The sequence below is a fragment of the Amphiura filiformis genome, chromosome 1 (assembly GCF_039555335.1).
Source record: "Amphiura filiformis chromosome 1, Afil_fr2py, whole genome shotgun sequence".
NCBI lineage: Eukaryota > Metazoa > Echinodermata > Ophiuroidea > Amphilepidida > Amphiuridae > Amphiura > Amphiura filiformis.
The window spans coordinates 71,240,035-71,376,307 of NC_092628.1; the positions used below are offsets into that span (position 1 = coordinate 71,240,035).

Sequence of the window (136,273 nt, forward strand, 5' to 3'; positions counted from 1 at the left end):
CCCAGTTACGCGACTGCTTACTCATGTTAATCGAAAGACCGCCAAAAATATGAAAGATAAACTTTGCGTTACAATTCAAATAATTTGTAAATTGAAATAGACCAAGGCTTACGACCTAAGACCTGCTCTGAGGCAGGGCCAAGAAAAGCCGCTGTAAGCCTGGTCTAACAGGCTTGCGTAGACTACGGCTACAGAAGACTGATTTCGAGAAATGCAAATTCTACTGAAGCCTGGGGCTAATCCTACAAGCCTGGCCCACGGGCTAACGAACGAAGCCTCGAGGCTATGGTAGCCGTGCTTCGGGAAATACGTTTTCAGTTAAGCCTGGTCTTACGACCTCTTAAGCCTTGAGGCTAGACAAGCCAATTGCTAAGCCACCCGTCGAGAAATTCGCCCTTAATGTTTTGCAGGCATTCTAACACGAACGCCATCTAAAAATCAAGCATGTATGAAGGTATGGAAATGTATATGCCTAGCTAGCTATATGCAAAATTAATTTGCAAAATATATACGCCATGAAATACAATTCAACAACATAACAAAGGGTGAACAAATAAACATAATTCAACGAATAACAAATAATAACTTATAGACCCCAATATGTCAAACGGAAACATCTTTAAAAAAAAAAGGAAAAATGTGCGTGAGCGTAAAGTGGCTATGAACATCTCCCCAGAAGTGGCTTTCATTCTAACCCTATATTTTAAGTTGCTATTTTAGAACTTTTTAAGAAATAAAGTATTTTATCGGAAAACCAGGAGTGTCACTTTAAGTGGCAAATCCCTTAATCATTGGCCTTTTACCTCGATTATAATAGACCCCAGCCTATATAATTGTTTGCATCGTTGTGTCAGAATATCTCAGATATCCAGGGGATCCCCCCCCCCCCCCTCGATTTCCCTCCGACTTAAGACCAAAATACCTCTATTTTAGGCAAAAATGCAAAATTTAGGATTCGGATTTATGCCCTCCTCGTACTACCCCATTGCTCCCCCGGAAACACCGGAGACAAACACAAAACGTTTTACAAAAGAAAATTAAATGGAAGTTTTATAGGTTATATACCATGGGAGGGTAAAATCAGAGGGGAACGATTTTTGGCATACCCAAAAAAAAAAAAAAAAAAGGGGGGGCAATAAATTGTTTGCATGGTTTTAGGCACTCAAAATGAGGCACTTTTTTAGCAAAAATGACTTGGGAAAACAGTACAGAAACGTTCAAATATTATGCACATTTCCTGCTGGCTATAATTATACTCGCATTTTATAGACCATCAAGGTTTGCAAATTGGGTTCTCACAAAAGTTGGAATGTGCAAGGAGGGGTAAGAAAGAAAGGGGAGCCAACCACATTTTAGCACCCCATTTGGAAATTTTAATATTTATTGCACAGCCCCTTATATGAAGGGTACTCCCAGCAAACACAAAACGTTTTCGACGTCATTCGCAAAAGGTTATAAAAGGTTGTCAGAAAATGTTTAAATGTCGGGTTATATAAAGGGTATATTAAGGGTATGAAACGTTTTCATAACATTTAAAAACATTTTTTGATAATCTACTGCCCAACAAACACAAAATGTTTTACAGAAAACGTTTAAATGTCGGGTTATATAAAGGGTATAAAAATGTTTGAAAAACATTCCAAAAATATTTTTGAAAACTTGATACAAAACATTCTAAAGAGAATGTTATTTTGGGGTTGAAAAAATCTTTTGCAAAAAATGTTTGCCCAAAATATTCGCAATAACGTTTTAAAAACGTTTGCATGACCTTTATATAACCCGACATTTAAATGTTATTAAAACGTTTTGAATAAAACATTTTAAGAACATTTCTGTGTTTGCTGAGTGCAAATATTTTAACATAATGTTATTTAAGTGTTGACAAAATATTTGGCAAAAAAAGTTTGCGAAAATAGTTTACAGTAACATTTTTAAAAACATTTAAAAAATATTGTTGTAGTGTGTTTTCATATAAAACGTTTTAAAACGTTTTCATGACCTTTATATAACCCGACATTTTAATGTTATTAAACGTGTTTACCTAAACCAAAAGCCAAAATATAACTTATTTATAACGTTTTAAAAACGTTTTTGTGTTTGCTGGGACTCTTACTGTAAAAGAGTGAAAAATCACTCTCCAAAAAGTGAAAATCACTCCCATCTCACTCTTTTGGAGAGTGATTTCACATTTTTTACATTAGGCCGTGTAAAATTAATATTTTGGTTCTCGTCCCCTCCCTCCTCAATTTCTGTGATTTGTCAGATTTTTTTTTATTTTTTAGAGTTTTCAATTTTTTAGACTTTGGAATGATTTATGAAATCTTCATACATATAAATAAGTTTATTAAAAACAAGCATCACTTCCAAGTCTTTTTGTGGTCCACTAGGGGGTTTACCCCTCAGAATCTCACAAAAAAAAAAAAAAAAAGGGCCTCATCGTTTCCTCGAGCACTGTTGGAGAAGACCGAAAACTACTGACAATGCTAATTTTACATTGAAAAAAAAAACCACAAAAAAAAACACCTCCCTCCCTCAGTCATGAAAATCCTCTGGACGAGAACCAAAACATTAATTTTATACGGCCTTAAGAGGGTATAAAAAGGTACAAAATGTTTTAATAAATTCGAAAATAGTTTTGAAAACTTAATGCAAAACGTTCTAACATTTTAAGTGTTGACAACATGTTTGCCAACATATATTTAGAATAACACTTTGAATTTTGTTATAATGTTTTGTCTTTTCATACATAACCTTGTAAAAAAGTTTTCATGACCTTTTTATACATTGAATTGCAATTTAAAATTAATCTTTTTTTAAACCAAAACCAAAGCACGTTTAACATTTCAAAAACATTTTTGTGTTTGCTGGGAGCCGCGGCACGAGCAATGTTTGATAGAGACAAAAATCCTATCTATATGCCTAGGCCTATACTCCCGATTCCAGAAAAATACAGCAATAATTTGATAGGATTAAAACATATGATCCTGTAATCCTGTTTTGCAAAATGAAACATAGCTACACCTGTAGTTGATCCTTTAGTTAAATATAACTGGCAATAAAACTTGTATTTTAATATTTTGCTAATTTTTGGTAATAAGGAAACGTGTAATTCATCTGCATGTTTTCTTACATTTGCAATTACTAACTATATAAAGCATTCAAAATCTTGAGTATAGGCTGAGGGTTTTATCTATAATTTTAGGCACTAAAAGAGATTTGAAACAGCGTTTTCCAAAAATCAACACGGCAGAGGCTGTTGGGAAGTTGGTTGGTTGGGTAGCGTGGTTAGGTACTCATTTAACACATCCAAACTTCACACGTTTTGTATTTTAGTAGTTTTATACAATAGATATATCGCTATCTAGAAGCGGAGCTTGGATTACTTCTTCTCTTCAGTATCACCAGTCTAACTAAATTAAATTATATTATTCTCCTCTCGCCAACTCTCAAAATCACTTACACTAAACTTTCTTAACCAATCAGCCCGCCAATCAGCAATCAGGGTCAAATGATGTTATTACATATCTCGCTATTGTTTCACAAACCTACTTCTCATTCCTCCCTGCATAGTCCTCAATCATGAACCATGACATTAAGCTACATTAATCAACATGTTTTCCCCATTTTAGGGCTCCTTAAGTTCCTTCTTTAAAGAAACCACATTACCTTGTACATTTTAATTGAAAGGTTTACAGGGAAAACAAAACAATAGCTATAGCACTCTTGCACTTAGTAGGACATTGCCATTAGGTGTGGTTACACTACTATTTAACATGTTAAAAATGAGTTAATATCTTATGTCCAAGAATATAAGAGTGGCCAAAGTTGAATAACCATAAGGTGAATGTGTTATGTGACCATTACTCATCAAGTAGGATCAAACATTTTTAACAAAGCCAAAATTCTCATGGGCAAAGATTATAATAACTAAGTTCTATCAAAACAATTTAAAATAACTTTCTTTTACACGTTCATGATTTATCTCACAGTGGCACTAACCTGAAATAGTCTTTTGGCTTGATTGTCTGCCACAGAATTCAAATTTGACTTTTTAATATTGCCAGTTATATTAGTTCTTACTAAAGGATTTAATTAATAGGGTATCACAATCCTATAGGGCCCATTTCCTTTGGCCAAATACGATAACATTTTCCCAAAATATTAGTACTCTATTTGTCTGAAATCGGGAATAGGGTCTATTTATAAAAAAAATGTAAATAAACCAGGATTTGTTTACTGTACAAGATATAGACATGTACACGAAGGTCATCGAATACATGTACTAGGCTTTAGATTGTGATATCGAAAACAAATAGGCCTATAATGATATATGCATATGTCGCGTTTTTGTGTTCAGACTTTTATTTTATTTTATTTCAATCGTTTGACAGAATCTGACACGGCTCCTTTAATTTCCTATTTCCTAGTCGACATCATTGAGCCCACAGAGCGTGACATAAATGTCAGCTATAGTACAGTACAGGAATTATATGTATGACATATTAAACCTGATAAATGGAAGCTTATGAACATGAACATGAATATGAATGTAGCTGAGTATATTACAGTTGCAATGTTTTCCCGAATGTTTAACCATGAAAACATTTTATTCAATGTAAAATGGTGTTCAACTTTTCTGTAAAAATTTACCCGTCTTATTCTGTAGCCATCTTGATCATGTTGATCTTTTGTTGTTTTCATGTTTTATGGCTCATTTCATTTGTTAAATAATGCACGCATAGTTCAACGCAAATGGCAAATATTTATGTAAACATTTAAAACATAAATACATGCATGTACATACTAGTATGTCAGGTTATCTTTAATAAAGAATTTGTTAGCATAATGTCTTATATCATAATAAAATTAATCATTATTCTTTAATGGATAGGTCTCGCGTTCACAGTTGAAAAATCAATGTCAGACTAGGCCCCCTATGATAAAACAATAAACACCTCTTACCTTTGAGCTCTACAACAACAATAATAATTGCAGCTCCATGGTAGCATACAGAATTTTAATAAGGAAAAGTGACACTCTTTATAAAATGACACTCATCATGCAAGACCGTCATTGTATGTAAAACACTTCCGTAAATAGCATATTTTGTTCAAAATATAAAACCCCGGAAAAAATAAACCCACTGTGTCATGTGTGTGGGGTATTGCATGAGAATGATTGCAGCGCAGTGTATCATGGGTAATGCAAGCGCAATGTCAGGCCTGATTATGATTGTGCTGCAAGCAGTGGGAATTCCCGTGTAGTGTCATCAGTAGCTAGCAGCAATAACACGAACAGTGACGTAGTGTTTTGTTTTCTCGGATTTGAAGCTAGTATTATGATTTATTTGATATCGCTGATCTGTGTTCTTTAGACAAATTTAGGCTATCATAGCCTTTTATTGCTAGATTCGTTGCAAAAGAAAAGATTCGAGACAAATCTTTGAATAAAAAATTAAGTATTTAGGTTTCATGGATTGTATCGGGAACACGGAATAAGGGACCGTTCACAAACACTTGTTAGGGGGGCCTGATGCAAAAAAAAGGTGGGGGGGTCCCTGAAAATGTTTTATCCTCCTGGGGGGGGGCCTGAAAAAAATGACCACAAATTTTCCTGGAAAAATTGAGTTTATATGCTTTTCTATGGGGTTGACCCATAATTTTCATGTCAAAGGGGGGGGGGCCTGAAATTTTCGAGGTCTGTAAAGGGGGCCTGAAAAATTTTCGCGATAAAATTTTTTGGCATTAGGCCCCCCCCCCTTACAGGTGTTTGTGAACGGTCCCTAAGAATTCCCAATTTCTTATTTCTCGGATCAAGGGCTAAGACTAGGGCTATTCTCTCTAAATGTAAACATGGAAATAAGAGATCCATGATGTAAAAGAGTAAAAAACTCACCCCCCCCCCAAAAAAGAGTGATTCACTTATAAGACCACTCAAAAAGAGTGAGATGTGTTTTTAAACTTTTAAAATCACTCTAAAAAGAGTAAAAAGAGCGAATTTGAACTCTTTCAAGGAGTTAAATACAACTCTAAAAACGTGTTGTCCGTCATTCACTCCTTGAAATTCACTCTTTTCAGTCGTTTTCACTCTTTTTTTCAGTGGTTTTAAAGTTAAAAAACATATTCTTTTTTTGAGTGGTTTTAATATGTGAATCACTCTTTTGGGGAGTGAGTTTTTCACTCTTTTACATTTAGAGATTATAGGCCTAAATAATATACGCGCAAATATGTTATATTTTTGTGATCCTTAGGCTCAGGCTAGTAGGCCTAATTTGACATGCTGCTTAGTGAATTTGGAGCATGTCTAATTATTCCACCCGTTTGATCATGCAAGAGGTTTGGGGGTTCTTTTTTAGGGTCACAGGGTTCAATGCAGTTTGGCAGACAAAAGTTTTAAATTCAGAATACCTGAATTAACCAAAATAATTGGGTTGCCAGCTTATACTCGAACTTGCCGCTTGATGCTTAAATATATACTATTTCCAAAATAGAACCAGTCTACTGACTATTTGAAAGATTTAAAAGATACGATTGGAGAACGAAACGGATTCTCATTTTCAAACACCAGCAAATATTCAATGTGAAACTTTACAATAAATGGAGTGGAAGAAATGTTGAGGTCACTTGCTTGGTGAAGATGAAAACTGAGGTAAATTGGACCATCTTAAAATAAAAAAGGCGGCAAAATGAAGAAAGATTACCATGTCCATGTTTTGTTACTTCATGATTTTATTACAATACTGTGTTACAAAAGCTGTGACATGCTACATCTGTACTATAGTATTAGACACATGGACTGATGTTTATTACAGTGGATTGATAATGGACTGATGTCTATAGAGTTGTAGATTGCACAGTAAATTACTGGTATGTAATTAAGATTGAACACATCCTCGCCCTTCATTTAAATTATTCCTATCTGATCTAAATGAAATTTTTTTCTCTATCTTTACAATACATTTCTTGGCAGTAAATTAACTCATTACCATTCAATAGCCGTTCTGTTTTTATATTAATATATATTTTTTATATTGATACCTCAATTACAAATACACAATGCATGTATTTAACAGCTTTAACCTGTCACAGAATACGGGCCTCCACTCTCATTTTGCTCAAGAGTGTATGATTTAGGTTGGGATCAGGATTAACAGCAGAATTAAAGTCAAAATTACAAGGATTAATGAGATTAGCATCAGTGCAAGGATTAGGATCAGGGTTCTATTATCTTGATTTTTTTCTACAAAACCCTGAAATGTCTGTAACAAAATTACAATGTAAAGCTTATCAAAAGTATTCAAAAACAAAGTGCTTGGCAGATAAATAAAAATTTTAAAAAAGTGAAAAAAGGAAAGGAAAGAAAAATGCTAGCTTACAATTGTATTCTAGAATCATCAAAAATATATAATTCACTTTACTTTCAAAAATTGAAGGAGAGCTAACTATTTTTATACATTTCGAACTACATTTCTTATTAAAGGTGGTTGATCCAATTGAAAGCCTAACCCTCCCTCCTCCACTTTTATCCTATGGAAGATTTTGGCATCTGGAGAGATCTCATCTTATCTGGAGAGATTTATCTTGCCCCAGTAAATGTTTAGACCAGAGATGTGTTTCCTTTAGATGTTGTGAACAAAACGATGATGCCTCACCCCCCTGCACTGTTCCATTGCAATACATATTTTCTAATATCCAAACCACTGGAGCAATTGAACTCCAAATTGTTTTGGTGATAGTCTTCCATGTAAGGTTGAAAACATCCCCTGATTCACATGATCCCACAATGGCTTGTTTGGACTCCCAAATAAAAATGTCACTACTCCCAATTCCAGAAAAATACAGCACTAATTTTTTGGGATTAAAAAATATTACCAAGTTCTGCAAAATAAACCACAGCTCGATCCTAATCATTAATTTAGTACTAACTGGAGATAAAAGAAAAAAAATTCTTATTTTACTGATTTCTTGAAAAAAAAAAGAGCCAAAACATGCATTTTTGTCATGTTTTCTGACAATCGAGTCACAAAAATCAAAGACTTGGAACAAGTCTAAGTATTCAAAATCTTGAGTAGATGCCGCAATTTTGCTCTTTTTATGTTACTATAATTAAATGATTGGTTATAAAAATGAAACATGTTTTTGTAAAAATTAGAATGCGTAAACTATAATTAGTCTTAGTACAAGTATTTGGGCTTGATTGTCACAGCATACAAAAAAAAACACCCTTTAAAACGCATGTTTTTGGCCCTTATTTCCAAAAATTGGCCAAATATTAAAATTTTACTTTTATTGCCAGTTAGAACTAAAGGATTAGGATTTAGCTATGTTTCATTTGGCAAAACAGGATATTTTTTTTATTCCAAAAAATTAGTGCTGTATTTTTCTGGAATTGGGAGTAGTACCTGCAAAGATATCTATTACATGCAGCATAGTATGTTTTGAGCAACAACTCGACATGCTGCCTTGTTGTTAACATAATGCTTATATCCTGTGTTATATCATGCGATAGAGACACGGCTGGGGCTCAAAATTATACTTTTATTCTTTAACTACATTTAAGGTGATTAAAAATTATCACTGTTTGAATGAAAATCATAATAGAATAATTCAAAATGCTCCTCAAGATGTGTAGACTTTATCTAGTTTACAAATTTCTGCTTTGTTTTGTTACATATAAATAACTGACATTATAGTCATTTCTATTTTTTACACTTTGTACACATAGGAATCGTATACCACAATAATTTATAAACATGCTCAATATGTTGAGCCAAAGGCGTGTGTATTGTGTGTGATAAATTTTGGGTTTGATGGTGGAAATGTTCTTTATGTAAGTCTGTGAGATTTGACAAAACCAATACTGTAAAAAGTGTACAGCATGAAATGTTTGTGTTTATGAAAATTTGACAAATTCTGTGAGATGCAAGCAGATATTTTTCCTTCCTTTCAGGAAATGTACAAATTTGTAAAAATTTCATGTCAGAGAAACATGGGTTCTTTCCAAAATGTGAAATTTTAATGCAGCAAAAATATTATGCTTTACATCAACATGGGCATGTTTAATAGTACCATATTCATTCCATTAAATGCCATGTAACTTCATTTTTGGTGTGCGCTTGTATTATAATTGTGTCCATTTTTAACAATCATAAAACTTACAATGTAACATTTAGGCTTTCTTTTAGGGTCCAAGAATCACCAAAAGTGATAGGGATTATTTTTTTAAGAAATTTAAGTTGCATTTTTACAAGAAAATTTTTTTGATATTTATTTTCATTTATGAATGCAATCGCCCCAAATTGGCATTATTTCTGGCATATTTTCATGATGAATTACCATAACTCTAAGTGGAAGGTAAGCTTATTGGAATTAATTGGGTGGACGCTTAATATTTTGCAAGATCTATTAAAAGTCACCAGGTGGTCATTTATTGGAGCATGGGCAGTTAATGGAACGAGTATGGTAGATTAATGCCTGTTACTTGATTTTACATTAATTCCAAGTTTTATATTTTATACCTTTATATGGTTTGTATGGCCAAATATAAATACCAAATTGAACATCAATTTGATCACTTTAATATCCAGTTCTTGAGCACACAAGCTGATAGATACTTTGGCATTATTATAAATCAAGAGCATTACATATTATTCTTTAAAAGATGTATATCATATTGATCAAGATTCCTTTAAGTACATTTCAAGCATGTACAGTGCAAAAATGCAGTGGATCGGATTGGCTGCTCATGCGATCAGCCAATAGTCTGCAATAGTAGTAAGTCATGCTTGGCAAGCATTACAGTTCACATATACCTCTGGTAAACATCATTTTGATAAACACCTCATAGTATTATCATATTCGGCCTAATTAGTACCACAGGATAACGGGGACCTTATTATTTATTGTGTTAAGTTTCAAAATATCCAGCCAAAGTCATGCAGGTTTGAATGAGGAATACTACGGGAACCAGCGCCTTTTGTTACAAGTCACACATGAGTAAAGTGGATAACCTCTGTAAATAAAGAGTAACTGTAGAATAAATGATATTCAATAAAACTGATACCCATCCCATATATATTATTTTTATGTGATTCAATTATCATGTAAAATATAAAGTGAAAGGGGCCACTTATTACATGGAAATTAAGAGAAAAGTTTTTAGAGTTGCACTAATTAGGGAATTGGTACAAATTAGGTCAAATATAGTAGATGCCACATATAAGTACATTGTGATGAATAATAATACAAGCATTTACTTTTCACCAAGCATAGTACTCATTTAACACTATATATTACTATAGCCATAGTTTGCTGTGATAATAATCAAATCATTCATAGAATTCATCTTGCTTCTTCCAACTGGAACTAGCAGATTGCTTCCTTGAACCTGCAAAGTGACAAATCAAGAGAACAAGAAAAACAGTGAATATAGATATCTAAACAATGCTGGTGTATAATTCCCAACCTGCACCCACTAGTCCTAAGGTGCAATAATCTGAAAAGTTTGCTAGTATCCTAACCCTAAACCTTACCTTAGTGATAGCTAGCGACAGAAAGGAAAAGGGTAAAATAAAGGGTGTACACGCAAATATGAGGGAAAGGCAATGGAAAAGAAAGCACAAGAGAGAAGGAGGTAGGTAGGAATAAAGAAAGGACTGTCACTTGCTACAGGCATCATTCATGTATCCAGGGGCAACTAAACAAAAGAGAAATGTAATTGCTCTGTAAAATCTGTTCACTGTGCTGTACATAGAAAACCTGTAAGACATAGTGAAAATGGGTGCTTTTGACCATCTTATTTGCTCAATTTTCCAACTCAAGAAGGGAAATCCCCCTTGGGTTCCCCCCAAGATGGTTAATAGTGTCACATTGCCCTACATCTTCCCTCACACCAGCATATTGCTATTTTTAGGAGTGGTCCCTCAGGCATGCTGATTTCCCTAACAATAAGCTTTATCCACTCAGTGAGGCAGATGCTTTCCTGAGCGTAACAAATTAATTGAAGGATTTACTTTGAACTCTCATGATTTGGCATACAGTAATATGAAATTTGATATGTGGAAATTTGTTGGTTAAAATACACATCAAAAACACACACATCATATAGACATTAATAGTACTTTCCACATTGATTTAATTGAAAATGAATCCAATTTATCACACAATCTTATAAAACCATGCAGTATGAAACAGGTCTACCATAAACATCAAGATAGGAAAAATAACATGGTACATCATATGGCATACAATATGCATAAAGTCAGCAAAACTTGATGGTAAAGACTATTTTAAGGTCTGTAACATGATCGATAGCCTCATCCCCTGATTTTTCTCATTGTTGATGAGTTTTTGGTAACACATGAAGTGTGTATAATGAGATTTTCTAATCATAATTTAGGTTTTTACTTTAAATGTGTTTCATCTATGTCATGTAATATATTTCTTTTTGTTGATTTAATTATTGTTATTTGTTATGAAACTGAAACGTGGTTGCAAGATGACCACCGGGTTGACAAGAGAAAAACTATTGTTTAACACAAATCAATTTCTTGTTTTCAACATAGCTGATGTCCGCAATTAAATTGGGTCATAATCACATTCATTCATGAAATCTCTTCACCATACAACCTACACTTTTATCAAGGTCAAAAAGTGGGTGCGCTTGTCAAACCACAGACCAACCTAGTTATACGACACCATACATGATTTCCACCGTTGGCAGTGCCTTGAGTCAAATTAAAGCCATCCCCATAATGAACAATCTTTTTAAATAAATTTTTCAGTTGCTAATTTTTTGGCCTATTTGTAATATTTACACACAGTTCAACTTACATTTAATTGAAATTAGCCAAATGTGTTGTATTTGTAATATTGTATGACTACAGAGCAAATTTAAATGAATGTCTTAATTAAGTCATTATATCTCCCATAGAACACCACGTTTATGTAGCCAAGATAGTAAATGGTTTCTTTCATTTTGCCTCATTATTTCGGCTTAAAATGACACAAAATCCTTCCTGGTAATTGTTACTAATATTATTTCATCATTTTTGGCAAAGAATAACAAAATAAAATTTGACCAAAATTGTATATTATTATGGCTTTAAAGGTATGACAATATTCAAATATCACATGGTAATACACAATTTTAGGCTACATTTCAAAAAAGTTTTACTTGGGCCCAAAACGATTGTCTTTATCTCTATCTTCTATACACTTCAAAATAGGACACATATAAACATTACAAACATTCTACAGTTATTCATTCCACACATTTGTGAACAATGTGCAAACTAGTGAGCTACTGTGTGCACAACCACCATCATCACCACACAAGTCCACAACCTGTGCAAACAAAATGGTATCATTTCAGTTAATTAGAACTTCAGGGTCAAAGGTTATAGGTCACATTCAGTGCAGATATTGTGTCACACCATAAGTGCATGTTTGTGTGGATGCAACCTCTTACTCTTAGTGGGTGATCCTGGCATATCCAAGTCAATCTGCGATAAAGGGGTTAAACTTCTGCTGCTGTCATCACGTAGATTAAGTTGAGAGAGTGGGGTCAAAGGTGGATCATCCTCATCTTCAAAGTCATTGGCCATATTGGAATGTCTACCTATAGTATGAATTGTGGTTTGCACTTGGTGTTAAAACATCAAAATTTGGATTCACTGTACAATTTATTACATACATATGATTTTAAGTTAAAAAGTGGATAACTCTGATGGAATTACAAATGACAGGTGATTTTATACACCGCAAATCAAAATGTGCATAGTGCTGACATTAATTTTCTGCAACAGAATCTGGAAGAAATAGATTAGTACTATTATGAAAATGTGATAAAACACAACAGTTTGAATCTTCTAATATGCAGTTATGACATCTTTTCAGTCATTTTTAATGCTTTACTCAGTAAAACTGCAGTATTGCTACTGAAAAGGTGCAAATTAGTAGTGTTGTTATTCCGAAAGAAAACCTGAAAGAAATTGATCTACAGATCAGATTCTAGTATGTCACTCTCCTTGCCATCTCATGTCCAACTGTCATTGTAGTATTTACTACACTACTAAATGCTTGTAGGTATCACACTGATGACAAAGAAAGTTATGTTAGGTAGTACACATATTTGTCTTGGTTAAAGTGCAAAAAGGTGTTTGTTATTATGAGTTACTTTAGGGGAAATTTTTACGTGTCAAAAAAAATTAGAAATTGACATATACTGTGCACCATATTTCCATTTCAGATGATCTTACTTTTTTGTCTTCCAGAAGTACTCTTGGTACTTTTCTTTGATTGTCTTCCAGTCTTGGAGCGTGCGCTTCTTGGTGCATCAGGGTCAATATCAATTTGTGATAAAGGGGTCAAGGCAGGGTCATCCATATCAACCGAGGTCATGGCTGAAAAACGACCATGTCCATTGGATTCTTTGTCCTGATTTTTAGCTGATTTTTTCTTATAAGTCTTGCTCTTATTTGACTTTTCAATACCAAGTTGAGAAAGTGGGGTAATATTGGGGTCATCTAGGTCATCCAGTTGGGACAATGGGGTCAATGCTGGGTCATCTGCAGCACTACCTGGGGTAACTCTGGATCTGCCACCTGTGAAACAAAACAATGGTTAACAATATTATAATGCTTCTTGTTCTACTGTCTACCTAGTGATCAATCTTTGCTACAAAGGAGAATATATTACTCCCCTCAAAAAATTTGTACGCAGTGCTACTCAATACAGGTCTATTCATATCTAGGAGTATTCATATCTACATACAGTGGCGTGCGCCAAAGGGGGGGGCAGGGGGCACATGCCCCCACTTTTGTTGGTAATTCGGGGAAATTGGGGGAATCAGTCATTCCGCCGTTTACATTCCTAATCAGACTCTATTCGGGGGAACTGAACAACCTGGCCCCCACTTTCAATGTGCTGCATATGGCGTACGCCTCAATGTGCTGCATACGGCATACGCCACTGTCTACATGAACCATACTGATGTAAAAATCCTTTCCAATGGGCACAGTACTTGATTATTGATGTTTTGCATACCTGTGTGTTTGAAACATTTTACAAAAAATATAACATATCCAACTTTGTCCCAAATGTGCATAGTCCTGAAATTGAGGTAAAAATCACCCAATTAATAATTTCAATACCAATCTTTTTGTTTTTTCCACTGCATTAGCAGTTTTCACGAAGCCAATATGGTTCTAATTGTTTAGATTTTACTTATTATCTTTTAAATATCTCAAATATGTTGTGAATGAAATTCAAAATTGATATTCTAGATAAATTGATCAAATGATGTCACAACTTGACACAAGCTAGTCTACTAAATCATACTTTTGGGTGCCCCAAGACCACTACTGACTGTTGACTGGCTTCTGGCTGCCTCTTCTATGGGTACAGACACAAAACTTGCAATTGACACAGAACCTGTTAAAAACATCAAATTGTCTTGAATTAAAACAGGAACTATTGACTACTTCATTCAAATAAGGCCTAAAAATGTTGCGCTGCCATCCACAAATGACCCAAATTGTGAAAACTCAAAAAAGTTTTCCCTGTCATATGACAACCAAATTTGTTTTTCATGTCATCCATTTTTTTTTACCTCTTAAAAAACTTGTTACACAAAGATCAATTTAAAGGGGCATTTCGTGATCCACAGCCTCATCCCCCCCTACTTTTCTCAAAAAAAGTTGAGATTTTTATATCACTGGAAACCTCTGGCCACATAATGTTTATGTACAAAATATTTCTTGCAGATTAATTCGTTTAGCAAAGATATCGTGAAATTTGAATTTCGTTCTGGTGCACCAGAACGAAATTACAACGCATTGTCTATGGAGCAGTGTAATACACATAATCATGCATAACTCATGAACATAAAATCGGAATCAACTGAAATTTTGGGAATATGTTTTTTTCGTGGATATCTAATGAAAAATGACATAAATAGAGGATGCTAGGATCACGAAATACTCCTTTAATATATGAATACAGATATTTTATTGTGGAGGTATTATATAATTTATTATCATGATTTGCTGTGGAAATGTAGTTATCCACCCGTAGTAGCATTGGATGGACGAGTCTGACCCAATCACTGACCCAATGAAAAAATCAAACAAAGTTCCTTGACTGACCCCTCCTGAATTTAGTTCACTTGATGGCAACACAGCATTTTTTTATTGACTTAATGTCTATTTTCAGTAAACACAGTGGATGTCAACCAGTAGTAGTGGGAATCATTTAATTTGTAATTAATCCAGAGAATGTCACTGCAAACAAAACTGCACACATATTCTTACTATTTCTGCCTGTTATGATGCTATTAGGTGTGTTCAAATGTAGACGTTCCACATTTTCTACTGGTGTCATGCGTGATTTGGATTCCTGCCCTGTGAAGTCATTTTACACACATCAACAATTACACAAAATCATATTGGTGAGGAAAGTGACTATATTCACAGAGTAAGCAATGTATAAAAACAATATCTGTTTAACTTTCTCAATACCAAGAATCAAGCCACATAGAGCCACAACTATAATAAAGAGCCAGAGATAAAAATACTAGTTTGTGTCTGACGTTCAACTCCCCACAGCCTGTGATTGGTTAGTAGCATGTAAAAGGATGGTTGACTCATTTGGTGCCTTCATTGGAGAAAAGGAATCACAGAAAATGGTGAACAATTATGGTACTTTACAAGGCAAAAAGTAACTTCTCTAGGCATTGTGGACATGGTGCCTTCAGGAAAGAAAGTTTCCTATTACCAAGACCTAACCTTTGAGACAATTTGTCTGTTTGAAGGTGCAAAATGAACCACAGGGCATGCTGTTTTTCGGCTTCGATCAGAAATTTCAATCATCACAACAAATCATAAACAAATCATTTCCCGAGTTTGATTGACATGTGACGTCAGATGCAAACTATTATTTTTTTATCGCTGGCTCCGATTATATTTTGCCTGCGTTTTGATCTAGTGTATACATACACAACCTACATTCTTTATTCTACATTTCACCCAGGGCATTTCACAGTCCAAATATACAGATTTCTTTGTATAGCACTGGTGGTAAAACCATACATTAGACTGGTTCTAATGCATCTTAAGTTTTACAAAATGTAATATCACTATGCACAACATACTATTACGGATATTGATATCAATCCTTTGTGTCATTAAACCCACCTATTTGGGACTGAACAATATGTTATGAGGCGCTTTTATATTTCTCAATCTGACAGTGTGACTTACCATATCTACTTTGACTTGTGCCAGGTCTACTAAGTGGTGGTGAATCTGATACTTTTGGTGCTGGTGGTGGTGTCATACCCCTACTACTTGGTCTGCTTCCATGCTCAGGGGTACGAGGAATCTTGGGTCTACTACCAAATGCTGTACTATAGTCATCCAACCTGCATAAAATAACAACATTATCATACTTAGTTGGAGGAGTTTGATATCCATTATATTATTAGCTGGACTTTTGAATACACAACACATCACAGGATGACTCCAGATTTTTTACTGTTTCAAATGACTTGGAGCTGAAAAATTGATTTCTTGATGAAAATTACTCTGTTGATGCCAAACAAATTGCTATATTTTTTACTGATGATTCCTTTTTGAGACAATGGACACAAATTCATGGCACATCCACAATATATGGGAAAAGCTCCCCCATCCCCCTGGTGAGAAGTCTTTCCCCCATGTGGGATGCTGGTCACGCTGAAAATCATGATTTTCAGGCCTTTACATGTACATTTTAGCCCATTTTTGTCAAAGTTTGCTCCCCCCTCTTGCAAGTTGCTTTATCCCCCTTTGCCACTCCTGAAAACTTCATTGATGTACTACTGGTATAGTTGAAAATCAAATCATAAGACAGACCTATCTAGAGTATGTATATATCTACCTTAAGTCACTGGCACTAGCTTTGAAGTTCAGCGTGTGCTGCGTTAGCTTAGCGTGGTTACTTGCATGTACATATGCGGCACTTTGATCGGGCGCGTAAAGTATGTACACACACCAAGTAACGCTAAGCTAACGCAGAATACTTCAAAGCTAGTGCTGGTGACTCGAAGTAGATATATAGACTATAGTGTACTTACCCAATGCCTTTGCCATTTAGATTTTGCATAGCTTTCTGTGAGGGTTTAGGGGTATATCTATCACCTGTTGAGGGTCTCTCCTCCTGACAAATAACAATACAACATTACAATCATTATGGTTGGTTGCATTGCAATTTAAACTGACCACAAATACAAAATTCAACAATAATATTACAAGTTTTATTTTTGAATTTCATATTCTTGTTTGTATAGTTCTGAAATAGATGTTTAAAACTTAGTAACTAAGTAACTATATGAATGTACTTCTTCCAAGCTAGGTAGGGTTTCAAAATGTTGTAAGCTATCAATTAAAGTGAATTTGAAAATAATATTGTTAAAATACGTTTTTTACTCACCCCTGCTACTTGTGAAACAGTCCTTTCTGCAGTTGGGTCTTTTTCTACAAGTAAAATTCAAAACATAATATTCAACAAATTTGGCCAATAAATCTGCAGTAAAAAATATTAAAAGCAATTTATCACCTCAAAAACAAACAAACAAAACAAATGTGATACACACTACACACTTCATTTCATTTGGCCAATCAACAACAGATACAGATATGATGCAAATGATGTCAACTTGTTTTTCACACACCAATATTGTCTGCATAAATATTGTTACGAATTCGGCTGTCTACAGCTACAGCCGAATCTGGATTTGCCTTTTTTGTTAAATTCAAGTTACACATGAATTATTTTGAATTAGAAAATAGGAGACCAGCACTTTAGCTCAAGTGGACAGCATATCAATGGTGATCAGCATCGACCGTACTGCACTGCAACAGTAGCTAGCCTTGTATACTTCCCTCTTTCACTTTCACTTAATTATCAAACTGAACACCGTTAAAAATTGACATGCTAGAGCTAAGGCTAGAGCTTAAGTTAGAGCTAATACATAATAATTCATGCATTAACATGAATTGATCAAAATGATGAATCAGGATTCAGCTGTCTGCCGAATTCATAACAATATATTTACAGTTGTGGTGGATCTAAGATTTGATAAATGGATGTATTAAGAATAGAGTTGGGCAGTTGTAACTGCCTGTTAGTGTGATTGTACATTTTAACTATGCCTGGATCCGCTTGTGATGTAAGACCATTAATCTTTATAAACTTACTGTTAGGTGGCATTTGTCCTTGTGAATCACTCACTGATGATTTATGTGATGACGGTCTATTACTACCCCTACTCCCACTGCGAGTTGGTGGTCTTTTGCTTTCCTGAATCAATGAAATACCAAGAATTAGATCAAGAGAACTACTTTACAAATTCAAATTACTTTGACCCTAATGTAATCCTGTAAATATAAAGAGGTGCCCCATTCAAAGGAGGGCAGGTTGGTAAAGTTGCTGATGCACTTACTTCTTACTGCTGTGGTTGACAGTACTGTTGATGAACATTGCCAAATTACAACCTGTTTTGGAGACTTCATCAAATCTGAAAAAAGCTAGATTCAGATCAGCTGACTCAGCTCACACTTCTTGTTATTATTATTAAGTCTGGCACAGCAAAAGTGGATTAAGTTGCATTCAGTGTGATTCACTTGAATGGTTATTCAGCTTTATACTGTTTTGCATTACTGCATAATTATGCAATCATTTCTCAGTAGACAGACATACTAAGTCTATTCTTCCAATGTATCAGTCAATTATAGTCTTTACCTGTATAAGTCCATTGACAGAATGGTGGCTTGTTCTGGAAGAACTGCAAAAATACAAGTGAAATATTTAATTATTTGCTGAATTCTTATGATTTATGAAAGGATTGCAAATAACACATCTTCCATATATATAACACAGTATTTTGAAAATTGTGTTACGCAGAATTAATTCTCCTGATTGCAATTCAAAGCAATTTGCAAACAAAACAGAATTCTAAACACATAATACATTTATATTGACCAACTTAGAAATGTATTCATATGTGTGTGTGGGGGAGGCACAATCACAGAGAAATGGCAAAGGTGAATCTTTGGACCATACTTTCAATTGTCTACACTTGTCGCATCTAACTCACCTGCGTAGGGCATCACCTGACTCTTTCTTGGAATGTCTGGATGTTGATCTTGAACTTCCCTTACTAGATAGACCCTTCAAATCAAACAAAGTGTACATATTTTATTAGTAGAGAGCTGGAAATGACATAGTTAACAATCACATGACCCTACATGTAGTGTCCTCATTCCCACATTCAGTCACAAGGTTAACTCTTTCAAGTCTTGGGACGAAATAGTCTAGGCATATCAGTAAATTGTAATTGCAGTAGTGCATCCTTGGATGGATCATGTTAAGGGGTACTACACCCCTTGATAAATTTGTGACTATTTTTGCATTTTCTCAAAAACTAATAACACAGTGGTAACAAAAGTTATGTATATTATAGGGGCAAGGAATCCATTTACTACACTGGAATTTTAGTGTCCCAAGACAAGCGGTTCGTTATTTATGATAAGAAATAAGGTACCACTAGGATGTACCTCATTTCCTATATATATATACTGAACCGCTTGTCTTGAGTCACTGAAATTTCAGTATAGTAATTGGATTCCTTGCCCCAATAATATACATAACTTTTGTTACTGAGTGTGTTATTATTTTTGAGAAAAATGCAAAAATAGTCACAAATTTACCACAGGGGTGTAGTACCCCTTAAAAACTTTTAAAAATAATAGCTTCCATGTATGAAATGAATTGAAATACTACCAGATCCATGAGCTGCCTATACAGTGTCAAAGGACAGCAAGCACATTTAAGTGCCTTAAAAGGAGACAGAAGCAAGTATTTCCAGTGTCAGATCCCAAAATTAATTCAAAAGTAACAAGATTATGAATATGCCATTGATATTCTAGTGTTTGTGGGCCCAAACAAAATATAAGCCACCTTACTTTAGGATAACATTTAATGATGGAACAATTTCTACAAAATTTTACCAAATAAATTGCATAAATGTACATCAAGGAAATAACTGTCAACAGTCTTCTTAATAAAGGATACATGGTGTGAAGGGATGGGTAGAATCAAAATGATCACTATCATGCACTTAACAACACTGAAAAACAAATATGTTCTTCTCACTTATCCATTGAAAAACAGTGATGTTTGATGCTATTAACTTGTGTCAATACAAACTACAAAGACTGGGTTTTATGTAAACTACACTTCATACTGACTCCCATGCTTATAAATACATCGACGTGATGAAAAATATATTAGGAAGGTATAGCAAGTCGTTTAAAAAATGTTAATACAAAATTATGTCATTATATTCAATATAAGCAATTGTTACCCTTTATCTGTATTTTTGGTAGTAAGTTATTTTACTTCAATGATGAGGTTATTGATCAGCTTACCCACATTTAATGCTTCATTGTTGGTGCCTTGATGGAAATTATGATGCCATAAACATGCACTGACATGAGTGCTTGTGTGTAAGATTACAACTGACTATTATCTAGGAATTACAGTTCTGAAGTATCAACAATAATAATTATGTCAACTATATAAATGGTCGGATGTTTGCAATTAGTAGGAATTCCACCAATCACATAAATTAATAATATTAATCAGTAATGCCAAATAGAACTATTCCCATATGCATAAATTTACAAGCTATCTTACTATTTTTTTATGCTTTTACATGCGAGAGTGATTTTGGTGTTAGTGTTCCAACAATATACCACTGACTAAGTCTCCCTCTGAATATAATTCAGGCAAGACAATAAAACCTATAGATGAGGTGACATTAAATATCAAATGGTTGACCAACTGTCAGGACAACCAGTGCATGTGTGTTAAACACTGGTGCTAAATCAGATGTAGGTTTATAATGCTATAAAACAACAAAACAGTCTAATAGAGTTACCTCAAGCATGTCATCAGACAGATAAATACTACAGTCAAGTCAACTCATCTATAATACAAAATTTTCACTCTGTTTCTTTTCAGAAGTTATAATTTTGTGTTAACTCATATACTTACGCATGAACCATAAAAGCACAATACTCTTACTAGTGTTTGTTTCAACATAAATAACAAATATCCGTGTCATGACTCATGGGGTAGGAAAGGGTACCATGTAAACATGCTGGTATTGAATGGGATGAAATCTTGACAACTCCATTGCTGATATTAGTATTCATATTAGTCTTACTTGCATTCAAGCTTCGACTTTAACCCTACTCTGTAATTTATTGTTAGCAGCAAGTAGAAATAATATTGCAATTTAAGCATGCAGTTTGAATGTCTGTTCAAGTAGGATTCAACTAGTACTCGACCAACGCTGAAATCCATAGGATTTATTAGGTTTCAGGAAGGTGTGTAACATAAAAACAACACCCTCTAATCTGTATATTTATCTCCACATCCCCATTACACCTGGTAGAGTAAACAAACTAATTAAAGCATCTTCCCCATGGAGCAAGAATTGTGGTGAGGGTTGAACATGCAACCTTGTGTTATAATCAGCACTTGACCTGAACTTGCCATGCTCTACATATTTCATGTAATAATACTACAACTACTTGCAGAAGATATGGCACTCCCAAACGTACATGACCTGTTTATTGTGTAAAAAGAACAGGTTCATGCCAGTTACACAGCTTGGATAATGAGATGTTGATGTTTCATACCTTTTCATGACATGATTCGATCAGCACCCCACTTATGCTGTGCACACGCTAAATTAGCAAAGAGTGCAGAATTTTCCGCCAATTTGTGTAATGATTAGTTTGCAAGCATGCCACCAATGACACCCAACCGTGCTATTTGATAAACATGCTGATATAATATATTGGGATGGGACATGCTGATTACAAGTGTTGACTGATACCTGATCACTGTCCATAGACGGTGGCCTAGGTGTGGGTGCATTGGTCAAAATCTGCAAGAGTATATATTGTTAATTGCTTTATGTGTGGCACTATGAAATGTTTTTCTCACTAGCTATCTTACTTTTGAAGGGTTACAAATTCAAAATGAATTAGATAACTGATTTTATGATATATGGGTATTTTGAATGTAAGCAGAAATCATGCATTTTCTCCACAGAGCTCACTGATGACAAGAATTCTCACCAAACCCATCAGATTCCTGGAACTCGGTGATAGCCTGAGACCCAAAAGTGTACATGCAAATTACTTTTCATTTAAGAATGCATCATTCAATTAATAAACAATATAAAAAACCTGGCGTATCCAAAAATGACAAAATGATGCACGAAGCTACAGCTTCTTCAAACAAATGTAGCTTGGATTTTGATTTAATGTAGAAAAATATATTACATCTTCCAGGAAAAACGATTTGACTAAAAAATGTAAGTTGGAAGACATACTTTTTTTCCATGATAGTCATGTAATGCCAAAATTGGAGTCTGTGTATGTGTGTGTCTGGGCAGGAGGGAAATCCTACTTACCCCTAAGTATTCAGTACTGAGTAGTTTCTCTCCACTTAGCTCTTCACGTGTAGCCTTTACCACTTCAGCCTTGTCCAAATCAGCTTCCATGGCATCTTGGTCCTCCTACAAAGTCAATGTGGGTAAAAAGGTCAAAAGTAACAAGATGCAACTCATTGCCTTTCAGTTCATTCACAAGCATGCCTGAAAATTGCAAAACAAACCCTGATCAAGCAATATGTTACTTTTGTCTGTTGTACTGCATATCTAGCAGGTCTTACTTCTAATTGAGGTGATCTGCACTACTGTTGCTCCCTTTCATCGAATTTCTTGAAGCTGGAATGTTTTTCAAATTGACATTATGATTAAATTATGATTGTTAAGTGCAACAATAAAACATTTTTTCACATAGCACAGAATATGTTTATGTTGTGTAACCAAACAAACAAACAAACATTCAAGTATACAGATGCAGCATCAGTCCCTGATGTGTTGCTAATGCTGGTAAAATTTGGATCCAGTCTTATGTGAAAGAACAGTTTCAAGAAAAAGTATAATTAATTTTACCTCTTCTTCTTCATCTTCCTCCTCTTCATCATCTGACTCTGGATCTTCACTGACAACATCTAACAAAAGAGATCAAATGATACAAGTTATTTACCATTAGAATAGCGCCAACATAATACTTTACTACGAGTCTGGTTATCTTTTACAAATATATACGATGACATTACGAACCATTCAGTTGTAGAATTACAAATGAAATCTTAAGAAATTTCACAGGATTTACAGGTCCTGGCGACTGCAATGACTATATTATTTGATAGCTAATCCAATTGATCATTTACAGGTGGATCTTTAAAGCATGCCAGGAAATAGAGAAATTCATGAATCTCCATCCTGGGAAAATGTGACATTTGGAGAATCCTTTTGAACCCCAAATAAAGAAATATGTAAAATATTGTGGAAATCTTTGAGGGAAGTTGGCTGTATCTATATAACCATTTTTTCCAGGTTTTCGAGTGACCATCATTTATCAAGACGGACATTCCATGAGGTTTTATGAAAACTAGCAAATCAATTAAAATAAATGAATGAAGATATATAAGGTATTTATTGAATGATTATACAACCTCAGAGCAATTCACAACTACTCACTGAAAGGTCATCAAACCATCTGGGAAGGGCAAACTTACAATACAAAACTGCTTACCTGAGTTGAGTTGTTTGATGATGAAATGAATTTGCCTATTCATCTCTGGTGTGTCATCTTTAATGAAGCACTTCAAGATCTCTTCCATACCCTATATTGATATCAGTGACAGAATGAAAACAGGAATAATTAAACACAAAGAAATGATGATACAGGTGTTGGAAAGTATTATCTTGTTTGTTAACCTATAAGTTATTTTCTATAATGGGATACTGATATAGTGTTACAGTTCTCTCTTACACAAACTCATATTTGATGCCCAAAAACTTATGGCTGGATGGGCAAACAGCTTTCTATTATTTCCCGTGATATATAGTTTAGAAACAATGTATACTGAATCATAGGCGTAGATCCCCAATATTTTGCCAGGGAGATGGTCCATACAATCATCCCCCAATGTTAACGCCTGATAATGGGTTTCTGACCAAATTAACCTCATATTTGCCCATTTTAGCCCCCAAAGTGCAAATTTTCGTGAGCTTTGCGCACATTTATTCTACTTTTACACCATATTTCATCAGTTTAGCTTCATAATAGCACAATTTTTCGTGCGCATTTGTACCATAAACTTATTCTGTCACCAAAAGGTGCTGGATTGTCTATACTTCAAGAATTTTTACCCAACTCCATTCCCCCAATGTCAAAAAGAAATCTACCCCACTGATATGAATAAAAACCTACCATTGCCTTGGCCTCCTCTCTTATTTCAGGTAATGACAGTATACTGTACAATGTGCCATTAACATATGGACGAATCTGAAATAAACAACAAAAACATGCAGAATATTATGAAATGGTTGCTTTTTGTACGATAACAGCTTCTAATATCCAAAATAACAAAGTTGTTTTACTCAAAATTAATATTTTAAACTGCTCAACAAGTTTTAATAACCATGACAACAAATCCACTTAAAATTCTTCCAAGGAAAGACAGCAATGGATGCAAACCAGCATTACAAAATACATAAAATCTTATTACATAACAGATGACAGCTGGTTGAGCAAGAGTTTTGATACCCAGAAAGGTGTGGTCATTTTGGAAACTCTTGGTTGGTAAGGCACAACACCTTATTACAATTCATCTACATGTATGTTAATGTATCTTTTACACTTGCTTACCTCTTGATCATCATGCCCAAGCAGATCACTTAGTACTTTCAATATTCTGGCTTTTAGTGGAATGCATTTTTTCTTGCCTGATAAACAAACATAGGAAAAGAATTTTTGAAATGATTAGCACTCACTCACACATGGGGTTAACTACACTAAGGTATACAAGAATGAGCTGACAATTCCTGAGGAAGTTGTGCAAATATGAAATAGTATAATTTCTTGACGGAAAGATCAAGATCAAAGAACTGATATCTCTAAAATACTTCTATCTTAGAAAGTCAGGAAGCCTGGACACAAAGAAACATGTATTTCTAGTTTTGTTGAGGTCTGTCTGCATTACAATGTTACATTTGAACCACCATAAAATGAATATTCAACCTTCTATAGAGCAACATGAAAATAAGATTACACCATTTGCATCTGCACATGACAACAAATAACTAATTCTCAATTTTTACTAGTTACAATCAAGAATCTAAAATCACAAGTTTATATTCTTACTATCTGTTACTTTGTTATTTTATCTACCGATTGTATCAATAATTGATAACAGAAACACAAGATAACAAACTGTTTGTACCTGTTGTTCTGAGACACAAGTTCATGAGTAGTGCAATGGAGTACTCCAATGTGTAATCTGAGAGTGAATCATAGTCTTCTAGTACTTGAACCAACCAATCTATTATACTGCTCTCTATCATCTCAGACTGCAAATGTCGCCTGCAAGGTGAAAATAACACAGTGGTCAGTAATATCAAATTGCATGGATACAAAAAATATGGTCAATCTATCAGGTGAATGTGTTGAAAAAAGCAGCTAACAAATTTGGTAGTCATCAATGGAGCAGCCATGATAGGTTTTTCAATATAACAAGCTTTAATAAAAGTTGCATATTCTTTTGTTTTAATCATCAATGGAAATTGCACCATGCTTTGAAAGGCTTTTCAAATTTCAATATAATTTCAATAAAAGTTTTATATTATCTTACAATTAAAATGCAAGCAGCATACAAATGATTATGAAATTATTATACACTAAGCCAAAAAAGAAACTTATAATTTTTCACAAGGTCATATCTTAAAATCCTGTCTATCAAAATTAACCAAAATTACACACAGGATTGCCTCAATACTCTACTCTAAACACATGTCACTAACTATGCAGTTGTCCAACTGACACAACAGCAAAATGGACTGACATGCAACACCTTCCTGGACGACATTCACAGCGCAACAGATTTCTTTGGCTTGGTTCCAATTATTCGCCTGTGAATGTGATCCCAGAAGCTGTTCTGTGTCAGTGCATTTTACTGTTGTGTCAGTTGGACAACTGCTTGGTTACTGACATGTGTTTAGAGTAGAATATTGAAGTAATCCTGTGTGTAATTTTTGTTCATGTACAGGCGAATAATTGGAACCCAGCCAAAGAAATCTGTTGCGCTGTGAATGTGGTCCAGGAAGGTGTTGCATGTCAGTGCATTTTACTGTTGTGTCAGTTGGACAACTGTTTGGTTACTGACCAGTGTTTAGAGTAGAGTATTGAAGTAATCCTGTGTGCAATTTTTGTTCACTTTTATGGAGAGGATTTTAAGATATGACCTTGTGAAAAATTATAAGTTTCTTTTTTGGCTTAGTGTATGATACAAATGGTATCTTTTCCCTTCAAGTGCAGCTTCTACCATTTGAATTATTGCTATGTTCATGATTATGAATTTAAGGTACCATAATATTATGGTACAATAGTTGCCTCCTCCACAATTGAAAACCTCAACGATAGCCTATAAGAGATAACTTTAACCAAAGTGGTTATGACTACATATTTTGTGAACTTACTTTAAGCTGAGTTTTTGTAGAGTTCCCAGGACATTTTCTCTGGTGATTGAGTCTTTCTCCTCAGACTGAAGAGCTTTTTGTAATGTACCAATCAGCTTGCCATTCTTACCCAGATAATTACGACCTAGTGAAGAGAGAAGAAAAAACAAAGAAGGAGTCTAGTACAACAAATTCTGACATCTCAGCAGATCTTTCAAAACTGTGCAAAGAAGGTAACAAACATACCCCCATCAATATAAGGTCAGTTTTGATTCCTTAACCCTAACCGTACTAAACATCACAAAACCACACTTCTCAAAGCATATGCACGAGCAGGTATCCCACGTGATGCGATTGCGTCATCGCGAACAGTCATATGGCCGCGAAAAGCTTGGCTGGGCAATCTACACCCCAGTGGCAAGGTAGGTCTGTGTACGTGTCTGGTACCCGAGGGGTCGGTGGTTCAAAACCGCACCCGAGAAAAAAAGTTTTCTCTTCTTCTTCTTTCTTTCTTCTTTCCTTCCCCTCCCCAAAAAGCAGCTAGGGCGCTAGGATTAATTATTGTTATCTTTCAAGGAGGTGGCAAATTTGTCATAAGATTTCCAGTCAAAAGTTCCCCTTACTGATTCCTTGAATAATTTAATGACAAGATATATTGTCATTGTACACAATGCTTACCTGCAGTAAGTGAAGCAAATGCATTGAATAGTCTTGCATTGTATTGCTGGATTACCTCCTCAGAATCTGTTAACATTTGAAGTACTGCTTCCTGTAAGGAGAGAAACACACAAAAACAGACTGATAACCATGATCATATGGTTGCATTCCTCCCTTTGCTTGACATTCTGCTTGTTTCGACAGCCAATCAACAACAAAGAGTGCATTACATTACCCTAGGGTTAGTGCAGTAAGGTAAGGGTTAGGGGCAGGGTTAGGGGTGCCAACAAATGGCGTATTCATCAAATGGAGTGCGTCCTGTATGATATATTGTATATGGATGTAGATGAACACTTCTCTGATCAATAAATAATGTTTTCATAATTGTTCAGTTATCTGCCGTTCATCAACAGTGATGTGTGTATAGTATAGAATACGGATTGCATTAGATGGGTTGAACATTTGCATGCACATTGGGTTTTCTAATGCACCATACACAACCATGTTGCACATGTACATAATTGCACATGGGACGTGATCACCAGCATGTACCAGAACTCTAAACAATGATACTTATTTAACATTGCTATTCTATTCAGTGTAACTCTGTTTAAGCCCCATTGGCAATTCTAGACACTGATTTCAAATGTGCTACATTTCTAAGGAACCAAATGGACAGTTTACAAATGTATGTATATTCAACATTTCCAGAAGGTTAAACATTCAGCGCTACACCTTGGGATTGGCGTGTCATTTTTTGCTGATGATTTGGCGAAAAATAATATGAACATTGAATCAAGAAATGACAATTCATCAGCTTTCAAACTTTTAAATTCACCAAAATGAATAATAAAGCTGCTAATACAGTTATAACTTGGCACAGTGTAGAATGGAGTAACTTACTGTGTGTGTATCATCTGTAGAACAGCCCAGTATATCATGCTGTATAAATGCTGCTAGTACTGTATCCCTTTGTTCACCAGGTTCACTCCGCGTTAATCTCTGTGTGCAAGATGTAAACAAGTCATACCACTACATTAGTTAATGTACTATTGTGTGAAGGGGTTTGGTTTAAGGAAACTTAGGATCTAGGATTTAGGTTACGGAAATGATGAAAAACACAGGTTTAAGAGTTTCAGAGTTTTACAGTATGGCTAGAGGGCAAAATGACACCCAGAAGACTGAGTAGTGCCAACAAGACTTACCCATCTCAATGCTTGTAGTAGTAATGCTCGTTTCCTTGTCTCTTCATGAAGCATGTCTTCTCTGACTTTCTCATAATCAAGGGAAGGTAATAAAGGAACTTCATTATCACTGAAAGATAAGATGGCATCATTTGGGTCAGATTATGTATGTTGTAAGGTGTTGCATATTTCATAACCTGTACAAGTCAAATTGAGAGCAACTTGATAGCAAATGATACATATGTGACACGATCTGGTCCATGGGGGCCAAAGGAGGCATTTTTGACAATTGAGTTACCGTAATTATTACATTATACATACAATAGGCTATCATTTACTGAAAACACCAAAGGTCTAGCCTACTTGGTTCTAAAGTTATGAAGTTTTTTGATGTCTATTTTCTTATGTATTTTATTGTTTTTTTATTCCATATTTTAAACTTTATCTCAGTTTCAAATTTGCCGCCTTTGGCCCCCATGGACCAGATCGGTCACATATATGCATTGATAGAAAATGTTATGATTTAAAACAACTTACACCTATAATTTTACAGGCCAAATCAACAATATTAATTTATAAACTATCAAAGGAAAGTAGCTAACAAACAAAACAAACAAAACACAAAACAAATATATTCCTACAAATATGAAAACCAACAAAAATAAAACAAATTTTAAAAATCAAATCTTTCAATTCAATGCAGAAGAAACATTTTATTTTCTTATAGAGCTAAGAAATGATTATGAAACTGACTAAACACAAACACATAAGGTAAATTGGGACCCTACTGGAAATAAGCCTGCATATGTAGTCGGGCTTTTATGAGCTATCCTTGCCTTGCAACTTTTGGTGTTGTGGTATGTATGCCGTTCCAACCTGGGATGGCATTTGGTGGTTTGTACATGTATATTATTAAATTATTTGATGCTTTGTAAGTGCTTGATCATTATTTTGTTCTATTTGGTCCTGTCTTTTGTATATGTTGCAAAGATAAATAAAACTAAATTAAACTAATTGGTAAAATTGTGCCAAAATCAAATAACAAATCTTAAACATTTCTATTTATGATAATGCAAAATGATATGGTAAAAGTCACAAACAAGAAAGGTACACTGCAGTAAATTTTTTAATTCTTCCGAGTTATGTGCTGTGCGTTGAGCGTATATGGCTTGATCGCATAAATGAAAAAAAAATCATGCTGATTGGATAATCAACAGTCATGACAACAACACTGTTGACCCAGCCATCAGCATGTAAATTGGGTGGCCACTTCTCTTCTTTAATGCGATCTATGATCTCTAGCGCATAACCAGAACTAGGAAGAATTAAAAAAGTTACTGTAGTTACACTAAACTAAGACTTCATTCAAAGCCTTACAAACTACAGATCAAAATAGAAATGAAAAATACTATGACCCCTAACCACCTGGTATGAAAATTATCTTACCTACAGTCTCCAAGAAAGATGAACACAGACAGGGTGATAGACAGACAGACATAAAGACAGACAATTGCACAGCAAGCCACATTCACACACCATATTGGTGATTTACCTTTTCTCTTCAGGGATTGGGCTGCAAGTAGGACATCACATACATGCATATGAAGACAAAGTTAATATATAAGCAGGCATTAGACATGTTAACATGCAGTATAAACACCATGCATAGTGAGAGCAAAGAATTAATTATATGACCGAGTTGAGGCACAAAATGTGGCATACACCATTGGGAAATTGATCTTCAGTGTGATTTGTATTAATTATTTTTTATTGTCTCTCATTGATTGATGTTCTGCTACATGTAGGGCATAGCAGATAGGACACCACTCTCTTTATAATTATTTTTTAGGGAAGAATGAGACTCTTATCTGTAACATATTTAAATCCACCAATGGGATCATAATACATTCGAATTTTTTTCGGAGTTTTATTTTCAGTTAGGAAAAATAAATTTTTATTTTCCCTGATTCCCATGAGCGGCTGGGAATCCTGCAGTTTGTGCACTATATGTTTTCCTCAGTGCATCCCAAACCAAAATGGCAATCATGGTTCTTCAATAACAGGCAGTTGTGATACAATTTCCTAGTATGTTGTGTCTCAACATTTCCATTGCAGTATGCCAAATGAAGCATACATAATACCACTGTCATGGGAAGTGGTAAAGTGCTCTACATATTATGTACCCAGCCCTGAAGCTTATAGCTATCGTTCAGGAGACAGAAGCTGCACAAATTACAAGGTCTTTTTGGTTTTGTCAGAAATTATATTAAATTATATTATATGCAAACTCAAAATCCTATGTTTTTGTCTCTATTATGGACATCAATCATGTGGTTAAATTATGATCAACTTGCAGATGCTGACCTTCATCGTAGCTTGGCAGTTACACACAGTAACCTTTATTGTGTGCAATTTGAATGCATTTTAGACCAACTGACAGTTATCCTTGACTTTGCCTTATGGTGATTTACTATTGGCTTTTGTTTAATTTAATCAAGTCAATAATATAACTGATATGTGCACTGTGCTTTTAATCTGACAGGTGTAATTTTTGAGCTGAGTTAGTGCATTGAAGCATACGGTTTTGTGTTATAAGACACTGAACAATATTAATGAACATGATGATATGAATTCAAAGATATACATACAAATACTTTACTTATGGATAAGACAAATCTGATGGCAGGAGCAATATTTTCCCAGTTTTAGCCTTTTTTAACCCCATACTGCAGTGTACTTCTTAATATTTATACATTAATCTTACAGGAAATGAGTCAAGGAAGCCAATAATCACATTTATATTCTCATATGTCTTCCAGTTCTTGATTTTAAGGCAAATGATATATCAAGCAAAAGTTTTTGGCATTTTCCCCCTCTCAAGAAAAATCAGGCATGGAGCAGAAATGACACCCTTATATCAAGCATCAGGATACCTTTATAGAACCTTTACCATGCCTCTTGTGTGTCGGCTTTACTTGTCTCAATATTTGAGTGCAAACACCGCAAAGTTATGCTCCCCTCCAACCTGCCTTAATGTTTAGCAGAGACCCAGACACCAATGCATTTTGTAAACATTACTGTTACACCTCTGCCACCACAAAATAGAGTTTCACAAAATTGTGGGTTGATAATGTAAACAGGCATAACCACACTTTTCTTAGTGCTTAGGAAAATTATCCCAACACAAGTACCGTAAATGGTTTACAATACCAATTGTTTCCAATATGACTCATGATGCACATACATGTATTCATTCATGCAAAGTCAAAATATGAAAACCACAACTCTCTGCTTAAACAGTGACTGTAATTTTCCAAAGTATAAAAGATGCTGTGTATTACTTGGGCTTAAATTTGAGGATACAGCAGTTAAGATTTTATTCTTAATGTATTCTGAAATACTCAAATGATTAAGCATATTGAACATATAATTAGAGATTATGGATTTATTTACCTTGGCTGTACAAATGATGCTCTAATAATTGATGCAGCCTGAAAGAAGAAATGAAATATATTGAAATAGAAAATGTTCCAATTTATACACTGCAAAGTTACATCTTATTCCTGATAAACATATGAAAAAGTTGCAAACACTGCAAATAATCTAAAATTTCTCAATTGATTCTATCCATATAGTTCAGCGCGTGTAAAATGGCTGTGTGGAACGCACAATCAATGATGAACAAAATCACTGACATTTGTGATTTCATAGAATCTGAGCAACTGGACATATTTGCACTGACGAAGCATGGCTCTATGGTGATAGCCGAGATGATCATGCCTTTGCAGACATATCAAACACTCTCCCTGGTTACAAATTCCATACACTTCCCCGCTTAGGCAAGAGAGGTGGAGGCATTTGTGTTATACTCCGTGACGGATTTGAAAATAATGAAAAAAAACATAGTTTCCAATCATCAGATTGCCTTGAATTATCAATCACCTCAGGAATGCAAGATCATCTGAAGCTGATAACCATCTACAGACCGCCCAGCAAGTGTAGCAAAGTTCCACCATCTGTCTTCTTCCAAGAATTCAACAGCTTACTTGAAACTGCATGTCTGTGTACTACACCCATGATCATCTGTGGTGACTTTAACTTCCATATGGACATACCTGACTTAAGTGACACTAGAACCTTAAATGAGATCCTAGCCTCAGCAGGTCTTGTCCAGCTTGTATCTGAACCAACGCATACTGCAGGACATTGGCTTGATCTTCTCATTACTAATGAGAATAACAACTGCATAGGTGGCGTTCATGTGGTGCATACTATGCCTTTACCACACTATGTTATCAGGTTTAATGTCAATCTAGCTCGACCTCCAGTTGCGGCGTATTCAGATCAAGTTTCGCAAGATCCGCCAAATAAACACTGAAGAATTTCGTAATGATATTCTGTCTTCTAACCTCAATGATCTTTGTAATGATTTAGACATATATGTTAGTAATTACAACTCAGTTTTAAGTGAAGTCTTGGATAACCATGCCCCATTGACTACACATAGTATTATTCCAAGACCAAATACATCTTGGTACAATGAGAACCTCCACAGCCTCAAGCGTGTTAAAGCGTGCAGCTGAGCGCAAGTGGAAAAAGACGGGTTTGACAGTTCACAAACAAATACTTACTGAAAAATGTAAAGTATACAGAGAAGCACTTAATGCTTCCAAGAGAGAATATTATCAACTTGAAATCAAAAACTGTGACCAAAAACAACTTTTCCGTGTCATTGATAGATTGTCTGTGCACAAACCAAAACAGGTGCTCCCTTCCCACAGCTCTAAGGAGAACCTTGTCCAAGATTTTGCAGAGTTTTTCGACAACAAAGTTAGGACTCTCCGTTGTACTCTTGCTGCAAAACAACAGAGTCATTGCTCTGTTGCAGGGCTCAACGAAGAATCGTGTAGTAGCTCTTTTACCAAATTTTGTCCAGTGACCGAAGAGCGAGGTTTTTGAAATTATCAAGGGATCAAAAATTAAATCATGTTCTCTTGATCCCCTTCCTGCTTGTTTGATAGCAGACAATCTAGATTTGCTTTTGCCACATATTACTGCAATTACCAATATGTCTCTTAAAACGGGTGTTTTTCCCAATGCTCTGAAATCTGCCCTTGTTACGCCGATTCTGAAGAAGCCCAGTCTCGACCCAGAAACAATGAAAAATTACAGGCCTATTTCTAACTTGGCATTTCTGAGTAAGGTCATAGAGCGCTGTGCTATGAAGCAGTATGTTGAGTATTTAAACTCTAACAATCTTTTTGCTTCTTCTCAGTCGGCGTACAGGCAGTACCATAGTATTGAGACTGCCTTAACTCGTGTGTATAATGACATCCTCATGGATCTTGATAAACAAGGTGGTGAGACCATTCTGGTCCTCCTAGACTTAACTGCAGCCTTCGACACCATAGACCATAAGGTGTTCATTAATCGTCTGAAATCACGCTATGGTGTCGGAGGCTCTGCACTGAACTTGTTATCCTCGTATCTTCAAAACAGGAGTCAAAGTGTCCTTGTTGATGGTGTGTTGTCTCATCCTGTTGAGATAGATTATGGTATGCCACAGGGGTCGGTGTGTGGTCCCATTTGTTTTATTCTCTATACTGCCCCCCTGGAGAGCATAATTACTGCTCATGGACTCTCCTGTATGAAGTTTGCTGATGATTCTCAACTGTATATCAGTTTCAATGTCAAAAATCAGGACCGCGCTATAGAGAAAATTGAGAATTGTGTCAAGGACATAAAAACATGGATGTCCTCTAATTTTCTTGTTTTAAATGATAGCAAAACAGAAATTATTCATTTCACTTCTCGTTTTGCAATGCCTCGTCAATTGCCTTCTATCAGTGTGGGTGATGCTGCTGTCAATCCTACACCCCAAGTGAGAAATCTTGGTGCAGTTCTTGATCAACATCTTAGGATGGACAAGCATGTCAATAACTTGTGCCATGGCGCTACATTTGCATTGAGCAAGATTGGGAAGCTGCGCAAATACCTTGACCCGGACTCCACTCACAAACTCATCCAGGCTTTTGTCATCAGCAGGCTTGATCATTGCAATTCACTCCTCCACGGTCTCCCACAGAAAGATATTAACAAACTTCAAAGAATCCAAAACATGGCCTTCGTCTAATTTCTCTTACAAAAAGCGGGATCACATAACTCCAATTCTTCGCGACCAACTTCACTGGCTCCCAATTGAAGAAAGAATCCAATTCAAAATCCTCCTCCTCACATACAAGGCGTTCCACGGTATTGCTCCTCCATACTTGTCTGAATTGATCACCCTTTATATTCCACCTCGTTGCCTTAGGTCAGGTAATGTGCGCCCCAATGACCATCTGCAAATTGTCCGTTCCCGAACAAAGACCTATGGTGAACGGGCTTTTGCTGTTGCCGCCTAATACTGTGGAACGCCTCCCGGAACAGATCCATAAATCACCCAATCTTGCTCAATTTAAATCACAGCTAAAAACCCACCTGTACAGAATTGCTTTCCTTGTTTAACTTATGTCATGTTTTTCCCACATTATTTATTTTGCAATGTAATGAGTACTCTTTGTTTGTTGCTTTTGTCATTTTGCTTGTTAGCGCATTGAGATGTTTTTTACGTTTATGCGCTTTATAAATATGTTTTAATAATAATAATAATAATAAACATATGAAAAAGTTGCAAACACTGCAAATAATCTAAAATTTCTCAATTGATTCTATCCATATAGTTCGATGAATTTCATAGAGATATAAATTGATGTGCATGTATTTATCTGTGCTTCAAAAAACACCACATCTTATGCATATCTGGCTATAAAAGTGTGCATCTTCCACACATTACATCTGGGATGTACTGTACCTTTTTTGACATTAAGTAAGCCCAGTTGGTAATTCTAAATGGTTATCACCAGATTACATCATATGTGTGCAGGCACAAATGTAGGAGTTGCCCTAGTCTGATGCATTTGCAGTGCAGTGATCATAGTTATGCCATCAATTTGCAATGCTAGGAGGTGTTCCTATTTCACACTGATTTCATATGCGCATCTATCTATGAAAGCAAATACACTCCTCAAAAGAATCAGTTGAATAGAATCAGAATTTTTGAAAACATTGGATACTAGATTTCGCGGTTCTCGGGTTGGGTGGTTCTCGTGATAGGACTACCCATATAGGACTACCCATATAGGCCTACCTGCCCTGACCTTTTTAATTTAATATTGCACCCCGTATTGAAATATGTTGAAAATAGGCCTATTGATCACACCTGCACGATTAGCCAATAATATTTGCATATCAATATCGGTAAACAAATTGAAAATTTAAAAAAAAATGTTATACCAATATCGGATTGGATCGGATATCGGCCGATATTATAAAATCGATATCGGATTGGCAGACAAATGCCATATCAGTTGGTATTAACTGAATAAAAGCAATAACTATATATTTGTACTTACCGTTGCAGGCCTGTTGACATCCACAGATTCCCTGAGTTGATTAGAAAACAGACGGCTACATACAGTTTGAAGGTATTCCGGTGTCACCTGTTATCACAAAATTACAGCAATAGGTCATGTCACGATATAAGTTTTACTGTGATGATAGTATTAATTTGATAAACCCAAGCCAAGTCAGGGGAACAATGTCATAAAAATTATTTTTATATGCAGAGTTGAAGCATTTAAATCCATGTTTTAACTATATTATTTGTCAATTGTAATGCATATCTTCAACTAAGTTACCATTATACTGATGATCTTGACAACTTTTAAGGTCCGTTCATACATGGACGTTAGTACGTCCATGGTTCATACTGCATTGTACAGAAAAATACAGCATTGCGGTATTACAATAAAGTTAAATACATTTTAACTTGAAAATGCGACAAAAATCAGCAACGCACCGCATAGCTATTGCGGCGTAGTATGAATGGACCTCACTTAACAAACCAGATTAAAACATTAATGTACATGTATCCAATCCTTACCATATTGCCATTAATACATTGTTCTAATGAGTCCACCAGTTCTGCAGTTATTCCTATTAAATTATGGTAATCAGACTGTATATCAGAAAACAAAAAACACACCAAAAGTTATTAATAATATAGATTCAGTGCGTTGTAATAGATGCAAGTGTAACATGTTTTTATGGTATGTTCTTGACCACGAATGCATCAAAACACTGCTGCCAATCCAAACCATCTATCTCCATCATGGAAATCCTGGCAAGTCCAAGCTATGTTTGCCTAAGAGTGATCAATGCATACAGATGTATGAAACTATAGCAAACAAAATGCTATTATAAATGTAGTATTATTTACTTAATGTTAATCACAATTGATGGGGTACAGTTGATACAAGATGTAAACATGGGATACTTGGTATTCTCAGTCTATTTCCAAATCCTCCTTCTTTACTTAGTATGAGTATGGGTCAAAATATAACCAGAGACACCGAAGGCAATTGCCTTGGGTGCCCCTCAAATGTGCAACTTTGGATGTATTCTTTAGAGTGCGATTGCCTTGGTGCCCTAGCAGAATTGTCTGGCTGCCCTCACAATTGCCAAAATTCACTTTTTCCCTGTATGTCCCCATGTCTGATACCTAACATGAATTCACCAGTTGGTATAATTGCCTGACGCACCTGTAATTTGTTGAATCTCTTTATGTACGTCATAGTTTTCTTCTCTGCATCTACCACACTTTGCTGTAATCTCTGCATTTGCTCTGTATTTTCTGCAATTATTTAATACACAAGAAAAGGTATGAGAATATGCATGGAGGAAACAATGCTGCTTTGTAAAACAATTATCATCATCATCAAGGATGAATATCACATCAAATACTATACAAATGCATATGATACAACAATGAACCAAAAACCAGTTGAGGTTAAATGTTTGGACAAAAGTGTTGTAGGGGTTTGAGTGTGTGGGGTGGGATGTATGTTTTGTTTTTGCTTGCTTGGTTTGGCTTTTTATGTTAAGAATGATAAAACCATCCTTTTCTTTTATCCCTTGGCCTATTTATGACTTACTCCCAGCAACTGTATAGGGTTTATATAAAAATGTATTTCTTACATTTGAATTTTTATACAAAAATAAATACATCATTATGTATTAATACAACTTACTATTATTAATATCTTGCTGCAGAAGAGGAAGAGATTGTAAGTCAAGGAAATGTAAAAATATCAATTAACAATGACATTTTCATGTTTAAAATGAAATCTGTCATCAATCTTCATTGGTTTGGGGCAAATAAACAGGAAGGTAATATCAAAGTGGATGACCATTTTAGTACATTTTAGTAGAATAAAGCCTAATTGCTATACTGCTATTGACAAAACTGAAAGAGTCATTCTTGTATTATATTCTTGTATTATACATACTAACACACCCCTTCCATAAAAACCTAAATCTAATTTCAACAAAAATAAATGGCAACACACCATTAACATAATAATGATGTGAATTCGCTGGTGAAGTGATGAAATAATCGGATTAACTACCATAGCAATAGCGTAAAACCATTTTTGAATACATCGCGCTGCACTACAAGCAGGTTGCACTCACCACCTGTGTATGTCTGCAATCATAGATTGAATACAATACCACTCTTTTCAAAGATACTAATCTTACAGGTGCGAGTGATCAGGCCAAAAAAAATAAATTGTGTTGCCCTCCCAGCCTAAAATCTGGTAGTACAGCCGGCCGGATTTTTTTTTTTTTTTTACCAACTCAACCATTTGATACTATTTCACAGTAACATGAGTAAAGAGAGGCATATGCATAATATTGGCTGTATTTTCTACCATATGTTGAATATTTTATTGAAGTAAATATTAATATTAAGACCCTTCACAATTAATTCTTAGTTTACTATTTAGATATTTAAAAAAAGGCATAAGGTAACTTAATTATTAGTTATTTATTACTTATTATTTTCTTCTTTTTGAAACAAGTGGTCACAGCCCAATATCAACATCCTGCATGGTACATTTTGGCACTGCAGATCATATTGCAATTATGGTTGATTTTATACATTGATAATAATATGTGTTATTTGTTTGTTCAGGATTCATGATCAAAGTAAGAAAGTAGCAAATTAATGTAACAAAAATGTCATAACAGAGAAAATGACAGATAAAAATCAAATAATTAAATATTTTGCATTCTCAATTGTTGATGCGGGCGGGAAATAGGAAACTCAAAATCAATTGTGAAGGGCCTAACATCCATGTTATTGGGATTCAATGAGCAAGTCCTACTATCCAATTAAAGTGCTGGCTTGGGGCACAATCTTTTTAGTGAACGTCAGGGATCCGGGAATAGGCTTGGGGGTACATGTATGATTAAAAAAAAAAAATTTGTTAAAAAAAATAATTAAAAAAAAAAAAAATTTGAATTATTTTTTTGTTGAAAAAAAACAAAAACAAAAAACAAAAAACCGGGCCCAGATTTTCACGATTTTGACCCGGCGCGGAGGGCAACACAACATTTTTTTTTTTTTTGCCTCAGTATGATATGGTTCAATGCAGAGGTACCGCATGAATGTACTAGTGAAGTGCGATATATATTCAAAAATTGTTTTACCCTATTGCTATGGTAGTTAATCTCATTATTACATCACTTTGCCAGCAAATAGGATTCTAAAATTATATGCAAAATCAAGCATGTCATAAAGAGGATACATATATATCGCATAATCTTGGTTGCGGTCTAGCCGGTAATGTCAAGCTGAGAAACTTCTCCAATCTTATCTGCAAATCTGGCACCCAATTATCCTGGAATAACTCCTTGTAAGATGGATGCTTGGTAGGATCAGGCACGAATGGTAGTGCATAGAATGGAAGGAATTCGGTGGTTTGACTTAATGGTGCACCTCTGGTCTCTAGGAAGTGTTTAAATGTAGTCATAGTCTCCTCAATTTTAACTTTACTCTGCAAATGATAACAAAGAGATATATGTAAGTCACATAAAGAGGGCTCCGACACCCACCCCCCAAATAAATTGTTTGCTTGCCCTCCACCGACCGACCCAAAATTGACCAAAATCATGGTCGGCCCATTTTAATTTTTTTTTAGTTTATCTAAATTTTATTTCAAAGCTGAATTTGGCCAGCAACATTTTTCTTAAGAAGAAAATCATTACTGTAAACTCATTATAACATTTATAACTGCATCAATGTTTCCAATAAACTTAGCGTCTTATGCCTGTAAGTGTATGCAGCTGCAGTCATTCTAATTGAATCCATTTCTATGGTGTATCTTGCATATTGAAGGTCTGAAGTGAAGTATTGATGTATCTTTCCACATGACCAATGTTCATTGCCTACAGGCCTATACAGTAGTGAGTCACTAAAAAATATATATATTTTTCCGACCAACGGTGAACCGACCCACCCCAAAAATCTCAAAAAATTTTGGGCCTAATTGGCGGATGGATGAAAGTGAAACTACCCAGAGAAGGAAGAAAATGGAAATGTTATAAATGAAAACGACAACAAAATTACATTGTGTGACACTCAAAAGATTAGACAGGTGTTGGGAGCTGCACACCTATTCAGTTCATGTGTTGTAAAGATAGACTACTTACCAGGTAATTTATAAATAATTAAAACAAAGTTAAATAACTGCTCTCTGCTCTATTTATACATCTTTTCTAACAACTAGTGTAGTACTGGTACATTAATTCACAGAAATCTTCAGTATGCTGAAACCAATCTGAATACAATGGTTTCATGACTTTTAGGGTATTAAGGTAGGACACATTTCATGCATTGCTAGATTCAGTGAAGTTAAACTGTAAGAAAATGAACATTGTTTCTTACCCTTTTCCCTGTAAGCAGGTGGTATTTGATGGGATAAATAGCAAAGTAGATATTCAAATAGAACTCAAGTTTCTTGCACACTGGATCATTTTGTCGTACAGACTCTGGAACATTTTCATCCCACAGTATGAAGAATTCCTTCTTGGCACCAACTTTGAATGAAGACAATAAATCCAACTGCAAAAGATAAAACACATCTACATGTTTGTTAAAACTTTTCATTATGCACATTTTTTCAGTCGCCATCTTGCTGCCAAGATGAGGTTCTCCCTGCAAACGCATGTGCAAAATGTGCATTTTTGTTTCGTGTGCTTTTCTAGCAACGAGCCAGAAGGTTTTTGCAAAGCGTATGCGGTAATTAAAGCATGCGCTTGACAGGCGTACGCACACACTTAGAAGGTAGAAACTCGTTCTGAAATGACCGTGCGATCAGTGAATACCCTTGGAAGAAAACCAGTGTTTCAAAAAATGAGAAAGTGCCATGGCACTTTTACTTTAAAAAGTAATACATTAGAAAAGGCTTAAAACCCAACTATTAGGCCCTGATTCATATTTATTCCTTATTTATTTAGGCTTGGGTAATAGATTGTCTATGAAAAATGAGCAGGATCCAACTTTTTATGAAGGTTTGGCTTCACCAAGCTAATTTGTGAGCTGGCGGAAGCGCTGTGGGCTACAGGGTGCTTTAGAAGGCAATTTTCTATGAAAAGTCACTAGACTCTGTATGTTTTCACTGAACTGCCGGTCATTATCTGACCTTCATCTTGCAGAAAGTGCAAGTTTTGAAGAACTGAGTCACTCTCAGGTTAAGAAAATGATGTTTTCCCTGACCCTCTTTGTACAGAAAGTCAATTTGGACTATTTACTGGTGTGCACCCTTAGTATATCAGCTAAAGATCATCTTCCCAATTTGAGAATATTGTGCTTTTATTTTGAATAATACTCCCCTTTGTATGACAGCTGAACTGAAAGAGTATAGTATTGGCTACATACCTGTAGATCTTGTTTTTCTTGTCCCATGGTCTTTTGGCAATAGCATTCACTGGTTTTCCTAATTGCTTACTTTCCGACTCAAATGCATGTAAAGTTTGTGAAAAATGTCCAAACTCTAAATACTGAGAAAAAAAGAAGAAAATGGTACAATAATGGCAAATCAGTAACTTATAAGGCAAATATATTATAATCAAAAGACCGTTTACTCTCTCTATAGATTGACAGTTTCACCTATCATGGTCGATAGGCATCAACAGAATGATGATTGTGATGTTGATCCTTACTTCTGGCAAATGACTTGTAACAGGCAACTTTTGTGATTTGGCAGAAAGAGGGATACTAATATTATAATTATATTATAAATTAGAACTTTCATAAAAATTCGCAGCTCACGATCTGGCATTATACCGTAATATAAGTGTCCACAGACCCACCTATTGTATTTCTTTGCTTTATACGGTCTAGACATTATGAATCCGGTACGATAAATTACCTCTTTTACAATGGCATTTAGATCTCCCTCAAAACTTATCGGTGGATTCATCTCTCCAAGTGGTATTTCAGATCCAATACTATAGCTGTGATACTGAAGGATTAGAGAAGACAGCCCATCCTGCAAGAAATTGTTTAGAAAAAAAATTAGAATTGTTTGTTTTCCTCTAGTCTGATATAGGCAGCAGTAGCCAGCAGGGGGATGAGTGCCCCCTGGCAAAAAATGAAAGAAAAAAGTGCCCCTCTGACAAAAAATGAAAGAGAAAATCTGGAGGGCAAAGGAAAAGAAAAAGGAACCCCATTTCCACCAAAATTCACCCTGATCATGGGCCAAAATAGTTTAATACAAATTTCTCTTAAAAACAAAACCGGCATATGTTTGTGTGATGCAACTGCAATTTTCGGTGCCCCAAATATTTTAGTTTGCCCCCCTTGACCAAGAAAGCTGGCTACGCCCTTAATAGCAGAGAGGAGCGTTTCCAACATACATGGACTCAAGACTTATTATGGAGCCTTATACAGCTTAAGGGGAGAAACATTTGCTCATGCCCAAATTTGAGATTTTTTTTATTCTTATAATCACCAAGATGTATTAGCTTTCATTTGAAACTGATAAAATACAACTTTTTAATTAATATTTTCTCCTATTTTTCTTGATTTTACAATCACTATTTCATTCAGTCCAACTCTAAAGAGCCACATGGGCGGCGGGCGCAAGTCTCACGCATTCGGTCACTTTCTCAGTCTCACGCCAAAGCAATATAATCTCAGTTCTCACGCCTAACCTCACACATATCGTAAAAATAATGTGTTTTCCTTTAATACCCTCCCTCCCGTTCCCCCCCCCACACACACACACACTTTCAGATTCTCGCGTGCCATGGATCAAACGAACATATGATTATGAAGAGATTGAAGTATACATGCTAGGTGAATTCAAATTTGCCATCAAACTGCATCATTTTATATATCAAATTAAAGCCCTTGAGTAAACAAAGCCAAAACTGAAAACCTTTTTTTCATAGCACTTTCCGTAGCAAAGTTACATCTTGTCAAAGTCAAGATTGACTTTCATCAAAAAAGATTCAGCTAGCAAAATTCCCCAAAACGGCATTTCGGGGGTGTTTCTAGATCTTACACAATGTAGTCTCATTATGATAGCAGCTTCTTCAATGGAACTGCTTTCAAAATCCCTCTAAAATTCCATGTGCGATTGTCTTATCACCATAAAAAATCATATATTTGGGTCAAGTGAAGTATAGAAAACATATTTATGTAGGTTTCCTTCTAGACTTCGCTTCGGCCAGTTGTTTTAAATTTCTATGTAAATATGCATTGACATTTTCGGCGAATTTGGCTGACTAGCAAATGTGTTAACTAAGGTTTGCCTGGGATACCTAATTGAAGTCGGCAAAAAATAATTCTGTCCCGGGTCAGTTCCAATAATCGAAACTCCCGGCTCCGACCGGGAGTTCCAACAGGTGCTGTGTATGTGTTTGTATGTGTTTAATGTGCATTCACATACACACTTAGCCGTCGGTTCGAAGAAATCGTTGCTCCAAAAATGATTGCAAATTACACATTTGTAATCATTTTTCACCACAAAATATGATATGAAAACACAGGTGAGCAATGTATGAATATATGGAGAGGTGAAACAGGTTATTAATTATTGTCAATATTAATATTTTGCGACATTTATAATGAAAATAATTAACACTCCAGCCACCCTATGGCACCTTCTACAACTTGAGAACAAGTCCTCAAACGTTCGAAATTTGTAGTTACTACAACTGGTTCCCGGGTACGCCTTTGGTCTTTCTTCGACAGTATCTCACGCAAAGCAATTCCAAAAAGTTGACAGCCCTGCTGTTAAATACTAAAATGCAGAAAACCTTAGACGAGCGCGTATCTGTATCTGTATCTGTAGTTGGTACTACACAACGCTCCCTAGCTGGAACCAGGCGTGTAGGAATTGGTGTGCGCATGCCATGGGTTGATTAGTCGTTTCTTAGGTGTTCCATCACTGCAGTTTTGAAGCTGGCAGGGTCTTGAATTTGTATTATTGAGTAGGGTAGATTGTTCCAGGTGATTACCGTTTTGGGGAAAAATGATTGTTTGTAACAGTCTTTGTTGCAGGTGATTACTTTATAAGCAGCTGGGTGATTGTGTCGTGATTGACGCGGGTTTGGTTGCAGTAAGTCTTCGACCGGTAGGGCCAGGAGGCCCTGTCTTGCTTTGTATTGTAAGGATACATCGCGTATATACTGCGTTGCACGCACTGGTCTCTGATTGGCTGCTAAGGCGATATATTGTTGCCGAGTGGAAATTTATGAATGTGCGCCGTACGCGTTGTTAGCGCCGAATTTGCAACATCACGGTAGTCGCGCTCGTAAAAGGTTTGCTGCATTTTAGTATACCATCATGCCATGCTGACACAGGCAGGCTGCAGCAAGCAGTGCAACTGCAACTTCAACTTGTGCAAGTGCACTGTACAGTACTGTGCAGCAGTGAGTGAGTGACTCAGTGAGCAGTGTGAGTGAGAATTCATGAATTATCAACAAAATAAATAATGAAATATGTCTGATTTTTGCGGTTTTGTGTATTTCTAAGGATACATTAATGCATGAATTAGTTGCTGATATCATTGTCAGTTATCTGTAATACATTATCGTATATAAGAACAACATTCTTACCTTTTCCCTAAGATTGCAAAATGAACTTCATCTACTGTGACAGTTGTTTACCTGTTTTGGTTGCCAGTAAGACAAAAATTTAACGCAATCTTATCCAAGGGAGTTTTCTCATCTACAATTTGATTGGTTTATCAAGGATGGAACTTTCACAATAACTCGGAAATTGTGGCTTAAAATGGACTCATATTATTTTGAATACTAGAAGCCAAAGAACAAAATAATATAAAATATTAAAATTGTAGAATTGATTACATTTTGTACAGCAACATAATTTAAAAATAATAAAATTAGTTTTCACTGTACACCAATTAAAACGTGTGTAAATTGATTGATCATGAATTGGCAGATTCTTGTGTGTGTTTGTCTCAGCATACACGAAATAACAAACCGTGAACCAAGATGTCAGCCTCCACACAAGAATCGTCTGGCTCTGCAAACCCAATTGTTTTCTTCGATATTACTGTCGGAGGACAGGTAAAGTTAAACGGAATCATTCTACATGATCACGATTGATGGAAAATTTCAGGGCCAAAGTTATTCACAATTTAAATATCTACAATTTGTTGCATATGATAAGCTTATCATTCACAATGCACACATGCAATGATGATCATGCATGCTGCATGCTTTGCATGGGGCCCAGGCAATTGTTCATGCAATTAAAGCCATTATGTACGATTTCCTTCCAATTGTAAATTTGTTATTCTATACTCAAAATGCTGAAACAATACTAACGGGAAGGGTTTCTGTCCATTTGATTTGGAAATTGGAGCTGAAATTAACTAGTAGTATGATATTATCATGAGTATTAAAATAATTAAGTTAAGAGAGAGCGGATTTCATTTGGGTTATTTTTAGCAAATTATCCCTAGCAACTTACAGCTCAAAAACCCAGTCAAAAAAACAAAAAACATTCCAAGCACGCACTCGGCGCAAAATGTAATGCTTGCGATGCGCAGTGGGCGCACGCGCACGGTCCAGCTCCAGTAACCTATTTCAATTTGATTGATCTGCGCATGTTGTTTTCACCGGCACTTGGTTGTAATGTATTCACGATTTCACCGGCATGACGTAGCTCCGTCCCGGCCTATAACGGCTACGGTTATTAGTTATTTTGGCTATTTATACATGATATCATATACGGAGGTACATGCATTTCTACAGGAGGATATGAATTATGACTTTCATGCTTTATGTCGAACTTCGCTTTGTTTTTTGTTGACCTACAAACCACAGACCCTATATATTTGGCTGATGATTCCATTAATATTAAAGGTGCAAGTGGTGACATGTGCAAACATCACAAATATGCCAAAAAGTTAGGTTTGAAAAATATGCCAAAAAGTTAGGTTTGAAAAAAATTAACCAATTTCATATTCTAAGTCCCATAAATGTACGACCTTATTAATCTTATATAAATATAAGATTATAAATAACATCGTACATTTATGGCTTTGATGATTTATGTTGTTCTCTGTCCAACGTATAAGACTGTTACCATGCATATGGGAATGATTGAAGGAATATAAACACAGTACTGAAGAGAACTATCATCCGCAAGGTAGATTTTCCCAATCTCCCAAAACATCAAAACACCAAAAGCATGCAAGTCCCATACCGGTACAGTGGTGCACTTAGGCTCCTTTGCCTTGGGGCAATTTCATGTGCAAATAGAGAGCTCCCTCCTCTGAAATCCCAACAGAAATTCATGTTCTGTGCTCTTATTTGCTGGTGGGAATTTTACTGGAGGGCACTTTTAGGTTGTGCAGAAGTAAACACTGAGCATGCGTGAGAATCGCTTTTCTGCAAAAGCGATCAAATTCAGCTTAAGGGCCAGTGGGGGTTCAGGGAGCAAATCCACCAGAAGCTGGTGGCATTTACAGAAGCTGAGATGCAGAAATGTTGCCAAACTTTTTGACCCAGGCCAAGTACTCTCATGACAGTGAATTACTTCAATTAGTGGGATAGGAATTGCAAAATCATGTTTTCCACAAATTTATTGTAATAAAACAACATTTAAAGAAAACATGAAAAGCCAACAACAATATTAGGCCCCCCCCCCCCAAATAAATTAGTTGTGTTGTCTTCAGCGACTGACCCTAAATCCTGAAAAATCAGGGTCGTAATTTTTTTTAATGATGATTTTTTACAGATATGTTGTTATTGTTCACTTATAATTGATATTTATTGAAACACTGGTCTTAAATTGATTACGGTACGGTATCTAACAAGTATTCAGTAGTCAAAATTGACTAATATGTCTCTAATGGAACAAGCATTATTTCATATTTGGCTTATTCCATGAAGTTGGGACACATTACAAATTGGGAGAATTTTATAGTATAAATGCAGTTTAATATTTCTTATATGAACCTTTTCTCCTCAGTTGATATTTTCTAAATAGATATGATGTTTAACTTTCATGTAAAAGTTACTTGAAAATTGTACCTATTATATTTTTATTTTTATGGGCCATTAAGTGGTTGGTGTCCAGCACTTTTTAGGGCAAAAAACGTGACATAGAAAAAGCAAGTATGCGGAATACAAATAATTTCAATTGTAACATCAAACAGTCACAGTTTTACATAATATTACATGAATTAATGTTGGTAGTAACTAAAAAGTACATTTAAACAAAACAGAAACCAGTCAATTAAAATTTATGGGAAAAAAAAATGAGCTTCCCGATGCTACACGCGGTGTCCAGAAAAATAAGTGTAGCATCGGTATAACAGCTCACCCACAGCACATACATGTATCATTCAAATCAATTTGTTTTGTGTTTTTATTGATGTAAACGTGTTTATAGGAAATTTGACCAGCATTTGTGCCTAAGCTCTCAGTCGTTTTAAAATTTCATGAGAAAATGTCACCGTGGTGTCCACGTGTAGCATCGGGAGATTTCAAACCATTATACTTGCTTACAGCAAGGTCAGTACACATACTGACATGAATGGACTTATTTTAAGATGTGACTGGGTAGGGGTTTTCAAGGAACTTGATTTGAGGAGCTGCCATTTTACCAAAGAGTAAATATTTTGAAAAAATGGTGCGGTGTCCATGTAGCATCGGGATGTAGCATCGTGATCAAAGTATAGCATTGGGAAGCAAACAGTTAAAATTTATGTAATTTCTTCTTATATTTTGAAACTAGATGACAAACAACTAAACATATTAACTTTTGAGGGCAGGCAAACATTGTAAAATATTTATGTGTTGAATACAAATTTTTATGCACTATCAGACACGGTGTCCATGTAGCATCGGTACACAGTTTTGTCAGTTTTATGTATTCACCAGTTTTTAGGTATCCTTGTTTTTTATTTTTCTACAACTTTTAATGTCTGTAGGCCCAAATATAATTTTTAAATAACTTTACCACAAAGTATGATTACTTCTTGTGCAAAACTCACAATCCTACCGATTCTACAGGACACGGTGTCCAAGTAGCATCGGTAGAATTATGTTGAATTTTTGCAACAAAGGCAAGTTTTTTTTTACTTCTAGTTTTAAAATAAACTACCAGCTGTGAATCTAATACTTTCTGAACCATCCTAGGTAGCTGCAAATATATTCTTTGTGAATTTTAGATACAAAAAGAAATCAAACATAATTTTGAATAGATTTACCTGTCATCCTTCATTTTTGATGCCTCATAACTTTTGTTTCTGATTTAAGATAGTGTAAGTGTCAGTATATAAATTACAGATTCACGTAAATGCATTATTTTTGTCTTAAATAGGCCTACGGCTTAGGGCTGAACCACTAGCAGAAGACACCAAGTTGATGTTTTATGACCTTTGACATTCTTTTGTGGCGAGTGACATGGTCAGTTCAATTCACGCCGAGTGTCCTTGACAGGTTTAACTCTGCTTCAGTGGTCATGAAAGAATTCAAAAGATAACCTCTGCCCCCAACAATCCCAAGCAATTGTCTGAAACTGCTCTTCGGATGATGTATCATAAGAACTCAGTCGTCAAATGATGATAGTCATAATGACCAAAAGATTATTACTGACTATATCATTGAAGACTGAGTTCATGATCTTGTACAAAATCTGAATTTTGATGATTTTTACGATCGTCCGGATGAAAAAAAATCACTGAATGGGCCGTTAGTTCCTCCTCTCTTACACTGGCAATATGAATCAAAGAAAAATAAAGAAAAAATAAATAAAACAAGAAAAAAAAAAAGACAAAGAAAAGAAACAATAAAAAGAAAAACAAATATGAAAAGTTCGAACAATATTTGGTTTATAAAATTAATGTGACCGTGATGAGGCTCGAACTCACCACCTTCCGATTTAAAGTTCAAGCGCTAGTGTACCAAATTCTGATGCCTTACCAAGTGAGCTGTGCTCCTGATTTATGAAATAAAAATAAAATAATACACTGTATACCTGCTTGTGTCGGTAATTGATTTACTCAAATTCCATAATGGTACAGTGCAACAGAGCAAAAATGCCCTAAATTTAAAAGCTATATAATTTATGACCACTATACACTACACATAAAAATACTAATACAAAGGAATTTCAACGTAAGAATCCAAACAATTAAGTACCAACATGCACAGCATTGTCGTTATATCACATTTGGGTTTTAACAAAATGTTATCAAACCTCTACTGTGATTGGCAGCTGCACAAGGCATCTCTTTGATAGTTGATAATGGCCATCCATTCAGCAAGTGGCTACTAACTGACCTTGACAGGCTTGAATGAGCACTGTCATCTGCTACAAAACCATCACACTCTAGGACCTGGTCACTCCATAATGCTACAGGGAGCACAGTACTTTGACAATGGAGTGAAAGACTATTATTATTGATTAGGCGCGGATTTTAAAAGTACAGCTCCTATGCGTGTATAGCAAAATCATGTAACTAAAGTACTAAATGCATTATGCAAAATGCGCTCTGACCAATTTATAAAGCATTTCATTAGCTTTAATTTGACATATTGTTTGACATATTTGGAATTATGGTAAATCATTAAATTAAATATTTATTAATTGTCAATTAATTAAAAATTTAATGCAAATATGCATATTTCTCTGACAGAATTGTAGGATTTGACAAGAGCCATCTTTCTTGTAAGTTTGATTCTTATAACATACCGGTATCGTATTGCGTCCCGTTATAGTTGCAGGAAAAAAATACGCGTGCAGGACACACACACACACACACACACACACACACACCCCCACCCACCCACCCCCAGAGGATCGTACCGTTTTACAATCGTATAACATTCATTGGCGCTAGTAGTAGTAAATTCCAATTTTCTTTGCTTTACCTCACTTGTTCTGCTCAAAATTAAAAGGGACATATCTGACAGTAAAAGCTTACATTTTATGGAAATTATGTTTAACTATTTGTTTAAACAGCACAAAACAGATAAATCAGACAAATTTACTATACATAGGCCTATACATGTATGGTATGCCAAGGACTGTTTAAGAATATAACATTAGATTTATGATATTTACTTGAGGACTGTTATATATCAAAATGTGAAAAATATCAAATTTTAATAATTTGTCATAAAATTTGTATTATATCGTGAATTTCAAACAATGAAATTTATTTGATATCAGAAAGACATTCTTCAGTATTCAGAATGCAATTCGATATGTCTGATGTGCTCTCATGTCCCACAAAAATACTATCGAAACGCTCAAAACGCTCATTCCAGATCCCTTAATTTGGTTAATTTTCTTTGTCTTTTTTTTTCTTTTCTTGTTTTATTTATTTTTTCCTTTATTTTTCTTTGATTTATATTGCCAGGGTAAGGAGAGGAGGGAAAGGTCCATTCAGTGATTTTTGGATTTTTTTTCATCCCGGCGATCGTAAAAATCATCAAAATTCAGATTTTGAATACTAGACTGCGGAACTCAGTCTTCAATGATAGTCAGTAATTTTTATATTTTGGACATTATTATGACTATCATTTGAGGACTGAGTTCTTATGATCCGAGGAGCAGTTTCAGACAATTGCTTGGGATTATTGGGGCAGAGGTTATCTTTTGAATTCTTTCATGACCACTGAAGCATAGTCAAACCTGTCAAGGACACTCGGCGTGAATTGAAAGACCATGTCACTCGCCACAAAAGAATGTCAAAGGTCATAAAACACCACTTTTGTGTCTTCTGCTATCTAAAGGCCTATGGCTGATTTTGTACCTTCGTCATTGTCATAGATGTGCTAACATAGCTTGCTAGTGCAGTGGTTCAGCCGAAAACCGTGTGTCTAAGACAAAAAATAATGCATTTACATTGAGTCTGTAATTTATATACCGGTACTGACAGTATATAAATTAGCTACATGTATTTGAATGGGGCTTCAACCGTCAATACTGTCGTTTTCCTGTTTTGTTTTTTTGCCATTTGTTTTTCATTAAAAAAATTTATAAACGTAACAATTTGATTTTTTTTTTCACTTTCGCTGGGATCACTGAATGGGACTTTTATCGCGGATTATTCAAAACTTGTTTTTACCTACTGCTATATAGAATTAATCCGATTATTACATAACTTTGCCAGCGTATTCAAGACATAGGTTATGTAGGGATAAACTGTACATGGGTATAGAGGCCCTGCATGCTTTTATCGATTGGCTCCAAACAAAGGATTTGAACCGGTGTCCTTCACCGTAATCACGGCGCAGTAGCCTACAGTCCATTCAATCAAATGTTGTCAGTGTGCGAGACGAACGATGTATAAATCTGGAGGTCACATTATCACTTATCATGCTTATTGTAAAAAGTTTGTCCAATGCATATACTGTGTGTATTGTTCCCGGGTCAATGCAGTCAAGCAAACAGGTATTATATTTTGACAAGGCCGCTATAGTATATTCACAGGGGTGTCTTGAATGGCCAATCATATGGGACATAATCAAATTGCAGTGACTGCTTCCTTTGTTACCACATGTCAGTCATCTTGTGATTATTGGACCATGTAAACCTGCAAAAAACCAGCCAAAGTGCAGGCCCTATGGCCCTGGACCAGGCTAAAATAAATTTAAGGGCACTTGCTAAAGCTTTCCATTTACTCCCCACACAACCCCATTCATGATGTAACCTATTTGTTTTAATTATGAATTTATGATCAGAGGACTCACAGTGGGATTCATGAGTGGAGTTAACATGCATCTGGGAAGTGATAGTATTCTATTCTCACTTTCCTGCATTTGTGTATAAACCATGTACTGTATGGTACCCGTACCCGTGGAGTGCGGTAAAAATAGGGCATGAGTACGGGTGCGGGTCCAAAGCCACGGGTACGGAAATTGGGACCAGTGCAGGTACGGGTACAGTACTGGTACTACAAGTCTGGTATAGGGAGAGCGGTGTGTAGTGTAGTGAGTGACTTATGGCCAATGACCTTCTTTTTCTACAATTTTAGCATCAAAAACTTTGCAATTTTCTTTTTTCAGCAAATTTGTATTGTAAATTTTCAAATTAGAAACAAAATTTAAAATTTTGCTCCATTTTTGGGAAATAATGACCCATTTTTTCAAAATGTTATACCAAATGACCCCCTTCTTTCAAAATTTTATACCCAATTATCCCTTTTTCATTTTGTTATACCCAAATGACCCATTTTTATACAAATAGGCTCCTACTAAGCAATGCCAGACACCTGTCACATCATAAGTTGAATGACCCCCCCATACACACACACGGGCATGGACTTTGACCGAGTCGGACTCGAGCGGACTCGAGTCCGGACTCTAATCATATTTTTGTTGGACTCGGACTTGGCTCGGACTCGGCACCCCTGGACTTGGACTCGAGTCCGGACTCAGACACAAAAGGACTCGGACTTGGCTCGGACTCGGATACAAATGGACTCGGCTCGGCTCGGACTCGGACAAGCTGGACTCGGGTACAAGTCTGGTAATTGGTAATATTATGCGAATTTGCCATGGTAGGACATCATAAAAAGTATTTTATTAAGACATGTTATGGACAGTATGTTTAAAATAGAGAGAGCTAGTATAAAATGGTGTCCATGTAGCATCGTGATATTTGCCTCGACTACTGAACAACAAAGCACTTCCACAGAAATTCTGTACTTTCCAATGTAAAAGATCACTTTTTGTTGAAGTATGATAGTTGAAGTAACTAAAACACACATTACATTTAGAATTAAGTCATTTTGAAATTTTGACCCTTATGTCACACTTTGTGCCCCAACTTCATGGAGTTAGCCATTTGCGAATTGCGAGGTTTAATTAAAAGGTTTTAAAAAAAAGATAATCGATCGACTGAGACCCAACTTTCCATTTTTCCCACTTGAGGGCAACACAACATTTTTTTTATATGATAAGGAAACCTATGGTATTTTCAGAAGAGATCGGCAAAATGGAGCTGCTGCAAGACTTTTTGCAACCTTTCACATTGAAACAGCTTATAACAAACTTTTAACAGTTGCATGATATGAAAACTTGTACATTGTCTGATACTGAAAAAAATTATGTTTCATTGTAGGAGATTGGGAGAATGAAGATGGAACTGTTTGCTGATATTGTACCTAAAACAGCCGAGAACTTCAGGCAGTTTTGCACTGGAGAACACAGGTAAGGGCCTTTGCTCCTGATTATGAGTTTCCTGTTGTTCCGCCCATTTGAAATTCACACCCTCAAGTTAGAATTAATTATGTGATTTTTCACTTGTGTAAAAACCCAAATTAATATTAATTCTTTTTTTTTTACTCGAAATGCAACCTGCATTTGCTTCACATACTTCACAGTACCGTATTCATTCCAATAAGCGCCCAGGGCGCTTAACAAAGTCATTTTGGGTGAGCGCTTATTTTTTACCTGGTTTTTAATCATCAATCTGAAAGTATTTAGTTACTCTCAGTTAGTGCGCCCTCATATGTGTCTTAATTTAATATTATATTGAAAAAATGTTTTTTGAGGGCGAACTATAAAGATGGCCGCTGCCGCGCCAGCAAAAAATACGAATTTGAGACAGAATTAGCTCAAACTGGGCCTTTTAAAGGCATTTGCAGGTGGTTATTGTGAAGTATTTTTAATATCTATACATCTGCACACTATGAAATAGCGTCATAATTAAATTTTGGTGAACATTTTGGATACTTTTGATGCTCAATTTCCCTCATGCATGCATGTAAAATCACTCGACAGGTAAGCTTACTGGAAGTATTTTGACAACATTGGATGGGCGGTTAATAATTTCATATTGTGTTTGTTGCAAAGTCGCTGGGTGGGCGCTTATTGGGGCATGGGCGCTTATTGGAACGAATACGGTACATGTAATTCAGCTCTTCTACATAAGCTTCAGTATATTGACTAATAATGAATAATGAAAAAATTACTTCGTTTTCTGAAAATATGTGATGGGAAACTCAGAATGAAGTGTGAAGGGCCTAATGAATTTGGCAATATGGCATTTTCTTCCTATAGATCCAACACTTGAGTTTCAGTTATTATCATCAATGATTCTGATGGAAACCCAAATCTGAAATGAGATTTTGCCCATATTTTTCAAATCAATTTGTTCTTAGAACAATGCTAATAAACATACCCATTACCCAACTAAAGAAAATGTATAGCTTTCAATGATCATGATTTACTTTTCATGAAAATGTTTACACTGGGTGTTTACACCATGTTCAATGTGGAGTCTGGAAGAGTCATGGGAAATTAAGAGCAAAACTGAAAAAACTCTTTTTTATTTTGGTCATGGCTAGCTGTCAAAGCCCTATCCATTAATGAGTGAACATTGTAAATGTTGTTGTTATTTCAGGCCAGATGGAATTCCTATAGGTTATAAAGGAGCAACATTTCACAGGGTGATCAAAGATTTCATGATTCAAGGAGGGGACTTTGTCAAGGTAAGTGTTGCCATCTTCTTTGGGAGGGTTAATTTCTAAAGTTCCCTCCCAGGTAAGGCAATAATTTTATACCAGTTGTGCGCATGACTACATTGAGAATGTAATTTCCTTATTAGTGCCAGTACATTTTTATATTATCAGTACCACTGCCCAGTGTAAAAGATGTTATTTTACAGTTAAACATATCAAAATCCATGTCCATTGATTATGCAATATTGCTGTGCAATTCTACTGCTATCAAATTCTTTGTCAGCCATATTGCCTTTTTGGTTGTTTCTTTGGTGACTTTTCTCTAACAAATAGTAATAGACCTTTAACATGATTGTGATTTGATATAAGGGTGTCTCTTTACTGAAACAAATCAAAATTAGAATCAACTGATATTTTAGTTTCAGAGATTTCTGATGTATGTCTTCAAGAATCAAATAAAATCAACTGACATTTAACCTTGTGATGTGATTTGTGATGTATACCTCCAATAATCATATCAAAACGTTCACTTTTTGACAGGGTGATGGCACAGGTATGAAGAGCATATACGGCATGTCATTTCATGATGAAAACTTCAAAATAAAACATACAGGACCTGGTTTACTATCAATGGCAAGTATTTCACTACATTTATGTTATTTTGACTTCTGTTCTCTGTAAAACAAATTGAGCTAAATTTTGTTAGGGAGTAATTAGAATCCATAACTCATCCCTGGCGGGCAAGGTCCCTGTTTCAACTGGTGGAGCCACCTGAGGGATTCAGTTTAAGAAATAAAAATCTGGCCTTAATTTGGATGTGTCCACTTTAATTCATTATGGTACAGTTGGAGTAGGACAAATGATCCATTCTTGAGAGAGGATATTATAAACTGTTGCTTCCAGATACAGAGAGTCACAATTGCGAGCAGGGCTTTTAATATTTTAATTTCCTGCTGAAGCAAACTAAATTTCCTACAATTTGTAGCATGTTTTTATATACAAAAAAGACACAATTTCCCTCTAAATACCAGAATTTCCCTCCAAACACCCAACATTTCCTGAGAAGGAGCTCCCCAAATTCCCCACTTTTTTGAGCCATGATTGTGTGTATGTTATTCACTTCTAAGAAGACATGCCTATAGTCCATATGCCTTCCTCGAGGCAGTCATGATGATATGCATACTTTTTCAGAAAGGAAATGCAGGGAATCCAAAAAGCACTAATAACAGATTCCTTCAAAATAAGCATTTTTTGACAAATCACAGAATTTGATTTTACTTTACTGCCTCAAGGAAGACATTCAGACTATTCACTGTAGAAGTGATGATGTAACAGGATTAACTACCATAGCACTCATAGGTTGCACTCATCACCTGTGTATATCTGCAATCATAAATTGAATACAATACTGTTTTCAAAGATACTTATCTTACAGGTAGGAGTGATCAGCATGATATGAATATTCTATAGAATTATGATTTATGATCCAAGTCTTTATCCAATTGAAATCCATACACCTGATAAAGAAGACATGACCTTAATCTTCCACACAGGGAGTGTAAATTTCAAGTGGGGTTTAATACCTGAATGGGTGACTTCATTTGAAATATACACCACCTTTGTGTGAGAGTAAGGTCCTGTCTTCCAGTCGCAAGGAGAGCCTTGAACTGGCATGGCATGAAAGCAAGAATTGCATAACTTTACACATTGTTATATATCTGCACCACCTTTGTGTGAGAGTAAGGTCCTGTCTTCCAGTCGCCTATTGTACGGTTCCGCCATGATGTAAGGCTAGCTTCAGACTCCGCATTGTACGTACAATATTGTATGTACAATACTTTTCGTGACGTCAAAAAGTATTACACGTGCAATAAATATACGTGCCACGACTAGTTGAATCAGATTAAATCCCGCGCTATACCCTGACGGTTCATTGTTTGCTAAATCCAAGCGAGGACACCAGAAAATCTATGCAAGATAAATTTCTACTGCTGCTGATGAAAAATCCTAGAGTGCGTTTTGAGGTTTTTTCTGCACTTTACCAGTAGGCCTAATAAATTCATAAAAAGATAAAAATCAAATGAAAGATTTAGGGCGAATGCTTTTACTCACTGCTCATCTGATCCACTTTCCCAGGAAACTAAATACCGATGCTGCTTAGTTTTTCCCTGACTTTCCAGACATAATTATGAGTAAACATCAAATTTAATGTTTACAAAACAATCAAATATATATACATTCGTTTGCATTTTGTACATAAATATTAATATTAATAATGTACAAACATTAAAAAAGGGGGGCCCAAGAGTATGTCTATCTTTAATCATATACTAATTCCGCCATGCCCAAACATATTTTATATATATGAAATCGTGTAATGGCACCCAAATTCCAAAAAAAAAAAAAAACAAATTTGTTATCAAATACACTAGGCCTATACATTGTATTACAGGAATTTAATAGATGGTGCATTTTAATAAATAAATAGATTAACACGGGTAATGGGCGATAAATATTGGGCAATACCGGATTTACCACAGAGCCAGTGGACAAAGAAATTAATTACAATTAAAACAAATTAAATGAGAAAATGAAAGCAAGGACATTTGGTGTTCAAAGTATTGTTTTAGAATGCGAAGGAGTCCTAAATGTTATCCTGGCCCAGGACACTGATTAATGTAAATTCGACCCATAGTTATTTTATCTACTTTTGCCAGCATTCAACCTGTTTTCAATGTGATTTGTGCCTATTTTTAATACAATTCCGAAATCTGACGTATCAATGTTGTATCGTCCACAAACTATGATCCGAGACTATTTCATTTGACACGGTTGTATGGATTTCAAAAGATCGGTCCTATAGGCCTAATAGATATCGATTAGAGAATTACAGCAAGAGGCTTTGAGGATGCCGTAATCCTCTTGACAATCAACCAATCAGAGAGACATATTTTAGAATTATGTTCGTAGGTGAAACTCTTTCAACTCTGAAATATATATTTCAAGTAATCTCGTTTCACATTAACACGTTTATGGATGTATTGGGATGATCATAAGTAGGTCTATAACATACACCATCATAACATGCCTCAACGATATCAACATGTAAAAAGCTGTTGCAAATTCATAACACAACGTGTTATAATGTATAATGTTATATGCCAAAACTTTAAAAAACAATAAAAATATCAGTATCAATCAAATCAAAACCAGAATAAATACATAGGCCTACAAATAATAATTAAGAAACTGACTAAATCAATATATGACTAAATGTCAGTATAAATGAATCGCTAAATCAATTAATCAATCAGTAATCAATCAATAAATAAATACATAAATAAATAAACAAATAAATAAATAAACAAATAGGCCTAAATAAATAAATCTATAAATAAATAAATAAGAAATGAATGTGCCATTTATATTATTATTACAATTTTAGTATTATTAATATCGTTAGTATTAATAGGCCTTTTAATATTAATATCAATCAATCAACCAATCAATCAATAAATAAATAAACAAATAAATAAATAAAACAAATAGGCCTAAATAAATAAATCTATAAATAAATACATAAGAACTGAATGCGCCATTTATATTATTATTACAATTTTAATATTATTAATATCGTTAGTATTAATAGGCCTTTTAATATTAATATCAATCAATCAACCAATCAATCAATCAATAAATAAACAAATAAATAAATAAACAAATAGGCCTAAATAAATACATCTATAAATAAATGAATAAGAACTGAATGCGGCATTTATATTATTATTACAATTTTAATATTATTGATATCGTTAGTATTAATAGGCCTTTTAATATTAAGTACAGTTGAATACAAAAGACATAAAAGATGTTCATCATTCCGTTACACGAACACTCACTAAATTTACCACTCTTAGAAATTTGGCAACTACGTATCAATTAAGCAACCAACGATTGTAGCACAATAAATATTTTCCCGGTACATACTATTTATTGCACGTGCAATACTTTTTGACGGCACGAAAAGTATTGTACATACAATATTGTACGTACAATATGGAGTCTGAAGCGCGCTTAAGGAGAGCCTTGAACTGGTATGGCATGAAAGCAAGAATTGTATAACTTTACGCAATGTTATATATCTGGTTCAATTCACATTCATGCATGCTGCCAGATCGAGGCTCTCCTTGCACATGGCGGAACCATGCAATGGGTGAATAGGAGGTGTATGGACTTCAACTAGAATAGCCTAATTGTGATCACACTTTAGGATGTGCATACTGTACAGGCCTTGTCTTTTGAAAATTGCTGGCAAGTGACAAATCACTCTCCTCAAAACTTGCCAGGTGAGCTGTAGGCGAGTGATTTCAATCACTTGTATTATTATTACACCAAATGTAGGCGAGTGATAAAAAGCTCTCCTCAGCTTCATTTTAGGCGAGTGATGGCAAGTGGTCACTCTCACTCGCCTCAAAAGACAAGGCCTGTTACTGTAGTATTTTTCACATTTGGAATACAAATTATAATTTGCTGTTACTAGTTCAAAATGAATAATGAGAGCCATCTTCCATGAACATAACCGGTGTCTATATTGTGTAGCGTATGTATCTAAAGAGAGATTCAGATGTATACAAGGGGAATAACCTATTACCTACAAGTACAAAACACTGGTCAGGCCCCACCAGAGCAGTTCATCTGGGGTGAACCAAACTTGTTTGGTTATCAAATTAATCAGTGACAAGGTTATCTCTGAATTTGACAGGTGCTAATTGATGTTTTAATGTTATTGCATCAATTAACACCTGTCAAATTAAGAGATAAACTTGTCACTGATTAATTTGATAACCAGGCAGGTTTGGTTCACCCCAGAAGAACTGCTCTGGTGGGGCTTCCTCTTTACATTATTTAGTCTTATAACTGTGCGTTTGTTTCCATAATGTGTGGTAATAATTGATATTGTCCATGTTGTTTTGTTCATTTAGGCTAACAGTGGCCCTGGTACTAATGGTTGTCAGTTCTTCATCACATGTGCCAAATGTGACTTCTTGGATTCAAAGCATGTAGTCTTCGGCAAAGTTGTAGATGGTCTCCTAGTCATGAGGAAAATTGAGGTAAGGATCAGAATTACAAGGCCAGAATTCAGGGGCTGTAAATTTAGATCAGGGAATTGGGCTTACAAACTGCTTCATTATACAGCTCTAGATCCTCTAAGATTAAATTATGAAGCTCCAAAATTGCAGTGCAGTATTGTTCGATACAATGAGGTTTATTATTAATTCTTTTTCAAAGTGGACATGTTTCTTACATAATTTTTCCTGCAGACCACTATGTCTGACAGACATTAACAATGGACCATTTTGCCATATCTAACCCTAACATCACTATAATTATGATGTATGCTACAAAATTAAATAGGGCACCAACGCACCACTGATCAAACTACCTTGAGGAAATTAGGGTTAGTGGTGCAAATAATAATTCTTTTTCAAAGTGGACATGTTTCTTACATAATTTTTCCTGCAGACCACTATGTCTGACATTAACAATGGACCATTTTGCCATATCTAACCCTAACATCACTATAATTATGATGGTATGCTACAAAATTAAATAGGGCACCAACGCACCACTGATCAAACTACCTTGAGGAAATTAGGGTTAGTGGTGCAAATAATACTTGTGAAATATTTTAAAAACCATTTCACCAGAATACCTGGGATCATGCTGGATGAAAGTTTGTAATTACTTCAGGTGATTTTTTTCCTGCTGTTCTTTTCTGAAAAACTTGATAGCCCTGCTTTATAATTGATTGAGAATATGTATGAAGACATGAATATACTTACCCATGCACAATTTTAGTTTTACGAGAATTACCTTAGTTGTATCAGTTCATCAGGATTCAGTGATTTCAGTCACTGACAAATTAAAAAAAATGCTTAAGGTGGCTGTGTACTCTCAGACATGCATGTAGTAAAAGTGCAATAACTTTGTAATTATTCAGCATAAAACATATAAAAGTATACATTTTTATGAAGGCAAGACATCAATAAATCTTAATATAAATACAGATTTGGGGTAAAAACAACAATTTTGAAGAAAATCACAAAAAGTGAGTTTTTGGCAATATTTGTTAGGTACATCATAACAAAAAACACTCTTTCCAAAATATTTTATTTTGTTTTTAGCTCAATCTTGAGGCTCCATTCCAAAAACTTTTTTTTTAATTTTTTTGATATTGGCCTTATTTTTTTTAGATATTGACCATATAAGGCATCAAAATGAACTTTTTAAATTTCATAAACGCCTAATTGCACAAAATGATGCCCAAAATCGGAAATAGACCAAAATATAAAAAAATGAGAAAACCGTTTCTTGAGTCGATCATGCTTTTTACGATGAATATTTGCTTACCTATAGATGCTGTATTTATTGAGTTATCGTGTACCTAAATCGTCATTTTACCGAGAAAATGAACATTGAAATAATGGCCGTTGAAGTTTAAAGTGGTCACATTTTGCACTTTCATCGAATCTCACAGGAGAATGCGACAGTTTTCGTTTTTGAAACTTATATTACGTGAACATCGGGTAAATCCACAGCCCCTTGAGAAGTTTGAGCGAAATCCATTCATAACTTGATATTTAAATCGGGGAAAGAACTTGAAAAAACCCACATTTTATCAGCTAAAACGGAGCCATTTGACCACTAGGTTTTTGTGAAATCAGTGCTTCCGTGGTGTTTCCATAAGATGCGCCGCGATGCAGATAAGCGTCAGCGTATTTGTGCGTTAACAAATTGCGCGACACATAACGCGATGAGTTGTTCTTGTGCGTGTACCTTGCTGGTACAACAAAGATTTTCTTTCCTTTTCAATTTCAAACACGAGTGGAATAGTGAAATAAAATCCTTAAAATATTGCAGTTGGAGTTTACAAATCTGGATTTTCATTCCTTGTATTTATAAAAAAAACATAACAAGGTACAAACATATCATAAAAACTCAATTTTGAGAAAGAAACAATGGCTAGAGTACACAGCCGCGTTAAATAGCTTTATAATATATTAGTATTTTGATATTGGGGCTGCTGATCTTCATAATGTGAGAAAGTATACATTCATACATACGCGCTATATAACGGCGCGCGTGATTGGTCTAGAGCCGGGCATAAACAACGTTTATGCCCGGTGGCCCGGATGTGCGATCACGGGGTAGGAAAAACGAAGGAAATTCGTGGTTTTAAATGATGTTAATTGATATTTTTTGTTATTATTTTTATGAAATAAGAATCACAAAATGTTCTGGTAGGCCTATGTATGACCTTTGTTCATTCATATATTTTCATGACTAAGCGGTTGTTTATGCCCTCGGGCAAGCGGCCCTCGGGCATAAACAACCGCTTAGTCATGAAAATAATGAATGAACCCCTAATTTATAACTCAAATCGAACTCACTTTCTTTCTCTCTTTTCAGAATGTACCTACAGGTCCAAATAATAAACCCAAGATTCCAGTTATAATATCACAATGTGGAGAGGTGTGACAAATGATACGATAATATGACTATACTATGAACCATTTCACTGTAATGGAACTGACAGTCTCCAGTACTAGAAAACCATTAGGGTTGATTCATGACTGAGTTGCCGGCACATGGTGCCACATCTGCACAGTTGGGTTACTTTTAATTAGGCCATTCCTGTACATAATGCACCTTGTGTGAAGCTGTGGCAGATGAAAACCCAAGATGATCAAACTTCGGTACCCTGGCTGGCATGATGGGAATAGATGCAACCCTGTCATGTTTGATAGTTCAGATTTACATTTGAATTCAGACTTTTACATGGATTTTCAGCTCTTTTTCTGCACTTGCTCTGTACAAAAGGAGCTTTCCAGAGTTTTCATACATGTTTTCCAACTTTTTATCTGTGGTCACTCACACCCCTGTGTGTATTGCAAGAATTACAGATGTACCATGTAAGTGGTGGGTATATTTTATCCTCGGATTGATATGCTATTTTAATGTTGTTTTAATCATCGGAATATTGTAGTGCTACCTGTTCTTGGAAAGGTGCTTAACCAGATTGACAGACTCATCCCTCGGGCATTCCCCCACCTTACTTCATCAAAATACAGATTTTGGTATAAGGTGAAAGCTCATATCATTCTCATATTAACCCCAATGAAATTTTAGGCCAGAAACATATTTTTTTTATGTGGTATGATTGTAGTTTGGTGGTTACCACCTCGAAAGTGGCATTCGCTTCTGATTGGGCCACTGATACACATATCCGTTTCTATAATCTAAACCGCTGGAAGAATGTTTGGGTTATGGGCCCCAATGTGAGGTAGAAAACACAATGTGTTGCAATGAGGCATAGTCTGGTCCAAGCCTTGAAATAAGCAGACTGGAACCAGAAGCAATTTATTTTAGAAATGTGAATTTTACAAGGACCAGGAGCAATTGGTGGCTTTACGAGGGTAAATTTGCTCCCCGCGCCCGCTTATTTCAAGGCTTGGTCTGGTCACACATCTTTAAAAAGAATGGAAACAATATTCAGTATCGAAGTTACGTAATGTTACTATGCCAACGGGATCACGCGCCAGAGTAATGAACTACGATCGAAACAATCACCACACAAAGTATATGGTACTCGAAGGATATCAAAATAGCGTGATCCGGTAACCAAGAGAATTACGTAACCACTTCGATGCTGAATTGTAGTCTTAGTAGGCCATGCTTTTTCATATAGTATACTGTAACTTCAAAATGTAAATGATGGTTGAAGAATGATCAATGAGGTATATACCATAGCTGACAAAATTTGTTAGGCTTGCAGTGGACACAATACATTCCATCAAGTAAGAGGAATGCAGTAAAATAAGTACATGATTGATGTGAACAATCATACCGTGCCACACAAGATTTCATATAGATTGCCAGATGGTCGTGTTGTTTTTGTTTACACCAGGTGACATCTTTCTGATTTCTATTAAATATTAAATTTCTGAAGATTTCCACTCAGCTGCTGAAAAGGTCTACAGCATTGTGATGCTGGTATACATCAACTCTTCTCAACCAATAGTACTTGGCATGCTCAGTGTGCAAACATTATGTCGCTTTTGCATACTGAGCATGTGTGCAATTAGCTTTTCTGCTATAAAAGTGATTGAATAGAAATTCAGCCTTATTGTATACTTGCCCAAATCTAAACATGCATTTAAAGGGTGTTAATATCTTGTAATGAGACTGAATTTGAGACCCCAAATGGAAGGAATCAAGTGCCATTTTGGTGAAATTGAGTTATTGACAAGTCTTTGAGGTCAGAATTTTTTTCTCATCAAATTGTTTCTCTTGATATGAGCATTCCAAAATCTATACTTTTTATTAACTTTATATTTGACATTCTTTTATAGATTTGTTTTAATACGACCCTTGGTTGTAGTGGAAGAGGGACTCAAATTAATCATTGATTGTAGAAAATCAATGAGTGTCAATGTGTTGTAATATTTATAGCTGTTATTGAGGGCTTGGATATTATGACATTTTCACATTTTTTATGGGGCCTGAGAGGACATTGGACATATCGAATAGCATTTTGAATACGAGGAATGTCCTGATGATATTAAATAATTTGGATTTTTTGAAATTTGTGGTATAATTTTATGGCAAATGATTAAAAATTGATATTTTTGATATTTAAGTCCTCAAAGTAAATTGTATAAATCTATTAAAATTAGATTTATGTAGTATACTTACAAGTGTATGTAGCTGGGATTAAAAGCAGACGATCAATTGACATTCATCAAATTCAAAATGCAATCGATATGTCAGATGTGCTCTCAGGTCCCACAAAAAATATGTGAAAACATCGCTATCCGCTATATTATCGCAATAATATTGGTCCGGGAATATTGGTATATCATTATTCTTATTTCAGTCCTTTGTGATCTGCAAATAAATTTCAAACCCAATTTTCTCAAGCTGGTATTTTGTCACTTGGGCTCTTCCACTGAAATTAACGAGCTGGAATTTGTCGAGAGATTTATGGTGCATTCTTCATTCTGTCCGATTTAATACAGAGCTAGAATGCATCAAAAGAATTCTTTCTTGTTGACAATCTGACAGTTTAATAAACTTGACAATTTTGTATAAACATTTGTTTCTTTTGTGTAATAATTTATCTCACAACTATTTAAATTTCCTTTCGTTAAGGTGGTACTACACCCCTGGCCAATTTTGTGCCTATTTTAGTATTTTTCTCAAAAATTATAGCGCATTGGTGACAAGTAAGATATGTATATTATAGGGGCAAGGACTACAACTAGTGCACTGAAAATTGTATTTCAGCAGACAACAGATGTGGAGTTACAGTCAAAAATGAGGGAAAACCAATATTTGATTATTAATAAATCAGTAACTACTAGTCTTGAGTCACTGAAATTCCAGTGTAGTAACTGGATTCCTTGCCCCTATAATATACATAACTTTTGTTACCAGTGTTTTAGTCTTTGAAAAAAATGCAAAAATAGTCACAAATTTATCAAGGGGTGTAGTACCACCTTAAACACCCCCGTAAAATATTGCCACTTTGATTGATCCGACATATGTTCAGCATTATAGCACAGGGGTTGACCCAAAATCAACTAGGCCCTAAAATATAGATCCCTTTAAGGTGGTACTGCACCCCTTGTAAAATTTGTGACAATTTTTGCATTTTTCTTAAAAAGTCTCATGAGTCTCACACATTTGGTCACTTTCTCCGCCAAGGTAGTCTAATCTCACGCCTAGGTAGTAAATCTCACGCCGGGGGGGGGAGGGGGTACTCAGTACAAATGACCATACGGGACGTGCCGCAAACATGGGTAGCATTTTCAGCCTTCTGGTATATCAATGACCCCTTTTTCAAAGCCTATTTTGGTATATGAATGGGTCCTTTTTCAAAATTGTCTCATTTTTTTAGGAAAACCGCCTAATATTTTCTTAATCTAGCCAAAATTTTGGGAAATTTTTAAAAACTAAGACAATTTTGGGTAAATTCGGCCGAAAATTTTGAATTTTGGTATATCAATGGGTCCAAATTTCTTGAAAAATTGGTATATTTATGGGTCTACTTCCAAAATCTCAATGCACGTCCCTACCAAAACCAAACTTGAGTACCCCCGGGATCTCACGCAAAGAACTGTTGGTAAAATCTCACGCATTATATAAAAAAATTCTCTTTAAAGCAATGGTTTAAACCCTTGATTTAAATAGTGTAAAAATGATGCACCAAAATGGCTTCAATTGGACCTTCATTTTGCAAAATTTTCCAACAGGGGGCAATATCCTCCTGACAGACACACCTCCCCCTGCATAGTGGATAAAACAAGTGGCCATTTTTGTTTCTACTTTCGACATTGCAAATGCCTAGGCTATACAGTGGAAACTCAATATAACGAAGTTGTCAAGGACAGAGAAATTAGTTCTTTATATCCAAATTTCGTTATATCATGGTTGTAAAAACAATGAATAACAAAAGAATTTTGTATCTTGGTTCTGGAAAAATACTTATTTATAACAGGGTTTTTCTTATATCAGATTTTGTTATAATGAGGTTTTACTGTATATGCATGTGTAACACAATATATAGGCCTACAATAATAGGGAAAACTTGTCCACGAAAGGCTTCATGTATCGTCATTTCATAAAATATAGTGCCAAAATGGCCCACCAAATCGCTTCAATTAGGTATTCATTTTGCAAAAGTTTCTTACGTCCGAGGGGGGCACTGAGGTCCGCCACTAGTGACTCACGCCAATTCAAAAAGGTTGACAGCCCTGCTGGCAACAAAAGTTTTAGGGGCAAGGAATCCAGTTACTACACTGGAATTTCAGTGACTCTTTTTATAAGAGGTACCGCTAGAATATACTTCATTTCTTAACATAATGAACCACTTGTCTTGAATCTCTGAAATTTCAGTTAAGGAAATGAATTCCTTGCCCCTATAATATACAGAACTTTGTTGCCAGTGTGTAGTTATTTTTTGAGAAAAATGCAAAATTAGTCACGGATCTTGAGTGAATGGTTTTTGAAAGACAGTTTAAGGGACCCATCTTAAGAAATTGTTTTTTGAAATACTTCAGCACGTCATTTCAAGATATTGCATAGAAACAATTTCTTCCATATGCGAGTCACTGTTGAAAGTCAACTTGGTGGAAATGCTGTGGATTATGTGCCAAAGTTCTTATGTTTCGGAGGTCAAAGCAATCTTTGCTAAACAATGCGAAACTTTTTGTGCCAAATTTACTAGATTTCAAGGTTTTACCATGGATTATCTGGGTTCAACCACTAATTTAATATCTTTAATTACTTGGGGGTTCAGCCTGCCAAAAAACCTTCCACAGTATACACAGCGAACCACAAAAGGTTTGAGAGTGGCTCTTGGTCAATTTGTGGGTGCCAGATTTTGAAACTACTTTTATGAAATGAATTAGTTTGAACTTCAACACTACACTATTTTTTTGCTCACCTGGAATGTTTTCACGAGTCCGACTAGCGTCTTCAGCAGATGGTGACGCTGTGTTCCAGGTGAGCGAAAAAATAGTGTAGTGTTGAAGTTAACACTTAAATTCATTTTATCTACCACTACGTATGAATATCCACTCGTATACTTTTATGAAATCATCAAAATTCCTCGGGTAAATTTGGGTTAAAACCATGCATACTAAAGTATTCCTCTCATTCTAAAGATTCAGAAAACTAAGTTTAACCTTTTGTATATCGCACACAAATATCCGTCATTGAATAAATAGCCTCATCAGCATACTTGGGACCTCTGAAGCACACATGTACTATATAACTGGAAAACTGTATCACAGGTACACATCCAAATTGACCAGAGAACCAATCGTTTAATTGTGGCTTCCCCTGTGTAGACCCTCTAAATTTGCCACACTTTTGCCCAAACTAAATGTTCATACTACTGGGGTCCATTTCAATAAATTTTACAAAAGCTTTGCAAGTCTCAAAATTAATCGGTAACTTGCAATGCATCGTAAAATCCATTTCATTAAAATGACTTGCACTCTGGTACCCTTTTTAAGTAATAGAAGTAAATGTCCATTCACTATAATTAAAACCTCATGAAAAACGGTGCATGCAGTTGCAACATTGGTGGCTCGCACAACTTCTGGGAAAGAGCCATTTCCAAGAGCCGCTATGGCAAATATGCATCTTGGGATGTCGCATCACATTTGTTGGATGGGAGCGGTTCCAGCTTTCTTGCTTTGATGGGAAAAGATGAACAAAATCAAGGAATGGGGATATGAATTGGCAAAACGGGTTACCAAGTCGACTCAAGTCAATCTTGTATTTAGATAAAATTATGGGCATGTACAACTACAAAATGAAAACACAATCACAACAAGTTTTCTTTTTTTTGCTCAAACAGTTGGTGTTATTTGTCCGAGCTTGTTTGCATAATGTCGCTTCCCTGTCCATTCGTACAAGTACGTTTTTTCAGATCAGTCCAACACTGGCAAACAAGAATGGTGAAGACACATGTGCAAAAAGGCATAGAGAAACCTGGTTAAAAACTCTTACAATTTCATTATTTTTATTGTGTTCAATGCTGCTGGTTGTCCGAATTAATTTAAATGGTATTGGTCCAAAAATAGGTACTAATTTCATTTTAGCTGTGAAAAAACAATTCATGTTATCAACTTCTGGCAATATAATTCTAATGTCTGGCTAAATTTTAACCTGGTTCCTTCCATGCGAGAAGCTACAAAGTTTCATGTCTGCCTTGTTCGATTTAAATTGAATTAAAATACTCTTTCTTTCCCTGCAGTCAACTATCTTCTCCATTAACGAGCAAACATCATGCTCATTAATAAAAAACAAAATCTCAACTACAGTATCAAATGTTACAAAATATTACTTTCGTTTCCTATGAATATTGCATCGATAATAATTCTATAAAAAAAGTATAAAACTTTCTTCTTTGGCCAAAATTTTTCCTACTTTTTACCAGCTGACTTAGTGTATTGCCCTAAATATGAATACTGCACTTATACATCTGTTGATGAAATGCATGTTGTTATTAAACTCTTTACTGCACTACCTTGCCTGTCAATTTAAAGTGCCTGGTAGGTAAAATTGACCACAACTGTTTTGGATGTGTGCCGTTTTACCTGTGTACCTTACTGCAGCATTTAGATACAAGGCAGCTGCTATCCTAAGCCCCTCTCTTCTCTTTGCACAAATACCTCCAAATGACTTCCCGACTGATGGCATTTTATGGGAAAAAAACAAAGATGGTATTGTTTACTTAAAGACACAACAAAAAAGCTGCCATATGAAAACGCAATTTCAAAAAATTTAGAGACTTCCGGCCTGGCCTTTGTCAAAAAAATTGATATCATCAAATTGCAAGTTAGTGTAAACAGAAAAAAAATAAACAACTGTTTCTACGAACAGAAACATATTTCAGTTATCCCGTCTAAGTACTATATACCAAACGTTTAACCCTTTGTAATAGTATACCCAAATAATAATAATTATACCAGTATTGTTTTCAACAAACTTGCACATTTGCCATCAACCAAATAGTATTGTTGTTTGCTAACATTTTTGCAATAACATGACAAATACAAATAATTAATAAATACCAAAAATGCAATGAATTCATGCAATAACAAATTTACAAAAAGATTGAACGAAATTGGAATTCTAAATTATCTACTCAAAATTGACACAGAATTCGGTTTGTTGGTATTTGACAAATGCCAGGGTTGCTGGGTAAGCATGTGAAAATAAGACTTTCTCTCAAATTAACCTCACAAAATAATTACCCTTTTTTTAATTCAATAAGCACAGCCTGTACTTCACCCTGTGGTGTTCGACAGGATTTTCACTTCATAAATAGAGCCACAAAATAATGCAATTTTCCTTGCTGTTCAATTTGTTCTTTTTTACTTGCCACAAAATTTTGCTGTTAAAATTTAATTGCATTATGAAAAAAGAAAAGCAAATGCTTAACAATACCTCCACTTCCACCTTTGCAGAGAGGCGACATGTTTACCACGGTAACACTAAACTAGCTGGCATAGTCAACAAAGTTATGCTGAAAATAAAATTGCTAACTTCCATTTCTTCCAAACTTGACAACAATTTCTAAGCCACATCTATTTTTGCACTTTCACATGTTCCTGCTAAGTGGATAGAAGTATTGTGACATTTACTATCAGGGTAATTTTCACAAAGTCTCATTTCACAAACTTTTTTTTAAACCTGCAACTTTGGGGTCATCTTTTTTGTAAGCTGTTAACCCTCTACTACAAAGTGCTCGGCTACATGCCAGGTCTTTCATTTTTTATAACTTTTAAATTCAAGTATTTTTTTAGGTTGTTACAGATCACCACATTTCTACTTTTAGTGTTGTTGCATTTTACTGGTGTAGCACTGATTTAACACAGGCTTTCTTTATCGTCCAAATACTGAATCATGAAATGTACTCTTGTAAAACACCAAATTCAACTATCTGTGTGCAATCAGGAACTCGTTGAGGTCTTAATCACAGCACACAGAATTTGAGAAACCTGGATGCTATATGGCTACTGGAGTGATTCACTTTTGTTTTTTCGTGTAGGTGTTTATTTCGTGCCTGGCTTTGGTTGTTAATGTGGTTGGACATTCACGAGATCTGATGTTTCCTCTACGCGGTGGCCTCTACTGGCTCCTGTTTGGGTGGTGGTGCATCATCATGTTTGGTCTCTGATGGGCTGCCATCATCCTAAAAATACAAAGACACAATGACAAGACTTCTTAATACTATTACACAGTAAATGGTGCTTAAGTAAAAGGGTACTACAAATGCACAAGTTTCCAATCCTGCTCTTGATTTGATTTAATATGCACAAAATGTTTTTAATGTGTACAAAATTTGCCATAGCTATAGTTGCAGGTAAATATCTGTTACCTATGCCCACATCTGGGAGCAACCAACAAGTATGTTGGGAATTATTGTGCTTATAAACTCTTATGAACTCGGTTAGAGACACATCACATAATAAATTGCAATTGGATCACACAATGGAATCTGTACAAAAAAGAATTACAAATTAATCTTATGACAGGTTCTGCCTACCTTCGCATTCTCTTCACCCTTGCCCTCTCCTTCTTTGTCTCCATCTCCATCCTTACGGGGTCTGCGTCTACGGTAACGACGGCGAGGTCGTTTTTGTCCATCCTCACCCTCGCCATCTTGATCTCGGTTTTCCTTATTCTCATCACCCTCACCCTCTTCTCCGTCTTCCTTGCGGGGACGTCTTGGTCGGCGGTACCGCCTGTATCTACGGCGGTATGGAGGCTTTTCTCCATCTCCACCTTCCTTGTCTTCTCCGTCCTATTCATTTGAGGTACAGAAAAATAAACGGGGATTATTTATTACACTTCCAACTTGTGTAACGTTTATGTTAAGAATTTATTTGAGATACATAATTATGGGGTCACCTGTTTGCAATAACTGCCCTAAAATGACCTCTACATGTCACAACCCAACTGAAGATAACAAAACTATTTCGACTGCAGAAATTGTATAAAATGGCTAGACTAGATTTCTGATTGCTTTCTCATATAGCTGAATTATGGACAACTTGCTGGTCTGACCAAAGCACACATTATCAGCAAAATACATTATACGCAGAATGAAAATAAGGACACAACTTGAATTGAAGTTTGCCAGTTCTTTTATATTGCCCAAGAATGAACTAGTCTAAACCCTTTCCCGTTTGTCCGGACTACACTATGAATATTCATTGTTCAATATACATGTACCAGTTGCTGTAATTGCATCAATCAGTCAGGCCTTTCAAAAATAATTGTTTGGTTAGGATTCCCTGCAGCTCGAAAAAGTAAAGTCGGTCATAAAATTATTTATTTTACCGATTTATTTTGTGTGCTAGACAGACGTCCCACAAACAATGCGTCGGTCGCTTTCGATGTGAAATAGCAAGTTTTTTTATACATGTGGAAGTGAAAAGTGTAGCTTTTTGAAAGAAATATACACTAATACATAGAATCTCTGGACTTTTTTTCCTGCTCCCAGAGGCTTCAAAATATTTTGGGTAAGGAGTCCGACTGAGCTACAGGTTCTCTAAACAAACAATCATTTTTCTACAGGCCTCATTTTTCTACAAGGAAAACATGGAAGATGGAAAATGGAAGATGACTCACACTTACCTGCCCGTCCTCTCCTTCACCATCCTTCTTTGGTCTTGGTCTTCTGTAGCGGCGGTAACCTCTGTATCTACGATAACCTCCTCGGTTACCACGGTCCCCTCCCTCGTCTTCTCCCTCGCCCTCTTCTTTCTCATCTCCTTCCTCGCCACTGCCATCCTTTTGTGGACGGCGTCTGCGTCGTGGGTAGTAACGGCGGTACTTGCGGCGATCGGCAGCATATTTGCTGCCCTGGACAGGCTCTCCTTCTGGCCCGGTCACATTGGCAGCCTCATTGCCCTGAAGAAAACAAAATTGTTCAACATTTCATTACCATCCTCCAGTACTGAGTTTTGACACATTGTGGACATAACATCTTATTTACCAGAACTTGTTTTTGGTGTTTTTTTTATACAAGTTGTTTTCGAATGCACAAACACCGGTCCAATGAGCTCTTTTCTAAATAACTACATAATGGTCTTGGGTCAGAATCCATTCTCCCAATTCTCGCAGAGAATCCAAGTTGATTTCTTATAATACACATTTTCTACTTAATTACACTTCTAAGAGGAACCCACAGAATCCAAATTCTTTTGCTGGCTTCCAAATGGGTTCTTGCTGTCCGGTATGTAAAATTTGAGCTAGCTTAAAATTCCTCAGGGCAAGAAACTTGCTAATAACTGTACGTCCCAATACAAAACTTGTGGAGCCAATCCTGGTTGCGATGGATATTATTATGAAGGCTGATTGGGTTCTGCATCTGTCTAGAGCTATGTCCCCAAATGATGCTAATCGATCTTAAGGCACGTCTTGAGCCAGCGTGGCAACAATTTTAGTAAACGCAACAAGTGATCATCTTATTTTCGTTTGCTTTTTTATGCAACGTAATTCTTAATCTGCATGGTAACTTTTTTCTCTGCACAAAATAAATCAAGGGTACAAATGTTTGCACTATACCTTCTCGCCTTCTACGACATCAAATTCAACTGTTTCTCCATCTCCCACACTTCTCAGATATTTCTTGGGGTTGTTCTTGATGATTGCTGTCTGCAAAATTATGAAATGCAACGGTAGTGAAGGTCAACACTGTTCTCTAGCACTTGATATTCATCAGGATTCACACAGACTTTGTTGCTAGTATCTACCAAGTGTTCCAGTCTAGTGCACTCCTAAGACAATCCTCATTCCCATATTTTGTTGCTAGTTTTTGCTATGCACAAATTAACTGCAGATGGTCACTCTTGACAATGCAAGCGACATAGGGCTGTCATTTACCACACATTCCTTCCTGAATTGTGAACACATTCATGAACAAAAATGTTCACACCCTTCTTTCAAATCAGTCATTTTTCTAACTGTTTAACCTAAATGTCAAAAAAATTTGCAACCAAACAAACATGATTAAACCAAAAAAAAAAACCTACACAAAACAAAAAACACCCCAGAGTAGAGCATTTGAATGTTCTAAGGTGATGAACCTTTTATATGTCCATTTTTTTAATTGTCTTTTCTCACTTTTTGCCTAGGTCTATATCTCGGTTTCATTTCTTCCTACATTTATTGGCCAGATCTAGTCGCATAGCAAACTGCCCATTCAAAATGAAAGGATGGGCATCTGTCTAGCTTACACCCTGGGTGGCAGGCAGCCAGTCTTGCTACACTTTTTTCGAGAAGATTTTTACAATTCATTAGTAAGCCGACTTCAAACAAAGCCAGTATTCAAAATGCATTAAAAAATAAATGTGGCATTAATAAATACAATTTTGAAGGAATTACTTACCTGGTGAACAAACACGTCTTCTTTGGTATCATCCCTGCGAAAAACATTCAAAAAAAGTTACTTTAAAATCTGTTCAAATTCAAAAACACATTGGATGATTGGAATTTGAACCCTAAATGACAATGACCTGGAAATCCTTGGTATTAGGTTAATTTTGGAATGACAATCAACATCTATATTTAGAGAATAAAGGTATTGTTTTTGGCCACTGGAGTGCATCCATCGTCTCATAACACGGGCGACATCATTATTTTAAGTAAAACAACGAGGCGAAGCAAAGTTGTTTTACGCCAAAAATAATGATGTCGCCGATATATGAGACGATAGATGCACGACAACGCTAAAAACAATACCTTTATTCTCATTCTTAAACACTTCAATTCAAATAAAATTATCATAAGTATTACAAATTTTAATCAAATTAAATACTACATTTTGCAAGGTCCTGGTTGTTGCTGTGCGCCTCCGATTGGTTCAAATAGCGAGTCGCGTCGATGCAAACGCGCTGACCCGTGTGATATTGTGTCATATCACACGGGTAAGAACCAATAAAATTGCCGGAACGTTCTCAAGTGTTTAAGAATAAATAGTATTAACTAAACATACTGCCAGAAACAGTGACAACATAATTCCTTAACTCTGAGACTAATATATACTGATTTAGACAAAATGTCATGTTCATTTTGAAATTCAGATCGAGATATTGGGCAATCTAGAATATTTCATTTAAAATAAGGGTAACAGAGTAAAATAGGTGAAGGTGAAGTCCCATAGGCAAGGTCTTAGCCAGTCATGCATCATATGTGATAGCTCTAAAACAGATGATTTTAAGGTTATAGAACTTGAGACTAATTCAGAGTGACATGTTAAGGGGGTACTACACCCCTGGTAAATTTTGTGCCTATTTTTGCATTTTTCTCAAAAATTAAAGTACATTGGTGACAAGTAAGATATGTATATTATAGGGGCAAGGACTACAACTACTGCACTGGAAATTTTATTTCAGCACAAACAACAGTTGTGGTGTTACAGTCATAAATGAGGGAAAACCAATATTTGATCAATAAATCAATAACTACTTGCCTTGAGTTGCTGAATTTTCAGTGCAGTAGTTGTAGTCCTTGCCCCTATAATATACATATCTTACTTGTCACCAATGCGCTATAATTTTTGAGAAAAATGCAAAAATAGGCACAAAATTGGCCAGGGTGTAGTACCCCTTAAGGCCAAATCAGGACATATTTGACCCTAGTGAGTCCCTTCTATGGGTATATATAGACAAGTTGTTTTATATTTGAGGGTCAAATTTTGGTGTCTGCTTGGACGGGTGGTTTCTGATTTCTGGCTAAGACTCTGCCCATAGGCCTATTGACCTTATTTGGATGAATTAGGCAACAAAGAAAAAAAAATCCCAATGATTTTACATTTTGGGATACTAGTATTTTAAACTTTTGATGAAATATGCAAAATCAGCATTTTTATGGCCCAAAATGTATTGATTTTGACTGAAAATATTTCAAAAAATGATCAGAAGTTTTCAAAAAATTTCCCAAGGTTTTGGTGATATTTTTGGATCATTGTTTAGCTTCCCATAAATATTTTTTTAATCCAGACCGATACTACTTCATGGAGTCTGTCTGCCCTTATTTTTTCTTTTGTCGCCCTACCTCTTGGTATTTATCCTAGATTGTGCAAAAAATATTGTCTTGTCTCGTCTTGGTTGAGTCGGCAAGTTCAGATCTAGCTGTACTATCGCCAAGTAGGCAGAGTAAAAAAATAACACATTTCTCGCAATCTCGTCCCCTGCAAATTCCTTTCATTTTTAATAAATTCATTTATAACTTTTGAAAAAAGATTTTTGAAATGCTTTCAGAAGCAATTCTGGAAGGTTCTGTAATCAGGGGGCCTACCTATCAGTATCAGAACAATGAAATAGGAAGGCCTCCTTTTCAGGTACCTGATATTAAATATTTAAAAAAATATAGCACCAAATATGGGTTTTACACTCATTTTTGTTATTTAGAAATATAAATAAAAGGCCACACTTTTTGTTTGTTTTTGAGACCCCTGACGAGAAACAATGAAAAGGAATATTCCTGTCAAAAAATTTTTTCAGACAGTCACTTTAAAATTTTGATTTGATGTTTCCCCTTGGCTTGGGAGTTGCATGCTTGTAATGTAATGCAAGTTTAAGATTGAGTGAGAGAATCCCCAAGAACAAGAAATATAACTATTATGGCGATCTTTTCCTTTAGACCACCCTCGCTATATAGGGACTACCATGAAAACTGGCACAATACTATCTTCACTTCAGTTACTCCTAGGAGATTCACAACTTCCTTGTTTGTACAAAATACATCATCGATGCCTACACCACGTACTTGTAATTGTATAACATGTATGGCAAAATTTAAATACCCTGCTCTGTGCATGTACAAGGTGAGTCACAATCGTAACCCACGTGTCGTTGCTTGCAACAATCAATGAATGGGCCAGCTAGCTACTCACCTATTTATAAATCCGTAGCCGTTTTTAACATTAAACCACTTCACAGTTCCCGATACCTTCGTGGCTGAAAAGTAAAGACATGGAAGAACACATTTAAATCAAATATATATCACATTTTCAATTCTCGCATTGAGAAATTTTGGTTTACATTCGTTGTTAAAATCCGGAAGAGTCGGTACAGACACTAATTTTAATATTCATGAGCAATAACTGCTGTTGCTTCAGTAATCAATACTCCCTACATCATGCCGATGAGAACAGCCGAAGACGCTATACGATTAAACTTCTTTAACATTTTAACTCTAAAAAAGCATGTACATCGTTTCGTAATCGTATATTCTTTCAGAAATTTAAAACTATACCACTCATCTACAAACGTTCTCAAGCAAAATTTAGCAAATAATCTTAAACTCGGGGAGTGAGTTTATCAAAAGAAATGGCGAATTTCGCATGCACACGCGTACTGCTGAAAGTCAGCCATGATCGGAGAAAAATTGCCCAACCCACTAACTTTGAACTTAAATTTCTCAAAAACTACAACAATATTTAGCTTAAAAATTCGATCAGCTTACCGAGAATCTTCTTCTCCGAGGCTACGATGGTCTCGGGCTGTTGTTCCGAGTCCTCGGACATTCTCCTTTGCTGATGTTTCTAGCGGGTGATGTTAAGCAAACCCTCCCTCACAGCGATGTTCTTTGTGCTGCGAACGGATACATGTGTTCGCGCAGCATTATGGGTAATTCACCGCACATGGCCCCGGAATTATACATTTTCTAAAGGGGTGTTTGATTTTAAATTGCAGAAGAGGGGCGCTGATCGCATCTGAGACGAATATACCTACAGGGTGTCCCAGAAAAAATTACCGGGCGAATGAACTTGGACGTAAGTCGAGAAATAAATAGACATCAGAATCCAAACATCAAAACATCAGCGGATAGCCCATCTTATTCTGCATCTTATACGCCGATTTTACTGGAATCGGTTGACTAATTGCGAAGAAATGAGCGATTACACAAGGCATGCGTCAATTCACTTCATTCCAAGTTTGAAAGAAAGATCATTCACAACACAATGCGCACTAGTGGTTCAAACAAGATTTAAACTGTCAATGTGCTTCATATTTCTGTGAAACCCTTTTTGTTCTTTTTAAACAATCTGTTTCTTGCAAAACATTTAATTAGGTTTTGTTCAAATTTGAAAACCTGCACGATATTGAAAATGAAAGCTTGCATGTAAGATAATGCTCTGTACTTGTAAATATATTTTTTGGTTAATGTTGATATACGACGTAATTGTTACATAAAGAATTATTGCATAAAGAATTCCAGATGGCTTAAACAATTTCTCACACACATCTTTTTGGAATATTTCCAAGAATTTGTAATGCAAAGTTTAAATCTTTTAAAATTTCAACATTAATATTGCATGTTATCAAAAATCACACGTAAAGCTGTTAGCACTTGATCATTGTTATTCTTGGGTCAAATGTTCTTTGGAAAGTTAAAATATAACATATTTGCAGAACATAAAGAATTGAAGTTGGAAAGCTTCCAATTGCAGAAACCAAAGTTTTCTCGGACAAACTGTTATTCATCTTCAGTGAAAACATGAATGACACAACACCGTCCGATTATAAAATAGATAATATGCATGGACTAAATTTAATAATCATATACAAACTTTAGGAAGCGGTGAGCGAGTATGAAAAAAGTGCTTGTTGATCAAACTTGGAATGAACTGAATTGATGCACGCCTTATGTAATCGTTCATTTCTTCGCAACCAGTCAACCGAATCAAATAATATTTTCGTATGTAGTGCACAAGAAACTAAGCTATGCGCTACATTTTAAATTTTGTGATTCTGATGTCTATATCTCGACTTACGTTCAATTATATTCACTCGGTAATTTTTTCTGGGACACCCTGTATTCGTCTCAGGATCGCATAGACTATGCCATAGTCGATTTTTGATAAATAAAAATATGTTATTAATCATGATGAACGCATTCAGTTGAACTCGAAATTATACTGATATTTATTACATCAAAATACTAGTATAAAATTGTTATGAAAAAGTTTATATAATTATATTAGTGACAGTAAAAGTAAAGTTTCGTAGGCTTATATTATTGAATGCAACATAATTATCATAATGTCATAATTATATTGGCACTTCAATACTGATTTTAGAATCTACCAGTTTATTAATCGCGAAAGTCCGGGTTAAAAATCGACTATGGACATTGCATTTTAAACGGTTGATCGGGCAAAGTCCCTAACACACACACTGTCAATCATATTGTTTATCAATCCAATTAACCGCACGCACAAAGCTTGGAAGTATACAAGCATGGTATGGTACAAGACGCGAACGCGCTCATTCACCTACTGGGAGTTTAATGTTCCCGCCAACACAGAGGCCGCATTATAGTTGTGTACCATGTAGTTATTAATGGTAGTGGCAGGTGCCCGGAGGATTTAAACCATAACGAGATATGTGCGACCAATGACAAGCCAGATCCATTTAAAGATGCATTACATCATGGCCAATTTTAGTAGGCCAGAAATCCGACAATCTCATAGACAGCCGCGTTAATCATGCAAACCACAATCCAAAGTCAGTAGTCCACGAAGCTAACAGAGGGGGTACGGTGACTGAAAAGATCACTTGTGAAAATCTATCAATTGTGCACAATTAAATCCGAGAGTTTTAAGCTTAAATGCAATATACCAGAGTATGCACAATGGACAAGTGGACTACGGAGTAGTCTACAAAAGGACTCATATTTAAAAATTACCTAAATTACATAAATATCGATTCTTTGCTCTATTGCACTTTTTTGTACTCACCCTGCAGTAGGCCTACTTTACTGTCACTACCTACTGTCACTAATAATATAATTATATAAACTTTTTCATAACTAGAATTTTGATAATATGTAATAAATATCAGTATACTTTCGAGTTCACTGAATGCGTTCATCATGATTACTAGCTATTACTAACATGTTTTTATTTATCAAATATCGACTATGGCATATAGTCTAGAGTCATAGGCAAAAAGGTCAAAGGTCAAATTTGGGTCCACAGTCGTTTATAATGGAAACTAGACTTCTCCGTAGTCCACTTGCCCATTTTGCATATACTCTATATTACATTTAAGCTTAAAACGCTGATTTGTATTAATTTGTGTGCAATTAATATAATAGATTTTCACATCTGATATTTTCAGTCACCGTACTCCCTCTGTTTGTTAGCTTCCCAAGTGGACTACTTACTTTGACTTGCGGTTAACATTTAATAACACGGGACTCTATGGAGAGTTTCTGGCCTAACTATAAAATTGGCTATGATGTAATGCATCTTTAAATGGATCTGGCTTGTGATTGGTCGCCCAGATCTCGCTATGGTTTAAATCCTCCATGCACGTGTCATTACTACATTGTAAACAGCAATCTATGGAATTTGCGGCACGTTTGATCTGGCGCGAAAGTTAAACTCTCAGTGGTGTGGATGCTTGGTACTTGCGGTTAAATTGGATTGATAAACAAGTATGATTGACAGTGTGTTTTAGAGACCAAAGTCCCGGGGTAAAGTTCTGCTTAAAAGTCAAAGAACATATATATTTTTTACATGGGCTTTCGCGATCAATAAACTGGTAGATTCCAAAATCAGAATTGTTCAATATTAAGTGAGCAATTATAATTATGCAAGATATGTTGCATTCAATATAATCATCTAATTATATAAACTCTTTATGACCATTTTACTATTGAACAATTTAATTCTAATAAACATCAGTATAATTTTGAGTTCAACGGAATGCGTTTATCATGATTAATAATAACATTTTTTTAAATCAAAATTCAACTATGGTATATTATGGAAACATGCTCCAACTGGTCTTAAATTGTTCAAAATGAGAAAAGTTGCATAGACTATGCCATAGTCGAATTTTATTAAAAATATGTTATTATTAGTCATGATGAACCCATTTCGTTGAACTCAAAATTATACTGATGTTTATTAAAATTAAAGTATTCAATAGTAAAATGGTCATAAAGAGTTAAAAATATCAGATGATTAGTGACAATAAAAGTAATTGAATGCAACACTATCTTGCATAATTATAATGGCTCACTTTAATACTGAAAAATTCTGATTTTGGAATCTACCAGTCAATCATACTTACTTGTTTATCAGTCCATTAACCACAAGTACTAAGCATGGTATAGTACAAGACGCGCTACAGATGTTTGATGAGAGATTAACTTTACGCGTCAACACAAAAGCGCCGCAAATACCACACGGTGTAGTTAATGGTAATGGCGCGGGCCCGGAAGATTTAAACCATAGCGAGATCTGGGCGACCAATCACAAGGCAGATCCATTTAAAGATGCATTACATCATGGCCAATTTTAGTTAGGCCAGAAATTGGCCTAACTCTCCTGTCATGATATCCATCCAATGGATTGATCATGACATCTCTCCATGTAGAGTCCCGTGTTAAAAATCTTAACCGCAAGGCAAAGTCAGTAGTCTACTTGGGAAGCTAACAAACAGAGGGAGTGCGGTGACTGAAAAGATCAGACACAGATGTGAAAATCTATCAGTTGCACACAAATCAATTTACAGTATAAATCAGAGTGTTATGCTTAAATGTATTATAATAGCCAGAGTATGCAAAATGGGCAAGTGGACTACGGAGAAGTCTAAAAGTTGCATTGTTTTGGATGTTTTGTTACAGGTAACATCACAAAAACTATAGGTCAAGGTCAATACGGCTCCGGGAATTTGATCTTCTTTGCCATGTTACCAGGGTAACAAACCACCTGAGATATGACAAACTATTCTTTTTATTAAATGCTTTTGCAAGTGGAACAATATGAGACCATTTAAAAAAAATAAAAATCGGAGAATATTTAATTTGTTGCCCCTTAGAGTCTAAATTTTGACATTTTGACCTTTTCGCCTACAGGCTATAACTCAAGAAATGTACATCGCAGATAGGTCAAACTATACTTTTTCTGAATTCTTATGACGAGAGGAATTGGCATGGTTTTTAGAGAGATTTTACCAAATTGAAACTTTCACCCCCTGCATTATATAGCCTTACTAAAAACTGCAGATAAACCAGCAAATAGTAAAAAACGTTTTTGACAATAGGCCTATTCGCAAAAGGTTAGAAAATTGTCGGGTTATAAAGGGTAGGCCTACCATTAAAGGGTATAAAACGTTAACATTCAAAACCCGTTTTTGATATGCTTAGGGACCGTTCACAAACCTCTGTAACAGGGTTATGAATATGATGCAAAAAATTCACATATTTTTTTCAGGGCCCCCTTATTTGGACCTAAAATTACTTTTAAGGTCCCCCTTTTAGTTTTTGGCCATGAGCGCCAACCCCATAGAAAATGGTGCAAACTCATGTTAAAGCCCCCCCTCCCTTCAGAGAATAAAAAAGTGTTTGTGAATGGTCCCTTACTGCAAATATTCTAACATTGCCAATTAGTTGGCAAACAAAATGTTTGCAAAAAACTTTTTATAATTACATTTGACAACATTTTAAAAATGTTGTTGTGTGTGTTTTCTACAAACGTTTTCAGCATAAGTAACCCGACATGCGACATTTACAAAACCCAAGTTATAGCCTAATTTGAGCTAATTTGTTTGATACATCCCGAGATATGATGTGAAATATTGCAGATCAGATTATAATCTCAAGTTCATAGTTGTTAGGCCTACCTGGATAAATGATAATCTTCATATATACTCGTATAACTTGTTTAAAACATTTTAAAAACGTTTTTGTGTTTGCTGGACAACGTTTTTGTGTTTGCTGGATACAGTAAGTCATTAAAATTGTCATTGGGTATTTTTAAAGAATTTTTCTCCCAATCCCATCCCCCTCAAAGAAATCTACACCACTGGTGAGTGGTGACCCCGGCCTGGGCCCCCGGCTTCCTTTCGGCAAATTTTATTCTTTTCATCCACTGTTTGACATTTCAGGCCGACTGTCCCCCCCCAACATTTCAAGCCCCAACATTGTGGCGCTCATGATGCAGGCTATGTTCGCACATCTGTGATAACAAACAAATGTGCAAAAATTTCTGAATCAGCAAATCCCAGGAGCAAGTCACTGAATTCGTCAGTATTTTCTCTGTATTAATTCCAGCATTCACGCATCCATTTTCAAACTCTCATACCTGTAGCTGTCGATTTTGGAGTAGTCCAACTTTTGAGGGATACGATTAATGCTCCAATTATGAGACCCCTCCCGAGCGAAAAAAACCCATTGGAATCTTCTACACATGCGCCCTTTTCTTCTCCCGTTTCCAGCACTGAACCAGCTGAACACATGTGAGTACAAAATAACTTTCGTTTTGTCGTATTTGTAACTTTACAGATCAAGTTTGATAATTTTGAGGATATGAGACGGTACACTTAGTGATAAAAAGTGGTCAGATAATTCGATTTTGTCGTTACTATTTTCAAAGGTCATTTTTCACAATGATTTTTTTCGGCGATTTATTCTTGTGCTTGTCATGTATATCCGCCATGATGTTGCACCACAACATAAACTGCAATTCATTGAATTGATGATGGTTCCCGCCATCTAGTATCTTGTTAACGTCTCATTTCCTCTATTCAGTTGTACAATGAAGAATGATGTAGTGATTAATTAACCCCTAAAGAAATGCAAAGACACCGCATAATTGTTGAATAAACAGTCCAATTGAGGGAGGCCGATTGTCGTGTTTTATTCTGCATGTCCGGTAAATCGATGTACACAAATCACTGTCTGTGACAATACATCACATGCACATGAATGTGTGCAACGTGTGTGCAATACGTTACGTGTGTACACGTTGACTATATAATTGTGTTTATTCTCTCGGCTCTTTCGGTGGGGGAGGCATCTGTCAAAAGGAACACCCTCTTGAAATCGGCAAGAATTGCTTTTAGCATAATAAATCATAATGCCTTTCAGTTTCACCATCAAACCATCATGCATGATCATGATGATGTCACAAAACAATTCAATGATATCATGTATGCAGAAATATGCAGGCCTCGAAAAAATCAAAGCCAAGGGTTCACGACCGGTCCTGGTCTGAACCCTTGCCGCGTCTCTGTGCTCTGAAATTCCAGGAGGGTCCTAGCTAATTTCCAGGGTCATGTCAATTGCTTGTTCATTTTTGCCTTGCTTGGTCATGTGTTGGTGCCCTTTAGATGTTCGCCTTTCGTATCTCTTTCCTTGTTGGAAAGGTATAACGTTGAGGAGATAGGAACATGTACAGAAGATCCGGGACCTACTCTGCCATGTTTGGCTGAGTAACGGTACATGAACACGGTCTTTTGTACCTATGTAAATTAGTCATTGTGTAAAGCTGTGTTTATACCCAGACTGAATCATTGTCGCTAACTACACAAGTTATGTGTGCAATTTTAGAGAACGTTGACCGACAGAGGGTGTCAATATAGGCCCACGTGTCGCGTGACGTGTCGCTTTTGAAGACCAGCGAATTATGCGCATGCTCAGCAGGCAAATACGATGGCGATTTAGTACACTGACCATGCGTGCGATTCAGGTTTCTCCAAAAGCGATTGAGTATAAATGCATCTTTAGAAATGACCGGCGATTGTGTGTTCTCAAGTGGGTTTTATCATGTTAATTAGTGACCTCGATCAAGCATTGAAATGCTGTCATTTTTTGTACTGGATCGTTCAAGCATCTCCAACAAATTTTTCAATGTAAGTGCCTCTGGCCCTAGTAGAAGTAAAAACGGATACTATGGCCAGAGTTCTAGGGCTAGTGCCCTTCTTTGTAATGTCTGCCTAGTACAAGGAACTTATACGATGTCCTCATTCACAAACTGATACTATCTGTCCATCGTATAAGACTGTCTCCGACGGCAATGTGGTGAAGGAATATTACACAGTCAAGAATAGGCTCCATCATTTTTTGTTCTGAACCCTCCCAGTCTCCCAAAACATCAAAACATCAAAAGCGTTGCACTTATACTTACTTAAGACTGTCCTTTTTCATATAACGCAGACAAAGTAGGGCCAACTTGCCTAGAAATGGTCAAATTTTGGCAAGAAATATCTCTGTGTAATCGTATGTAAGTCCCATATCACATCGTTATCGGCGATCGAGGTTTTTTTTCTTTCTGAAGTTTGGTTGGTACCCACCAGCGTCATGCATGTGACGTGACACGGCTAAAATAAGCGATCGGGGATCGTTAAAACGTCAACAAATTTCAAAACATAGAAAGCAGTAAACTTATTGGCGAGCGGTCCGAATTTTGAGCCATAAGTTTACGTGGTGAACTAATGTCTGCCCAGTGCCATGGCCTTGAAAATGGATGCCCCAAAAATTTGACACCTGAGTCCCTGACAAGCTGGTTTCATTATTTTCTTGACATTCAAGCCAGGTATAACAACATCTATAATTGTAGAGAGCACATTTGCACCTGTGTTAATCTCCCTGGCTGGACCACCATACGTGGAGTAGCGACAAGGCTAAATTTAGAGGGTTCTGTGCATGTAAAATGTTGCCTGTGCCTTGCTTGACAATTGAGATGTCTGGCCACCAATTTGCTTGACGAGACCATCGTTGCATTCGAAATCTAGTTTGCTGAAGCATGACACCATGTATGTTAGTAAACACAGCCGATCAAGACGGGCGATTGCGGCAAAAATGTTGCTATTAAACATTGTTGCACTTCAACTAAATTTTGGACTGCTCAAAATAGGCAATCTTTATTCAAAAGATACAGTTGACTCATCAAAATAATTTTCATTCTAAATTTCAACATAAACAGAAAAATTAACCCCCTGTTGCGAAAAAATTGCAATGCTGACCGAATGAAAAACGATAGCAACATACGCTAGCATGGAATGCATAATTATCATTTGCAAATTCGATGCTAGAGTTCTCGAGTAACCTGTGCATGGAATATTCTATTCAGCCCATATTCATTGTATTCAAGGAAAAATTGCAGTGGTGCATGTAACTTTTATTTTCTAAATCGACCCCTGAGTAGCAAGATCGCAAAGCAGGAAGTGAGATTGCAACTGAACTTGAAAACCAGTTTTGCCACTTCGTGGAGAGTCCCTGCTCGCGTCATTGTCACTTTCCCTGTTGCTTCCCCATTTGATCATAAATCTGCGTAAAAATCCTCAAAATAAAGGACGAAAAAGCAAATAAATGAAGTCATTCAACAAGAATTCCCGGCAAGAATTCTGTTCAGGAGAAGTCCAATTTATTCAAGTGGAATATGGTAGGGATGAATTTAACTTCGCTAGTGCAGGTATAGATGTATTTTAGGGTTGTAGAATTCGTCATCGCCTTCCGTCATGCATGCATGAATAATGCATTGAATGCTGAATTTTATCAACACAATATTTTCCTCTACACTGTACTTGCTCAAATCTCTGGGGGTCTTGCAGACCAGTACGGTAGGAAAATCATGGCGCCTCAGCCTCACTCACGGTTGCTTTTGGGGGACCCGCTGTACATGTATGTATTTTGAACTCGGCATACATGAAACTTCCAGTCTTTTAATACCTTGGGCTTGATCGAGAAGTCTTATCCTCAAACCAGGCCACTGGTAAACCTACAATGGATAGGAGGATAGAGGGTAGAGCTACGTATGTATCTCAAAACGCATCAGAATCAGTGAAGCATGACACCATGTAAAGCAATGGAAATACGAAAATTGTGACGATTGAGCAGGGCTCGCGCTAAGGAAAAAAATTGTATTGCAAAACTGCTATCATAGCAGTTGCCAAGTTGCCATTTTGCATTTGCATAGCAGTTTTCAAATATTCTATAGCAGTTTTAAATTCTGGATTTCTATCATAATAATTTTGTTTATTATTTTGCTGACATGACCCCCACTTTGCTCAATCTCTAGCCATTCTTTTCCCAGATCAAACTCATTCTGCCATTTCTTGGCTGTCCTTTTTGGGTAACAGTGAAAGTCTGAAACAATGAATGGAATAAATTATTGTTTTCACAAAATTATGTGATCAGGAAAGCAAAATTGAAAAACCATACTAACAGCAATAATTTTTGAAGCACTTTTGAAATTGTGTATGGCTGGTGCTTGATATGTATGTCACCAAATCACCAAATGGCTCAAACGCATGACAGCATTTAAAACTGAACCAAGCATCTAAATTATATCTTTTCAATCAATTTCTAGTATAACTTGGCACCATGGCAGATGTTGATGAATTTGAAACCGCCGAGTCTGGTGCCTCCGACACCTTCCCACAGCAGTGTTCAGCTCTACGTAAAAATGGACATGTGGTCATCAAGGGACGCCCCTGTAAAATTGTAGAAATGTCAACCTCTAAAACTGGCAAGCACGGACATGCTAAGGTGAGATGTTTTTGTTTATCTTTTCTTGTAGTGATTCCTGGATGTATAATGGGTGTGTGAAGATCTGTCTGCTATCCCATGTTTCTTCCAGGAATTGCTTAAGTCTCCTCCGCTGCTCCGCAGCCAGTTTGATTACACTCCCTCCACACTAACAATCTGCCAATGACCATGTATAACCCATTTTTCTCATGAAGATCTACTATGCGTGGTGTTCACTACCATATCTTCCGACGACCTGGGACTGTCCCATTTCTTAGTTTGATCTAGACTTCGATTGATGTAGTTTCTCCATGTTTTTATGCCAATTGCTATATTGTCTATAAATTAGGCCAAAAAAAAAAAGGGTTTGTCTCAAAGCTCACGAGAAATTTAAAAAAAACAAATGCCCGACTTTTTTTAATGGTATTTTGAGAAAAAAGTCTGATTTTCGCTGATTTTTTCTGGAAAAAACTAAAAAAAATTTTTTTGAAATAAAAAAAATTTCCGCATTTGTTTTTTGTCAAATCGTGGGATTTTACAAACGCGTGCACATGCTTTGAGAGAAATTTTTTTTTTTTTTTGGCCTTATGTCACAAAAACAAGTGGTTCAATTTAAAAACAATGATGAACATAATAAAAAGACACCAAGCAAAGGCTAGCTCTTCAATAATCCAACATTATGTTTAGGGATGTGTTATTCTGTTTATTTTCTCAAACGTTTAACGCATCGGTGATGCGTGCGTTTAGCATAAAACATGCATCAATGTCAAGTTGAAATACGGCAAAATTTCATGAATGCCAGGTACTCACCAAACAGGAATTTCTAACAGGTTATCTAAATCAATATATTATTAAAAAACAACACTTTTGATGTTTTGCAAAATTCATTCTACAAATCATGTAATATGAAAATTTGCTTGATTTATTGTTATTAATATAATGAGTTATACGTTTTACAAAAGTATTGTTGTTTCAGCCCTCTTTACAACATAACTCAAGAACCACAGGACCTACAAAAGTATATCTGTGATATTTGAATTCTTTTACACACTCGCTATGAAATGATCAATGCCATTTTTGCAAAAGCTCACTACCATTCAAAAGATGCTGTGAAAAAAGACCTCTGCAATTTGGATAGGCTCAAATAAGCACAGGAAAGAGCCAATATGCAAGAATTTGAAATTAAATTGGCATTTTGATGGTATCGTTGACATGTTGGGAGTTACGTTTAGTACAAACCTATCTGATATGGTGGATGTTAATTTTAACAAAGCATTGACATCAATGAGAAATCAAATCTTGATGTGGTCAAAGCGTAATATTACTGTGCTTGGTCGTAGTCGTAGTAAAATCACTCGTACTTGCAAAGCTAAATTATATTGGTCAAATGTTGCCAAATCCAAATTCTGATTATTTTAAAACAGTAAATGAGGAAATTTACAAATTTATTTGGCAAGGCAAACCAGACAAAATTAAAAGGAGCAAATGCGCAATCTTATGAAAATGGTGGTGTTAAAATGCCTAATGTTGTAAACCATTTAAGCGCTTTAAAAACATCTTGGATCAGAAGAATTGCTTTTGGGGAGCAAAAATGGAAGCAACTTTTTACTTCACAGCCAATATAACTCGGGATGAAATTTTCATGTTCGGTACATATAGGTTTAAAGACATTAAGGATAGGATCTCAAATAAATTCTGGTATGATACATTATCCTCCTGGTCGCAGGTTATTTGTGCTTTCAATAACCAGAATTTGGACTATAACTCGATTGCTAGGCAATATCTCTGGTGGAATGATAAAATAATCATTGGTTGTAAACCGATCCATTACAAACATTGGAGTTTGAAAGGTATTCTGGTGATAAATGATCTTCTTGATGACAATGGTGGCTTTAAAACATTTGATTCTTTTGTGCAAACCTATGATATTCATACCAATTTTATAGAATATTATAGTATTATTCATGCAATTGAAGGTGGTTTCAAATTTAAGCAAAAACTAATGAAGCAAGATGGTTTTGTAAATCCAATTGTAATGGATCTGTTAAAGCCAAACAAAAAGGGATGTAGATTATTTTATGAAATTTTGTTGAAAGTTCAATACAGATCTCCTACAGATAAGTGTAAATGGCAAAGTGAGTTAATGTGCAATTTTACAGAAACAGAATGGAAAGACATTTGTAGTCGCAATTTCAAATTTACAAATGATGTAAAATTAAGATGGTTTCAGTACAGAATAATACACAGAATTCTAGGAACAAATGCAATGTTGTTTAAAATGAATAAGCGTCAAAAGCGATCTATGTGCATTTTGTAATGAAGAGAAGGAGACGTTATCCCACCTTTTTATCAAATGTCCAGTTTCGTCATGTTTCTGGATCAAAGTACAAATATATGTTACAGAAAATACCTCCCATAGCCTATTTGTTACATTGACCCCACTAGATATTATGTTTGGTAAAGATGGTAATTATCTGAGGAATTTAATTATTGTGTTAGGAAAGTTTCATATTTACAAATCAAAAATGAGCGAAAGGAAACCCGATTTGATCATTTTTAAACAAGAACTGAAGTATTATTATAATACGCTAAAGTGTATGGCTTCTTGCAATTTAAAAACACACATTTTTGATAAACTTTGGGAAGGCTGGGTAAACATTGTCACGTAAGCCTTGTATAACCCTTTTCATATATTTCATGTTAACACAATTTCTTTTCCTGCCCTGTAATAATTATCTATGCCTTTAGAAATAATTTCTTCATTGTATACCATTAAATATTCATTGTTGTTTGTGCTATATTATTTTTTTTCTTTCTAAAAAATCCGGTAAATTTTATACTTGTATAGCATTGGTAATGTAAGATGTGTTGTGGGAGCTGGTGGATCCATTTTGTATGTTTTTTTTTTTCCACCACCAGCTCCAAGTACAGGGAATAAAATTTACGGAAAAAAAAAAAAAAAAAAAAATGCTGTGAACTACCAAATCGCAACAGTTTAAAATAGTTGCTAACCTTAACGGTACATGCGTTTAACGTTCCCATCGCTATTTTTGTTTTTCTCTCAGGTTCATCTTGTTGGTATAGATATATTTACTACTAAGAAGTATGAAGATATTTGTCCTTCTACCCATAACATGAATGTCCCCCATGTGACACGTAAGGATTACCAGGTGAGTTCATGATTCTTGTGCCAGCGTATTCATTGTTACTAAAAGTGGTACTACACCCCTTGATAAATTTGTGACTATTTTTGCATTTTTTCTCAAAAAATACTAACACACTGGGGAAAAAAGTTATGTATATTATAGGGGCAAGGAATCCAGTTTACACTGGAATTTCAATGCTTCAAGACAAGCGCACGTTATTTGTGATGAGAAAAGAGGTACTGCTAGAATGTACCTCATTTCTTTTAAACATAATTATATAATGAACCACTTGTTTTGAATCACTGAAATTCAGTGAAGTAATTGGATTCCTTGCCCTTATAATGTACATAACTTTTGTTATCAGTGTGTAGTTACTTTTTGAGAAAAATGCAATTACCGGTATTAGTCACAAAATGTATCAGGGGATGGTAGTACCATCTTAACACATGTCATGCATCATTCACTGAATGGATTCATCAGGTTTGAAGATAAATAAATATACATTTTCTTCTAAACAAAACCAAAATTTACTCACTTACTAGTTAGTAGTTTGACGGTTTCAATTTTCATACAAGAAAGCGTCATTTTAATTTTGGTTGATAATCAACTCTTTCGTTTGGACGAATCCCGGCCACAGAGAGTGCAGAATCCATCAAACTAGTGAGTAAATTTTGGTTTTGTTTAGAAGAAATTGTTTATTAAATGGAAATCCATTTGAATTAAGCAAAAAGGCAGCTATTTTCAGACATATTTGAAGTCATAATAATAGCTGCCATGTGCATGTTTCTCTATTTACAGCTGTTTCTACATGGAAAATGGGTCCATCACACACTACAAGCTTAAACTTTGTGCATGGTAGGTGCGTTTAACTTAATGACAAATCAAGCAGGCAGCTCTTTAGTTTTCATTACTTTATATTGCACATCACCGTGGCTGCCTTATGAATAACAATGTAATAAATGTACTTATCTTACCATTGCTTAATATTTATCAGTCCATATGATACAAGTTTGGTTAATTAGGTAGTGTCATTCAGTTTACGCTTTCTCAGATTAGGTGTCCGTTTTCTATCTTGCTCCACCACTTGCAAGACATTTTGATAATGTTGACCTCAAGTGCTTTATCTGGACAGCAGCTAGGAAATCTGCACTGAGTTTCACGCCATGTTCTGCTGCATCATTTACCACATTGACGGCTCTAACATTGCTAAGAGATTGCAGATAAGCTGAGGACTCCGGCCAAGTGTCAACATTGTCTGCTAGGAATTTGTCATTGATCTGCAGGATGTTCATAGTGAACCACAAGTCCTTGACTGCAAAATCAGCTAGGACTCTTGACCGGGTGATATTCTCAGGGTCAGGGAACTTTGGCTTTCCAAAGCCTGAGCCATAGCGAACACATGGCTTTAGTACTGCTCAGGGTTCACAGTTTGCTCTCAAATAACCGGGTCCACTTTTTTATGCTGGACCCATTCAGATCCCATTTAGTTGAAATTTGCGGGTTCCAAGCTGGCGCGCATGGAGTATGTCGAATTCGGCAACAAAAACCTATCCAAGTCGAGCCGAATTATTGGATAAAAGACGACTTGCCGCGATCGGCTACTATTCTCAATAAAATTACCAAATAATATTGCACTACTTTAATCATCTAAATTATTTGTTATTTTGCTATATTTGCCTTAGTTGAAATACATCTACCGCAAAAAACATGTTTTCGTAATTCTCACCAGGAAATGTACCACCGTCTCAGCTCAGTCGAGTCGGCTCACAGCATATTTTTTAACAACTTTTCATTCGCTGCTACATGATACACAGTGTGGGCTCACTCATCGCTATTTCATGCACAGATGTTTGATTAGTGATACAAGGGGAACTGTAGAAGAGGTGGACTTTTCTTTGGATCGTGCAAATATTACGTTACAATAATGTCGCCAATGCTATTTACTATGTTTACAATATTTCTTGGATGGGATTTTTTCCGGGTCCAAGCACAGCCTGCTGGAGTCATTCAGGTTATGTAATCTTACTTTTTCCGGGTCCAGTGAGTACAAAAAGCGTCCTGGATGCGAAAAACTGTGAACCCTGGTACTGCTGCATCAGGTTCAACTTCAAGTAGCCTTCTCGCTAAAGCCTGTCTCTCTTGTGCTGGTACCTTTCCACTGAAGAGAGCAAGCAGTACCATCTCAGTTCAGGGCTTTGTGTGCACTTGTTGCAATACCGGAACTGATATCGGCATACTGCAGGAGGCGCTTGTAAACAGTGTCCGAAATAAGGAAAATATGGAGGTTTTCTCGAGGATAACTAAAGCATAAATTCTGCTTGTCCTCTTCTCGCTAAAGCCTGTCTCTCTTGTGCTGGTACCTTTCCACTGAAGAGAGCAAGCAGTACCATCTCTTTGGTGAGATACTACAGATGTCTGTTCAGGGCTTTGTGTGCACTTGTTGCAATACCGGAACTGATATCGGCATACTGCAGGAGGCGCTTGTAAACAGTGTCCGAAATAAGGAAAATATGAGTATGGAGGTTGTCTCGAGGATAACTAAAGCATAAATTCTGCTTGTCCTCACTACATTTTGGTTGTCCCCAAAATGTGTCATACTTTTGGAGGTAAAATATAGTGGTTGTCCAGGGGATAAGTACATAGCTCAATATGGTTGTCCCCAGTGATTCTAGGACAAGAGGATAAGTGCTTATTTCGGACACTGCTTGTAAAACTGGAGATCGTTCCATGACACGTCAGAAGCAACACTGCATGTCATCCACCAGGAACTGTAGATTATTTGTTGCAAATACAACAAATTCACATGTCTTGGGTAGCTGGTGCTTTGTTGTCACAGTGCCTTGCAGAAGTTGTTCATTGTGATTCTGCATTAGAGAGGTTTTGATACTATACAGCAGTTTGGACAATCCTAGTGCAGGCTTTGGAAAGCCAAATTCCCAAAGAGCCAAAGAAATGTTAATGTGGTAAATGATGCAGCAGAACATGGCGTGGAAACTCCGTGCAGATTTCCTAGCTGCTGCCCAGATAGAGTGAGGAACATTAACAAAATATCTTGCAAGTGAAGTACAATCATCCAAAGACTGTTTTAAGCATTCTTTTCTACCTAGGACTCTTAAGGAGTGGAACAGTTTGCCAGAGGAGATAGTAAATATCAAAGATCCCAAACAATTCAAGACACAAGTCATTAACCACCAGTAACTTAGCCAGACCTTCATTTTTGAGGAGTTCAATTGAGCCGGAGCTCCTACAGCTCTCCTGAACAGTATTTCAGGAGCTCAATTTATTGAGCTCCTCACCTCTTGAAAATCCTATGGTTTAATATTGATATTACATAATTGAGCTCCTTGTCAAGCTCCTCAGTACACATAGGAGAGTGACTAACTGAGCTCCTCCTATTTTCATAAATGAAGGCCTGCTTAGCATCTATGCGCACACCACACAACCCGGTTCGTCTTCCCCACCAGGGGTGTTAAACTGTATACAAAGAAGAAGTGGTTGAGCAAGATAGAAAACGGACACCTAATCTGAGAAAGTATAAACTGAATGACGGTACCTAATTTACCAAACTTGAATCAAATATTAAGCAATGGTAAGATAAGTATATTTATTACATTGTTATTCATAAGGCAGCCACATTGATGTGCAGTATAAAGTAATAAAAACTGAATAGCTACCTGATTGATTTGTCATTAAGTTAAAGGCACCTATCAGGGGGGAGGAGGAGCACATTTATAAACTGAATGGGAACTGGGCGTTTCACATAACTTATAACTCTGGATAACAGAGATATCCTTATATAAATCAATTGTGGATGGAAGTGTGATCAATAGTTGTTATTGTTTTGTTGCTTCAGTTGGTCAACATTGACGACGGATACATGTCTCTCATGGAAGATAATGGTGACACACGTGAGGACCTCAAGGTGCCAGAAAGTGACTTGGGGAAAGAGATTACAACCAAATTTGATGATGGTGAAGATGTGTTGGTGAGTTTTACACGGGTGTGATTTTTCCGGATTTCCAGATTTTTTTTTATTTCCCCAGATTTTTAAAATTCTTATTGGCTGGAAAAAATGAGAAAAGAAAAAGAAAAAAATCCCGATCGCGGAACTGGGAAATGAGATTAACGATGCTTGAAAGGTCATGAAACGCAGGTCATTAACACCATAACAATGTTGTGGAGCGAAGTTAATATAATCTTTGATTCCTTGTCCTCATTGTGTTGTGTAATATGTATGTTGAGAACTGGCCCATCGGAATGATGTTAAAATGGCGACCTGGTGTTTTTAGACTAGGAGCCCAGACAATTTATTCAGCTCAGAAGAGACAAAAGGTTTAATGGTCTGATTATGTTAGTATAGGCCCATGATTCAATATTCCATATTGCTGCCGGGTCACAGCCTGTACGTTCAGCCTGGGGGTCACAAAATAGGGGGCCAAAAAATGCATTTATTCAGCTCAAGAGAGACATGGACAAAACTTGTTGGATATCACTCCCAGGAGGATACTTTTCATGCCTATAGCAATGACAGCAACTTTAGCCTGTACGGGGGCCCAGACAGTAGCCCCAAAGGGGCCCGCCCATATGGTGTTATTCAGCTGAAGAGAGACAAGGATGACTCTTTTTGCATTGGAACTATTGCACATTGGGGTGCACAAAAATACCAATGACAGCAACTTTTTCCTGTACGGGGGCCCAGACAGTAGCCTCAAAGGGCCCAATGTCCCACAACTGACTTATTCAGCTGAAGAGAGACATGGATGAATCTTTTTGCATTGGAATTATTACCCATTGGGGTTTACAAAAATATCAATGACAGCAACTTTTTCCTGTACGGGGGCCCAGACAGTAGCCTCAAAGGGCCCGATGCCCCATAACAGGTTATTCAGCTGAAGGAAGGCATGGATGAATCTATATGCATTGGTACTCTTAGACATTGTGGTGCACAAAAATACCAATGACGGAAACTTTTTTCTGTACGGGGCTCAGACAGTAGCCTCAAAGGGCCAAATGTCCAATAACTGATTTATTCAGCTGAAGAGAGGCATGCATAAATATTTGTGCATTGGAACTATTACACATTGGGGTGCACAAAAATACCAATGACAGCAACTTTTTCCTGTACGGGGGCCCAGACAGTAGCCTCAAAGGGCCAGATGCTCCATAACAGTTTATTCAGCTGAAGGAAGACAAGCGTAAATCTTTTTGCATTGGAACTATTACACATTGGGTTGCACAAAAATACCAATGACAGCAACTTTTTTCTTTACAGGGGCCCAGACAGTAGCCTCAAAGGGCCCGATGCCCCATAACAGGTTATTCAGCTGAAGGAAGGCATGGATGAATCTATATGCATTGGTACTATTACACATTGTGGTGCACAAAAATACCAATGACGGAAACTTTTTTTCTGTACGGGGCCCAGACAGTAGCCTCAAAGGGCCCAATGTCCCATAACTGATTTATTCAGCTGAAGAGAGGCATGCATAAATATTTTTGCATTGGAACTATTACACATTGGACTTGGAGTGCACAAAAATACCAATGACGGCATTTGTTTCCTGTACAGGGGCCCAGACAGTAGCCTTAAAGACCCTGATGCCCCATAACAGGTTATTCAGCTGAAGGAAGACATGCATAAATATTTGTGCATAGGAACTATTACACATTGGGGTGCACAAAAATACCAATGACAGCAACTTTTTTTCCTGTACGGGGCCTAGACAGTAGCCTCAAAGGGCCCAATATCCCATAACCGATTTTTCAAATTGTCCAAAGGGCCTAATGTCCCTTAACTGATTTATCCAATTTTGTCATCTTGCAAGAGAACGTGAATTACACCAGGAGTGCTCATCTTAAGAAGGGTGAAATTAGACTCGAAGATGGCCACGCTGGTGATCTACCAATGACCTACCCATTCAGCTAAAGAGACACATGGATGAATCTTTTTGAATTGGAACTATTCCCCATTGTATATACAAAAATACCAATGACACCAACTTTTTCCTGTACGGGGGCCCAGACAGTAGCTTCAATGGGCCAGATATCCCATAACTGGTTATTCAGCTGAAGAGACATATGGATGGATCTTGTTGAATTGGAACTATTGCACATTGGGGTCTACAAAAATACTAAGGATATCAACTTTTTTCCTGTATGGGGCCCAGACAGTAGCCTCAATGGGCCAGATATCCCATAACTGGTTATTCAGCCAAATAAACACATGGATGGATCTTTTTGAATTGGAACTATTGCATATTGGGGTCTACAAAATAATACTAATCAATGGCAACAACTTTTTCCTGTATAGGGGGCCACGACAGTAGCCTCAAAAGGCCCGATGTCCCATAACTGGTTTATTCAGCTAGCATAAGATAGTATCACCAGTATCAACAATAGATAACTACTTCATCAATACCAATGTCAGCAGTAGACAGCTATTATACTTCATTAATACCAATATCAACAGTAGATATAGCTACTTCATCAAAACCAATATCAGAAGTAGGTAATTACTTCATCAATACTGATATCACCAGTAGTAAAAATAGCTACTTCATCAATACGAATATCAGCAGGAGAAAGGTACTTCATCGATATCAATATCAGCAATTGATAGCTTCTTCAGTAGCCAATTTTAAAGCCTCATTCGCACAATGCGACTTTATTCCCTCATGTTAAACCAATTTTGTTTGGAAAAGAGAGCATTTAAAATTAACACTTTCTTCCTTCATGGCGTCCCCACTGCATTTTAACATGCTCATTACATTTGGCTGATTGACCAGTTATGGGACATCGAGCCCTTTGAGGGTACTTTCTGGGCCCTCGTATAGGAACAAAGTTGCTGTCATTGGTATTTTTGTAAACCCCAATATGCAAGAGTTCCAATTCAAAAGATCTGTGTCTTTTTGGCTGAAAAACATTTTTACTGCTTTTTAAATACTAAAGTGAACAATAGCCCATGAGGAGTGACACATTCAAGAACTTATATAGCCACTCGATTATATAGGCACTATATAAAAGAAAACCACATGTGCCAATCAGTGGTTCACAGTAGCTTAGGAACAACAAGAGTGAAGGGTAAAGCATCAGACATGTGAAATAAGATGCTTATGCACGCTGCTCTCCGACTACCCCATCTGGTACGCTATTCCAAAGCGTGAACTGAAGTGTGGATGAAGGCCCTGCCAGTAGGCATGGTCCTAGACACCATACTGTGAGAGCATGGCAAGGCATGGACAGGCTTGAGCGGGTAGCCCTTCTGACTACAAATGACTTTAGTGGCTGTGCCTTCAGATCTGGTGGGAACAAGCTGGTGTGCATTTTATAGAGGACTGTTGTTGCAGTCACTTGACGTTTTTGATGGAGAGATGTGATGTTCAGCTCTGTACTTGCTTCTTCTTCGCTCACGCTTATGATTCGAAGGTCCTTCCTCTGGATAGAGTCTAGTAATCCTAGAGTGGGTATGCTGGCCCTCATCTTAGACAGTGAGGTATATTCCATCACAATGCACAACTTTAGCCTTGTAAACAGTTGCTCTATCTCTGACATCAAGTTTATTTGCAACTCTCTTCAGAGCGCCCAACTCCTGTCTTGCTCTGTATGAGACGTTAGAAATATGCTATGTCCAGGTCAGCTTGCTGTCGACTGTGAGTCCCGGGATCTCCAGCTCCTCCTTCTCAGCCAGTTTGGTGGTACCAAACAGAATATATATCTTGATATTGCCATTGCCTTACGTTTCGATGTCTCGAAGGTCACCATCCGTCTGTCATGCTTATCTGCCCAGATCCTCATTTTCTCCAAGTCTTCGTTCAGGCTAGCAGGGTTGTCTCTGGATGTAATCTTACAAAACAAGGTGGAATCATCTACGTAGAGGTAGAATTGGGTTTCACACTCATCACCCGGGTCATCACTGAAGACCGAGAACAATGGTGGGTTCAATATTGACCCCTAATGGAGGATGGCCAGATACAGACAACTTTGATGGAATGATATGTCAGGTAGCTACTAATCCAGATGAGCAGCTTGCCGGATACTACTTGCCATGAGTGCAAAGTCAATGACAGACATTATCGAATGCTTCTTTGATATCCAGGGCAGTCAGACGCAGGTCGTCCACGTCCGGGGAGTTGGACCACTCTTGTGTCAGAATAGTAAAGATATCAGTTATATTGTGGTATGGCCTAAATCAAAACTGTCTATCTGATATCAATTGGTTTCCAAGGAGGTACTTCTGAAGTTCTGTATAACAGCCTCCATGCTCTTGCTGATGGTGCAGAGCAGAGAGATGGCGCGGTTCATAGATGAATTAGACTTCGCATCTCTTGTAAATAGGGATGAAAAATGCAGTCTTCCATTGGCTTTGAAAAACTTCCTTGCAGAAGCAAAGCTCAAACAGCAGACTCGGTGGTCTTGCCAGTTCTGCGCTGTATTCCTTCAGGACGCTTGCAATGATTTCATCAGGATCAGTAGCTTTATCTGGTTGTAGATTCCTAAGAAGCTTCCGAAAATCTTTGACCTTGAAGGCTATCTTTTCCTTTGAGCATGACTTGTGTCTTTCTTCCTTTTCTTTAAACAGTTCTCTTGTTCTTTATGCGGATGATACTACTCTCTTCAAGCCTATCTCTGCTCCTGATGACTTGGTTGATTTCCAATCCGACATTGATACCATCCATTCTTGGTTATCCCTTAATCACCTTTCTGTCAATTCCTCCAAAACAAAAGTCATGGTCATTTCCACTAAGAAGGACCCTTTTCCGGATCTCAATCTCACTCTTAACAGCCTGCCTATTGAGCGTGTTTCTTCTGCAAAATTTCTCGGTGTCTGGCTGTCTGACAAGCTTTCTTGGAATCTTCACATCGATCACATATGCAAAAAGGCTCGCAAAATCATCGGCTTCATTCATAGATCTTTCCAATCAGCCCAATCAATCGTTCTTTGTACTTGGCCTCGGTTCGCCCCATTCTGGAGTATGGCTGTACCATACTACTTGGCATCCTCTGAACATAACCCTTACCAACCGTCTTGAGTCTACTCCCATGAGGACCTTCTCTTGGATTCCGACCTACCTCTTCTTAGTAAGCGTCGTGATTTTGCTTCTCTGTGTCACTTATTTAAAATCTTTGCCAAACTTTTTTCCTCTCCCGACCCTTTCCAGCCTCATCCCAGACCGGTCTAAGAAACCTCAATTCCAGCGCTGTTCAAGTTCCTTTCCATGGCTTTCATTGTCCCAGAGATCATTTTATCCGTTTGCCTCCTCCATCTGGAATTATCTCCCTGAGGTTATTGTCAATGCTTCTTCTCTCAAGGCCTTCAAATTGGCCATTTCCCACCTCCTCTAACCAGTTCACATTATTTATTTTTGTTTTACTTTATTCTGTATTGATTATGTATTTTCTAGTAATGTTTTGATTTTAATGTAAGGGCAATCCTTCAATTTATTGTGTAATCAATATTGGATCTGCCTGGCCTTGTGCCAAATGTTATAAATAAATAAATAAATAAATAAATAAAAAGAATGCTGAAATTCACTTCAGGAGCAGATTTTTCTGTGTGGGGAAGCTAACATTTAGTGGCAAAGGTCTGGCAAAATGTTTCAGCTCTGACTTTTGATGAAGTGTAGACTTGACGCCCATTCTGCAGCACTGGTATATATAAACTCTGATGAACTTACCAGACGGGGTGCTAAAATGTATGGGATATCAGGCCCTTTGAGGCTACTGTGTGGGCTCCCGTACCGGAAAAAGTTGCTGGCATTTGTATTTTTGCAAACCCCAATGGGTAATAGTTCCAATTCAAAAAGATCCACCCACATGTCTCTTCAGCTGAATAACAAGTTATGGGATATTGGGCCCATTGATGCTACTGCCTGGGCCCCGTACAGGAAAAAGTTGCAGTCCTTTGTATTTTTGTAATCCACAATTGGTAATAGTTCCAATTCAGAAAAATTCATCCAAATCGCCTGTCCCTGGTTATGGGGCATCGGGCCCTTTCAGGCTACTGTCTGGGCCCCCGTACAGGAAAAAGTTGCTGTCATTGGTATTTTGTAAACCCCAATGGGTAATAGTTCCAATGCAAAAAGATTCATCCATGTCTCTCTTCAGCTGAATAAATCAGTTATGAGACATTGGGCCCTTTGAGGCTACTGTCTGGGCCCCGTACAGAAAAAAGTTGCTGTCATTGGTATTTTTGTGCACCCCAATGTGTAATAGTTCCAATGCAAAAAGATTCATCCTTGTCTCTCTTCAGCTGAATAACACCATATGGGCGGGCCCCTTTGGGGCTACTGTCTGGGCCCTGTACATGCCAAAGTTGCTGTCATTGCTATAGGCATGAATAGTATCCTCCTGGGAGTGATATCCAACAAGTTTTGTCCATGTCTCTCTTGAGCTGAATAAATGCATTTTTTGGCCCCCTATTTTGTGACCCCCAGGCTGAACGTACAGGCTGTGACCCGGCAGCAATATGGAATATTGAATCATGGGCCTATACTAACATAATCAGACCATCAAACCTTTTGTCTCTTCTGAGCTGAATAAATTGTCTGGGCTCCTAGTCTATTTCCCTGTGTGGAAAGTGTAACATTAATTTACTACCAATCATAATTTATAGAATTACAAGAGGATGACACATCATGGCTACCAGGGATCATAATTTTGTCGAGTGATGCTCATATGCAATGAATCTCAAGCTTGCAATTTTCTCTTATTTGTGGTGAAATACTCACAAATAGCCATTGAATTTGTAGTTTGGTAAATTTTCCTTTGTGCCAGAAACCAGGGGTGTTATTTTTTTTTTTTTTTGCTTTGAAACTTGTCAGTATTTCTAATATGTTCTAATGTATTATATTGTCGCTCTGCCCTCTAATTTGCATAATTAATGCGCTAATTTGCATCAATGCTAATCAATTATGCAAATTATAATATATAATATTAGAACATATGTGACCCGCTCTGTCATTTCGAGGTACGGCGAGTCAGAGTTGGGAAAGGGGTGAAAAACCTTGCAATAACTGCCTGTTTGAACTTAAAGGCCCCCCCCCCCCCCAATAGGTGCCCCATAAAATGTATAGTTTCATATACTTCGGACTTAAACTTCAGAAATAATGAAGTCGGAAAAGGCCCATGTTCTCTTCCATTACTCTGCTTATTCGTAATTTTCCTTTTTTTTTGTTTTAGGTGACTGTCTTAAAAGCAATGGGTAGCGAAAGTGCTATAGCACTGAAGAACATGGCATCCAAGTAAAGGATGCAGGGCAACATAAGGAAGCCACCTCTGTAGGTAATAAACAACCAGTGACATCTAAAGGTTGTCTAATATTGGTGGGAAAACAACAACAAAAAAAGACAAAATATGTATCTTAGAGTAACACTGACGTGTTTTTTTAATTTATTGTCAGTTCTCTACTCATTAGTTTGTCAAGTGGGCAAATGTACGCTGTCTTTTCGGACAGGGTGTAAATTGATATTTTTATTATTATTGTTATTTTTTTTACATGTAAGGACCTTTGAATTGGTATTGACCTGTCGCATACAGACATGGCCTTGCCAGAAATTGTATTAAACAAATCAGTAATGGGATACAATACAACAGGTGCAAGCCAATTGTGTAAATAGATTCAACAACAGCAAAAACAACAGTCTGTAAAAACTGACAAAAATCCAAATGTGTCAAAAAACCATTGTATGCCGCATCTCAGAATTTTATATCTATACAGACTATTTTAATTGCTTGTTGTTGAAGGTTATACCATGCGTCAAATTAAACGCATCCTGTCCAGTGTATGTTAGCCTGCGCAAGGAGAAAAACAACACAAAACTACCATTCACATTTAATCGTTATGTAGAATGTATATATTTTTAAAATAGTGATCATTTTTTCAGAGCATGTTAGAAAATTTGTACATTTACATCACATACAATTTTATTTGGCTGTTCTTTTTTCTTTCCAATTTATATGGTCCTGTTTTCAACCGTTTTTCTCTGAAAGTCTTGTAGTAAAATTCAACAAAATAGAATTTATTTTTTCCCTTATTGTCAACCACAAATTTCATGTGTCTGTTTCAGATACATGTGCAATGTGCTGTTCCAGTTAAAATCCTTACACCCCCTGTGGAAGAAATGACCTTAATCTTCCGCACTTGTATATTTCAAATAGTCACCCATTCAGGTAAAACGATTTGAAATTCACACCCCCTGTGTGGGAGGTTAAGTTCATGAATGTCTTCCCTAGGGGTGTATGGACTTCAACTGGAATATTCCACTGTGAACTTATTAGATACACTAACAACCAAAGGTGCAATTGACAATTCACAATATCTGCCAAAAAAGTTAAAGATGCAAAAAAATTCGCAGCAAATGTTTTTGATTGTTGTGAAACTTTTTGCAAAGTTAATCCAATGTAGGCTTGTGTTTTGTTAAGTTGTCATCTTTTTGGTGAGTCAAATTTGTTCACAAACATCTTTGGGTGAAGATATGTCAATACTGCGTGCATTTGTCAGCAGTGAGATATCGATGTCCACTAGATATAATAATCACCTTCTCTTTGTAAGCACAACCCCTATTCCCCAGAACCCATAACTAGGTCATGCAATATAGGTAGATATCTTTATTGAAAAAGTTACTTTTTGTAAAGCTATTCTTTTATTTCATTTATGGCTTGTTTAATTATGTTTTTCTTTATAAATTCTCTTTTTTTTTATCAAAGAGAAGAGGTGGTTGTTTCAGGGGTGCAAAAGAGGAGCATTTTGATGGGAAACAAATTCCGTGTATACCACATATAATTTGGGCCTGGTTGTTGGTTTTACTTATGCTGTAGTAAACTATAAGCATGGTGTACTGTGGAACAAAGGTGACACTGGCTTTTGTTTACTACTCTTTTAGGTTTTCACTAATAGCAATGATCAAAGTTTTACTCAAACAAAAATGCTCCCAAGGGGTTTAGGAAAACAAAAGTTGCATGTCAGTTACATTATCATTAAACGAAATGTAATTCAATTAGTAAGTTGTAACATAATAAAATAGTGTAATTCATACTTACATTGAATGTAAACCAGGCAGGTTTGCATGATGGACCGACTGATTAATTGATAGTCAGTCTTCCATATGCAAACAGATTTATTAATTAAAGAGCAAGTGATCTTAGTAACATCGATCAATTCATTACTTGCATCTCCATCCAGATGGCATGTGCTTCACAAACAATGATTGTTTTTATATACAAAATGATCAATGGCAACCTTGTATACAAGTCATACACATGCCTAAATTAGTATGGGGTAAATGAAATGGTTTGTAGCCATGTAGGGCTATGATTGTTCGATGTCTTTAAATTAGATGTAATGTTTGTTAAGCACATACCTGAGCTGGCTGGTCGGCAAGACTTGGATCACTGTCACTCCAGCATGTTATGTAATTGGATTTCATTGAATTTAAGTTCAAAATCATGTTTCAAAATATGTTGTTTTCAGTACGATAGAAATTTTTTTATGTCGACAAAGAAATGAACCAGTTGCATGTGCAATGACACAGCTATCATTACTGGATTACATTAAGAAAGCAATATTTTAGTTGTAATCATTGATAAATGCCAAATGCAAATCTTTACAGATATAATATGTACTGTATTCACAATTTCAAAAGCTGAAGCAGTCCAGATGTCATCACCGGCTGTAAGAAGGTCATTGCTGACTGTCCAGTAAGGGTATTGGGATGTGAACAATCCAAAGAATTGTGATCTATAGCAAGCCTCAATCAATCCAAGGACTTTTGCTACCTCAGTTGAGAAATTGGAACTGGAAGATGTTGTTCCAGAGGTGTGATAACTGAGATCTGTATGTTTGCCATATTAACAACTATCGCCATGATTAATGCTCTGCTTTATACTTTGTTCCACTTATAAATGGCTAAAGTCATAACATCGTGGATGGATATAGAATGGTGTGCACTCAGCTTGGTGCAGCACCTACGTTAGTGGCACTCTGCCTCACGTGCACTTATGTGAATTTAGGTTCAAGTTGGGATTTTATCGATGTGCCGCAACAACAAACAAATTGTTTTTACCATTTAAAAGTTAAACAAAGTATAGCTAAATTGCAATCAACAGAAGATGATTGTGAATGGGAAGTAGTGTACAAATATGTATAGAAATAACCCACATGTTTGAGTATTAACTATTTGGGTATATCCAATATCAATCTTATATAAACTAAAAAGTGTACTTGGCAATTTGAATCTTATTACAGCTTGTGGTGGTAAATCTTGTGAAAATAAATGCCCAAGTCCTTCAGTGTCTGCCAATTAACATACCCACATGTCGTCATTGCTGCATACACACCACCTGCGATCTTTGGCTGAAGTGCTTAATGAATAAATGATTGGTAAAAATTGAAGGATTTTGGCATGGACATTTGCTGTAGACATCCACAATTTTGGATAAACATGCTTTTGTCAATCTGAAATTGTCCTGTATGTATCCAAGAATTTTCCTGAACTACTATCCAAGATATCTTTTTGGTGAATTTTCGTGTGTAATAAATTCATCAGCAAGAACCTAGTCTTTGTACAATTTATTTTGTTTCTTCATTTCAACATGTGCATTTAATGTTTGTATACTAGTTGTTGCAAAATGCAAATCTCTATTTACTTCAACCAACTTATTTATATGATTGTTCTCTGCAGTTGTCTAAAGAATAAAAACTTTACTACAAAAATATGAAATCATTAGAATTGTAAAGGCATATATTTATATGTATGTTTCCTGGTACTCTCAGTTGCCCCAAAGATATAGGGTACCCATGCTGTGTAGTAAAAGGTAAAAAGGGTCTTTTTCATTGAACAGCTTGAAGCACAAATTAAATCGAAGATTTTCTCAGAAGAAAGTTTCAAATTGCATGAAAGATGCCACACACATGTAGGAAGTATAAATCCTAATGGCGTGTTGCTAGAAAAAGTGCGAGAAACAATGCACATGTTACTCAATGCGTTTTCAGGGAGAACTTGGCTTTTTAGTAGCAAGATTGGTGCGGTGCAGAGGGTGAATAGAAGTTTATTGCTAAAAGTGGTCCATCTCATCAGTTTGAGGTACTTAGATCATATGATTCATATCTGACCAATTTTATTGTAGCAGGAACAAGACGGTGCAGAGGGTGAATAGAAGTTTATTGCTAAAAGTGGTCCATCTCATCAGTTTGAGGTACTTAGATCATATGATTCATATCTGACCAATTTTATTGTAGCGGGAACAAGAAGCTGTGCTGTGCCATCATAACGATTTTGACTGATTAGCTGCATTTTCCTTAAAAACATGTAGATTTTGAATTTCTTAGCTTAACCATGGGTACAGTTTGAACACTTTCTTTTGTAGACAGAAATGCCTCTTACAAGGTATTAAGAACTATTAGGTATATCTAGTGTCGCATAGATTTCCTAAAAACCATACCTTGTAGCAGAGACCTAGTCTTAAGGTTTTCTCACAATGTCAAATAACATAGTTGATTGTATTAATGTTAATATTTTTGATAACATAATGACCTTAGAATATGATCATGGTACATTTTTGTTAGGTACCTTAACAGATAAATAAAAAATATGATTTTTTGATTAATTTTTTTATTAAGAAAATGTTGGATTCGATTGAAATCTCTTATTTATAATTTAATATTAAAAGATTCGGCTTGCTAGATTAGTGGTTAGTTATCGATGTGTGGTATCTCCAAATTTTATCACACTGAACATGCTGTACGTTATGATTTATCACAGATACAGCACAAGATGTTTTGGGGAATGTCATGTGGGGAAAAGAATATACTTGTCATTCAATTGCGTGTTAACCTTTGCATTGTGTTTGTAAGTGAGTGAAGTCTCCCCAATTAGCCTTTTTGAAGTATGGCGGGCACAAAAGGGGAGGACGTACTTTGGTTGGGTAATCTTTGTATGCTTCTCAGCTGACAAAAGATTGCCCAAATCAAAGCACGCCCTCCCCTTTTGTGCCCGCCATATTTCAAAAAAGCTTATGATACACGTTGCATATACGTTAATACGTGGCATAATAAAAAAAAAAGTATCTTTCTCATTAATTCACAAAAGACAAACGCCAGCAAGCAACCTCATTTTTCTTGGGTACATTTGGATTTTAAGGTGGGTTGCCTTTGCCTGCACAAATTACACACGCTGCAACATGAGGGAATTCTATTCAAACTCGTTTTGGAAGAGATTCTCATCTGTTGAGCTGTTGATTGCATGTTTGTGGTACGCTTATCTCGTTTGAAGTATTTGATAACGCACCCAACACGTGTCTTCAGTGATATTTCTTGTGATTTTGGTGTGATCGTTATTTTTACCAAACTCTGCATATTTCAAACAATTTGTATTGTATCACTTTTGATTTCATCTAATGTGGATTATTTCCATGCTTGTATACTTAAACAGTATGTGATCATCGAACGGAATGAGATTGTAACGTTGTAAATGTGTTACTCGAAATGACAGAATTAGGTAAAAATACAAGCCATTTCTTGAATAATTGTTCAATCATTTTTGCCAAATCAGCTGATATTACTCTCGGTTGACTGATAAGTTTCTTTTTACAAATTAGCACATTGATTAACGAGATTCTGTATAAAGTCACAATAAAATGTTTTGCAAAAAAAATTCTAGTAATATCAATACATAACCAATACTCATATGGTGCAATTTCGATGCTTAAGGATTGGGCGATACTTGGGATATGGGCTCAATGTAATTTACGTACACAAGGAATATTTCGGATTCCTGAAGTGAGCTAGGGGAGGGTAAACCGTTATTTTCCACATGGTAGCAGACTAGCGTATTGTAAGGCCAAAAAAAAAAGTTTGTCCCAGGATCGGGGGGCAAGAGGTTTGTACTTGTACTTTTGTGTGTTTCTATATTTTTTGGGTCATTTTTTTTGCCGCTCCGCGGCCGAATTTTATATTTTTGGTGAATGTAAAACAAAATAAAAAAAACTTTCAAAACGTGGGAAACGAATGCGCTCAATGCAAATTTTAAAAGCTGCGCTCGCGGTTTCCTGAGACAAATCTCGTTTTTTGTGTGCCTATATAATGCATCCGATTATTATTTTCACTACATGTAGATACATTTTCCTTGAAAACGAACTCTTGGCTATTCGGGTAATAGCCTATTGCACTATCAGAACTTGGGAAAGAAACTAATAAATAAGATTGAATAAAACGAAATCTCCAATCTCAACTTGTACAATTTGATTTGCAGATATTGCTTCTTATTGACATGTAGGCCTTTTCAATCGTTATACTGTGTCCTGAAGTGTATTAAGGGGAGAGACAACCCTTACCTTACCCCAGGTGAATTTATAGTTTGATCAGCTCGTAATCGGCGGAGGCTTTAACCACTACACCAAAAAGTAGACCCACGATAAGAGTCAATATAGTTGACCTGTCTGGTCTATAATTAAATAAAGTAGAAGTATAGGACTTCAATTAGTAATTTGTAATGCTTCTTGTTCTGGCGAGATGTCACAAGGCAATTCTCAAAATATAATAGGCCTATATTGATATTAATCCGCGGTGTTATAAGGCCCGCCGATTACGAGCTGATCAAACTATTTACGACAATTTTGCAACAAACTTATTTTTATTAATTCGGGTACATATGCTGAACTCGAAAATATATCATTTGCCAAGTTGTACTTGAACCGCATCCCCCTAAACCAGGACGAACACCCCCTCCAAATGCCCGTATAGGATCATACAGTGGGGATTAAACATGCTCCTGAAGATCACAAAAATGTAACATTTGTGCACTTAGGACATGCAGTTAGCAAGTTATGAAGCTCAACAGGTATACGGCGATAATTTGCACTGTCTACGATACGAAGTTCAGAAGATAAAATTAATGATAAGGCAATTGGATCCTATTAATCTATAACTCTTTGCTGATACCGGTACTAACCAGACATCGAAGGTATTGCAAACTATTCTTTTTCTGAAACCACGGCTAATGCCACGTTTTGTTACGAAAATTGAAGCAACTTTTTCCCCTATCGACCTTTTATGGGACCAGACGAATAATTTGACATGTTTGACGGCATTATTGGAATAAATTGGTCGTTTTGATGGTTGCGGTCTAAAGATTAATTCTGCTTGGCAGACACTCGAATTTAGAAGACTCGATTTTACCAAAAAGTTGGCAGCTCTTACGCGCGGTATATACGCCATCTTGTCGAATGGCAAGTGATTTGTCCAAAATGGAACAAGTACTATAGGGTGCGGAGGGTGACGTAATTGAATCCGTGAAGCAGAGCTCAGATTACTTCGGTGGAACAATTGAGCGCAATTGCAAGCGAAAACTTGCCATTTTGAAGCTGCCGGGTCAACTTTTTTTGACTCATCCAAAAGGGGGCTATTTGACATGTTTGAGAATCGATTTGAGAATTGAACCGAGGTGTATCAATTAAATTAGCCTACCAGGCGCTATTTTAGGCCTATATATAACACCCGACCGTGCACCACCCATCACCATAAGCCTAAGGGCAAGGTCCACTTGATGAACTTAGCTTATCATGCATGGTAAACTGAATGTCCCATCGTATAGGCCTACATCCCTGAACATGAATTGCGCGGTCGCATATTGTCATGTTTTGTTGTCATCGATTGCAAAATTGAAATTTCCATAGGAAAATTGCAAAAAACGGCTTCTACCACGCCCCCTCCCCACCCATCAAACTCAGTGCCCCCCCCCCCCGCATCATCATGATCAAAGGCAACTTTGTCATTTTTGTTTCAATTATCCTTATCACCCAAGGCTAAAAAGGGATGGGCGGTAAGTGATACCGGGGTACACGATTACCATCATTACGAATTGCCTTTGGTTGTGCAACATGCCTATTTCGGTTTATACTGTGAAAGAATGACACCATACAAGCGTCTGGTACCGTTACAGAAGCAAGCTCATTGTAAACCATGTAAGTACAAATTTATTATTTCTCTTTAAAGAAATTTGACAAGATTTTCTAGCCCGGGAACATAGCATGATGAAAAGTATTACTATGCCATAGTCGATTTTTCAAATATTTCAAGTATTAAAATAAAATGTGTTTATTTATAAAGTTTACTTCGAGTACTGTTAAATATCAAAAATATCAATTTTTAATGATTTGCCATAAAATGTGTATTACATTGTGAATTTTTAAAAATCAAAAATATTTGATATCAGAAGGACATTCAGAATGCAATTCGATATGTCTGATGTCCTACAATAATTACTGTCCAAACGTTTATACCCCACCCCTTAACCCTGGGATTATGGAAACCATCATGCAGTTATTGTAAACTTCTGGTATGTACACAACATAGGGGCACCCACAATAGGCAATTGACCCGTACTGGTAGCGCTGTGTTGTAGATATAGGAGATGAACTAGTTAGCGTCATATACCCAAAAGTATAAAAGCTATGATTTTAGTACTTTCTCTATGTTTCAATTACTTATTCTTTTCAAAATATCTGAATTTTTAACCCGGTACAAGCTTTAATAACGTGGGACCATACATTTGTATGAGAAAGGAAAACTAGATCTTATCCAAACTCCCGTGTTAATCCAATGCACATTTTGCTTCACCGGGCCGTCCTGCCTTGGTCGCATTTGCAAGAGGGGTGCCACGAAACCGTAATAGGTACAAATTTAGTACTTTCTGTCAATCAAGTATGGTTTATTCTCAACATGTCAATCTTTAAATTATTTGCATAGTCCTTATAATAACGGGGGACCGCCTTGATAAGTAAATGATAGCAAACCAGTGAAAAATACCCCAAAACTCAGTCAGCGGAGCTCCGCCCGTACATGTCAATAGCGTCATTATCGATTGGATTAGTCGACCGTAGCGGACAATTCGATCGCTCATTGGATTAATATTATCACGTGGTAAGAAATTCGATTACTATAATGGTTTAGTACTGCATATTTCGGTTTAATCTTCACTAAGCGGGTTTATGGCTGAAAAGGTCACGGAGAATTTACCGTGGGCAAAACTGCACTATGCGTTTGGGCCTCATAACTGCTAAATTGTTGGTCTAAAGAAAATAGTTAGTATCTATTTTTAGAATGGCAAAGACTTGATGACTTCATCTGTGAGGTCAAATTTGGGCCAAAATGCTCATTTTGGGAGATAATGAAAAAAAAACCCGTTTTTTTTTAAATTAATTTTTGAAAACTAGATAAAAATACCTAGGAATCGTTTTTTGTTTTTTTGACCAACTTTGCACCAAAAATGGCCAAAAAATGCTGAATTAAAAAAAAATTATAAAAAGGCCTGATTTTTGCCCATATTTCAAATATTTTTGGTGAAGTTTGGCAAAATTCAATAAAGCAACAGTTCCATTTGTGATGATGTCAATGAATGTGAGGTCAAAAGTAATTTTTGGGTCATTTGAGGTCATTTTACAAATGTTCAATTAGGGCCTATACGCCTACTTGTTCGGTTTATTTATTTATTTTTATTTCCCTTTCAGTTTTTAGTCGACATGGCAGCAAGCATTGATTTTGAATCGGGCAAATCTGGTGCGTCTGATACACACCCACAGCAGTGTTCAGCTCTGCGTAAAAATGGACATGTCGTCATCAAGGGTCGCCCTGTGAAAATTGTCGAAATGTCGAGATCTCAACCTGGGAAACATGGCCATGCAAAGGTTTGTGTTATTATAGAGATTTTTTTAAACTTAAGATCGTGAGAAGTGAGAACGAGCTAAAAAGTCACGAAAAACAAATTTACCATTGAATATAAATAATTGTACCAAAATCTCGACCAAAACACATTATGTTCTACTTTTAATTGAACGAATGTTGCGATACTTCAAATTTGCCAAGCATAAAAATTAAACGGAACTCGGCGAACATATATCGATATCAGTACTAATGAAGCAGATATCCAACGTAACTAATATGTATAGGCCTACTGGTATTGATAAAGTATGGGCTTATATATTATAAGGGCCCAAAGAAAGGGGCCAAAGAGATTTCACAGGAAAAATCCAAACATGTCAAATGAGAAAATGTCCCTTTATTTCGGTACATTGACCTACTTAGTATAGCCCACCCTATTTGATAATTTGCCGAAAAAATTAGTAATAATGAGGCTTGTTTTTTAGATTTTTTACCGACTCCAAACGAAAGACCAGTACAGTTCCCTATTTGGCCAAATTACCGATAATTTTCCCCGACTTTTTCCTCAAATTAGGCCTACTAAATCTTCAACCCCCACTGAAAAGATTCCATAGACTGTCAAAAGTGTGTGGGTGTCCCCACCCCCCTTGCGCGTGCGACTGACAATGTCTGAAAAGCTTACTATCTTCTACTGCTGATGTTAGCATTGATGAAGTAGTTATGTAATAGGCCTACTATAGGCCCAGCACCCCCCCCCCCATTTGTGCATGCCACTGAGTCTGATATAACAATGTATGTCCAATGTCTGAAAAGCTAACAATCTTCTACTGCTGATGATACAAGTATTGATGAAGTATTTGTATTAGCCAGGCTATTCAGTATTAGTGAAATATAATCAAATACTTGATAGCACCAGTTGTTGAAGGAGCCGCGCCATCTACATGTCTACTGCTGATGACAGCATTGATGAAGTACCGTATAGTTAAGCCTATATTTTCCGGTTGCCTAACTAATATCTATATCAACTAAACAACTCATGATAATAGCTAAATATCATGTCCTGCTAAATGATATCAGCTTATTTGCAAGAATATAGTATTTTATCATTCATTTCAGATTCATTTGGTTGGTATCGATATTTTTACACACAAAAAATACGAAGATATCTGCCCTGCTACACACACCGTCAAAGTCCCCAATGTCAAACGGCACGATTTTCAGGTATGTATATCGTGATGGTGTGAACTTGGTTTACAACGTTTTGTTCCTTGCTCCAGTCATTTGACTAATAACTAAGTGTGACCTGCGAGGAGCAAACTCGGCAGTTTGGGGGGGGGGGGCTTACTAGGCTTTTTACGCAGTTTGAAAGCGTAAAAGCACTGCCGAATTCAAAAGAAGAGATAATATTTTGAAAGGTTAATTAAGTATTTTTCCTGTCAGTTTGTAATATAAAAAGCACGCACATAAGTATTAAAGAACCTGGATCTCCCACCCCTAAGGAGAACATCACTCGGTCACCATATAGTGGAAGATCTTCATCATTGTTTTCTGTGATTCAGTGATGACAGATCATTTACCAAATGAAAGTATAATCATAGGCGTATATCATACAATTTTGATAGCAAAATTGAGGCAAGCCCGGGAGGCAAGCCATCATCAAGTGAAGAAGGATGATGGTAGGAATGGAACTGTTCTCGGATTGTGTCCTGTACCTCAGTTTGTCAAACTGCCATTCACGACAAAGGGTCAGATAAGCAACTGCGGTCTAGGCATGGCCTAGTGAAACCTAAAATTTAAATCCTATATGCCTCCATAATATCAGGTTTGCTGGTGATCAATGCTGGTTTGCCACAATCTATGGCGCACAATTTCCAGAGGAAAACAATTATCAAAAACATTATAACAAAAATGTAAAACAAAAATGAAGGGGACGTTATAGGAAGTTGTAATGTGCCTTTTTAAAACCATGTTTTAGTGTCCTAATTTTGCCCCATTTTAGAATTAAAATTGCAAATTTTCTATATAGCGCATTTATCTCTGTAAAATTAGTTGAGGATACTCAAACAACTTTACGCAAAAACATCAAATGGTAAAGTGGAGGTGTAACACTTCGATCCAAAGCCAGGGGGCAAACATGTTGCTATGCCCAGCAAAGGCAAATCCGGCCCTGATCAATCAACTTCAGATAATGTGCCTTTGCGTCCAAATGGAGTAGCCTAATGGTCATGTGAAAATAACAAAAAGATTTAAAAAACATTTTGTGTGAACCCTAGCAGAAATTCTATACAGCAAGAAGTGTATCAAAAGTGTATCAAAGTGTATTAAAACTGTATCAAACAGCAATTTAATACAGTTTTGATATACAAAGGGTGTATTGAAAATGTATCAACTGAAAATATAAGGTATCAAAACTGTATCAAATACCACCTAACTGTATCAAAAATGTATCAAAAGTGTATCGAATTTGAACTTAGTTAATTTTGGCCATGCTTGTGGTGTATCAAAAGTGTATCAAATTGAACTTTGCAGTTTTTCAGTGTATGTAAAGTGTATCAAAGTGAACTTTTTGGTGCTAGATGTATATCAAAAGTGTATCAAATTGGACTTAGTCAAATTCTGGCTGCATACAGTGTATCAAAAGTGTATTAAATTGGACTTTGCCTGTTTTTTAGTGTATGTAAAGTGTATCAAATTGAACTTAGTTAATTTTTGGTGGCTAGAGGTATATCAAAAGTGTATCAAATTGGACTTGGTCAAATTCTGGCTGCCTATAGTGTATCAAAAGCGTATTAAATTGGACTTAGTTTATTTTGGGTGGCTAGAGGTATATCAAAAGTGTATCAAATTGGGCTTTCATAAACTGACCTTTTGTAGTGTATCAAAACTGTATCAATAACTGATCACATGTCTAGATAATGACTCATCATTTTCAAATTTGCCCATGTGGCATGTATGCAGTTCACACCAGGATTTGCATTTGGAAATGTACTGTATTTTAGAGCAAATCATGGTGTTTTATTTATCATGATGAAGATACAAACATGCTTGTAGACTGCACATTAGGTTACAATGTAGTTGTAATCAGGGACTGTGATTAAAGAGGAAATATCTGACTTTGTTCTGATAAGGTAAGCTTACTATATATTATATATAGGGCCTCAATGTATATGTATTAAGCATGAATATAGCACATGCCTGTATAGTAGATGTTATTGGTAGCCTTTTTTTTTTTTTTTTGAGGGTAACAACTTCAGTGACAAGCACTGCATTCCAAGCAGGCCCTCTGATGTATGTATGTTCCATTTTTTTTTCTCACACATTTATCCTATTGCGTTGTAATTTTGAACGTTGATAGGGGAAAGTGCATTGAGCTGCTCCGTGATGGGGGAAAGTGCTAGAGGTCAGCATTAGCAGTAGAGGGCAGTGTTGAATTTGAGCTTGATTAGACTAATTTCAAAATTTGACCTTTGACCCCTTCACTTTGGGGTCATTAATGTTTGCAAATATGTTTAGATCATGTAAGGATAATTCTTGTTGAATTTGAGCTTGATTGGACCAATTTTGAAATTTGAAAAACTGTATCAAAAGTGTATAAAAAACTGTATCAAAAGTGTATCAAAACTATCAAAAGTGTATAAAAAACTGTATCAAAAGTGTATCAAAAACTATCAAAAGTGTATCAAAAAAACTATCAAAAGTGTATAAAAACTGTATCAAAAGTGTATCAAAAACTATATCAAAAGTGTATCAAATGGCATGTATCAAAAATAGGGCGGTCCCGCTGGCCAGCATTAGAATTGGAACGCTGATTTGATACAGTGACATATTTGATGCACTTTTGATATAATTATGTATAAAATGTGTATAAAATGAAAGGATAAGAATTTCAATGCTAATTTGATACAGTTTAAATTGGAACGCTGATTTCATACAGTGACATATTTGATACACTTTTGATATAATTATGTATGAAATGTGTATGAAATGAAAGGATCAAAATTTCAACGCTAATTTGATACAGTTTAAATTGGAACGCTGATTTGATACAGTAACATATTCGATACACTTTTGATATAATTATGTATGAAATGTGTATGAAATGAAAGGATAAAAATTTCAACGCTAATTTGATACAGTTTAAATTGGAACCCTGATTTGATACAGTTACATATTTCATACACTTTTGATATAATTATGTATGAAATGTGTATAAAATGAAAGGATAAAATTTGAACGCTAATTTGATAGTTTAAATTGGAACGCTGATTTGATACAGTTACATATTTCATACACTTTTGATATAATTATGTATGAAATGTGTATGAAATGAAAGGATAAAAATTTCAACGCTAATTTGATACAGTTTAAATTGGAACCCTCATTTGATACAGTAACATATTCGATACACTTTTGATATAAATGATGTATGAAATGTGTATGAAATGAAAGGATAAAAATTTGAATGCTAATTTGATACAGTTTAAATTGGAACCCTCATTTGATACAGTCACATATTCGATACACTTTTGATATAAATGATGTATGAAATGTGTATGAAATGAAAGGATAAAAATTTGAATGTTAATTTGATACAGTTTAAATTGGAACCCTGATTTGATATAGTAACATATTCAATACACTTTTGATATAAATGATGTATGAAATGTGTATAAAATGAAAGGATAAATATTTGAATGTTAATTTGATACAGTTTAAATTGGAACCCTGATTTGATACAGTAACATATTCAATACACTTTTGATATAAATGATGTATGAAATATGTATGAAATGAAAGGATAAAAATTTGAATGTTAATTTGATACAGTTTAAATTGGAACGCTGATTTGATACAGTTACATATTTCATACACTTTTGATATAATTATGTATGAAATATGTATGAAATGAAAGGATAAAAATTTGAACGCAAATTTGATACAGTTTAAATTGGAACCCTCATTTGATACAGTAACATATTCGATACACTTTTGATATAAATTATGTATGAAATGTGTATGAAATGAAAGGATAAAAATTTGAACGCAAATTTGATACAGTTTAAATTGGAACCCTCATTTGATACAGTAACATATTCGATACACTTTTGATATAAATTATGTATGAAATGTGTATGAAATGAAAGGATAAAATGTCAATGCTAATTTGATACAGTTTAAATTGGAACCCTCATTTGATACAGTCACATATTCGATACACTTTTGATATAAATGATGTATGAAATGTGTATGAAATGAAAGGATAAAAATTTGAATGTTAATTTGATACAGTTTAAATTGGAACCCTGATTTGATACAGTAACATATTCAATACACTTTTGATATAAATGATGTATGAAATGTGTATGAAATGAAAGGATAAAAATTTGAACGCAAATTTGATACAGTTTAAATTGGAACCCTCATTTGATACAGTAACATATTCGATACACTTTTGATATAAATTATGTATGAAATGTGTATGAAATGAAAGGATAAAAATTTGAATGTTAATTTGATACAGTTTAAATTGGAACCCTGATTTGATACAGTAACATATTCAATACACTTTTGATATAAATTATGTATGAAATATGTATGAAATGAAAGGATAAAAATTTGAATGTTAATTTGATACAGTTTAAATTGGAACGCTGATTTGATACAGTTACATATTTCATACACTTTTGATATAATTATGTATGAAATATGTATGAAATGAAAGGATAAAAATTTGAACGCAAATTTGATACAGTTTAAATTGGAACCCTCATTTGATACAGTAACATATTCGATACACTTTTGATATAAATTATGTATGAAATGTATATGAAATGAAAGGATAAAAATTTGAACGCAAATTTGATACAGTTTAAATTGGAACCCTCATTTGATACAGTAACATATTCGATACACTTTTGATATAAATTATGTATGAAATGTGTATGAAATGAAAGGATAAAAATTTGAACGCTAATTTGATACAGTTTAAATTGGAACCCTCATTTGATACAGTAACACATTCGATACACTTTTGATATAAATTATGTATGAAATGTGTATGAAATGAAACGATAAAAATTTGAACGCTAATTTGATACAGTTTAAATTGGAACCCTGATTTGATACAGTTACTTATTTGATACACTTTTGATATAATTATGTATCAAATATGTATGAAATGAAAGGATACATTTCATTTGATTCTTTTTTGATACATTATCTTGGCATTTGATACACTTTTGATATGTATAAAATGTGTATGCAATGTTAATTTGATACAGTTTTGATACATAAAAGTGTATGAAATGAGGGTTCCAATTCAAAGCCTTTTATTTCATACATTTTTCATACGTATCAAAAGTGTATCAAATTTCAGCCAGGGAATTATGTATGATTTTGATTGATGTTTATTTTTTTCATAGCTCGTGAACATTGAGGATTCTCATGAGTTCGACCCAGTAACCAAGCATGTTAACATCGTGGGTGCGTACATGACTTTGATGGAAGATTCTGGCGAGTTGCGTCATGACATGACGCTGCCTCGCGGTGACTTGGGAAAAGTAATTCGAAAGAAATTTGACAACGAAGAAGATATTTTTGTAAGTGTCTTTTATTTTAAACATTCAAATTTCCGCTATAAACTGTTGCCTTACTCGATATTACTCGACTTCGTTTAAATTTTAAATTTAAGGCTTTGATAAAATTTATTATTTCTTATACGCACAGGTAACCGTATTGGAAGCTATGGGAGAAGAAGCGGTCATCGGCACCAAGAATATCTCTGCAAAGTACATGATGAAAGAAGACTAAGAGAATGGTCAACGTCATCACCAGTAATGCTTTAAAATAATGGTGTCATTTAGTACACATTATTTGTATATATATAACCAAATTTTTGTAAAAGTTATGGCAAATTGTTCATTTATCCAAAAGGATTCAGAAAAAGAATAGTTTGCACTACATGGTATATCGTAATGATTGGTACCCATCATTTTTTATGTTTATTGAAAAGCCTGCCACTTCCAAATACAACATTGGATACTCTTGAAATGTCCAGAATGTAGTTTATGACTTGTTTTACAATTAATCTACCAAATATTTGGATCTTATGTTGAGTTTTTGATGTGTCAGGCTCATCCATAATCAATGAAAAGTGATGGGTACCAATCATTTTAATACACCTTGTATCTATAATTAAAGTTACTATTACGTAGAAGATAACAAAGGTCAAACACCATGAAATGCTATTTTAATCCTGTTTACACAACAATCTTTTTCACAAATATTTGTGACCCAAGATTCCGAAAACTTGGCTATACGCCACTGCGTCATAGTGACATTATGTGGGGAATGTTTGTACCTATGTATCACTGGATAGAGGAGACCCATAGCTATACATTGGTACCAAATATAATGGTATAACGTTATAATCATGATAATTGAAAATTAAGGTGGTTGCACCCGTCCCCCTTCGTAGTCCGTGTTACAAAATATGGCTAGGGTTAAAGTAAGTTTCATAAGAATGGAAATAATAATATATAATTTGTGGCTCTTGTTATTCGACATTTTCTGCCATGTCTGTCTTTGTATCGACTCTCTATAATTGCAGAACTGACATCTGTAATATGTACCACCCTCTGTAACGTACTTTTCAGACCCTGTAAGAATTTCGGTTTGGTCGAAAATGTAGGCCTACACCATAATCTGTATACCACCCTCTATAACGTATTTTTCAGACCTGCGAAAAATTCAGCTTTGTTAAAAATGTACATTATCATCTCATATCACGTGATAAATTGAATTTAAATTTACATTTTAAGTTAAAATTTTCCGTAAATTTATTGTCTCCATGCGAATGTTACGGCGACATGCTTCATTAAACTACGTTTTTATATTTCAAAAATAGTACAATGGCCGTATTTATTTATAAGGAACATTTCCTTACGACTGTTAAAATCAGTAAGTCTATGTCGTGTTTTTATCTAAATATTATTATTTTCTAAAAATAATGATGGGGGCTAAACTGGGTCTACTTAAACTTTAGTGATTACAAGTTAAGTGTTGATATTATGCAGTGGCGTAGCCAGGATTTTGGACCCAAGGGGGCACAGCTTGTAAATATACCGACGGAAATATTTTTTGCCGACGGAAGTTGTGATTTGTTGACCCAAAAAATTTTTGCATGGTTTGAAAAAGTGAAGAGAAAAAAAAAAAAGAAGAAAAAAAAGAGGATAATATGCGGTAACAAATTCACAATTTTTAATAATTGTTTTACAAGTCTCCCCATTTTTCTGTCACCCTGGGTAAAACATAGTCTATTGTTAACCCAATTTTTTTTCTTTCACCAAGGCCTTCAGTATACCGACGGCCTTACATGAATCGACGGCCATGACGAGCGGGGGGCACCGGCCCCTGCCACCCCCCTGATATTATGTATGATGGCACTGAGTCTAATTCTTTCTGTTGATTGTGAGGTAACGTCAAGGGGCTGCGGATGTGAATAGTAATGGTCCTCTCAAATAATGATGTATTTTTGAATATTCATGTTTGTGTGTTAAATCAAATAAACGTATTATTCTTCAGCCTTTTAAATTGAAAAATGATGCATTATGCACTTGTAGAATTCTAGAACAATGAAAGTGCAAGTCGTCACCCTCATAACCAAATTGCCCAAGTCATTTTTGAGGTTTTGAGTTTTTCTGCTTAACAACATTGAGAGCGCCACCATAACATCTTTGTAATTAATTGTCTACCTAAATCTGTGAGTGTAAAAGCATTTTCAATGACTTAGACAGTTATTCCAGGACTTGTACCACTATCAGTAATGTTATCTTTATCATTAGTTTGAATATGTAAATCTTGTGCACATAATTATGCCTATTTTAATTTCACCACCACCAACGCAACACCAACACTACACCATCATTACGTCACCCTAGTAACCAAATTGCCTACGTCATTTTTCATTTTCTGCAAAAAATGACTTAGTCAATTAGGTTACGAGGATGTCGAAGTGCTCTCTTATTGTATTTATTATGTATGTATAGCCTATAATCATCAATTATGCATGGTTTTGATGTTTTGAATATTGCAACAACTTTTGCAGACTTGTACTCAATCACTCTGGAAAGTAATGCATGCAAAATGATACAGTGATCATTACTGAATGTCATTGCTGAATAATTTAATTGGATGTTTATAATGCTGCCAGTTACTTATATGATGGTTAAAATTGCCTGAAAATGCCAATAAAAAGTGTATGTGTGTGTGGGTGTAAGATGTAGAAGGAATATGTTTGCAAATTAAAACTAAATTAATATATACATTGTGTCTTGTTTATTGTTGTTCACGATGAACTGCTGCAGCGGTATAGGTATAGATAAAGTAGTACCGGTAAGTTCGTGATATCAGAAATGTTAACGAAGTAGCTATCTGCTGCTGATACAGGTATTGATGAAGTAGATACAGGCGCGTAGCAAGCGGGGGACAGGGTGGACGAAGTCCATGGGCCCCGAGGGTTCAGGGGCCCCGAGCACAAAAGCAAAAATTAAATAAGGGCTGATAATGGAGAGCAGGGCCGGATTTACCATTGGGCCAGATGGGCCCGTGTCCAGGGCCCCCAAAATTGCCCTATGCATCTTTCTTTTAACCCCAATAACAGCATGTTTTTTGGCCAAAATAGTAAAATTTTCCGCGCTTCGCGCGCATTCAAAGGGTTAACTTAATGTTGATCTGAGCTAAAATAGTCTGAAGTTGAATTTTTTCGCGTGCTTTGCGCGCAAATGTCCTATTAACATCGTTAATATGTTATTCCCCCTCTATATTATATGTAGGCCTAAACCAAAACTTGGCCACATGCCTTCCTCGGCACGTGAGTTCGGGGCCTCCTGACTTTGGCCTGGCCCAGGGCCAACATAAGATAAGTCCCACCCTGGTTACAAGGGCCCCGGTACTTCTCCTTGTCCATGGGCCCTTGATGCTCTTGCTACGCCCCTGAGTAGATATCTACTGGCAATATAAGTAGCTACGAGTGTCGGTCACACTGTTACAAAACCCCAGTATTTTAACTGGCAGCTGACGGGACTCCAGTTAAAATACCCTAAAATCACATAGGTCGTTGAAAAACCTATTTTGTACATAATGTTTATCCGCGGTAAACGGGAAATAACGGGCACATGCCAAATAGTGGTAATTGTGAAAAACGGTAGCTGGCAGCCAGGATTCCAGTTATAATACCGTAAAATAACCGTTGGGCCAACTATTGTCCAACCATTCGCAAATATGAAATTAGCCCAATGAGACAAAACCATGAACAAATATAAAATGCAGCTGGTGATGCAATCTATGTTTTCAGGAACTCTTAGAAATAGGTATCAGTATTGGTGCAGCAGTTTCCCACTGCAGATGCCAATATTAATGAAGTAGCTATCTACTGCTGATATCAGTATTGATGAGGTAGCTATCTACTGCTGATGTTAGTATTGATGAAATAGTAATACTGCTGATGTCAGTATTAATGAAGTAGCTATCTACTGCTGTAATCAGTATTGATGAAGTAGTCATCTACTGTAGTTGACTACTGCTGATGTCAGTATTAATGAAGTAGGCCTACCTATCTACTGCTGATATCAGTATTGATGCAATAGTTATCTACTGCTGATGTCAGTTTTAGTAGTTCGCTGCAGCTATCGTCAGTATTGGTGAAGTAGCTATCTACTGCTGATATCAGTATTGATAAAGTAGTTATCTATACTGCTGATGTCAGTATTAATGATGTATCTATCTTCTGCTGATATCAGTATTGATGAAGTAGTTAACTATTGCTGATGTCAGTTTTAATGAAGTAGCTATCTTCTGCTGATATCAGTATTGATGAAGTAGTTATGTACTGCTGATGTCAGTGTTGACGAAGAAGATATCTACTGCTGATATCGGTATTGATGAAGTTGTCATCTACTGCTGATGTTAGTATTAATGAAGTATCTATCTTCTGCTGATATCAGTATTGATGAAGTAGCTATCTTCTGCTGATATCAGTATTGATGAAGTAGCTATCTTCTGCTGATATCAGTATTGATGAAGTAGCTATCTTCTGCTGATATCAGTATTGATGAAGTAGTTATCTACAGTAAATGCCAGTTTCGATGTTATCTACTTCAGATGTCAGTATTGACGAAGTAGATATCTACTGCTAATATCAGGGTTGACTAAGAAGCTATCTCCTGCTGATATCAGTATTGATGAAGTAGTAATCTACTGCTGATGTCAGTATTGGTGAAGTAGTTACATATTTCTGATGCCAGTATTAATGAAGTAGCTATCTTCTGCTGATATCAGTGTTGATGAAATAGCTATCTACTGATGATGTCAGTATTGATGAATACATATTCTGATGCCAGCGTTAATGAAGTAGCTATCTTCTGCTGATATCAATATCGATGAAGTATATACTTCTGATGTCAGTATTAATGAAGTAGCTATCTTCTGCTGATATCAGTGTTGATGAAATAGCTATCTACTGCTGTTGACAGTTTTGATTAAGTAGTTTGCTACAGCTAACGTCAGTATTGATGAAGTAGTTATCTACTGTTGATGTCAGCATTAATGAAGTAGCTATCTTCTGCTGATATCAGTATTGACGAAGTAGCTATCTACTGCTGATATTGGTGTTGATGAAGCAGCTATCTACTGTTGATAAAATAGCTTTCTACTGTTGATGACAGTATTGATGAAGTAGCTATCTACTGCTGATGTTAGCATTAATGAAGTAGCTATCTACTGTTGATAAAATACCTATTTACTGTTGATGACAGTTTTGATGAAGTAGTTCGCTGCAGCTATCGTCAGTATTAATGCAGTTGTCATCTACTGCTGATGTCAGTTTTAATGAAGTAGCTATCTTCTGCTGATATCAGTATTGATGAAGTAGTTAATTACTACTGATGTCAGTATTAATGCAGTAGCGTTCTACTGCTGATATCAGTAATGATGAATTAGATATCTGCTACTGATATCAGTGTTGACGAAGACGCTATCTACTACTGATTTCAGTATTAATGAAGTAGTCATCTACGGCAGATGTTAGTATTAATGACGTAGCTATCTTCTGCTGATATCAGTGTTGATGAAATAGCTATCTAACTGATGATGTCAGTATGTCAGTATTGATGAAGTAGTCATCTACGGCAGATGTTAGTATTAATGAAGTAGCTATCTTCTGCTGATATCAGTATTGATAAAGTAGTTATCTACAGTAAATGCCCGTTTTGATGAAGTAGTTATCTACTTCAGATGTCAGTATTGACGAAGTAGATATCTGCAGTTGATGAAGTAGCTATCTTCTGCTGATATCAGTATTGATGAAGTAGCTATCTTCTGCTGATATCAGTATTGATGAAGTAGCTATCTTCTGCTGATATCAGTATTGATGAAGTAGTTATCTACAGTAAATGCCAGTTTCGATGAAGTATTTATCTACTTCAAATGTCAGTATTGACGAAGTAGATATCTACTGCTAATATCAGGGTTGACTAAAAAGCTATCTACTACTGATATCAGTATTGATGAAGTAGTCATCTACTGTTGATGTAAGTATTAATGAAGTAGTTACATATTTCTGATGCCGGCGTTAATGAAGTAGCATATTCTGCTGATATTAATACTGATGAAGTACTTATCTACTGCTGATGTCAGTATTGATGAAGTATATACTTCAGATGTCAGTATTAATGAAGTAGCCATTTTCTGCTGATATCAGCGTTGAAGAAGCTATCTACTACTGATATCAGCATTGATGAAGTAGTCATCTACTGCTGATGTCAGTATTGATGAAGTAGTTATATATTTCTGATGCCAGTATTAATGACGTATCTTCTGCTGATATCAGTGTTGATAAAATAGCTATTTACTGCTGATGACAGTTTTGATGAAGTAGTTCGCTACAGCTAACGTCAGTATTGATGAAATAGTTATCTACTGTTGATGTCAGCATTAATGAAGTAGCTATCTTCTGCTGATATCAGTATTGATGAAGTAGCTACCTACTGCTGATGTTAGCATTAATGAAGTAGCTATCTACTGTTGATAAAATAGCTTTCTATACTGTTGATGACAGTTTTGATGAAGTAGTTCGCTGCAGCTATCGTCAGTATTAATGCAGTAGTTATCTACTGCTGATGTCAGTTTTAATGCAGTAGCTTTCTACTGCTGATATCAGAAATGATGAATTAGATATCTGCTACTGATATCAGTGTTGACGAAGAAGATATCTACTGCTGATATCAGTATTAATGAAGTAGTCATCTATGGTTGATGTCAGTATTATTGAATTAGATATCTTCTGCTGATATCAGTATTGATGAAGTAGTTATCTACAGTACAGATGTCAGTATTGAGGAATTAGATATATGCTACTGATATCAGTGTTGACGAAGAAGATATCTACTGCTGATATCAGTATTAATGAAGTAGTCATCTATGGTTGATGTCAGTATTATTGAATTAGATATCTCCTGCTGATATCAGTATTGATGAAGTAGTCATCTACGGCTGATATCAGTAATGAAGTAGCTATCTTCTGCTGATATCAGTATTGATAAAGTAGTCATCTACTGCTGATGTCAGTATTTATGAAGAAGTTACATAATTATGATGCCAGTATTAATGGAGTAGCTATCTTCTGCTGATATCAGTGTTGATGAAATAGCTATCTAACGGATGATGTCAGTATTTATGAAGTAGTTACATATATCTGATGCCAGCGTTAGCTATCTTCTGTTGATTTCAATATTGATGAAGTACAGGGTGAGTAAAAAAAACTGCAATAGAGCAAAGAATCGATATTTATGTAAGAACAAAGTCGAACTTTCCCATTATTGAAAGGTTCAATAAATGCCACACTCAATGGCCACCTTCTAAAATAAGCATGTCTTACTTCAATGAAGCACAGTTTACTATATACCCATTTATTTTGCTCTGAGCTTATCTTGTTTGCTACTGAGTTCAATTTGAACTTGCTTTAATTTTTTTGACTTGAATTTGTTTTTAAACTACACACAGCATGTAGTTTTCGTTGTTTGCTTTATATTTTGTTGTCTGTCCCTGAAGAAGAGCAGTTTATCTGCTCGAAACGTCGGTTGTTTTTTGTCTGTTTGGTTTTGTTTGTCTGCTCCAGGTATTTTGTACTGTTTTGCTGACACTTCTGTGGGCTCTGAAATTGGCAATTTTTGGCCATCGAACTTTGCCTGTTTTGGTACCTACATTGGTTGTTTGGTTTACCGAGTGTGCACAGTGATTTACATCATTGATCCTTGTTGTTTTTGCAGGTTTAGCACTTTTGTGAGCATTGGAACTGGTAATTTTTGGCTATCGAACTTTGCCTACTTCCTATGCCTACATTTGCTGGTTTTGCCCCCCCTGCAGATTGTCTAGTCTGTATTTTACATGTTTCCCCACATCAAATTGGTGTACCTTGCTCGTTTTCTTTTCTAACATTACTTTAAGTCCTTCATATCTCAATCGACTCCAACTCCAGTTTTTTTAAATCCCAATATGTCAACATATCCCTCTATAGCTTACGTCCTCGCAACGTTAGCCGGTTTGACACTTGTTCGGTTTTTGCCGACTTTATGAGGGCTTGGCATGACAACACACCGACACACCGAGGACATTTGGACTTGTAAAAATGTCGTAATTTTCAGGTCCTCGGTTTACTATATTAGTAAGGCAAGTAGGCTAGGTGTGGGGTGTGTTTGTATGTGTGTAAATATTTTTATTAGATAAATTATGAAACTTAGGCCATTATAAGGGGGTGTTTGTTTCAGGCCTTCAGAATCTGAGCATCTCCTCATTCAAATGTGTATTTATTGTTGTTGTATATTTGTGAATGAAAATAAAGATTGATTGATTGTATTGATGAAGTAGTTATATATTGGTGATATCAGTATTGATGAAGTAGCTATCTACTGCTGATATCAGTATTGATGAAATAGCTATCTACTGCTGATAGCAGTATTGGTCAAGCAGTTATTTAACTGCTGATATCCAATATTGATGAAGAGATATTTACCGCCGATATCAGTACTACTCCTGATATCAGTATTGATGACGTAGCCATCTACTGCTGATATCAGTATTCATAAAGTAGCTATCTACTGCTGATATCAGTATTGTTGAAGTACTTCTACTTTTGATGAGGTAGCTATCTATCAGTATTCTGTCGGTCCGTGCCACGTCACTTCCGGTTGATGATGCGACTCACGGTCGAGTGAAAACATTCGATTTTTGTTGATGATTTCTGTCATTGGTGTTATGTAAATTTCGATCGCAAATAGTCAGTGGAATCAAACAACCGTTTCTAAGTCTTCAGAGTGGAAGAAACTTACTTGATTTACCGTTTATATACTGACAGACTTAAAATTAAATTCAATGGTCGAGTGTCGTTTTCTCCGAAATTGAGGGTCACTCCAGCAACATCGCTATGTAGCCTCCTTCACAGCCGGTTTCTGTTGTTCACAACAAACCGTGAGCCACATGCAGTTTGGGCCCGAGACTAGAGATAACCCGGATGTCCGACCGACAGAATACTGCTCATGGTAGTATTGATGAAGTAGCTATATTCCGTTGATATCAGAACTGATGAAGTAATTATCTACTGCTGATGTCAGTATTGATGAAGTAATTATCTACTGCTGATGTCAGTATTGATGAAGTAGCTATCTTCTGCTGATATCAGTATTGATGAAGTAGTTATCTTCTGCTGATATCAGTATTGATGAAGTAGTTTTCTTCTGCTGATATCAGTATTGATGAAGTAGTTTTCTACTGCTGATATCAGTATTGATGAAGTTGTAGCTATCTACTACTGATAATACTGATACTGCTGATATTAAAACTGGGCTTTTCGGTATTAAACCCCATAAGCCTTTGTGGGTAGGCCTGAGATGTTGGCTTTTTCGGTAAACCCCATAAGCCTTTGTGGGTAGACCTGAGATGTCGTCATTTGACTTGATATTTTGCATATTTGTGAAGTATAATGTGAATTAACAAATAAGTTCGTGTGAAGGGTTACGTTGTTGTACGGTAACAATGTTTTGAATAGAGACTAAATACTTTTGGAAAATTAATAGGTCGTGAGCCCTCTCTTGACAACCTCCGTATAATATTATATTACACATTAGGCACCCTGAACTAGGAAAATCAACCTTATTCTTAATTTCTGACAACTTGAGCGGTGTTTTTAAAATGACTTTCCTTCATAAGAGGTACATTGTTACAAGAAGTGTATGCATTGCTAAGCATTTCGGCTTCAATACGAAGGAGCTAATTATTGGCAATATGATGCCATTTCACCAATATAGTTTGTACAGCACCAAAACAAGAACAATACATGTAAAAATAGGAGTCAACAATTAACAGATGTTAGCTACTGTTCAATGGTTACAAGAATAAGCAATAATAATCATAGGTAAGATATTTGACCAATCCTCATTTTAAGGGGCATTTCGTGATCCACAGCCTCATCCACCAACTTTTCTCAAAAAACGTTGAGATTTTTATACCACTGCAAACCTATCCCCCTCCTTTTTAGGACCCAAAATTTGATTGATCCACCCTATATTTTCCACACCATCAAAGTATCTATGAGCACTCCCTAAAAGGATTTGCATATGACTGTGTCTGATTCCATTACCATTTTGTTACGGATTTCATTTCTCAAAGAACTTACTAACCATGCCAACTGTTTATTAATTACTAGGTGTATATTATTTGCTCTTATGTAGGCCTAAGTATAAAACACTATTCCATAAACGTTTGTTTCTTTGAAATTTATACAGGATTAACATTTACTCATGATTAAAAATACGCATTGTGTGTATAATACTTTGAGATTGTTAGCCAAACAGTCCAGCTCGCTTTGCGAAAGCAGCCTTCTTTTTCTCTTCCGCCTCCTTTTTCTCTTTCGCCGCCCGTTTGGCTGCGTACTTTTTCCGTTGTTCCTCACGTATTTCTTCCTCGTTATTTGCAGTATCGGTACCCGCACGGCCCTGAAGTATAAATAGGAAGCAGAAAACATTTATAGTCTAATGTTAAAAGTAAAATTCTAGAATTATGGCAGTAAGAACAAATGACATTTACTTTAGTTAAATCGATTAATCGGAGAAATGGTGAGAAATCGATTAAACCTGTGTTGTGCCAAAGAGAAACAGACGCAAAGAATAAGGAAGAGATGAGAAATATATGGGATCATACCACTTCTCTAATTCTGTGGATCATACAGAGACAGTGACGCATTGAGAAACAGGGGGAGGGGCGGCAGACAGACAGACAGAGAGAAATGAGTGAGAGAGACGTATATGGACAAAGACCGCTCAGAAAGGCAGAGTCGTCCACTTTACGTCAATATGTTTATTTCTTAGGCCTACACGCTCCGAGAAAATAATAAACATAATAAAATCTCACCGTATGTTCAAAAAACTTTGCAGCACCACCGACGCCAGCTTTTTCTGCGCAGCCGGGCTTGGAGAGGACGACCTTGTTGGCTGCAACCATTTTCGCAAATCCTGACCCTTCTGGAATCTCACCTTTCATACACTTTTGCCAAATCAGCATAAACTAAACGAAAATACACAAATCAAACTACGCGTTTCAGCGTTGGTCTTCTATCCTATAGGTCTACCGTATTAGCCAAGATTGGCAGCATTTGGATCATATCTGGATGTGTAAATAATAGTCCTTAAATATCATAGTTCCGTTTTTCCTTCCTGTAAATTTTCATTTGTTGACATACTACCACGAAAGCGCTCAGCTCTGTCCTTCGGAGGAGACGTCTAATCGTCCGTCCCATGTAGAGCGTATAAATAAACCTGCATGGAGAAAGTCATTTGAATATGACTTCTATTATAACTTTCTATTATTGCCATACAGCAGAATGACTATAAATAAATAAAACTTTTCTTACCTCCCTAAAACAAAGTTTACCATCTTTATCCTCGTCGACTTCTTTAATCAGCTTGGTTAGTTCCAAGTGTGTTAGCGGCTCTCCTCTGCTCTCCATCATCATCTTCAACTCGTTGTAATCAATGAAACCATCTATATCTGTGTCTACTCTGCATGGAAGAAACACGTGTGCACGTAAATTCGCATCATTGGTGAACATTTCATTTATAGGTTTGCGACTACAGGTGGATTTTACCTGGTGATTTTGTTTATTAAAAAGACTACCAAAGTATTTTAAACAAACACGTTCGTCGTACAAATCACATATCTGACTGACCAACCTAACAAATTCTGGCGCTTTGTTAGATCGAAAAGGAAAGACAACACAGGGGTTCCAGTGCTGAAGGTTAACAATGTCACCCTCACGAAGGATAGTGATACATGCTCTGAGCGCAAAGATCCAGAATGCCGAAATTAGGCCAGGGTCCTTACGAAGACATGCCTGATATTGTGGTTTCCACAGAAGGTGTCGAAAAGCTGCTCCATCATATTGACCATTCAAAAGCCCCTGGACCGGACGAAGTATCTTTCAGCAGTCGATTAACACAGGATAACTACTTGATGACTGGTATAGATCTAACATCTCGCCCATACAAGAAAGGTGCAACCACTGACCCGGCAAATTGTCGCCCAATTTCACTGACCAGTATGTGTTGAGCCAATCCATGTCAACTCCAGGGATGTGCACCGCAGTACCTCTTCATTTTTTTTCTTTTTCTGTGTGGTGCTAGATATTGGTGAGAAAGTAAAATCCTGAAAATTCGAGCTTCATACTCCATTTCGTTTTCCCGTGGCAGCAAGTTGAAATTTAGGGGGCTCAGCGTAAGAAATGTGTCGCTACGCGAAAGACGATGTTTGGAGAGCCATCAATTTATAAAGGGAACCCATACAACTGTGAAAAATATGTATCCTAGAGAAATTTCTTGTGTAGAATTCAAATATGCCATCAGTAAACTTGTAAGTCCTTTACTTAAAAAGATATAGGGCCCTCAAAATGCAACTTCATCCATCCAGGACCAACTTCGGGGGGTCAGAACTCCAAAAGTAAAAATAATTTTATTGTCCATTTTTTGGTCAGTCAGAGCCCTTTGTTGGGGCATTACTCTTATTCCATATTGAGCCTATTAGAATACTATTAGCTGAGATATTACCCATGCAAAACCCCAATTGTACACTTTTTGTACATTTTGACCCCACTGAAAACCAATGTCAGACATTATGCCCCACCATCAACTTCAGGTATGTTGAAAATATGTCCTTGGACAACATTTCTGAGAGATATTGGCTTGGGATCTTGATGGCTTCAACACATCAGTTAGGTTTGTCTATACTCCATAGAGTTATACACACATTGTTGATATCGCATGTAATGTACAACTCTATGGAGAAGGCAAACCTATAACTGATATGTTAAAGCCCCCAAATTTCAACTTGCTGCTATGCCACGGGAAAACGAAATGGAGTATGAAGCTCAAATTTTCAGGATTTTACTTTCTCACCAATATCTAGCACCACACAGAAAAAGAAAACACATTATAAACATCTTGACAAGCATAACATCCTCATTCCTCACCAACGCTCAGCACACCTTTCGTAAAGCCATGCAGATCAACTGAATCTCAGCTCATCCTCTACTACCCACGACTTAACGAAGAACCTTGATAACCTCCTCGACTTCTCAAAAGCCTTATACGTTGTACCACACGAAAGACTTCTCATCAAACGTGACCATTATGTAATAAGAGACATATGCAGAGATGCCAACCCTCCCTATTTAATAGAGGCTCCCTATTTTTGGAAACATTTTTGTCCATTTTGACACCCAAATTTGGCAACCTCCCTATTTCCGACAAGCTATGTGCCATTGAAGTAATTTTGAAAACCTCCCTATTTTTTGTTTGAATCCTCCCTATTTTCTGGATGTTAATGTTGGCATCTCTGTATCATATAGGCAGCACAAAACGCTGGATTCGATCTTTCCTCACCACAAGAGATCAGAGAGTAACCATAAATGTCACACACATCTGCTTGGGAGAAAGTCCTCAGTGGCGACCCTCAAGGAACACTATTTGAATCACATCTCTTCTTACTGTTCATAAATGACATCAGTGAAGTTGTACTCCAGTACAATTCGCCCTTTTGCCAACGATTGTTTGGTTTACCGGACAATCAGAGGACCTGAAGATGAAGTTTTACTTCAGAAAGGCCTTGTCGACTGGACAGAGACATGGGGAATGCGTTTCATTCAATACTAAGAAAATGAGGGAAACCAATATTTGATCAATAAATCAATAACTACTTGCTTTGAGTTGCTGAATTTTCAGTACAGTAGTTGTAGTCCTTGCCCCTATAATAATACATATCTAACTTGTCACCAATGTGTTATATTTTTTTAGAAAAATGCAAAAATAGGCACACAATTTGCCAGGGGTGTAGTACCACCTTAAGTGGATTAATGCGTAAATAAATGTGTTCTATTTCAGTGTCGTAGCTGGGATTTTGTCTAAGGGGGGGGGGGGGGGACCCTGTATGGGGCGAGGGCCCAAATCTACCAAACAAAAATGGGGGTAGGTGTGGGTGGTGCGACGCACCCCCCATTGAAAACGGTACCTTCAGAGTGAAACATTTCAAAGAAAAACAAAAAACAAACAAAGGAAATAAGTTTAGATTTTGCATTAGGCCTATACAGTGGCCCAAAGAATTTTTCTCACAGAAATTGCGTGTACCGCGAGAAAAATGTGCTTTTTTATTACTAATTTGTCTTAATAGAAAGACATTTTGGCCATAATTATTCCTAATTTCATGGTTAAAGTGCACGCGAGGCGCGCTAAAAAAAATCCAATTTCAGATTTAAAAAAACCCCAAAATGAAGGTGAATTTTGCGAAGTGTGCAAAATTTTGCAATATTTTCACATTTTGGTCCAAAACTTGGGATTTTCGGGCTAAAAGGGAACATACATTAGGCAATTTTGGGAACCCTGGACCCGGGGCTATCTGGCTTAATGGTAAATCCGGCCCTGCGTTTGAAATAGCTCAATGGAAAATGAAATCGGTCAATTTTGTGTCGATACTGACACATTTTGGTTGGGGCACGCAATACAAGAAACCTTTTCGACCACCTTTTTCGACTTTTCTTTTTGGGTTGGCACTTTTATTGTTCTCTGCCTCTCTTGCCTCGCTCTCTCCCTCCCTCTTTTTTGGGGAAGCCCAAATAGGCAACGGTAATTGTGCCATCTCTGCCTCCCCCATATACCTCCATGCAGCTACACCACTTTTTCAGCGCCTTTCTATCGCTTTGCCTTCAAGAGGCCAATAACGATACATACGGGCTACGGCCTATGAAGCTTATTGGTTATAATCATAATGGATACCCCCTCTCTCTCTTCCCCTCCTCTCCTTCTCTCTTTTTCCCCTCTCTCGGCCTCCTTTTCCCTCTTTTTTTCCTTGCACTGGGGTGGGCAAATAGGCAATTTTTGTCAGGGAGCAATTGCCCCCTGCCCCTCGGCAGCCACTGATCTATTTCAATCATGATGATATTGATAAACAAAGATTACAAAAAGTCATCCTGATGAATTATTATTGAAAAAAAACCCACTTTACTTGCTGAGGAGGTAGGCCCTACCTGCAGAATCGAGAAATGCGTCCAAAAACTTCATCCAGAAAGAAATTAAACTTGGTTCAAAGACGTGCTCAAAGTGAGGTGTCACATTTTCCCGTTTTTACTTTTATACATTGCTAGTGAACAAATTACATAAAACTTACTGTGCAAACATCTCCTCGTAAGATTTACACTGCTCTCTTGTAAACTCGCTAAACTCGGGATAAGGATGTGCAAATTCGTCACGAGGGTCCACATATTCTTTCATTCTTTTCTCTGTTATTTTTCCCTCTTCTGCGTCCATACGACGTGACAACATGCCACTTAATTCGTCATCTCCCATTTTGCTCTCGAAATTCTCGAAGTTGTTGAACTTCTTTTGCAGGTTTTGTGTTTTTCTACACTGTCATGCATGCATGACTGTACAGTAGCCTAGCCTGTACGCGACTTCATGTGCGGATTGTCATGGAAGTACGCGCGCACAATACAGAGGCGCATAGTTATTACGCGTATGCCAGACGCATTTACTGTTTATAAAATTGAGATTTGTTGCTTTTTCCAGGCATCAGAGGAGCTGCTCTAGCACTCATATTATTTTTGATTTACAGATAATATAGAAACGATGGCATTATAACTCTCATTTTTGAGATTCATGTTCAAGTTCAAGATGAAATTTAAAAAAAAAAAGAATTTGCAAGGGCACGTCTCACAGATAAATGCGCGAGAGGCGCGCGGCAATTTGGCATTTTAATACTAAATGGGCCAAAATGGGGTTAATTTTGGGTCTAAAATAGACATGATTGGCCATAGTAAATAATTATTAAATTTCACATGACCCCCTATCAGGAAAAATAAAATCACATAACCCCCCTGTTTGTGAAAGTGAAAATCACATAGCCCCCCCCCCCCCTACGTTTCTCCCGGCCCCATCCCTTTTAAATAATGAGCGGTCCCTTATTTATTTATTTTTTTATTTCTGCAGCCCATTGGGGTTCAAATAATGTTGATATGGCCTTGTTTTGCAAATCTAGAGTACTAAAAAGGTCAATAGCCTTTCTCAACACCCATTTTGTCAAAGGCATAATTTTGCCAGTCCCAGGAGCAAACTGCCCGCCTAAAATGACGGGCAGACGGGTGGCTAGCTAAGACACTTACATGTTCACAGTACCTTATGTTTGTAGTTTGTAGACCTTGTCCGGAGTAAAAATATCGTAGAGGTCAATGTCATTGCAATCAATTTCCACGCTCGCGCTTAAGGGATGGGGTATGTACGTTTGGACAGAATTATTGTTGGACATTCTTAGTCAGTGGGAGTGGTCTAAATATTGGACCTGCCTGTCGTCTATCACACGGTAGAGGATAGGCAAAATAAAAATTCCTATCGTTTATTCTCTAATTAGAGCACATCAGACATATCGAATTGCATTCTGAATACGAAGAATGTCCTTCTGATATCAAATAATTTTGATTTTTTGAAATTCGCAATGTAATACACATTTTATGGCAAATTATTAAAAATTGATATTTTTGATATTTAACAGTACTCGAAGTAAACTTTATAAACCTGATGATTTATACTTAAAGTGTATGTAGGTGGGATGAAAAGCCGACGATCAATTGAAAATTTTGACCTTTCGTATTGAAGATATAGATTTTTTTCCCCAAAACATCAAACAAAAATAGGTCTTTTTGGGAAAAGAATCCATATCTTCAATATGAAAGGTCAAAATTTTCAATTGATCGTCGGCTTTTCCTCCCAGCTACATACACTTTAAGAATATATCATTAGATTTATAAAATTTACTTCGAGGACTGTTATATATCAAAAATGTGAAAAATATCAAATTCTAATAATTTGTCATAAAATTTGTATTATATCGTGAATTTCAAAAATGAAAATTATTTGATATCAGAAAGACATTCTTCGTATTCAGAATGCAATTCGATATGTCTGATGTGCTCTCATGTCCCACAAAAAATACTGTCGAAACGCTCATTCCAGATCCCTTAAAGAAAACTAAAGAGGAGTGTGTACAGGCTGTATCAAAATTATTGGTAGGCCCTAGTGGTACCCATCAGTTTTGATGGTTATTGAAAAGCCTACTTCTTCCAAATGCAACATAAGGTTTTCTTGATATGACCATAACAGCTATATGACTGTTGATGACTTTAATCAACACGTTATGTGGATCCTGTGTTGCATTTTGACGTGGTAATCATGGCCATAATCACTGGAAACAGATGGGTAGGCCTACCAATCTTTTTGATACAGCCTGTAATCGTATCAAACTTTTCGATGGGAAGGTGGATGTTATCATATTGATGAATCAGATAATGAGGGTTTACTCCGTACCAGAGGCTGACTCCGTAGTGACAAATGTTTTTCACAGCGTAACTTTCTTAATGGCACTATCAATACCCGAGAAAGCATAAAATAATTGAAACGTCGAGCAACAAAGAAAATTATAATATAATAAAATAATATAAAATAACTTATTAAGCCGATTATCCCTTTGTTGACTTGAATAAGCAAGCCACTTAAAAATGGCCTTGATGAATGGTTATCCAACTCCTTGTGTTGTTTATTTATTTATTATTAAATTACGTGACAACCCTGGAAAGCCTAAGGGAGCAGTCATTATTTACGCCAGGGGGGATTGGAGGATTTCTATATTTTTTCTCGACTTTCTTTTACGTTCCCCCTTATCATCTTATGGCTTCGGGAAAAATTTAAGGTCCCCCCCACCAATCAGGTAAAAAAATTGATGTCCCTCACTAATTAAATCAAGTCCTTGGGTTTTTTGTTTTTACCGACTTTTAACAAGTCACCGTACAAATCAAAAACAATTAAGTTGGAAATTATTATGGAGGGGAATGATGTTTCTTGTTTATTCCTTGAAATTACTTTTTCCCTTTGAACGTGAAATTGCTGCAAGAAAACCATGGGCGTGGGCATGGGCGTGCCGCATACCACTGAAAGACATCGGGGTCCAGGGGGCCCAAGGCTAGGCCCCTGTTGGGGTCCAGTGGCATAGCCCAAAGCCCCCCCCCCCATGAAAATTGACATTTTTAGACTATTTTGGAATAATTTGATGCATTCTTGTCTGATCTAGAAAACTTTAATGGTTAAAGGCATATGGCCTAAAAAGTAGCGCATCAGGCCCATAACAGGAGGCTAGGGCGGATTTCAGGAAAAGGGGCTCTCTTCTTATAAGTTTGATTCCTGGTTGACCCCCAAAAGGTACTTTTTGTGGGGGAGTGAAAATGTTGATCATTTTGGTGTAGGTTTCACCAACAGTGACCAAAGTATTGTCTTTTTGGAATGAGCTCACAAAAATATAGATCAATTTAGTTAATTTTTGGCGATATTATCAACTTTAAAGTCATAAATTGACCATCATTTTTTTTCCTTTTCGACAGCCATGGTGTTACTGCCTCTGGTTTATTGAGAAAAAAAACCCATTATACAACAATATACAAACACGGCTGATTGGAAAATGCGCGAGAAACGCGTAAATTTTGTTGAAATTTTAGGTTAAAACAATTTAAAAAAATGGTTATCGGATATGGGTTGCCTAATGGCGGCATATGACAATGATGGAGACCTAGGGCCTACTTGTGTCTTCTGGAGTATAGATAGGCCTAAGGAGTCGTTCGGATGGCTTCATAAAAAACAGGGTTTTTTTTTGGAATGGGCTACCAAAAATAGGGGCATTGACTGTAAATGTCGTTTTGACCGAAGTTTGCATATTTCAGCTCAGCGAATTATCTTTAAGAAATGCGCGCGAAGCGCTGGAAAATTTTATGTTATAAACCATGAAAAGGGGGACTTTGGTGAAAGAACATTCGTATTGCCTCCTTCAGTTAATAATAAAAATTCATGTTCCCTCCCCCCTGTCTTTACAGATTTTTTGTTCGCGTTTTCCCCTCAGCTCCTCCATCCCCCTGGCACGCTGGTTTTGTCTTGTGGCTGACTGTTTTTTAAAAGTAGGGGACCCGAAGACCAATACAACAAGGGGGCCCTGTCAACAACTGCTGACTTGATGACAGCTTAAATTTGCCACTACTTTATTCCGTCATCAATACGATGGTCATAGGTCGTCTAAATAATTCAAACTGGGTAAACAGCAAAGAGTGAGTTCGTATATCGTTGATCTTTAAACGCTCTTTATTATAATACATGTACACGATGGGTACAAGTTACGGTGATATAAGAATCATGCATGTCATACAAAGGAATAAACATTGATAAGTTTAGCTTTGTTCCCAACCTATAGACGAATCCAACGAGCCAAGTCATGGTCAGGATTTGGTCGGCCATCTTTGGGTCCCCGCAACACCAAAAAGCCGCTTAAAAATCGATGTTAGATTCTTTTGTGTTGTAAACTGTCATCATTCTTTTGTCTACGTGTAACACGGGTGATAGAATGCAGTTTAAAATACCCTTTAAGGCCGCATTATTTCACATTTTAGGTGAGATTGAGCCGACGGGGACCCAACTTTGGCAGCCATTGAGGTATAGGAATGCGTGAAATTGGATTCGTCTATAGACATTACCTACATTTTAGTGACCAATTCGTTCTCTTCACAAAAATGGCATTGGTTACATATTTTGTACATATATATTATACAACTTCTTGATTTTAATCAAAAGTAATTGACGTTAACATTGACATGTTTATCTTGCAGAG

The 136,273-nt window shown here is 36.2% G+C and overlaps 6 protein-coding genes across 14 annotated transcripts; 3 read left to right on the forward strand and 3 right to left on the reverse strand.

The window, feature by feature from the left end:
- Positions 1 to 9,945: 9,945 nt before the first annotated feature.
- On the reverse strand, positions 9,946 to 44,747 carry LOC140152500 (lisH domain-containing protein ARMC9-like). 8 transcript variants are annotated; one of them, XM_072174898.1, is made up of 32 exons: positions 44,496 to 44,747; positions 41,801 to 41,920; positions 41,304 to 41,429; positions 40,315 to 40,491; positions 39,176 to 39,424; positions 37,616 to 37,631; positions 37,127 to 37,218; positions 36,469 to 36,543; positions 35,939 to 36,025; positions 31,938 to 31,975; positions 30,037 to 30,057; positions 28,506 to 28,614; positions 28,204 to 28,302; positions 27,322 to 27,412; positions 26,665 to 26,788; positions 25,413 to 25,552; positions 24,839 to 24,915; positions 24,401 to 24,475; positions 23,720 to 23,810; positions 23,074 to 23,132; positions 22,528 to 22,632; positions 21,946 to 21,996; positions 19,135 to 19,208; positions 18,780 to 18,822; positions 18,236 to 18,338; positions 17,469 to 17,512; positions 17,113 to 17,195; positions 16,259 to 16,419; positions 14,340 to 14,432; positions 13,259 to 13,603; positions 12,469 to 12,618; positions 9,946 to 10,386 (listed from the first exon to the last, which is right to left on the reverse strand). In XM_072174898.1, exons 2-32 carry the CDS (start codon positions 41,849 to 41,851, stop codon positions 10,328 to 10,330), a joined length of 3,108 nt encoding a protein of 1,035 aa, XP_072030999.1. In that variant the 5' UTR covers positions 41,852 to 41,920; positions 44,496 to 44,747; the 3' UTR covers positions 9,946 to 10,327. The 8 variants fall into 8 exon arrangements, with proteins under 8 accessions (XP_072030999.1, XP_072030938.1, XP_072030947.1 ...); XM_072174837.1 differs by lacking the exon at positions 44,496 to 44,747 and having other exon boundaries at positions 41,308 to 41,429; positions 41,801 to 41,915; XM_072174846.1 differs by lacking the exons at positions 14,340 to 14,432; positions 44,496 to 44,747 and adding an exon at positions 15,311 to 15,400 and having other exon boundaries at positions 41,308 to 41,429; positions 41,801 to 41,915.
- A 97-nt stretch (positions 44,748 to 44,844) lies between these two features.
- Positions 44,845 to 62,879, forward strand: LOC140152536 (peptidyl-prolyl cis-trans isomerase H-like). Its single transcript, XM_072174911.1, has 6 exons — positions 44,845 to 44,969; positions 52,990 to 53,078; positions 54,274 to 54,361; positions 54,872 to 54,964; positions 59,314 to 59,442; positions 61,802 to 62,879. The coding sequence occupies exons 1-6, from the start codon at positions 44,895 to 44,897 to the stop codon at positions 61,868 to 61,870; spliced, it is 543 nt and encodes a 180-aa protein (XP_072031012.1). The 5' UTR covers positions 44,845 to 44,894; the 3' UTR covers positions 61,871 to 62,879.
- A 7,028-nt stretch (positions 62,880 to 69,907) lies between these two features.
- LOC140152540 (uncharacterized) lies at positions 69,908 to 76,545 on the reverse strand. Of its 2 annotated transcripts, none has more exons than XM_072174933.1 (7): positions 76,388 to 76,545; positions 75,816 to 75,879; positions 73,308 to 73,341; positions 72,485 to 72,574; positions 71,552 to 71,827; positions 70,458 to 70,715; positions 69,908 to 70,103 (listed from the first exon to the last, which is right to left on the reverse strand). In XM_072174933.1, the coding sequence occupies exons 1-7, from the start codon at positions 76,446 to 76,448 to the stop codon at positions 70,026 to 70,028; spliced, it is 861 nt and encodes a 286-aa protein (XP_072031034.1). In that variant the 5' UTR covers positions 76,449 to 76,545; the 3' UTR covers positions 69,908 to 70,025. The 2 variants fall into 2 exon arrangements, with proteins under 2 accessions (XP_072031034.1, XP_072031026.1); XM_072174925.1 differs by having other exon boundaries at positions 71,546 to 71,827.
- A 5,482-nt stretch (positions 76,546 to 82,027) lies between these two features.
- On the forward strand, positions 82,028 to 103,887 carry LOC140152554 (eukaryotic translation initiation factor 5A-1-like). Its single transcript, XM_072174944.1, has 5 exons — positions 82,028 to 82,176; positions 86,031 to 86,209; positions 89,254 to 89,358; positions 93,188 to 93,319; positions 100,513 to 103,887. The coding sequence occupies exons 2-5, from the start codon at positions 86,045 to 86,047 to the stop codon at positions 100,576 to 100,578; spliced, it is 468 nt and encodes a 155-aa protein (XP_072031045.1). The 5' UTR covers positions 82,028 to 82,176; positions 86,031 to 86,044; the 3' UTR covers positions 100,579 to 103,887.
- Positions 103,888 to 108,189: 4,302 nt separating this feature from the next.
- LOC140152564 (eukaryotic translation initiation factor 5A-1-like) lies at positions 108,190 to 117,764 on the forward strand. Its single transcript, XM_072174956.1, has 5 exons — positions 108,190 to 108,291; positions 109,837 to 110,013; positions 111,104 to 111,208; positions 116,410 to 116,586; positions 116,714 to 117,764. The coding sequence occupies exons 2-5, from the start codon at positions 109,849 to 109,851 to the stop codon at positions 116,795 to 116,797; spliced, it is 531 nt and encodes a 176-aa protein (XP_072031057.1). The 5' UTR covers positions 108,190 to 108,291; positions 109,837 to 109,848; the 3' UTR covers positions 116,798 to 117,764.
- A 9,107-nt stretch (positions 117,765 to 126,871) lies between these two features.
- On the reverse strand, positions 126,872 to 131,925 carry LOC140166867 (EF-hand domain-containing protein D1-like). Its single transcript, XM_072190357.1, has 4 exons — positions 131,747 to 131,925; positions 127,947 to 128,094; positions 127,448 to 127,600; positions 126,872 to 127,032 (listed from the first exon to the last, which is right to left on the reverse strand). The coding sequence occupies exons 1-4, from the start codon at positions 131,923 to 131,925 to the stop codon at positions 126,880 to 126,882; spliced, it is 633 nt and encodes a 210-aa protein (XP_072046458.1). The 3' UTR covers positions 126,872 to 126,879.
- Between the last annotated feature and the right edge of the window lie 4,348 nt (positions 131,926 to 136,273).

Excerpts from the sequence above, each read along its gene's own strand:
- LOC140152536 (XM_072174911.1), top strand. The coding sequence starts at position 44,895 with ATGTCAGCCTCCACACAAGAATCGTCTGGCTCTGCAAACCCAATTGTT. Across the intron at positions 53,079-54,273 it reads TTTTGCACTGGAGAACACAG|GCCAGATGGAATTCCTATAG; the intron begins GTAAGGGCCTTT and ends TTGTTATTTCAG. Across the intron at positions 54,362-54,871 it reads AAGGAGGGGACTTTGTCAAG|GGTGATGGCACAGGTATGAA; the intron begins GTAAGTGTTGCC and ends ACTTTTTGACAG.
- LOC140152564 (XM_072174956.1), top strand. The coding sequence starts at position 109,849 with ATGGCAGCAAGCATTGATTTTGAATCGGGCAAATCTGGTGCGTCTGAT. Across the intron at positions 110,014-111,103 it reads GGAAACATGGCCATGCAAAG|ATTCATTTGGTTGGTATCGA; the intron begins GTTTGTGTTATT and ends CATTCATTTCAG. Across the intron at positions 116,587-116,713 it reads ACAACGAAGAAGATATTTTT|GTAACCGTATTGGAAGCTAT; the intron begins GTAAGTGTCTTT and ends TTATACGCACAG.
- LOC140152540 (XM_072174925.1), bottom strand. The coding sequence starts at position 76,448 with ATGTCCGAGGACTCGGAACAACAGCCCGAGACCATCGTAGCCTCGGAG. Across the intron at positions 75,880-76,387 it reads CTCGGAGAAGAAGATTCTCG|CCACGAAGGTATCGGGAACT; the intron begins GTAAGCTGATCG and ends TTTACTTTTCAG. Across the intron at positions 73,342-75,815 it reads GGCTACGGATTTATAAATAG|GGATGATACCAAAGAAGACG; the intron begins GTGAGTAGCTAG and ends TGTTTTTCGCAG.
- LOC140152554 (XM_072174944.1), top strand. The coding sequence starts at position 86,045 with ATGGCAGATGTTGATGAATTTGAAACCGCCGAGTCTGGTGCCTCCGAC. Across the intron at positions 86,210-89,253 it reads GCAAGCACGGACATGCTAAG|GTTCATCTTGTTGGTATAGA; the intron begins GTGAGATGTTTT and ends TTTTTCTCTCAG. Across the intron at positions 89,359-93,187 it reads TGACACGTAAGGATTACCAG|TTGGTCAACATTGACGACGG; the intron begins GTGAGTTCATGA and ends TTGTTGCTTCAG.
- LOC140152500 (XM_072174898.1), bottom strand. The coding sequence starts at position 41,851 with ATGAATCCACCGATAAGTTTTGAGGGAGATCTAAATGCCATTGTAAAA. Across the intron at positions 36,544-37,126 it reads AGAGATTCAACAAATTACAG|TCTGATTACCATAATTTAAT; the intron begins GTGCGTCAGGCA and ends TCTGATATACAG. Across the intron at positions 30,058-31,937 it reads GCATCATTTGTACAGCCAAG|CCCAATCCCTGAAGAGAAAA; the intron begins GTAAATAAATCC and ends TCCTACTTGCAG.
- LOC140166867 (XM_072190357.1), bottom strand. The coding sequence starts at position 131,925 with ATGGGAGATGACGAATTAAGTGGCATGTTGTCACGTCGTATGGACGCA. Across the intron at positions 128,095-131,746 it reads TACGAGGAGATGTTTGCACA|AGTAGACACAGATATAGATG; the intron begins GTAAGTTTTATG and ends TCTTCCATGCAG. Across the intron at positions 127,033-127,447 it reads CAAAGTTTTTTGAACATACG|GGCCGTGCGGGTACCGATAC; the intron begins GTGAGATTTTAT and ends TTTATACTTCAG.